General features: G+C 40.1%; 1 protein-coding gene across 5 annotated transcripts; it reads left to right on the top strand.

The window, feature by feature from the left end:
- The first annotated feature begins 76,294 nt into the window (after nt 1-76,294).
- Nucleotides 76,295-143,025, top strand: DCLK2 (doublecortin like kinase 2). Of its 5 annotated transcripts, XR_011849435.1 has the most exons (18): nt 76,296-76,989; nt 91,209-91,543; nt 111,024-111,126; nt 111,583-111,678; nt 112,374-112,427; nt 114,549-114,643; nt 120,246-120,312; nt 120,973-121,081; nt 121,869-121,926; nt 123,699-123,818; nt 125,314-125,460; nt 129,158-129,291; nt 130,269-130,346; nt 131,621-131,717; nt 132,633-132,713; nt 134,157-134,267; nt 137,421-137,509; nt 139,867-143,025. XR_011849435.1 is itself a non-coding variant. In XM_072121541.1 (17 exons), exons 1-17 carry the CDS (start codon nt 76,575-76,577, stop codon nt 139,942-139,944), a joined length of 2,175 nt encoding a protein of 724 aa, XP_071977642.1. In that variant the 5' UTR covers nt 76,296-76,574; the 3' UTR covers nt 139,945-143,025. The 5 variants fall into 5 exon arrangements, 4 of the variants coding, with proteins under 4 accessions (XP_071977666.1, XP_071977642.1, XP_071977638.1 ...); XM_072121541.1 differs by lacking the exon at nt 137,421-137,509 and having other exon boundaries at nt 112,377-112,427; XM_072121537.1 differs by lacking the exon at nt 137,421-137,509.
- Nucleotides 143,026-144,179: the final 1,154 nt, after the last annotated feature.

Below are 144,179 nucleotides of genomic sequence, written 5' to 3'. Positions count from 1 at the left end.
ACCAAAAATAAATAAATGCAGGCCTTTAACACCTCCATACCCACTTAATCTGTATGCCTCTTTACCTGTGTGTTATGCTTATGATTATAGCTTTTTCTACTAGATTTTGCATGTCTATGATTTATGTATCATTCTTGCTTTATTGAGAAGTTATAAACCATTTAACAATTAATTAACATTTGTGATTCGTATTTTACATTGGAAGTTACAAGAAAAGAGTAACATTATGTCATAACATTGTTGATCTGTACAAGCATGGCAGTGAACATATAAAACTCATAAACTTTAATTCATTTGGTTAAAAATGTCACCCATCTGCGAGTGACAAATCAAACAACCTGGAAAAAATACATATTCAGACACCTATGTATAATGGTGTCCTGTATCTGTGAAAAATGCACAGAGGAAAAGAAAAAACACACAAAACAGGTAGACTAAGATCCACCAGCAGGAAAGGTCATGTGGTCTATACACTAGCAATATGAAACGTGCTATGGTCTTACCCACTCAGCCGCTTTGTACCAGTTGATGGAAATGTTTCCCGCTGGTCCGACCATTATGCTGTGTGGTCACCTGTACGTAGGTACCATATGAGTTTTATATGTTCACTGCCATGCTGGTAGAGATTTTGAATTTTCAGTGAACCTTGGATACACATCCTTGAGTTGGTTTAAAAAATGTTCTTGCTTTTCTTTTTTTCATAACATTGTTGACCGTAAATATTACAATGCAGAATAGAGAAGAGTGTAGGGGGGAGAGTAGGAAAGGGTAGGGAGAATGGATAAGTAGGGATAAAGGGTGAGGGGGAAGGGAATCTGGTCTGAGCTGTCTAATCAACCTGTTATAACTAACTGAGAAGGTAGTTACTTTAAGGTTTATTCAGCTGTGATAAGATATGTTGAGGACTCCTTGAAGGATATCCATGTTTAGAACTTATGTGTGCAAAGTTATGTGAGGCTTGTGGGTTTCAGTTGGTGGTGCCTCCTGTGTTTACGGTCTGTGTTTTTTTTCTATCACATTGGCTATACTATTTTATATACTTTCTATCACGTATGTACAACAATAAAGCATACTAAATTTTTTAACTGTCTGTCTTTTTTTGGAAAGTGAAATCTAAACTGCTATATAGAAGTGAAGGTACCAAATGATAACTTATAATTCCTGGAATTAAAATTCATGGACATTAATTATATTAACCCCTTAACGCCGCAGCCCGGTTTCATTTTTGCGTTTTCATTTTTTCACTCCCCACTTTCAAAAATCTGTAACTTTTTTATTTTCCCATGTACAGAGCTGTGTGATGGCTTATTTTCTGTGTAACATATTGCACTTCAAACTGTTGGTATTTAATATTCCATGCCGTGTACTGGGAAGCAGGAAAAAAATTACAAATGCAGTGAAATTGGTAAAAAAACGCATTTGTGCCATATTCTTGTGGGCTTGGATTTTATGGATTTTACTGTACGCCCCAAATGACATGTCTACTTTACTCTTTGGGTTGGTATGATTACAGGGATAACAAATTTATGTAGGTTTTATAATGTTTTCATACATTTAAAAAAATTAAAACCTCCTGTACAAAATTTTTTGGGGGGATTTTACCATCTTCTTTGGTGTATGGAGCTGTGGGTGGTGTAGTTTTTTGAGGATTTTGATGACGTTTACAATGTTATAATTTTTAGTACTGTGCAACCTTTTGATCACTTTTTATAGAATTTTGAAAAAATTTTAAAATGGCAAAAAGTGCCATTTTTTAATTTGGGCGGGATTTTCTGTTACTTGGTTAAACACAGTTAAAAAAACGTTATCATATTTTGATAAATCGGGCATTTTCGGACGCGGCGATACCTAATGTGTTTATGATTTTTACTGTTTATTTATATTTATATCAGTTCTAGGGAAAGGGGGTGATTTGAGTTTTTAGGTTTTTTTATTTATTTATTTTTTTACTTTTTTCTTATTTTTATTTTTACTATTTTTCAGACTACCTAGGGTACTTTAACCCTAGGTTATCCTTAAGATCCTATCATATACTGCCATTCTACAGTATGATAGCACATTGTAATGCATGGGTTAACCCAAAGTTTCCTCGGGACTTTGTGAGACCCAAGGCTACCAAGGCGACGGATCGGGACCCAGCATGTGACGTAATACTACCTCACATGTCGGTAAGGGGTTAATGGAAGATATTTTGTTCCAAGTGACAAGAGCATGTGTGCCACTTGGTCCCGCCCATCACTCGGTGCATAGAATGGTGAGAAGATCTGCAGTTTACCAGACAGTGCTCACTGTTAAATACACTATGCAGTGCGAGGGACAGCATCTTGGTAAGGACAGGAAGTGGACAGGGAGAGGACTTCCTGTCTGCTTAGGCTGAGATTTGAAGAGACACTGAGCTGTCAATCAAAAGAAGGAGGTGTGGTTCACTAGCAGGCTGGTGAAAACATTCATCTTCTATTCAGAAATTTACTCTTGTCTACTTATTTGCATATCAGAAAAACAGCAGTAATTAAGGTACTGTGCCTCTGTACCAGATAATATTTGGTGATATGGGATAACCGTTTACCAGCAGGTATTACTGTTGTGAAGGGTACCATTTTGGTGATAGGTCTTTAACAGAGGACATTCAACAGCTTTACTGAAAATTAATAAAAAGTGGATATGTATGTAAAATATTTTCAGAAACATACAAACCACACTAAACATACAGTTCATACATAATACATAAACTTATTTTCAAAACATTTATGTAACATCAAAGAGGTGGTCCCACTATAAACTTTGTTTATTTTATCCAAATGATTGGTCGTAAGAGTCAAATTATTATTCAAAATTATTCCATCAATCCAGGGGAGAACCACAAAGAGTGTATAATGAGATAGCAATGCTCTGGTCTCCATCAGATTCATAGAAGAGAATTGTGGGGTAAGGTGTATCTTCGACTTACCACTCTATATTAAAATACAGGTCAATCCTACTCGTAATGATGGTCCCAAGTAGGACACTGCTATTTTTAAATACTAAACAAATAACTTTGCACTTGCCTTTCCACTCTATTCATATGGCTACACATAACCTTTGTTTTCTCATAATTGGTTGAAGGGGGGGGGGCACACCAATTGGACAGTTAGTCTCTATCCTTTACATATGGAATAAGTGTATTTGTTTTACGATGAAGAAACATTAATTTTTCATTAACATGCATACAATAAATAATAATTAGTGTACAAGCTCTTTAATATTATTTTGTTTTCGATTATTAAAGGGAACCTGTCACCACTATTTGAAAAAAAAGCCTTAGACAAGTTCCCATAGAGCCCTTATGGTCTAAGGGCACCCTTTCTTTAACTAATATGATCGATGGTCACAAGTGGAAAAAATTAACTTTGAACAAATCGGACTGAGCGTATTACTCACGCTCGAGTCCAGCAGCCGCCTCTCAGCACGTTATCAATTGCACTCTTCATTCAGCTCTTTTTTCCCCTACGTTTTTTCTCCACTTGTGACCATCGATCGTATTCATTAAAAAAGGGTTCCCTTAGGCCACAAGGGCTCTATGGGAACCTGCCTAGGGCTAATTATTTTCAAGTAGCGGTGACAGGTTCCCTTTAAAGTTATTTTAAAAATTAATGCTGGTAGATCATTGCTTTAAATAAACAATACTATTAAGTAAGTTCAAGATTTGCAGCGTCAAATAAGTTTCAAATGTCTACATATTTGTACATAATTTCAGCAACTCTTCTCTAGAGATTATTATTATTATCACTATAACTATAGATATACACAATGTTTCTTCAAAATGTCAAAATGCCATTTACAGTGTGTGACTTGTAATTTTGAGCTAGGTAACAAATTATACAAATTATTGGCACTACTAGCCCCAAGGAAAATAATTACAAAACAGAAAATAAATTCTGTTCAGACTTTAACCCATTAATGCAGCCTTTTTCTGTTTTATTCATCTCCATTTTTACTCCCCACCATACAAAAGCCAAAACTTCTTTATTTTTCCATTTATAGAATAGTATGAGGACTTTTTACTGCATTAAAAATCGTACTTCCTATGGTCAGTATTTAAATGATATCTACCATCAGTTTATGTATCTAGTAAGAAGTGCACTGAGGAACATCAGTGCATAGATTTCTATAAAACATAGAGGAACTTCTTACTAGGACACACTTACCATCAGCAAACTTATGGTAAAACTAATATTTTAATCAATTTACAGGGAAGTTGTAAAAAAAATTTAAATACCATACAATGGACAGAGAAAGCAGTTGTGCATTTTTAAGGGCTTTGCTTTCATGATTTTCACATTGCCCTTAATGACACATTTGGGTCAGGGCAGTAACAGAAATACTACATTTATATAGCTTTGTTAAAGGAAAACTGGAAACACTTACTCATTGATCCAGGCACCGTGACTGTAATCTTCAGGGGGTAGTGCGATACAGTGTGACAGTCTGTAAAGTCAGATCACAGAGGGCAACCCCTAGGCTCATTATCATAATTTTAAAAGTTGATTTTAAAACTGTGGTTTTTAACCTTGTTTGAGGTACCTAACCCACCAGTTTCATATGCACATTCACCAGACCATTTAGTGATAAATCAAATATGTGTGTCTTGACCTCCGCGGCAAAAGCTCCACCGAACCTCTGAGACCGACTCACTGAACCCCTAGGTTCCATAGAACCCTGGTTAAGAACCACTATTTTTGAAGGAACATTTCTAAAATTCTGGAAAAAAATGGCAATTTTTATAGTAGTAGACAATGTTCACCCAGTATTAACCCCTTAACGACCTTTGACGAAAATACACGTCCAGGTCCGCATCTAGTTTGCGCACCTAAATGCCCCCTAGGCATCCCCGGGGTCCGGACATGATCCCCAGAGCTGCCTGCAGAAGCGCAATGACAGATATGCAGAGGCTGACTCTGTAATACACTGCCATACATCAGATGATCGCTTGTTCAAATCCCAGAGAGGATATATGAGATCTATGTTCTACAGTGTATAAAACACAAAAAAGTTAACCCCTTGTCCACCATGGACAAATATGCATGTCTGAGTTGTTGGGTAGTTCCTGCACCTGGAAGCGGGAAAACTGTGACAACTCTAAACGGGGACAGTGTGCGAGAGCCTGGCTGTGTACGACAGGTGTGATTATTATAGTCACGATTCTTGCTGCAGGCGACACAGTCAAATATGACCACAGCATCTATAGGGCTTCCTCACTTGCCTCCACCAGGATCGCCAACTCCTGCACGCCAGGTTCAGGGGTAGTGATAGTCTCAATGACAGCCCCAGGGTTCATTGAAGGACCCTCGGACTGTCTTCAGCTGCTGAGTAAATGATCTGGTTTCAACAGGATCTGTCACTGTGCATGTCAGCTTATAGATCTGCATGGGCTGACTACTCTAATGCACCGCCATACATCAGTATTGCAGTGTATTAGTTTGAACAAGCGATCACATGATCCCTTTATTTAAGTCCCAGAGTGGGACGGAAAAAAAATCTATAAAACGTAATAAAATGTTTTATATATAAAAGAATAAAATAAAAATAATGATAAAAGTACCCATATATTATAAAAATTCCATAAACAATCCCCATATATATGGTATTGCCATGTTTGTAACAACCCGTACAATAAAATGATAACATTACTGAACCTGTATGATGAATACAGTAACAAAAATAATATAAAAAACATGATGAAAAATTAATATTTTTGCGCATCCAATCAATCAAAAAAGCAATGAAAAGTGTTCAAAATGTTACATTTACACCATAATGATTCCAATAAATAGTACAACTCATTCCGCAAATAAAGTCCTAATACAGTTCAATAAACAAAAAAAATGTAAATGTTACACCACTACGAAGATGGCGAAAGCAAGTGAATTTTGCTCTCCAACTGCCTTTTTATTCAGCCAAATTATTCACACATAGAAAAGCTTTAGAAATTGGAAATCACAGTGATCATACTAACCAATAAAACATAAATAACATGATATCCTTGCCATATGGGGTAAAAAAAAATAAATAAAAGTAAAAAATCAGTATAGAATAGATTTTTCTTTTTTATTCAAACTTGACAGAAACTGCACTACAAAACCTGAGAAGTGTTTTTTCATTATCTTGCATGAACATGTAAATTTTAGGGCTAAATAAACATTTTATTGTCATAATTTTAAAATTCCATATAGAACCATTATTTTGTTTTATTTCATGTTTGATGCTTAAACGGTTAATACATTTAACTAGGGCTATTTTCAATAGTTTTAGGGATTGCAATTTAAAAATTTGGTTCTGTGTTGGTATTTTATCATAAATAGAACGTTTAAAACTCCTATAAATATGAATAAGCCACTAAAATAATTGAATCTAAAATTTTTGTGAAAATCTGGAATATTGCTGATTTGGTCGCCTCCTAAAATCCTAATAAAATATCATTAAAAAAAATATGTGAACATTAAGCAGACATAAGGTTAATGTTAGTTAGCTACCAATTTGGGAGGTTGAACCAACTGTATGATGAGCAGAACATTTAGAAATCAGAAAATTGCTTATTTTTCAAAATTTTCAACAAACTTTACATTTTATCATAAATAAATGCAAAACATTTCAACCAAAATACACAACTAAAGTGAAGTACAACATGTCACGAAAAAAGAAACTGAAAGTTACCTTAAAGTGTTCTAAAGTTATAATCTCATAAAGGGACACATGGCAGATTTGAATAATCGGGTCCGTTCCTTAAGGTGCAAAAGAGCTGGTCCTTAAAGGGTTAAAACTCTGAAAAATAATAATAATAAATGTAGCCGTTATCATTGACACTTACACTCACCGACTCACCGACAGTGCATTTAGACATGTAGATATGGTCAAGACAATCTCCTGCAGTTCAAACCGAGCATCAGTATGGGAAAGAAAGGTGATTTGAGTGCCTTTGAACGTGGCATGGTTGTTGGTGCCAGAAGGGCTGGTCTGAGTATTTCAGAAACTGCTGATCTACAGGGATTTTCACGCACAACCATCTCTAGGGTTTACAGAGAATGGTCCGAAAAAGAAAAAACATCCAGTGAGCGGCAGTTCTGTGGGCGGAAATGCCTTGTTGATGCCAGAGGTCAGAGGAGAATGGGCAGACTGGTTCGAGCTGATAGAAAGGCAACAGTGACTCAAATCGCCACCCGTTATAACCAATGTAGGCAGAAGAGCATCTCTGAACGCACAGTACGTCGAACTTTGAGGCAGATGGGCTACAGCAGCAGAAGACCACACCGGGTGCCACTCTTTTCAGCTAATAACAAGAAACTGAGGCTACAATTTGCACAAGCTCATCAAAATTGGACAGTAGAAGATTGGAAAAACGTTGCCTGGTCTGATGAGTCTCGATTTCTGCTGCGACATTCGGATGGTAGGGTCAGAATTTGGCGTCAACAACATCATGAAAGCATGGATCCATCCTGCCTTGTATCAACGGTTCAGGCTGGTGGTGGTGGTGTCATGGTGTGGGGAATATTTTCTTGGCACTCTTTGGGCCCCTTGGTACCAATTGAGCATCGTTGCAACGCCACAGCCTACCTGAGTATTGTTGCTGACCATGTCCATCCCTTTATGACCACAATGTACCCAACATTTGATGGCTACTTTCAGCAGGATAACGCGCCATGTCATAAAGCTGGAATCATCTCAGACTGGTTTCTTGAACATGACAATGAGTTCACTGTACTCAAATGGCCTCCACAGTCACCAGATCTCAATCCAATAGAGCATCTTTGGGATGTGGTGGAACGGGAGATTCGCATCATGGATGTGCAGCCGACAAATCTGCGGCAAATGTGTGATGCCATCATTTCAATATGGACCAAAATCTCTGAGGAATGCTTCCAGCACCTTGTTGAATCTATGCCACGAAGAATTGAGGCAGTTCTGAAGGCAAAAGGGGGTCCAACCCGTTACTAGCATGGTGTACCTAATAAAGTGGCCGGTGAGTGTATAAACTTGTTGCAACTATTGTTATCATAGAGCATTACAAAAGCAGTAGAAAAGTCACCGAAAAGGTTGGATTAAAGACCTATGACACAATCCAGTTAACATGTTCTGTTTAAAGGTAAACTTTGCTATAGATTTTCATATGGTAAAAATGCTGTATTAATAACAGAACAAACAAATGAATGCAGCAACAAGTTTTGTGGCGGTGGGTTATATTTATTTTGTGTATACAGGCGGTCCCATACTTAAGAACACTCGACTTACATACGACCCCACTGGATATTGGTAATTTATTGTACTTTAGTCCTAGGCTACAATAAACAGCTATAACAGTTATCACATGTGTCTGCAATGAAGCTTTATTGTTAATCCTGATTCTTATGACAACCCAACATTTTTAAAATCCAATTGTCACAGAGACCAAAAAAGTTCTAGCTGGGTTTACAATGATAAAATATACAGTTCCGACTTACATACAAATTAAACTTAAGAACAAACCTACAGACCCTATCTTGTATGTAACCCGGGGACTGTCGGTATAAATCACACTGCAGATTCTTAACAATTATATAACATTGTTTATTCTCCACAATGGAGCAGATTTACTGAAAGTGTCTAAAACAAAATAATCTGCACATCAAGGGCAAAGCAATGTGCAGTCTCGTTTTTAGTTAGTATTAAATAGTGGATCAACTAGTATGAATTGTATTTTATTTACTGGAATTGGAAAAACTTGCATTTACTGATGGGATTGGTATCAAGTTTTTTTAATAATTAGAAGTCACCAATGTAACAGTGACCCCAGTGTCAATATTTTAGTACACTTAAATTTTTGGGTTTTGAGGGGATGCCAAGGTCAGTGACCTCAGAGACAAGGGGACCCATCTTCACTGTTCCATGCACATGACAAACAGAAAGTGCTGACTGCATTAGCATGAGATATGTCTGCTACGGTCAGCTCACATAGACAGAGGGGAATGGAGCAGGAGGGAGGAGGAGGAACGGTGAATGAGTCAGGAGGAAGGGGGTGAGTGAGGAGGAGTGAGTATAACTAGAGGGGATGGGGAAGCTGCTATAGGGATTTTGGGGCACATTTACATAGCCGGCCACTGGAGTTCACTAAGATTCGGCGCCCGATATCATGCATGTGTCGCTTCCCCGCTCAGGTCTGAGAGAGTTCACCATCTTTTTCATTTTGCATGTAAGCGCTTGGGCTTGCAACACAATTTGAGTTTTAAATCACGCGCTCAATTAGAATCAGTAGAATTATCCGAAGGCATGGCCACTAAATTGTGTCGCACAGAAGCCAGCGCAACTGCGCCAAAAAGGATCACCTGCACCAAAATCTCAGTGCAGACACTTGTCAAATACCTGTTCAAGCTGTGTAATTCCCAAAAAAGGTGCACAGTCCGACAAAAGTGCGCTCTGCAACCCTTAGCAAACTTTGATTCATGTTTGGTGGATTTGGTATCAGTCACTGATGTCACGGGTGCTCCCGCAATCCATGTCTCAGATCGCGGGTACACCCGTGCTCCGCTGCCTGCCAGTCCCTGTCTCCCTGCCCTCCCTTACCTCTCCGGGCTCCTGTGTATGCTCCGGGGTCCAAGCATGCAGGCTGCATGCCTCCTGCCTTCGGGCCGGAAGCGCGCTCTCTTCCCTGAACTTAAAGGCCAAGTGTCCTCCCCATTGGCACTGGTCATTTCCAGATTTTCCATATAACCCGACGGTTTCCTTCACTTCTGGCCGGATCTTCAAGTCTTCCAACTGAAGTGAAAGCCTCCTGTGTGTATCCCAAGGTCCTGTTGCTGTGTGTTTCCCGAGGTCCTGTTCCTGAGCGTTTCCAGATGCCTCCATGTCCCTCATGCATTTCCAGACGCATCCCTGTGGTCTGTGTCCGGTGGTTTGTAGCCTGTGGTCCATTTCCCGTGGTCCATATCCCGTGGTCCATATCCTGTGGTCCATAGCCTGTGGTCCATAGCCTGTGGTCCATGTCGGTGGTCCGTAGCCTGTGGTCCATGTTCGGGGGTCCGTATCCTGTGGTCTGTATCCTGTGGTCCATATCCTGTGGTCAGTGTCCGGTGGTCCGTAGCCTGTGGTCCTTGTCCGGGGGTCCGTATCCTGTGGTCTGTATCCTGTGGTCCATATCCTCTGATCTGTGTTTGTTGGTCCGTAGCCTGTGGTCCGTGTCTGGTGGTGCGTATCCTGTGGTCCATATCCTGTGGTCCGTGACTGGTGGTCAATATCCTGTGGTCCGTGACTGGTGGTCCATATCCTGTGGTCCGTGTCCAGTGGTCTGTAGCCTGTGGTCCATGTCCACATCATCTCCGCTTGGCTCCAGTGTTCCAAAAGCAACCAGAGTCTCCGGCTTTCCCAGAAGCCGCTCCAGAGCCTCCGGTTTTCCCAGAAGCCTCTCCAGAGTCTCCGGCTTTCCCAAAAGCCGCTTCAGAGTCTCCGGCTTTCCCAAAAGAAGCTCCAGAGTCTCCAGCTTTCCCAGAAGCCGCTCCAGTGTCTCCGTAGCCTACCGCAGCTATTCCAGTGACTCAGCAGCTTCCCAGAGCTGTTCCAGTGACTCTGCAGCTTCCCGCAGCTGTTCCAGTGACTCTGCAGCTTCTCGCAGCTGCTCCAGTGTCTCCGCAGCTTCCCGCAGCTGCTCCAGTGACTCTGCTGCTTCCCACAGCTGCTCTACTGTCTTCACAGCTTCCTGCAGCTGTTCCAGTGACTCTGCAGCTTCCCAGAGCTGTTCCAGTGACTCCGCAGCTTCCTGCAGCTGCTCCAGTGTCTCCACAGCTTCCCGCAGCTGCTCCAGTGACTTTGCAGCTTCCCGCAGCTGCTCCACTGTCTCCGCAACTTCCCACAGCTGTTCCAGTGACTCTGCAGCTTCCCAGAGCTGCTCCAGTGACTCAGCAGCTTCCCGCAGCTGCTCCACTGTCTCCGCAGCTTCCTGCAGCTGTTTGAGTGACTCCGCAGCTTCCCTCAGCTGCTCCAGTGACTCCACAGCTTCCCGCAGCTGCTCCATTGACTCCACAGCTTCCCGCAGCTGCTCCAGTGACTCTGCAGCTTCTCGCACCTGGCTCCCCAGGCTCCGCAGCTTGCCAGTGCTGCTCCAGTGGCGCTCCAGCCTCTGCAGCTTGCCAGTGCTGCTCCAGTCTTCCAGCTTTCGGCTTTACTGCTTGTTGAGGACTCTTTGCAAGTTATCCATCCATTGGCCAAAAGACTCTCCAGGGTATCCTCAGCTTGTTCCCTGCCAGGTCCCAGGACCTCATCGAGGTTTGTCCTGTTTATGCTTAGCTCCTCAGGTGTCCCACCACTGAGATGAATTCGAGGAGGCACAAGAAGAGGCTGAAGAAGAAGAGAGGCCCTAAGGGGGGGTGGTACTTTCACGGGTGCTCCCGCGATCCATGTCTTGGATCGCGGGTACACCTGTGCTCCGATGCCTGCCAGTCCCCGTATCCCTGCCCTCACTTACCTCTCCGGGCTCATGTCTGTGCTCCGGGTCCCGGAGGGCAGGCCGCACGCCTCCCGCCTCCAGGCCGCGCGTTCCTGCTCCTAGGGCGCGCACACTCTCTTCCCTGAACTTAATGGCCCAGCGTTCTCCCCATTGGCACTGGGCATTTCCAGGTTTCCCATATAACCCAACGGTTTCCTTCACTCCTGGACAGATCTTCAAGTCTTCCCACTGAAAAGAAAGCCTCCTGTGTGTATCCCAAGGTGCTGTTCCTGTGTGTTTCCCGAGGTCCTGTTCCTGAGCATTTCCAGACACCTTCGTGTCCCTGTGCATTTCCAGAAGCATCCCTGTGGTTCATGTCCAGTGGTCCATAACCTGTGGTCCGTATCCTGTGGTCCGTATCCTGTGGTCAGTGTCCGGTGGTCCGTAGCCTGTGTCGTCCGTGTCCGGTGGTCCGTATCCTGTGGTCCGTATCCTGTGGTCCATATCCTGTGGTCCGTGTTCGGTGGTCCGTAGCCTGTGGTCCGTGTCCAGTGTTCCGTGTCCAGTGGTCCGTATCCTGTGGTCCGTGTCCAGTGGTCCATATCCTGTGGTCCGTGACTGGTGGTCCATATCCTGTGGTCCGTGTCCGGTGGTTCGTATCCTGTGGTCCGTATCCTGTGATCCATATCCTGTTTTCCATGTCCGGTAGTCCGTAGCCTGTGGTCAATGTACGGTGGTCCGTGTCCTATGGACCGTATCCTGTGGTCCGTTCCCGTACGACTGTGCTCCTGCTGTGCCATCCAGGGTTCCAGCCCAGTGGTGACCTTCTGCCTTCCTGTGCCTCTGCCGTGCCTCCCAGGGTTCCAGCCCAGTGGTATCTTCATTCTGTGCCAGCATTTCCAGTACTCCTCTGCATTCCTGCTGTCATCTCAAGTTGTGATTGTTTCCTGCATCCATTGCCTTGGCCGGCACCGCAGCTCCCATACAACTGAGTAGATTGTTAATGTCTTTGGCACAAAAGGTTTGTCCGAATTAAGATTAAATATTTATATAAGGGAGGCAAAGAAGGGGGCCTTTCCATACCTAACTTTAAATTATACTTTCTTGCGGCTAAAAATTTTTTAATAAATAGATGGAAGTACTCAGTGGTAGTATGTAAAAACATCAGGGAATGGCAAAAATGTCCCTGTTAGAGGCATTAGAGGCTGGGTTATTGGGAATGAGAAGATTTAGGAGGGTACCAGCGTATTTCCTATTTAATGAGAGTTGGAAATATATTAGGAAAATCAGTGTTAGAGCAAGTGCTTTAAGTTGTACAGCGATTTGGTACAATTCCAACCTAGAGAAATTTTTTTAAATTATTGATACACAGATATGGGAAAAACTGATATTATTGAGGGAGGTTTTTTTTTTTTTTTTCTTCCATTTTTTTCCACCTTGGCAGACATTGGGTGGGGGCGGTTAATGTAATATTAATGAGATGTGTATGGGAAATAAGAGACACAAATGAATTAACCTCTAACCATGTAAACTAAAGGGGGGAACTCTTGCTTTTTTATGATTATTAATGTTGTTTCTACTATGTAAAACCTGTAAAATAAGTTTGTATAAAAAAGAAATGCAATAAAAATGTATATTAAAAAAAAAGGTTTCTCAATTAGCAAATGATTTTTGGTTGTTAGGATCAAGGATTTAGTTTTTTGTGAGTGGGACAAAAAATGTAGGTACATTTAATTTTTTGTTTACTGTTAAATATTTTGTGAAGTTTATTTTAAATGCTATCAATTTCTGTTGTTTTTTTTATTAAGGTTTTATCAGTTTAAAAATTTAAGCCATGACAAATTTTTTCTGCCAAATTAATATGAGGTGTTGATACTAATGTGCTTCACTTAGTGTCAATTTCACAAACGTGTTCCTTCACACTGTTGGAGTGTTTAGTTATCATCTTTTAAGGAGCAATGCATATAAAGCATTTTTATTCGTAGGTATAAACCAAATATTGTAAGATTGCTCATGCCATGTCAATTGGATTCACATGCCCTTACGTAAAATACTTGTATGTTGATTTGTTCTAAGAAATATTCCATGCTGGTCTTGTTTGACAATATTTTCAAGTGAAACACAAAGGTTTCTACTTTATACAGTTGGCTAAGCAACCAGGCCATCACTTCTGCTTCAGCCAATCTACTTTAATCTAGTTACTGGCATATGTCATGACGTTGAGTGTAACTGGGGGTGGTCAATTAAATTTTTTTTTCATATTGCTAACCTTGATTGACACAATACAATGCAATAATGGAAAAAGAGTAATATTTTGAACTTTTGATTTTCAGGCTCAATGTTTCAACATCTACTGAAGCAATGAATGTGGGACTACCATCATTTCATAGACAATCATCTTGGCTATCTCATACATGAGTTTCACTTGGTGCTATTGAGTATGCGATTAGTAATGAATGTCTTGTTATGTCACTACATTGTTGATGTTTTGGTTTAAAATTTTACATTTTTAGAATTTTATTAGTATTTTGTAAAACCTTGGAAAGGAATAAGTGGCTAGCCAATCGACTAGGGAAGGATTACGTTTTTTTATCCATCTCTACCCACAAGTGTTCCATTGCGTTGAAGTCTGGTGACTGTATCGGGCAGTTCAGCAACAATACACAGGCAGTCCCCTACTTAAGAACACCTGACTTACAGATGACCCCTTGTTACAAATGGACCTCTGGATGTTGGTAATTTACTGTACTTTAGCCCTGGGCTATAATAATCAGCTGTAGCAGTTATAAAAGGTGTCTGCAAATAAGCTTTCTTGTTAATCCTGGTTCTTATGACAACCCAACATTTTTAAAATTCAAATGTCACAGAGTCAAAAAAAGAATGTTACTAAACCTTCATAACTAGTGGGAGTCTAACCTTTGCAGTAATCACCAAGCTTGTGATTTTTGATAATACTGAGATAATTTAGCACTTTGCCGACTTCCAAAGTTTTTCTGTACTCCTAGAAATGGGTGTAATATTTAAGCAACCATCTTACATGGTAATGGGGCAATATGCTTCTTCATATGTCTTAGAATGCAACCTGTTTTAGAAATCAGAGGAGGGAGTTCAACTCCCATGAGTTTAAAAAGAACTTTGAAGGATACATTTTGGGTACTCAACTCATTATTAATACAGTTTGCGGTAACTTCTTAAAATTCCCTATAAAACTAAACATATTCTGAATTTAATTAGCATAGAATATTGTACCAAAAAATCACCAGTCTTCTGGGGCACTTTGCAAATTCATACATGTGCAAATTGCTAACATGTATTAAAGTAGTGGTTGCACCACTTTTGTGTCACGGCTGCACTGTGTCCATCACAATACAAAACTGTGCACCTAAAGGGTTTTCCCGGTGCGTATTTACACTGGCCATCACATTTATGTAGCAAGTCCTGACATAATTGTGGTGCATACCCTTTAATCTGAGTGCACCAGAAAAAAAAAGGTCACACAGTTTAAGCGGATTTTGCGCATGCAGTGTGCGTCAGATTATTGAAGACTGTGCATCGGTCTTTAATAATCTCACATTCTCTGCAAATTAGTGAGGCAGACTGCACATAGTGCAGTTTCCCTCACTACTGATAAATCTGGGCCATTGCTGATGTCTGTTTTTTCCCTTTGCGATATCAATTGAATTATATTTATGTGTACTATTGTCTAACAGTTTGCCTATGGGGTGTTAATGCCTGCAGTAAAGGTAATGGAAGCGTCACTGTTCCCTTAGTTACCGATGGCACGTAACTTAATTATGCCGTGGGATGTTCATTTTCTTTGTGGGCATTTCCCTGAATTTAGCTGTCTGGACCATGGATACTCCATCTTTTCTCCTCCGCCCTCCCGAATGTGTGATTTTTTAAAGTGAGATCTCAGGAGGAGCGTGATGACACGGGGCCAAGGGTTTGTACATCACAGTACAACAGTGCGATTTGCACTATAAGTATTGGCTGGGGGTGCGCCATGGCTATAACACAATGCCGATGGCATGTACAAATTATGCAGCCATTCTGCTATGTTTTTAATTAAATCCCTATGTAACACCAATCTAATATTAACCCCTGATGATCCCATGGTTAGGGTGAAATACGTAAAGGGTTATTCAGACAGTAGGGTTATTCAGATGACAAAAGATTTAGGATTTAGCAGTATTTTATGCTGTAATTGAATAAATGTGATAAGATTGAAACAGCCATCTTCCTAACATCGAGCTTAACGAGTAGACACTAGCTCATTCACAGTTTAAAGTGATGGGATATAAATGGCTAGGTCTCAAATACAAAGAAAAATAGGTAGACACTGACCCATTCCAGAAATACAGATCACAGGGAGAGCTGTCCAAGTAAAAAGAGTTTCATGAATTATGTATCCCCAGGACTGCTGATATTATGCTAACTGTTTACTCTAAATGTATGTTTGTATGTGTCATAGTGTTTTATCTCAGCTAGCTTAGTTTAGTATTGATACAAATAAAAGCTAAGTTTTAGCAAATCTTTTTTGGAGTACCTCAATACCACAGTGAATTGACCATTGCCTTTACAAAGCTCATTTGGAGACAATTTCTGCACCAAACCAGAAAATACTATAACATTAACACGGAATGGAATTGCTAACATAAATAAAACACTGAACAGGAAAATCCATGCTTAATAGAAAGAAGTTCAACAAGTTGTAAACTAATTCACCTAAAAGTTCTAAATCAAAAAGTTAAGGACTTGGGTGCAAAACTTTAATTTGAAGTGGAGGGCAACTGATTTCATTATGTCAAAGCTCTTTGAAAGCTTTATAAGTTATTTGTTCATTCCAGTATGATTACCGGTTATTACAGGCCATAAAGAAGCAATACTAAAAATAATAAGTGTGTATACCAGATATACATTTAATAAAGCATATAAGGAAGGAGGAAGCCGAGCAACGTGCCATAAAATACTGCACTGACAGTTTAACACAATAATTAATTTAAAGGCCATAATACCTGTAGTGAAGCAGAATCCTCAAGGAATTTAATTTTAAAATTTTACAGCCTTAGATTGAAGGGTATATTCTTTCAATCTGATTGCACTAAACTGCAAGGCCGAGCAGCTTTTAGTATTGCTTAGGATTTAATAGAGTTGTCTTTGAGTAGCCTTGCACAAGTTAGCTACAATATAAAAAGAATCTTTCCCTTGCTACCTGATTGAAAGCTACTTGTAATTGCATTATGATTAGAAAGACAGCATGTTATGGCTCAATGTTAAAACATTTTTCTGAGTCACTTACAACTCATGCCTGAAAGAAATTCTATCGCTTCAGTTTCACAGTTCAATGGGTCTTCAGGTAACTGTTAAAATGAAAAATTTTGTTTTCTCCCCTCTTAGAGTTTTTATTTTAGCGAACCACCATTGTGTTAATTGCTTTTTAAGTATACAGGTTATGTTTTTCAATATTCCCTCTGAATCTCTTTCCTTTGTAATGTTTGCACATTTACAATAGCTTTGAGCAGAGCAAGGTCTCTAGTTATAAACCATAGCTATCAATACACCAGTGCTATCTGCTCAGGGGACTGCAATTATGCGTGGAATTAGATAACTGATTGTGTGTATCATCCCATCATATCTACATGCAATCAATGCAGACAAAGATCTTGGGCCTTAACACTTCCCTATAGGTAGGATGCTCCATGTCTTTACTACAAGTTTGGCTACATTCACAATAACGTGTGCCCGCCATGCCGTAGCACACAGACACACGTTAGTGCATGGGAGAGGAGGAGGGGTGAGCACTGCTCGCCTCACCCCCCTCCATAAAGATACACGCTGCATGGTGCCATAAAACAGGAAAAGGTAGGACATGTCGGTACGGTGCCGCACCTGCAGCCATTGCCAACCTATGGAGGACTTATATACGTCCGCAAGCTTGTGGCCGTATATATGTACCACAACGGTCGTGTGATTGTAACCTTACACAGTACTATTCTTGACATAATCTATTATAGACTTTATTTCCCTACACCCCATCTGATGAGATTAGTTCTGTTCCTGTTCCCAGTACACGTGGTACAACTGGCTATACCATTAATGTTTCTCAGATGCATTGTATGGTTCCTAAATATGTCTGTTTTGCTCATCTGCAGTTCTCCTGCTCTTGTGTTGAGCCCTGTTACTACAATGCAGCTGAAATAAATAATGTGAGTTTTATTCCCTCAATGACCAGGTGCTCTTTTCGTTTTCATTTTTCACTCCCTACCTTCAAAAATCCAAGATGGCAGCACCAATGCAGATTTGCCTGTGGTGATCAAATGGTTAACACCGGGATCAGTGCTAGCACCGCTCATGGGTGTTAGCGATGGGTGCATTGTGTTGCAAACACCCAATGAGTATGAAGAGGGCTCAATCCATGAGCCCTCCTTATACTCCCCCTTCCACTACAGGATGTTCAGGAACTTACAAATGCGGTAAGGGGTTAAAGAGATGTACCGGACCTGAACGTGTGTCTTACATGTTAGGTTTCTGTTGAGTCAACTGTGGTTTCCTATGCGCAGCGTAGTGATGGTTCACTGACTCTTGGACCTTGGTGTGCTATTGATTTACAGTTTATATGGTTGAAAACAAACACATGTTCGTCAAGTTCAACCAAGGAAGGGAAGAGATTGGATGAGGAAAGAAAAAGGTTTGAAGGAAAACAATTCTTATCAACATTATCATCAATGTTGTTTAGATGTAAAGAAGCATCTAGACCAGGGGTCTCAAACTCGCGGCCCGCGGGCCAACTGCGGCCCGCGGGACAACATTTTGCGGCCCCCACCTAGAAAAGCACCGCCCGCCGTGTATTCACGGCGGCGGTCGGGAAGCGCTGCATGGAGAGGGCTCACGGGCTGAGCCCTCTCCATAGCCGGTAAGTCTTTGCTGCATATTGCAGCAAAGGCTTACCGGTAACACCCGCGATCGGTGCCAGCACCGATCGCGGGTGCTTTCACAGCGATGGCTGCCGGCAATGCTGCCGGCAGCCTCAAAAAGATAGCGGCGCATGGGCGCCGCCATCTTACCTGGGATCGCCGCTCCCCTTGACGTCATCGGGGGGGCGGCGATCTGTCTCCATGGTAGCCTCGGGTCTTCCGAAGACCCGAGGCTATTTCGTTTTAACCCCTTCATTACAATGTGCTGATAGCACATTGTAATGAATGAGGAGGAAAATCCCCATATACTGCCATACTGTAGTATGGCAGTATATGATAGGATCGATCAGACAACCTAGGGTTAAAGTACCCTAGGGAGTCTGAAAAATAGTATAAATAAAAATAAAAAAAAGTTAAAAAAAAAAAATTATAATAAAAAAACATTAAATTTCAAATCACCCCCCTTTCCCTAGAACTGACATAAATATAAATAAACAGTAAAAATCATAAACACATCAGGTATCGACACGTCCGAAAATGCCCGATCTATCAAAATATGATAACGTTTTTTACAATGCGTTTAACCCCGTTACGGAAAATAGCGACCAAAGTCGAAAATGGCACTTTTTTGCCATTTTGAAAAATATAAGAAAATCTATAAAAAGTGATCAAAAGGTCGTACAGTCCTAAAAATGATATCATTGAAAATATTATTAAATTTCGCAAAAAATGACACCACCCACAGCTCCGTACACCAAAGTATAAAAAAGTTATTAGCGCCAGAAGTTGGCAAAATCAAAAAAAATAATTTTTGTACAGGAGGTTTTCATTTTTGTAAATGTATGAAAACATTATAAATCCTATACAAATTTGGTATCCCCTTAATCGTACCGACCCAAAGAATAAAGTAGACCTGTCATTTGGGGCGCTCAGTGAAAGACGTAATATCCAAGCCCACAAGAAAATGGCACGAATGCATTTTCATTGCATTTGGAATTTTTTTCCCGCTTCCGAGTACATGGCATGTAATATTTAATACCATCACTATGAAGTGCAATTTGTTACGCAGAAAACAAGCCCTCACACAGCTCTTTACGTGTAAAAATAAAAAAGTTATAGATTTTTGAAGGTGGGGAGTGAAAAATGAACATGAAAAAACAGGAAAGGGCCCGTAACCGGTTAATCCCCTTCCCTCCGGTACTTGAAGAAGATGAAGTCGCCGCTCTGAACGCACTTGGTGCAGGTCAGAGCGGCGACTTCATCTTCTTCGATGGGAGGGACACGGGGAGGCAAGTACCGGGGGGGAGGGGGGGATGGAGTGTCCCTGACTGGGCTCAGTGCGGTAGGAGCTTGGGACCCCTCGGTGCACAGGACACGTTCATAGAGAGAACACGTCTCCCCGCTCGGGGCTTTCCTTGCGCTGGGAGACGCCATGACATTTGAATCTGAATAATGATATTTTGTAAGCGCATTTTGTGTGGAAAACTTGATGCGGCCCAGCCTTACCCAGAATCTACCTCCAGCGGCCCCCAGGTAAATTGAGTTTGAGACCCCTGATCTAGACCCTTCTTGAAGTTCTCTGCTGACTCTACTTTGACCAACGCCTGTGGCAGGCTATTCCACAGATTTACAGTTCTGTCTGTCGCCCTGTCGCCTCCGGGGATTAAACCTTGTTTTCTCCAGATGGAAACAGTTCCCCCTTGTCTTTTAATTTTATTTAACCAATTTTTTTGTATGGGCCACTCATACATTTATATAAATTAATCATATCCCCCTTAGTCATTTCTTTTCAAGACTAAATAAATCTAGTTGTTTTGATCGTTCCTCATAATTGAGGAACTTATCATTTTAATTAATTTTGCTATATTGCTTACCTGTGCTGTTTTGATAAGTCTGGTTCATTGTATCTAGGGAAAAATATCCTTGTAGTGAATTAACCCTTTCAGGACAGGACAGTTTTTTAGTGTTTCCGTTTTTTACTTTCTACATTCCAAAAGTCATACCCTTTATACTTTTCTGTTAACAAAACTACATGAGGGCATGTTACCTGCAGACCAAATTACACTGCTCAAAAGTAAAGGGAACACTTAAACAACACAATATAACTGTAAGTAAATCAAACTGGAAATCAAACTGTCCACTTAGGAAGCAACACTAATTGACAATCAATTTCACAGGCAATTAGCAAGATACACTCAGTAAAGGAGTAGTTTTGCAGGTGGGGACCACAAACCACTTCACAGTACCAATGCTTTCTGGTTAATGTTTGGTCGATTTTTAACCCCTTAACGATCTGGCCCTTTTATGTTTTTTTCATTTGCATTTTTCATACCCCACCTTCAAAAATCTATAACTTTTTTATTTTTACACGTAAAGAGCTCTATGCTGGCTTTTTTTTGCATAGCAAATTGCACTTTATAGTGATGATATTTAATATTCCATGATGTGCACTGGGAAGCAGGCAAAAAATGTCAAATGCAGTCAAATTTATGAAAAAACGCATTTGCAGGTTTTTATTGTGTGCTTGGATTTTACAGATTTCACTGTATGCCCCAAATGATATGTCAAGTTTATTCTTTGGGTCAGTACAATTATGGGGATACCAAATTTGTATAGCTTTTATAATGCTTTCATGCATTTACAAAAATTAAACGAATGTGTACAAAAAAGAAAAAAACAATTTGCAATCTTCTGGCGCAAATAACTTTTTCATACTTCAGTGTACGGAGGAGCTGTGGGTGTGTAAAATTTTGGGACTTTTGATGACATTTTTAATGCTACCATTTTTAGGACTGTACGACCTTTTGATCATTTTTTATAGAATTTTTTATGTTTTTCAAAATCGCATAAAAGAGCCCTTTTCGGCTGTAGGTGCTATTTTCCGTTACAGGGTTAAACACAGTGATAAACCGTAATTATATTTTGATAGATTGGGCATTTTTCGATGCGGCGATACCTAATTTATTTATATTTATATCAGTTCTAGGGAAAGGGGGGGGTGATTTGAATTTTTAGGTTTTTTATTATCATTTTTTTAACTATTTTTAATTTTAATTTTTGCTATTTTTCAGACCCCCTAGGGGTTTTCTGATCAATCCTACCATATACTGCCATACAACAGTATGGCAGTATATGGGGATTTTTCACCTCCTTCATTATAATGTGCAAATCGCACATTGAAATGAATGGGTTAAAATAAGACAGCCTTGGGTCTTTGAAAGAGCAGAGGCTGTCATGGCGACCGATCACCTCTCTCTAATGACGCCACGGGGATCAAGAATCGACAGGATAACAATATGCAGCAGACTTAGCGGCTATGGAGAGGGCTCAGCCAATGGTTAAAATATGTGATTTCCATTGATGATTTTTTTTGTGATTTCATTGTCATCACATTCAGCTTTGTACACAACAAAGTATTCAGTGAGAATATTTCATTCATTCAGATTTATATACACTAGGAAAAAAATTGCCTGATACATAAAAAGTTTTTGAAAGTTGGCACTTTTGTTTTTTTTTAACTTTAAGATCAGAAAGATCGTGGAGTTATTAGATTAATATTGGTCTTGTTATGTCTTAATGCTTTAAAAAAAATATATAAACTTTGTGAAAAACACATTTCTTTGTATCGCCTTACTCTTTCACCTGCAACTTTTTTTTAGTACTACAGTGTTCAGAGCTGAAGAGGCAATTTTTTCATAGGACAAGCTATGGTTGTTCATAATCCCATTTGGGGATTTATATGAGAAAAAAATATGAAATAGAACCAATTTGTACTTTTGGTAGTACATTTCCATTGTGGCAATTAGGAAAATGGATAATTATTCTTGTATTGTAATAGAGTGGGCATTGTGCCAATGTAATCTTTTTGTTCATTTGTATATTTGTTCTAATAAAAGAGTAATGATGTTTTTTTTTACTATTTTTCAGGCCCTCTAGAATCTTTTAACCCTAAGGCATCCATTGGCTTTTACAGTTCTGAAAATGAAAATACTGCTTCCTATTTACTAATAAAGAGCTCACTGCCCAATGTACATAAAAGTCCTTGGGCATATAGGTTGATTTCTAGTGTTTCATGATGCACGGGTATGAGATAGCCGGGCTGGTACCGAAGACACTTAAAAAATATGTGGAGAATCCAAAACTCAAAGTTAATTTATTTATTATTTATTATTTTAAACCATCTTAAAACAATAATAATTAATATGACAGCCTTGGGTCATACAAAGACCCAAGGCTGTCTCCATTCAGACGATCTAGGGTTCAAGTACACTAGTTAAAATAGTAAAAAAAAAATAGTAAAAAAAAAAAAGGAAATTAAAAAAAAAATAATAAACATTCAAATAACCCCCCTTTCCCTAGAACGGATATAATTATAATTAACAGTAAAAATCATAAACACGTTAGGTATCACCGTGTCCCAATCTATCAAAATATAATACCGGTTATTCCTGGTATTTAACCCCATAAGGGTGCTAAAATTCGAAAATTACAAAAAGTGATCCTTAAAATGGTAGCATTGAAAATGTCATCAAAGTCACAAAAATGACACCATACACAGCTCCGTTAAAATGTTATTAGCGCCAGAAGATGGCAAAAAGAAAAAGAAATGGAACAGGTTTTAATTTTTGTAAATGTAGGAAAACCTTATAAAACCTATATAAATTTGGTATCCCCATGATTGCACCAACCCAAAGAATAAAGTAGACATGTCGTTTGCGGCCCACAGAGAAAGCTATAAAATCCTAGCCCACAAGAAAATGCATTTTTTCACCAATACCCGCTTCCCAGTATATGGCATATAATATTAAATACTGTCACTATAAAGTTTGATTTGTTACACAGAAAATAAGCCCTAACACAGCTTTTTACATTAAAAAATAAAAAAGTTATGGATTTTTGAAGGTGGGGAGTGAAAAATGAAAACGCAAAAATGAAAAAGGTCCTGGTCATTAAGAGGTTAAAGCTTACATCCTTATACATGCTCAGAAATATTACCAATACAATGACACTTCCAGACTCCTGTAAAGGCCATTAACAAGGGTTGTCTGTATTTTTCTTATCAGAAATTGACACGATTATTAGTTCAAGAAAAAGCAAGAAACTTTTATTAATTATATCTACATATATCTCTCTTTGCAGGGGGGAGGAACAGCACACAGAGGACTGCAAACTATAGATGCAGAGCTGCTACACAACAGACAAAGACTGTGAGCCCTTAGGCTAAATCCCCTTCCCAGCTGTCCCTACCTAATTGCCTGGCCTACCCTAAGTGATAAGTGATAACTGGTCGGCATTACCTTTCAGAACACTTGCAACAGGTTAAAGAAGTAAAAGTTTAAGTAGAAGGTTAAAGTACAGAAGTGAAGATAAACGCCAGCAAGCTCCAAATTAGACTTAGAGCAAGCACAGGGGAAATGGCAGGCTTGCCTACATGAGAGTTGAAATTCCTAATCCAGAAGATTATTGGAACAGTTCCCTAACAGCCAGACAAAATAGACCAACAGTGTATATTTGTGAGTGGAGGGAAAATCTGTCCATCTCAGCTAACTTAAAGGGGATGTCCACTATCAGCAAATAATTGATGCGGTTTGTTTAAAGAAAAGTTTTACACTTTGGCAATTTACTTTCTAGAACAAATCCTCAAGGTTTTCACATTTCTACTTGCTGTCATTCTATAGAAATATTTTATGTTTACTTCCAGTGCATAGAAATCTGTCCATGGTCTTGTGATGCACATGCAGGTGCACAAGCTGTTATTATCATAGAGAGTAATAGGAGTTATTTGTTAATAAGGGCTTGTGCACTTTTGTGTCCATCACACACCATGGAAGTAAACATAAAAGCTTTCTATACGAGGACAGCAAGCAGAGATGTTGAAAAAACGCAAGGAATTGATATAGAAAGTATATTGGCAAACCGTCTAAGTTTTCATTAGCCACACCATATCAATCATTTTCATAAAGTGGACCTTTAACCCCTTCACGCTCCGTGACGGATATATCCGCCACGGAGCTGTGAAGGTTGTATGAAGAAGGCTCACGGGCTGAGCCTTCTTCATACAGAGATGGGCTTTGCTGCATATCGCAGCAAAGACCCAACGCTATCACCCGCGGTCGGTGCTTGCACCGATCGCGGGTGTTAACCTTTTCTTTGCCGCCGGCAAAGTCGCCGGCGGCACTTTAAATTTGGCGGCGCGTGGGCGCCGCCATCTTACCTCCGATCGCCGCTCCCCCGAACGTCATCGGGGGGCGGCGATCGGTTGCCATGGTAGCCTCGGGTCTTCGTTTGACCCGAGGATACATGGCTTCTGCATATGCATTACAATGAGCCTGTGGCTCATTGTAATGTATAGTGAGCAGAAATGCCATATATTGCGATACAGCAGTATTGCAGTATATGGCAGGAGCGATCAGACCATCTAGGGTTAATGTACCCTAGAGGGTCTAAGAAATAGTGGGAAAAAAAAGAAAAAAAAAAGTTTAAAAAATGTAAAAAAATAATAAAATATTAAAAGTTCAAATCACCCCCCTTTCCCTAGAACTGATATAAAATATAATAAATAGTAAAAATCACAGACACATTAGGTATCGCCGCGTCCCAAAATGCGGTGACCTCCGGAACGGCAAATGGCGCCCAAATGTCCAAAACGCGACTTTTACACCTTTTTAGATGACATAAAAAATGTAATTAAAAATGATCAAAATGTCGCACAGTCCTCAAAACAGTAGCAATGAGAACGTCGGCTCATTTCGCAAAAAATGACACCTCACACAGCTCCATGCGCCAAAGTATGAAAAAGTTATTCGCGTCAGAAGATGGCAAAATTTTTTTTTTCTTTTTTGTACACATTCGTTTAATTTTTGAAAATGTATTAAAACGCAAGAAAACCTATATAAATTTGGTATCACCGCGATCGCACCGAACCAAAGAATAAAGTAGGCGTGTTATTTGGAGCGCAGAGTGAAAGTCGTAAAAACTGAGCCCACAAGAACATGACGCACATGCAGTTTTTTTCAATTTTTCCACATTTGGAATTTTTTTGCGGCTTCCCACTACATGGCATGGAATAATAAATAACATCATGGGAAAGTAAAATTTGTTACGCACAAAATAAGCCCTCAGACAGCTCTGTACACGGAAAAATGAAAAAGTTATGGATTTTTGAAGATGGAGAGCGAGAAATTAGCGAAAATACCCTGCGTCCTTAAGGGGTTAACTGTTAACAACCAAGAGCGGAATTATGAGGAGACAGATGGGTGTGATGGAATTCAATTCAGTCAATTCATAACATAATAGAAATAATAAATTGTCCAGACTAGTAAAGACAGAATATAACTTAAGAACAAATCACCCTCATCAGTGCATGCGCAGCTATACAGAGGACAGTGCTAAAGCACAAATGGGCACAGAGGTTACAAAACAACCAGAAATAATGTTCCCCTATGATTGGCAAGTCCCTGATTTGCTATGTATTGCAATCGGTAAGATTGCACAAACCAGATGATTAAGCCCATTTTACGTGCAGCTTTAGGAAAATGTTTTATTTATTTATTTTTTCTATTATTTAAGTTTCTGCTTCATCTGTAAATACCTGGTAAACAATAAAACCACAAAATAAGTAAAAATTGACACACACAACAAACACACACACAAAGATGCACATTTTATAATGCACAGACATTGTATAACACACTGCTTTGGATTCAGATATCTGTATTCTTAATTTTATGATACTGTCCGTGTAATAATTTCCTGCTGAAAAGTGCTTCTAATTAGGTCAGCCTTATGAAAGGTGTTTTCTCTTTAGACACAAATTCGCATGAATACCCAAAAGCAATATTAAAAACATACATTTAATGAGATTCCTGGACCTTGAGAGACTGGTTTATTTTGGATTTGTTTTTTTAGAAAATAATTCATTCTGGGACCATTATTGGTTTTCTTCTTATTTAATGTCTTTGCTTTTTCAATACTGCCACCTTCAGGATTTTTACTACATTACAGGCAACTTTATTCCGAACCAAATCTTTCATCTGGTACCTCAGTGTATTGTGTGACCAAAAACATTAACTATATACAGGCGGTCCCCTACTTAAGAACACCTGACTTATATACGACCCCTAGTTACAAACGGACCTCTGGATTTTGGTAATTTACTGTACTAATTAGCATAATCTTTAAAACTCTTTTTCAGCATAATTGCACTGTTAAGGATTATAGTTCCGAAAAGATGAAATTATTTTTTTTGTTTCCATTTTTCACCTTCCTCTAGAATACCATTTTCTTGTGAACACAGTTCTTACAGCTTTCAATGTATGCTCCCAATTACACCGCTACTTTATTCTTTGGGGCCTTACAATCAGGAATACCAAATGTATGTAGATTCATGACTTTTGGGACACAAAGATATGTAACATGTTTAGGATTTTATTTGTTTATTTTTCATATCAGTTCTAGGTAAAGGGTGGTGATTTGAATTTTTAGGTTTTTAAACACCTTTTTTTACTACCTATAAGACACAGGTAGGGTTCTTTAACCCTATGGGATCTGATCACTCCTACCATAAACTGCAATACTACAGTATTGCAATATATGGATAATTTTCTATGAATCTATAAAAGTGTTTCCCACGGGCACATTATTATAGATCCTGCTTAATGACAGGCCCTTGAGCCTCAGGGTACCATACAGACTCCAGGCTACCATGGGAACAGATCACCACTCCCCGAAGATCTCACAGGAAGTGAAGATCCAATCCAAGATGAGTTTGTGAGAGCTCTTCATACATCCTAAATTTACTTTGTATATGTAAATTATTATGGGTTAAGTGGTAAATCAAATCAGGCTCACCTGCCATTAGGCCACCTGCATCCTCTGCAATTACAAGAACCCAGGCAGAAGATACGGGAGAAGAGGCAACAGTGGGATGTATGTAAGGTAAGTCCCTTTTATAGTATTATTGGTTACTACCCAGGGGGGTCCATTTGTTGTTGTCTATAATCTATTTCATGATGGGATCAGTGGTAATAGTACAAAATATGGCCATAACGTATTGTTTGAAGTCCTCTTTCCTCTGGTAATTACATTTAGATTAGAATAGGGACAATTGTCAGCTTTAACCCAACTCAACCAGGAAGTTGCACAGCAGGGGGACCAGGTCACACACACCCAGTAGCGGATTATAATGTAGGCGTTTTTGGTGGTAGCCCTGGGGCCAAATCTTCTAGGGATCTAAACCACCGACCAAATTCTATACTGAGAAGGACCTTCACTCATGAAATCCCTTTTCTGTTCTCTATACAAATGTACACAAGAGCAAAGGTGCTGAAACCGCAGATTGAAATTAGGCAGAAGGGACACATCCTATGTTCTCCAAGAAGCTTCATTCTAGTACCATATGTAGAAAGCGAATCCCAGACTTGTATGGGGCTATAATAATCACACAGCCCAGGGTTCATGACAGTCTTAATCCACCCCTGTACACACCACATCAAAAGAGTAGTCTGGCTACACGCCCAAATAGTATGTGTACATTTCACACCCCAGCCAGGATGAAAGAGCTATGCTAATCAGAATGTGGGTGAGCCTGTCTTGATTTCGCACCTAAACAGGAACAAAGAACCACCATCCAATACAGGGAAATTATATATCTCTTAAAAACGTGGACATAATGGGGCAGATTTACTTACCCGGTCCGTTCGCGATCCAGCGGCGCGTTCTCTGCGCTGGATTCGGGTCCAGCCCGGATTCATCAAGGTAGTTCCTCCGCCGTCCACCAGGTGGCGCTGCTGTGCTGAAAAGCATCTGAACGCGCTGGAGTTCACCGGGCCGGACCAAGTGAAGGTAAGCACGTCCCAAGCGACACATTTCTTTTTTTAAATGCGGCGGTTTTTCCAAATCCGTTGGGTTTTCACTCGGCCACGCCCCCCGATTTCCATTGCGTGCATGCCGGCGTCGATGCACCACAATCCGATCGCGTGCGCCAAAATCCCGGGGCAATACAGGGGAAATCGGCGCAAATCAGAAATATTCGGGTAACACGTCGGGAAAACGGCGAATCGGGCCCTTAGTAAATGACCCCCAATATGTAGTTATTAGCCCCCACTAATAGAATAGGGGGGTTATTTCATATGTATTTTAAATACTTTAGAACTTTAGGACTTTGGGAACATGGTCAGATCAAATGATACCCCATATATTAAGCACAGTAGCCCCAAATTTGGTATTTGGTAATAAAAAATAGGGTGCCCAGTAAATTAAAAATTCCTGCACCCATTTTCTGTGAATAATTACAATATTTTTATTAACAACTCACTTACATAAATGTGTTTCGCTGAGGGAGCATTATATTTGACAAGCATATGAACAAACCCTCTCTCAAGCTGGGGGTGGGAGGAAAATCCATCAACTATAAATGAATGCGCTATGCAAATAGCCATTGTCAGTCTTTTTGACCATTTTATTTTATAACTGTTTATGTATGAATTGTATGTATGTTCTTGTAACCATTTTTTAAGTTTGTACTGCACATCCATGTATTAAATCTTTAAAACTTAATAAGTATCTGCTTGTAGCCTTAAATAAATTAAGCTACCAAAGAAATAGCATTACTGATAACTGGTAATCTAAATTGTTGAGGATTTTATGTTGACATGCACCTATTTGCCTTCTTATTATATATGAATAAGAGAAATATAGGTAGTGGCAGTGAAAGATTGGAATGAGTGCCAGGGCTACGAGAGTAGAATTAACTGTAAAGGTGCCATCTTGAGTAGCTGGGTGGAGTTTTATGCAATAAATTGTTAGACCCTCTAGCATAAGTGCACCCCTTAAAGTGACCTTAGAGTAGGGGTTCATTACAGGATACTACATATATTCATTTAGCAGAGGCGGTGCTAGAGCTGACAATAGGAATATTGATGCCCTAGGCTGGCCCCATCTTATTTTTCTGCACCATATCATAAACATATGCTTGAAACTATCACAGACCCTGAAATTTAAAGAAATTGCAGTGTTCCCAATGGTTTAGAATTTAGAGTTTAGAATGATAAATGTGGCAACGAACTGTATAAGACTGTTTCCAGATAGGTTACACTAATAGGAGAAGATAACAGAGTCAGAGTACACTGGAAAAAGAGAACCGGAACCAAGCTTACTACATGGATAAAGGACCAGAATCAAGCAGAGTAAGAAAGACCCCTTATACTGCACCAGATATATCACAGTGTTTCCATATATGTATATCTTATCATAGGAGAAGATAAAAGAGAGTCACAGCACATTAGATGTTGCAGAATTGTGAGCTCATAGGTAACAATAGCACTTACTGTAAATCTTGTTATTAACACATGATGTATTTCATTGAAGAAGTTCTCTTTCATTTTCTTCTTCTATGTGTCCACCATGTCAACTTCTTCCAGCCACAACATGTCTCTGCATATTTATGAATAGGGTTTAACAAAAAAACTTTTGCTCCTTACTTCATCATTAATACTTCCACTTTATTATCAAAAACTTAATACTGTTCTTTTGCTCTACTAGAGGTCACTATTACCAACACAGTAGCCAATATAGAAATGGTGCCCCCAAAGTAGCCAATAGTAAGAGTGTTCTCACAGTAGAGAATATAGTTAATGGGGCCCTAATGTAGACAATATAGAAAAGTAAAATGCATATGCATATCTGGATGAGGGATTGAGAATCTTTCTTTCCCCGTCCGGGCTGCGCAGGCGCAGTGGTAGCCGGAAGAGGGACGTCGCCATATTGGTACAGGCGAATGTAACGGGAGGGCATGCGCCATATAAACAGGTGAATCAACTCTGTAGCGACAAAGTAGAATATTAACACATATGTTTACCAATCACAGGAGCTTTAGCAATCACATGCTCAGAACCCATGGCCATAAATAAACGGACATTCCCCTTAGTTAAACACGCCTCCTGAGGAAGCAATAGGCGAAACGCGCGTCGGGGCGAGGGGCGGACGGCAGGCACAGCAGCAAGGTAATAATCAGCCTAATATCTATTTTAGAAAAGGACTTTTGGATTAATAGACAGAGATGTCAGTATCAATTAAGAATAGGCACATAAGAGTATCATCATCATTATATAAAGTGCAACACCGGTCTGCTTTTGTTTGGTTGCCCTGCTCTATCTACTCTTGGGATCAGTTTTTAAACTTTTGTAAAAATTACTTTAATGTGTATTTCTGTTTTAAATTGATGAAATTAAAAATAATATATTTTATCATATAGTCGATGAGTTCCCCTTCTTTGTAGGGTGTTTGATTTAAGGTTAGGGGGAAGTCATCCTAACTCTAAGCAAGGACGCAATAAATTTGGGTTATAATATAGTAAAAGTGCCACCATAGTCAAACCTGCTACTAGGAATGTTAGGACTTCTGACTTCAAAATGTTATTCCCTGCCATTCCCCAAGTGGTCATAGTATCTTAGTATATAAGGCCAGAAAAAGATGAAAGTCCATTAAGTCCAACCTTTAAGAATTAAATAAATGTTTTATCCCCATAACCTGTGATATTTTTTCTCTCCAGAAAGGCATCCCGGCCTCTCTTGAACATGTACATAGAGTCCGCCATAACAACCTCCTGCGGCAGAGAGTTCCATAGTAAAGAACCTTTGTCTATGGTGATGGTAGAATCGCCTCTCCTGTAGGTGTAGAGGATGCCCCCTTGTCCTGGTCACAGGCCTAGGTATAAAAAGATCTTTGGAGAGATCCTTGTACTGCCTGTTCAGGCAAGTTCAGGTACATTGTACAGGCGGTCCCCTACTTAAGGACACCCGACTTACAGACAACCCATAGTTACAGACGGACCCCTCTGCCCACTGTGACCTCTGGTGAAACTCTCTGGATGCTTTAAAATAGTCCCAGATTGCAATAATCAGCTTAAAATTGTCTGCAATGAAGCTTTATTGATAATTCTTGGTCCTATTACAGCAAAAAAATTTGAAACTCCAATTGTCACTGGGGCAAAAATTTTTTTTTTCGGGAACTACAATGATAAAATATACAGTTTCGACTTACATACAAATTCAACTTAAGAACAAACCTACATTCCCTATCTTGTATGTAACCCGGGGACTGCCTGTAATGAGGTCTCCCCTCAGTCGTAATTTTTCTAAACTGAATAATCCCAAATTTTGTAATCTGTCATTGTATTCTAGTCCCCCCATTCCCCTAATAATCTAATAATGTGGTCTGACCAGGGATTTATTTAAATGCAAAACTATGTCTTTATCATGAGAATTAATTCCTCTCTTGATACATCCCATGATTTTATTTGCTTTAGCAGCAGTCGCCTAGCTCTGGTCACTAAAATTAAGATTACCATCCACCAATACCCCCAGCTCCAGTTTTATCAAGTAATTGACTGTTTAAAACATAATTATACTTTTTGTTTCCATGGCCCAAGTGCATAACTTGACAGTTATCTACATTAAACCACATCAACCATTTCCATGCCCATTCCTGAAGCTTCTACAAATCTATCTGTAATGATATACTATCAACCACAGTATTTATTACTTTACACAGCTTAGTATCATCTGCAAATATTGAAACTTGACTGTGTAAACACAGTACAAGGTTATTAATAAAAATATTAAAAAGAAGTGGTCCCAATACTTACCACTGTGGCACTCCACTAGTACTGTCAACCCAATCTGAGAATGTGCTATTGGAGCTAGCCAAAACGTTGCATTGTATTGCCACTGGTGTATGAATAAACATTAATCACCACGGAGTGCTGCTCTCCTGCTGTCTTCTTTGGATCTACCTGGCGCCTTGAGTCGGGTCCATAATGCTTGCACCCACCTAGATGTTAGTCCAACTACTTCACTGTGCCGCCCTCACCTCTTCTTGTACGGTACATAGTTCATGTAGAACCCAGCATGCTAGCTGGGCTCGGTGATTTATCTATCTTATTGGTTATGAGGCGGTGCCGTACCTCTTCCTGGGTTAAACTGTTGACATTCCAAAGAGAATTTACTTCATTCCTCATCGTGTCTTCCACCAGGGGATTTTCCTGGGTAAAGACAGTCGAGAAGGCGACATTCAGTAGATTGGCCCTTTCCTCATCTTCTTCCACCATGATCCCCAAGTTATTCCTAAGAGGGACCACACTTTCCGTTTTTAGTTTCTTATCATTTATATACTCGAAAAATAATTTGCTCTCCCTAGCAATATTTCTCCCAGTCTCTATTTTTGAGGCCTTTATCTGCTTTTTACAGGATTTATTTTTCTCTCTATAATCCTGTAATGCCTCACAGTAACCTTCACGTTTTAGCACCTTAAACGCAATATCTTATTGCTTTCCTTACAAGACTTGTTAGCCACATTGGCTTTTTCTTGTTCCTCTTATGCTTTTTCCCATATGGTATGTGTTTCTCACAGGACATTTTTAGAATATATGAGAAAAATTCAAAATTTTGGGGGTTTTGTCTTTGAGAACATTGTACCAGTTTATGCCTATAAGGTCTTCCCTTAGTTGCTGAAAATTTGCCCTCCTGAACTTTAGAGTGTTGGTTGCCCCTCCACGAAACCACTTAGTAAAGCATGCTTACTCCATAAATACAGGGACACAACAAAGCTACATAGATACAAAACAATAACCAAGCTTGCTACATAGCTACTTTACTAGAACCAAGCAAGACTTACAGAGTGAGACAGTCAATCTTATGTTGCACCAGAATTATCACAGTGGGGCTTATTTACTAAGGGTCCGCAGACATACTTTTGGTGAACTTCCCAATGTTTTCAGGTTTTGTACAACTGTAACAGATATTTTTCAGGGGATTGTGTCACACGTGATTGGATTTTGGTGCAGCTGTGCTGGCTTTCATGTGACAAAAGACGGGGTGCGTGCCGTCGGGCAATCCGACTGATTCAGAATGATCACAGGATTTAACATTCAAATTGTATCAAGCACTTTTATGTACCAGGAAGAAGAAGGCGAACTCTGTCGGACCTGAGCGGGGAACTGACACATGCAGGACATCGGACAATGCAGTTTCTGTGAACTCATCCGGACAGGTAAGTAAATGTTCCCCTGTGTCTGTTGCTAAATGATAAATCTGACATAGTATAAGACTGTCTCCATGTAGCTCACAGTCATTAGAGAAGATGACAGAGGAGATGCTGCAGAATTGTGAGTTCATGGATGCTGTAAATCTGGTGACCGACAGATAACATCTTTGATTAGAGAATTTCTCATTTTCTTCATTTACCTGAGATATTATGTCAGCTTCTTACAGCCAACATAAAAATATTTTAGGCTCATTACGGTTTTCTTGGTCTCTTTAAAATCACTATCACGCCACCACAATAATCAATATAGTAACAGTGCCCCAACAATAGCCAGCATAGTTATGGTGCGGCCACAGTAGTCAATATCGTCACACTGCCATACAGTAATACAATACAGGGACCTCACAATGGCCAATATTGATACAGTGCCCACCTACTGTAGCCAATATAGTAACATTGCCCCTATAGTAGCCACTCTAGTCTGTAGCCAATAGTTACAGTAACCTCTGTAGCTAATAGTAATAGTCAATAGCTAATAGTTACAAGGCCTCCCAGTTGCTTGTATGCATGAGTAAACTATTTAAAATACTTCAGTGAAGAGTGAAAGGGGTTTTCTGGATTTTACAAATAAAGATTAAGGAATAGAATATAATTTTTAAAAAAAACATATTTTCATTACCCCAATTGCCCACCACCATTGCGGTCCGCACTAGAATACAGTGACTGGGGCATTAAGTGGTTAAAACACTTTTTTCTTATTGATTCGATACTCATGTTCGATACTCATGGCTAGATTTGTAAAATAAATTTTAAAAATTCATATTGTTTTTGGTATTTGTATAACTATGTCTGCTACTATGTACACTTGTGCAAAATATTTGGAAAAGCTGGTAGAATTTTAAATGAATAAAAATCAACTTTTATAAATATGCTAATGAACCAGAAGGGCTCTAAAAGGCATTACAAAGCTCCTCTGTGCTGCAGCTTAACAGGCTGTTAGAGTGTCCAACGAGCACTACGCACCTCCCACCATGTACTGAAACTTCCTCTACTGCCATAAGATTAAATTAGGCAGAGAGAGGGGAAGTGATGAGAGAGCAGAGGGGAGGGGAGACAGCATGACAGCCAGCGAAGCTGCAGCTTCTATTAGCATAATGTTAAAAGTTGATTTTAGAAGGAAGGAGGCCTTGGATAACAAATATAAGAAGATTAACACAGTCACCATGCCTATGATTATCTATGAGTAAGTATCCCTGGTTTATCATGCTTGATTTTGATGATAGATTTCCTTTAAATTGTATACATTTTTGTATTTCTGTGATCATAATGACCCAAAGAATAATTGTGAAATATCATATGGATTGCACAGTTAAAGCTTTAAAAACAAACCCTGTATAAAAATGGCAAGACTGCAATTTTTGTCAATTTCACTGCTTCTGGATGTTTTTATAGTCTCCAATTACATTGCATCGTACATTAAATGGTGCAACTAGGAAGTACAATTGGTCCCACAACATAAACCACCAGTTTTAAAACTCCAAAACTGCAAGATATCATGCAGAAGGGAAAAGTGTAAAATCAAATTGTTCTATTACTACATAGAATTAAAAATTACCATAACTTATGGTATAATAAGATGGTTGGATACTTAGTAATCTGATCCAGTTTTTTCTAACAGCTAATTGGCGATAGCACCATTTGGCAAAGACTCGCTAATTTTATATTAAAGGGGCTGACCACTTTACCTATTTCTTTTTTGTAAAGTGTGTAAGTGTGTCGATTAAGTAATTTTCTGTTTAATAGTTTTGCTCCACTTTCTTGATATGTTAAGTGAAACCTCCTGTCTTTTACCTTATCAGCCAGACATTCCTGTCCATAAAATGGCTGCAGATGGAGGGTCATGTGATCTTATATGTCCATGAACAATCGCCCTGCCAGGATCTTGATCTTATATACATGAAGACTATCCTAAGGTCCTGTCAGGGCAATTGCTCATGGACAGAAACAGATCACATGACCCTCCATCTGTGGCCATTTTACGGTAAGGAATGTCTGGCAGATGAGGTAAAAGACAGGAGGATTCAATGTACTCATGGATAAAGAAGTGCAGAAATTTTAATAGATGTATATTGGTAAATTACCTAATATCCTGCCACCGCACATTTACACACACATTATAAAAACTATGAAGTAAAGTGGCCAACCCCTTTAATAATCTGTGCAAAGAATGATTGTCATTTCAAAATCCTGGAATACCCCTTTGCCAGTTTGTCAGTACAATTCTCTGTCATCTACCACAACTTATACTTCACATTACATCTTGATCGATTAGACAATGCTTCCCACAATGTAATCATAGGTTACTGATCACCTCCAATGTGTAAAGAGGTATTTAGTTAGGTTGCATTACATGCATTACACGTAAGCTGCCTGTAGTTCAGCGGGTGATTCGCCCAAAGCCTCTACAATACAGGAATTGGATCTGCTTTACAGCAAAACATTCTCAAGCCATTCCTCCAACCAGGGTGAGCTGTAGCATCAGCATATATACCTGCATATAACCATGTACAGCGGTGTCATACTGCAACCAAAGGACCCATTGATGCTGCCTTAGAGCCCTACACTGCCCCTTTAGTTCCTCACAATTTATATTACTAATTTGGACTTTCCTGAGAAGTTTCCGAAAGTTACCTTAACTAATACAAGGATCAAACGTATACAATACATGTAGAACCCATTTAGTTATTTAAAGTGCCCTCTGTTGAGCTATGGAATCCCCAAGCAGTTTTACATTATCTACAGGGGTGGCTCCAGGTTTCAATAGGCCCCTGGGTGACAGCGCCTCAGTGGGACCCTTTGCAGGGAACTCATGTGGCAGCATTAAAAATTCATAAACTAAAACAGTCACCTGTTACCTAGTTTATTATTTAAAACATTTTATTCCAATATTATTCTGTTATTTTATGTAATCCCCCATGGATTCATTAGATACAGCCACCCCTGACCCCATGGATTCCTTATATTCCCTATATTCTCTACCTATTTTGGCTCGGCTTGTTTAGTGACCTTTCCAAGGTTTTGTTCTGTATAAATGTTCTCCCAAAAGCACGTGTCTGGAAACAGAACCACTCCAATCACGAATCAAAAGCTAAAAATCTATCATCACAGTTTCTTAATAACATGTTTTTTTACATCATTGTCTGAAATAAGTGTTGACACAAATAATTTTCTATAATATAGAGAGACGCTATATGAATTAAAATGTTAGCTTGCACTTTCCCACATGGGAATAATGAGTCATTAGGCTTAAAATGTTTCTATAATTACCTTTATTTTCCTCTACAGAATTCTCTTTGAAATAAGTTTTTACCACAATCTATGTTGCTAATTTATTCAGCTGCAAATTAGACCACTGCTGCTATTCAGTCTCTGTTACATTAAACAATTGATTAATTTCCTTGACAAATTGTTTGCTGTATTAGGCAACTACATAATGTTGTCTTTTGCCACAGGGCTTCCCAAAAATATGATATTGACAATGATTAGTGATTGTACCAGCTTAATAATTATTATATCCCCATAAATAGAGATGCTCAGCTACATTATGAAGACAGATCTTGCTTAAATGAAATTTATGAGAAAAAGCAAAACTTTTGCGGCTATTTGTAATGGAATGTTCATTCGGAAGAGAGGGATGGAAAGACTTCAAAGTGTTATCTAGATAATATAGATGTCCAGACATTATAAAAAGGATGTACCAATCAATATCATTAATTGTCAAGAGATATGCTGAGCAAGCTAAAAGACTTATGATGGAAGACAGAGGCATCATTTTTGCCATCTATGTCATATACTGTGCAAAAAAAGACTGTCACACTGGGGAGACACTCTGAACATCAGCAGCAGCCAATAAACCGGCTGCTGACAATGTTGACACCACCCCCACATTTAGGAGGGAGGCAAACGACAAAAGAACGTATCCCACTTTATGGGCAGACCATGGGGTGTGTCTTAGCCCTACATAGTAAGGACACCTCACCGGCTTGTCCTCCCAATGTAGGGCAAAAACGAGGTGTCAATCCATCGTAACACAAATGAAAGGGTATATATTTGGCACATTCTGCTCAGTAATAAGAATATTGCTATAAGGGAATGGTACAAATTTAAAGATTATATACTGGCATTGCTGCAACAAAACTGTTCTAAAATATCTGCCTTTCATTATACTCTTTTTACAGGTAAAGGACTCTGAAGCCCTTACCATAGTATATTTTTAGTGGAGATTGAAAGTCTGAAAGGCTGCTCAAGTGATGTAAATAGTAGCTGCAGATATAAGTAGCTGCAGGGGACCATGGAGAGAAGACCACTGAGAGATTTTTCATATACAGCGTTCAATGTGTGCTGTGTGGAGACTAGATGCCATACCACTGGTAACATTCATTGCTGGCATCGCTGAGATGTTAGTGTTTAGAAGCTGCGGCTTCCATCCGTCTGCCCACAAAAGTCCACATGCAGAGGACCCCTTGGCCGGTCCTGGTGTGTGGGCACCCAATCATTTGTTATTTTTTAGCAGTGCCACTAAGAAACTTTTTTGTCTTAGATACATAGAGCTCTTACTACCCAACCCTAGTCAAAAGCCTCTCACTCTGATAAAGCAGTTCCAAATACTGTACTGAGGAGGTGGAACCACATCAAAACAGCGATCTCTACAGAGAATCTGTTCCTTTTGGAATAGATAATATGCTTTAATCCAGCATCATGTCATTAGGCTACCTGAAAGCCATGCTTGATATTAAAGGGGCCTGCTTTACAAGGTAGCTAAGAGGCAATGTTTACTTATCATCCTGGAAAACATATTTGCATATTTCTAACAATCCCCTAGTGGAGCATCATTGAGTGTAAGTCTCTACATGCCTGCAAGGCGGCCTTTATTTGCGAAGTTTCCATAATTCCTTATCCCATCCTGCAAAATTTCCCACATGTTATACCACAGGGTGTTCTGCACAGTGTGGCCGGTGATCCCTGATGTGTTTTTCTGACAGTTTGGGCAGACAAGTGGATATTAGTGGCCTGCTGGAGGTTATTTTGCAGAGCTTTGTCACTGTTCCTCCTTGCAAAAGAAAGGTGGTAGCTGTCTTTCTGCTGGGTTGTTGCCCTCATACAGCCCCTCCATCTCTCCTGGTGTGTTGTCCTGCCTCCTGCTATCTACTCAAAGCTCAGGACAATTTGCTGAAAGACACGGCTCACCTTCTTGCCATAGCTCTCATTGGTGTGCCATTATGAATGCATGTGCAACTTCTGTGGGTTGTAGACATGCCAAATGCTTCCTCTAAGGGTGAGAGCAATGACAAAATGCAAAAGGGTACAAATAATTAAAAAGGATGAACAGAGACATGGTCTGTGGTCACCACCTACAGAACACTCCTTTATAGGTTTGTCTCCCTAATTGCCTTCAACATTTCTATCTTTTGTCGTTTCCATTTGCAAAACTGAAGGAGAAATTAATTCATAACCAGTGTTAATTCATAATTGGACAGGTCAATTTTGCAGAAGTTTAATTGCCTTCAAGTTAACAAAGAAAAAGAAAGTTTTCACATACCCTGGCTTTTCCTAAGGTGACGGAGGCTCCTATGGCTGAAGTGCACACGTATAGCTGGCTTTATGCATGTGGATCCTGCTTTCAAGTTATATTGTGTTGTTTAAGTGTTCCCTTAATTTTTTGAGCAGTGTATATGTGATATCTCACAATTTACAGCATATATTTCCAAACACATTAGGGTAACACTATATTACAGGAATAAGAAAATAATAATCCTGCTTTTCTCCTGGAATAAAATCATGTTGCTACCCAAAAAAAGATGATAAAGCCACGTAGCTGTACAATTTCTACAAGGCTAAGAAATTATATTTAAAAAAAGAATTTGAAATATTCCATTGTGAAAGACAGTCCCCACTTAATACTGTACATCTCTTCATACCTACAGTTACCACTTTCCTTGTTAACAGTACTTTAATTCAAAAGAGTTTACTGCATTGATCACAATATACAAGCTTCAATTTGTAAATACTTATAAAACAGTGACCACTGTGATAATAGCATAACATGCACTTAGGAACTCATCAACTCCTGTTTTAGCAGCAGGTTCCTTGTGCGGCATCAAGCTGATCACAAGAGCACAGTTCCCTGCTAGCTGGGAACTCACTTCTGCCATGTATCAATGTAAATCTCTCAGACACCTAGTGTGGCACAACAAGGTAATTATAGTTTGTCATGGGTATCAGTGGATTCATGTCAGCACCTGTGTATTTCCTTGGCTTTCCCTTATGCGCTGGTAGCAAGCGTGCAAACAATGCGACTCATTTGACTTTTTATAGCTATTCATTTACTGCAAAACATAATGCAGGTATATTGAGAAACATATTGAAAATGCTAAATATTTAATGATAGCAGACATTATTTAAAATCATTCATATGTATAGTATAAATTAAAATGATAGGACTACGAGAAACCAAACAAAAATTTGGAGATAGGTTACATGAAGTCACAAAGATAGTTTAGAGAAAAATAGAATTTTCTGGATCAGGTTAAAGAATAAAAGAAACATCAGGTGCATAGAAGGTCATAAAATTAGTACAGCCTCGAGGAACAACATCATACCACCTCATTATTATTTGTCACAAATGGGCATTCTGATGTAAATAAGGGGCATTAAAATTTCACAATAAAGCATATCACAATTGCACACATTCACAATTAGGCTTCTGATTTGACAATGGGGCATTGTCACCATAGGATATTGTATATTCACAAGGTTACATCATGCTCTCTTATAGGTATCAAAAGTCTATGGTAAGTCTTCCACACAATAGAATCTGTTATTAGTTGCTAATAAACACTACATATATAAAAGATGTTTTGCTGCTCTCTCAACCATTCTACAAAATGAATGTGAAAAAACTAAACCTTTGAAAACAAAAACAACAATCAAAACATGTCTGATGCCTGCTTTTTAGCAGCAGTAGTGAGTACATGACAAAGGCATTTTGTCAGGAATCGGGATGTATGGATCTACTGGACCGCCGCAGGAGGTGGTATTAGCCGACACCTGGGACCGGAGTCTAAGGGGTACCTGGTCTTCGCCAGAGCCCGCCATAAAGCGGGTTGGACTTGCTGCGGCAGAGTACTATCAGGTCGTTCCACAGGTGCGACTATCCCACGGTGGCTGCCAAGGACGAGGTACCTTAGCAGGAGACAGTCTCGTTGTCAGGTCCAGGCACAAGGTCAGGGCAGGCAACAGAGATGCAACGTCAACAAGGGAAGGTCCAAGCAGATGGGGATGGGAACACAGGCACACGGGACACGGGACACAGGAACTGAGGAGCAGGAACGCAGGATACACAGGAATACACAGGAAGGCAGGAGACATAGGACCGCAGGAGAATGGCTAGAGAGCTTTTTCTAAGGCTGTGAGGCACATAGATCCAGCAGGGAAGACAGAAAGGGGCTGGAAATTTATTTAAAAAAAGGGCATCTGGCATTTTACAGAATATCCTAAACTCTGGCCTTCGGCAGCTGAAGAAGCTTTCTCTAAGCTGAAGTCTGCTTTTGACTTCAGAGAAGCCATTCCAGCTGGAGGTTGACGCCTCCTCCTCCGTAGGTGAAGCGGTGCTCACCCATAAAGGGCCCAAAGACTGAAGTCTCACCTGTGGGTTCTTCTCTAAGACCTCCTCTCCTGAGAAGAAATTACTCCATAGGAGACTGAGAACTATTTGCCATAAAACTTGCCCTGGAAGAGTGGTGCTATCTTCTGATAGAAGCTTGCCCTCTGATTTGAGTGTATACAGATCACAAAAACCTCCTATATCTCCAGACTACTCAGCACCTTATACCACAACAGGCTCACTGGTCACTCTTCTTTTCTCACTTCGATTTTGTGATCCACTTCCGACTGGCAGAAAAGAATGTCAAGGCTGATGCCCTCTCTCCTGCCTCTGATGTCTTTGGGGAAGAACCGGCTCCTCTGGATGTCATTTCTCCTGAGCGACTGGTTCTTGCCGCTCCAGTGGACCTTTACAATGCACAAAAATTAGAAACCTGTTTGGTATGGGCACATAAACAAAGTACCATTGGGTAAATAGAATAATACCAAAGAAAAGGTTCAAAGAACACAAAGCAAGTAATTATACATAAATACACTTTATTTCAATCAATGTAGATATTAAAAACAAACATAATGCGGCAGAAATGGACAGACGACAATAGATTAAAATTGTGTGTATACCAAATTACGGTGGTAACCAGCCAATATAACAATGACACACTGTGTATCAGTAGTGAAAATGTAGTCAAAGATAAGCAGAAAAATAATACAATATCCAAGATAAAATTATCTGAGGATATACATCACAGAGCTGTAAACCAATGGCTGTAATACTATACCAAAGAAAGGACCACACACAGACAATGCCCCGACACGTGTTTCGCATATGGCGCTTTTTCAAGGGGAGTGTCCAGTGGACCTTGGGCAACTTCCTCCTGGCAAGACCTTCGTCCGACCTGCTCTTCGGAAGAGGATATTTACTTGGGGACATTGGGGCAGATTTATCAAGCTGTCTGAAATTCAGAATATTTCTAGTTGCCTGTGGCAACCAATCACAGTGCAGCCTTCAATTTACCAGAGCTCATGAATATTTTAAAGGGGAGCTGTGATTGGTTGCCATGGGCAACTAGAAATATTCTGACTTTCAGACAGCTTGATAAATCTGCCCCATTGTGTTTGTGTGGCTGGGCATCCTGGGGTGCAACAACCTGTTGCCCTCATTTCACATTTCTACTGGTGGCCAGATCTGGTCATGTATGGGATTTTGTGGGCTCCTGTACTTCCTTTGCCCAAAACAAGTCATCTCGTCTTAAACCAGCTGGTCTTCTCCTGCCATTACTGATACCCAGCTTCCTATGAACTTTATCACAGATTTTCCATCTTCCTTGGGTAATACCGTCATCTGGATGGTAACCGACCAGTTCTCCAAGATGTTCCACATTGTTCCTCTGAAAGGTCTGCTGTCAGCGACACGTCTTGCCAGCCTTCTCTTCATCCACATCTTCCGGCTGCATGGACTCCCTCTGCATATTGTGTCAGACCAAGGGGTCCAGTTTGTTTCTGGCATTCTCTGTGCAGCCAACTTCAAGTGAAACTGGACTTTTCTATGTCTCTCTCCTGAAACCATTCACCCTGAACTGCTTTGCCCGACAAGTGCCTCCTCCTGCTACTGAGGCTGACTCCACCAATGTCTTCAAGTTTAAGGACATCCTGGATATGAAGATGATGAGAGGGATTTTTCCTTATCAACTGGAAAGGGTTAAGGCCAGAGGAGAGGTCTTGGGAGCCTGAGGACAACATCCTGGACTGTGCCCTTCTGCAGAGGTTTCTTCAGACCAAGAAGAAGAGGAGGTCGCATCACACAGGCCACGGCCACACAGGTGCACCCGTGTGTCTCCCTGTGTCCCCTTGTGCCAGCAGCAGGTGCACTTATCTTGCCGCACTCCAACAACGGTCTCCTCACTGTATCGTTCGCAGCCCTACCTCTTAGGGCGCACTCACGATGGCCATCCAGGATTTAAAGGGCCAGCAGACAGATAATTGGCGCTGGCCACTTGGCAGTCTATAAATGGCCAGGTATAAATTGCAATTTGGTGTTGTGACCCCATTTCTGTTATTGACTACGATCCTGTGCTGCCTGTCCCGACCTCTTGCCTGTTCCCGACTTGTATAGTTTGCCATGGCCGCAACCGCGGACAAAGTCGTGTCTGAGGAGCGACCCGGTGGTACCACCACACAGCAAGTCCGACCCGCTCTGCTTTATTGCGGGCTCTGGTGAAAACCGGGTACCGCTTAGACTCAGCTCCCAGGTGTCGGCTTACGTCATCGTCCGTGGTGGTCTAGTGGGTCCACTACCCTTGGTGCCTGACAGTTATCTCTAATTCAGTAAGTTACACATGTCATGATTATTTTTTTTCAATAATAATATTGAAATTCATAGCCAACAATATTTTACCTTTTCTCATTTACCGTATATACTCGTGTATAAGCCGAGTTTTTCAGCACAAAAAATGTGCTGAAAAACGTCCCCTCGAATTATACACAAGTCAATACTTGTAAAAAAATAATTAAAAATGGACTAAAAAAACAAAAACTTATTTACTCACCCTCCGGTGGCCCCGATGCGCAGCGCTGCTCCCCCGATGTCATCGCGGCTCCTCTTCTGGCTTCCCGGCTCCTCTTCTTGCTTTCGCGACATCTTCTGTCTTCTTTAACATCTTGCTGGGCGCCGCCATTGTTCTTGTCCCGTGCGGCGCCTAGTATGACGTCAGCAGCGGCACGTCATACTAGGCGCCGCATGGGAGAGAACAGTTGCGGTGCCCAACGCGATGTTAAAGAAGACAGAAGATGGCGCGGAAGCAAGAAGAGGAGCCGGGAAGCCAGAAGAGGAGCCGCAATGACATCGGGGGAACAGCGCTGCGCATCGGGGCCACCGGAAGGTGAGTAAATAAGTTTTTTTTTTATTCTGGGCTGACTGTACTGGGGGCATGCTGGGGTGGCTGTATACTACTGGGGGGCAGGCTGGGGTGGCTGTATACTACTGGGGGGCAGGCTGTAAACTACTGGGGCAGGCTGTATACTACTGGGGGCAGGCTGGGGCAGGCTGTATACTACTGGGGGCAGGCTGTATACTACTGGGGGCAGGCTGGGGCAGGCTGTATACTACTGGGGGTAGGCTGTATACTACTGGGGACAGGCTGGGGCAGGCTGCATACTACTGGGGGCAGGCTGTATACTACTGGGGGCAAGCTGTATATTATAGGGGGCTGGCTGGCTATATACTTGGCTGGGTCTGTGACCAATGCATTTCCCACCCTCGGCTTATACTCGAGTCAATGGGTTTTCCCAGTTTTTGGTGGTAAAATTAGGGGTCTCGGCTTATACTCGAGTATATACGGTACTACATGTTCCTATTTTTACTGCCAAGGCTATCTTTGCTTCATTTAATAAACAGCAGATGGCACAAGTGAGCTCTAATATAACCTGTAATCAGAAAGCAATACTTATCCTCGCCCATATCTACATCAGATCCAGCTTAATTTATATTAATTCAGTTATGAAACTTGCTTTCACAAGAGTTCTTTATGTTTTTCGCTGGGAGATACAACCTCTTCTATGTTCTTGAAGTCAGATAAGGTGATATAAGAATTTCAAACCACTGCATCTAAGGTGTGTAAAGAAATGTAAATATGGGATAAAATACTGGGCTAAAAGGTGCTTTCTGGTATTACGTGGATATAGCTTATGCACTTTATATTACGTAACTTTTCATCGGGAGTCCGCACATCGATGAACGCAATAAAGACTAGTAGAGCTGCAGGAATACTGTTTTGTGGTTTGAACAGTTGGCTCTCACATGAATACATGTGCCCGTGTCTGTTGAATCAGCACATATCACATGGAGAAAGGCAACGTTCATGGGCATGAGTTCTGAGGCTGGGGGAATTCAGAACAGGAGTTTGAATATTTCAGTGGAAAGTGAAAGTTCATTTGAACAGTAATGTAATCCAGAGCAAATTTTCAGCTCACAGTTACATGTGAAAAATCCAATGTGGATCCTGACCATCTAGATTTACCCTAATGGAGAAGAAATATGGTGACAAAACTACACAGACAGCCAAGTAACACCAAAACAAGTTTACTCATTGTTATTCAGCTGTACAGATAACAATTTAGTGGGTGTTCCCATTTCAGCAAATAAGTATTGTTTTTATAATGAAAAGTTATACAGTTCTCCAATAAACTTTCTGTATCAGTTCCTTGTGGTTTACTAGATCTATTCTTGCTGTCGTTCTATAGAAAGCTTCTATGTTTACTTCTAGTGGACAGAAATCTGACCATGGTCACACAGGTGCACAGCTCATTAGTATCAGAGAGTAATTAGAGCTGTGTGATATAATGAGCTGTGCTCCTGTTTGATTTTTTATTATATTCCATAAGCATACAAAGCAATACTATACTTAATATACTGTTAAGATGCGTAATACTGGCGAGATAAGAAAATATTACAATGCTATTGGAGCAAGAGTCCTTATGACTTATTTAGTACAGTCCAGTGTAGTTCCTTTGGTTGATCAGTCCATAACATACAGAACAGGCATTTATACTACTGTTGGATTTTAGACACGAGTCCATGCCAGTGTTACTTTATGGCATACCTAAGAACAATTATTGGACTATAAAGCTTCAGAAAAGAAAACAAATAACACATAACTAAACAATACAAATAGTGGCTATGCTTTTGTAAACTGTTCTGCTTAACCTCGCCATCTATATGACTAGGACACTATATTGGACCAAGCTATGAGAAAGGGGAGTGATTGTTTGAATGAGTGAGAACTTCTCACGGGATCCATTGTTGCAGTATAACTACTCTCCTATTGTGCTAAATGAACTTATCATGGTCCGATTTCTGTTAACTAGAAGTAAACTTAGAGGCTTTCTATAGGATGACAGCAAGCAGAGATCTGGTAAACCATGAGGAATTAATACAGAAAGTATATTGGAACCTTCTATAACTTTTCATCATACAAACAATTAGATTATTTTGCTGAAATAGGAACACCCCTTTAAACTTTATGAAAAATACTGTATGTGTCTTGAAGGGGTTGCCTTGACAACAGAACCTTTGCTGTGACAGTCTTTGCCAGATATATTTAACTTTACACAGTGTTGGAAGGTATATTCACAATACATATTCATGACATGATCATATAGAATCTCACTGATTTACATATATCTTACACCAGAGGTAAGTGGGTTTTATCATCTCAAAGGTATTTACAAAATTAAGGAGCAGATTTTTATATTAAATTTTTTCAACACAAAATGTGAGTTGCTATAAGGGTAAAAAACTGATACTAAGATCTTCAGAAATTAGACAAGGTTCACATCATATTTTGGCTCTACATTGTAACAATACATCGGCATAGTTATGGCACAAGGGCCAAGACATATCCCACTGTATACACATAGAGAAGGATATGTCTTTCTTTTCCTCCTTGTCCCCCTTGAAAGCGAGAAGAAGAGTGAACATCGGCAACAGACAGTAATTGGCTGCTGCGGATTTTCGAGGTGTTTCACCCAGTGATACAATTGGCCTCATGGGCCGTGGAGGGATACAAATCTTTGCAGCTGTCCTCCATTTCCTCCAACGATCTCCTATTGTTGTATATATCACTCAACAGGAGGAATCAGGATGAAGACACATAGCCTGCTGTATCATTCCATTCTGTGTTTTCCACAGTATATGATGTATACGTTGCAGACAGAAGCAAAACGGATGGCTCAAATCTTTCCTGGATATAAGGAGCTTCCAACCAGGGCCGCATCTGCCATGAGGTAACATGAGTCTCATCTCAGGCAGCAGATGACCGATACCTGATGGAAGCAGAAGCCTGGGTGTATGTAATGTGGGGTGATTCGGGCACCCATTGCCTCCAGAATCATCCTCCATTAAATAAATTACATCTGTTTCTTTAAGAAAACAGATGCAATTAATATACAGAGCTGTGCAGACCTGTTTGGCTGCGCCCCTCTGTTGCTCTGGAGGACCCTTGTGGTATGTGAGATGTGAATGTAGCATCAGTAGACTGCTCAGGAGACTGCGGAGGAGAGGTCTGACGTGGGCACACATGTACTCCAGCTGATGATCTTCTTCCTCCCCCCGGGACTCACCACATGCTGCTAGCAGGGAGCCAGGTAATGTGAATGAAACTTATATAAACTGCTGAAATTATTCAGAATGCTGACAAAGGCATTTTCAAAATCATAGCATAGCATAGGCTATATTAGTTCCCTTTAAATGAAAAATAACATTTGAAGGAAATCTACCACTTTACAAAAGTAAAAAACATATGCACATACTCTCCTGCTCTCCTACTCTCATGTACTCTCCTCTTAATCTTGATTCCCATGTTTGAGAGGGAGTGTGACATCACGCAGGAGGGAGCATAATTATCAGCCTATCCTCGTGCTCCAGACTGCTTCTTATTACTCTTTTATTAGGTGATCCTGGCGTGTCTAGATTAACAAAGACTAGCGCCAAGATCAAGATGAAGAGGAAAGTAGGTGACTATGTGTAGGTGTTTTTTATAAGTGGTAGATTTCCTTTACATAAGGAAATAAAATGACTCATGAGACATTTTAAAGGTCTGCAAAGAAAAACTCAGTGGGTGGAACATACAGCTTAAATGAAATTAGCCACAAATGCAAGTTATGGCATTTAAACACAATGGAGAAAATTTATGAATGTGTTGACACTGTAGAGCTTGACAACACTAGTCTTGTGCTGTGCCACATTCATCATTGTATTGATGAATTCTGGTGCACTTAAGAGTTCTATTTTAGACATGCTTTTACTGGGGGGGGGGGTTTTGGCGCACAGACTATTTTCTGTCCGGTCACGCCGCCTTTCTGGATATTATGCTCCTTTCCCAAAGACCACATTCTCTTATCAGAAAAGAGAAAGATGGTCTAAAAACATTGATAAATGTGTTGTAAGGCCTTTTATGGTTAAAATTACACCAGAAGTCTAATCAAAGCTGCTTTATAAAGTTCCCACAATATGCAGCAAAATTACAAAAATAGAGTCAACAACAGACAGTTAAAGCAAAAGAAACCATGGCGGGGGGGGGGGGGGAGTTGTGTCCCTGCACACCTCCTTCCGCTCAGGACCCAGGTAGTAGAAAATTATGTCTTTTATGCCATACTCAATGGAGGGCATTATTGAGGGAAATAACTTAAAACTGAGGGCACAGGGCTCTAATTTAGATATTGTGATAATTTATTATGAGGAAAATATTTTTTAAGACAGATATGTAGATATTATATCTATACAGCCCCCCCATAATAAAAATTAAAATACCTATTACTCACATATCGAATTATCATAATAAATGAAATTGCAATTTATGTATATAATAATGCATTATGGGGTTAATTGTTTTTAGAATTTATCATGGGGGGCAGTATGCAAGCATAATATAAATGTGGTAGGATGGAGGGTGTCATTTATTAATAATGTTAGAAGTGTTCATCACAAAATAACTATAGGTGTATATGTATACAAAAATTAGTCCACATAATATATTTGGTCTAAATGTCTCCTTAGTAGAGTACATCCATTTTTCATATTAGTTTTCAAAATATATTTTTTTTCACCTTTATAAATGTAATTTCTTTTCTCTTCTGCCCACAGTATGTAAGTGAGGTATCTCTCATATTATCAAGACTGAATTGTCAGCTCTGAACTTGGTGGTATGCAAAATACCAGCCGCTTCAGGAAATCGGGAGGAGCAGGATGCAGACCTCTTTGGTCCTCTCCTTGGTGTGCTACCGAGCGCCAGTATAATTCTCCCCTAGTCTAGTTTCTCTTCCTCTAGCTAGCCAAAATTACAAATCCTCTCCCGCATATTGGTTGCTTCACTTTGGGGGAACATTCACATGAAATGCTGTCAATTTGGGAAGTCAGCAATGAATTTTACCTACAGAGCGCCAAAGCAGCTTCCTTCACATGAACATGTCAGTCCGGGAAGCACAGTCTATGTAGTGGCTGCCTTCAAGTACCAAACACTGATCTTTGGACAGAAATTCATGTATTACACCTCATAGGTATTATGCAAGGAATCCCTGCATTCCCTTTGGGTCACCGTGCCACACTTTACTGTTTTAATTACCGTGGGATTAATGAACTCCTGGCATCATGTATACTATGAGGCTTTAAGTTCTGTCCCCAGAAGAGTGTTTGAATCATAAATGTGGCCACCCTACGGTTCCGATTTCACAGACCAAGCTCATTCATGTGAATAAGCTGTCACAAGGTGAATGGTGCACCCGTTTGTGACACACCTGAGCAAACTGTGGCATGATAACACAAGCCCCACTATACAGGCACATACATAAATGACACCAATTTTTGGATAAATCATAGGCCATGGTATTTTATAAGGGTTACTCAATAATAAAAAATATACCATATATACTCGTGTATAAGCCAAGTTTTTCAGCAAAAAAATTTGCTGAAAAACGTCCCCTCGGCTTATACATGAGTCAATATCTAAAAGGTTAAAGGTAAAAAATACATTAAAGGAAACCTACCACTTGAAGTGGCAGGTATAAGGGGGAACTACCGAGCACCAGCTCTGAGTGAGCTGGTGCCGGAGCTTAGTTTTGTTAGTGTTAAAGAGCAGTATCGCGGTTTAAAACACTTTTTAAACTTTATGGCCGAAGCTGCTCCGGTGCAGGGAAGTACGCGCTCGGCACACCATGCGCGCGACCGTGCACGTGGCTACATAGGAAGTGAAGGAGAGCCGTGCGCATGGTCGCGCGCATGGTGTGCCGAGCGCGTACCTCCCTGCACCGAAGCAGCTTCGGCCATAAAGTTTAAAAAGTGTTTTAAACCGCGATACTGCTCTTTAAAACACTAACAAAACTAAGCTCCGGCACCAGCTCACCCTGAGCTGGTGCTCGGTAGTTCCCCCTTATACCTGCCACTTCAAGTGGTAGGTTTCCTTTAAAAATAATAAACTTATATACTCACCCTCCGTGTTTTTGCCCGGGCGGCGCCTAGTATGACGTCAGCAGTGGCGCGTCATACTAGGCGCCGGCTGGGAGAGAGCAATGGCAGCACCAAGCAGAAGAAAGAAGATGGCCGCGGAAGCCTGAAGACGAGCTGCGTGGACATCGGGGGAGCAGCGCTGCGCATCGGGGCCACTGGAGGGTGAGTATATAAGTTTATTTTTTAATGCTGGGGCAGGCTGTATATTACTGGGGGCAGGCTGTATACTACTGGGGGCACACTGTATACTACTGGGGGCAAGCTGTATATTACTGGGGGCAAGCTGTATACTACTGGGGGCAGGCTGTATACTACTGGGGGCAGGCTATATACTACTGGGGGCAGGCTATATACTACTGGGGGCAGGCTGTATACTACTGGGAGCAAGCTGTATACTACTGGGGGCAGGCTGTATACTACTGGGGGCAGGCTGTATACTACTGGGGGAAGGCTGTATACTACTGGGGTCAAACTGTATACTACTGGGGGCAGGCTGTATACTACTGGGGGCAGCCTGGGCTGGCTGTATACTGCTGGGGGCAAGCTGGGCTGGCTGTATACTATAGGGGGCTGGTTGGCTATATACTGGGGAGTCTGTGACCAATGCATTTCCCACCCTCGGCTTATACTCGAGTCAATAGGTTTTCCCAGTTTTTGTTGGTAAAATTAGGGGTCTCAGCTTATACTCGGTCGGCTTATACTCAAGTATATACGGTAATAAATATTTAATAAAAACAAATAATTATTAACAATATAATCAACAAAGAGCAAATAAATCGACTCAATATTAACAATTAAAACTGCCCAGCTTTAGCTGAGTGACAAAGCCCTCCCAACAAAACACTGTGACAAGAATAAAATGATATCCACTGAGGGAACGGCGGATGGGGCATATCTTTTTCAATCTTCTTTAAACTGCTTGACTACGATGAATCTACCGGGTTTAAATAGGATCCTTTTCACCCGCCAGCGCCAATCAGCTGCTCGCCTACAAAATTCTGCCTGGAGATAGATACTTCAAGAAGGGATTTTACCACTAAGCAGGTAAGCCTCCCTTCTGAAGATACCATCAACGCTAATAAGAAACTTAGAATAACTTTATTAACAGTAAAAAAAACAATATTTTAAATATGTTTAAACTATTTTCAAGCATTAAAAGGGGGGAAGGGAGAAATAGGGGTGTTATCGTTTGTCGCTTAAAATTGACACTCTGAGGGGCTTGTCAGATAGTAAAAACAGAGACCTAAAGTAGGGAGATTTGTCAAAAGTGTTTGAGAACAGAACTGTTCTAATTGGAAACCAATCAGAGCTCAGCTTTCATTTTATAAACCGCTGTAGGGAAATGAAAGCTTAGCTCTGATTGATTGCCATTGGCAACTAGAACAGTTCTGCTCTCAGACACGATGATTATGATGATGATAAATCTCTGGAACCATGGGACCGGTGAAATCTAAGAAAAGCTGTGGAGCATCACATGATCCTGAGTCCTATACAAGGACCACACTGAGAGGTAAGCCACTGTTCAGAGAAACAAACTTTTGATCAAGTGCAACAGGTGTATATTATGTACATGTATTTTTTCTCCTTGTATATTTTTTAATATCAATCAAATCTTCCTATTAATAGAGTTTAGATGTACTAATGATGTTAGAAAATACATAGATTAAATGTTTTAACCTGAAGTTTTTTTATCAGTAAGAAATGCACATTTTTATTGCTATGAGCAAGGAAGAAATAGCCTTTGTTTCATATCCCTTATAATCCATTTCGTGCCAACTGTGCCTTCTGTGTCTACCTAGTATGTGAAAGTGGAAGCAGTAGTGTAGTACAGAGATCCTGCCATTATGAGCCAAGTGCTCATTTATCTCCACGTTTAGTAACCATGGTGATGAATGAAACAGTCGTGGGGAGATGCAATAGAAAATGAAAAGGGCAGGCTTTGTTCAACGCAACACTAAGGAACCAACAAAGGGGGAAAAGTAGAAAACCGAGTTTCAGAAACTTGAGAGAAAATAAGTATTAGGCAATATTATACGACAGACAAAAACTCCCAAATTATTGCATTATATAATCAGCTACAACCAAAAAGAAACAAGTCATGTAACAAGACATTGAAAAAATGTCAGAAAGTGCTGTCTTAGGCTACATTCACACACATGTATGAGGGACGTATATACAGCCGACATATATACAGCCGATATACGTCCCCCATACACTCCTATGGCCTCACGGCCCTGTACGGGAGCGGTACGGTGCTGCACACGTGCGGCACCGTACCGCTCCGTAGCACGGGAAAAGATAGGACATGTCCTATCTTTTCCCGTGATACGGCGCCGTGCACTGTATCTTCCTATGGAGAGGGCCGGGGGTGAGCAGCGCTCATCCCCTGCTCCTCTCCGCAGCGCCGATGTATGCCCGCCGTACTACGGTACGGCGGGCATACATCATGTGAATGTAGCCTTATACTAAATATGTATGCAGTCTATTATATATATACACTCACCAGCCACTGTATTAGGTACACCTGTCCAACTGCTCGTTAACACTTAATTTCTAATCAGCCAATCACATGGCGGCAACTCAGTGCATTTAGGCATGTAGACATGGACAAGACAATCTCCTGCAGTTCAAACCGAGCATCAGTATTGGGAAGAAAGGTGATTTGAGTGCCTTTGAACATGGCATGGTTGTTGGTGCCAGAAGGGCTGGTCTGAGTATTTCAGAAACTGCTGATCTACTGGGATTTTCACGCACAACCATCTCTAGGGTTTACAGAGAATGGTCCGATAAAAGAAAAAACATTCAGTGACCGGCAGTTCTGTGGGTGGAAATGCCTTGTTGATGCCAGAGGTCAGAGGAGAATGGGCAGTCTGGTTTGAGCTGATAGAAAGGCAACAGTGACTCAAATCGCCACCCGTTACAACCAAGGTAGGCAGCAGAGCATCTCTGAACGCACAGTACGTCGAACTTTGAGGCAGATGGGCTACAGCAGCAGAAGACCACACCGGGTGCCACTCCTTTCAGCTAAGAACAGGAAACTGAGGCTACAATTTGCACAAGCTCCTCGAAATTGGACAGTAGAAGATTGGAAAAACGTTGCCTGGTCTGATGAGTCTCGATTTCTGCTGCGACATTCGGATGGTAGGGTCAGAATTTGGCGTCAACAACATGAAAGCATGGATCCATCCTGCCTTGTATCAACGGTTCAGGCTGGTGGTGGTGGTGTCATGGTTTGGGGAATATTTTCTTGGCACTCTTTGGGCCCCTTGGTACCAATTGAGCATCGCTGCAACGCCACAGCCTACCTGAGTATTGTTGCTGACCATGTCCATCCCTTTATGACCACAATGTACCCAACATCTGATGGCTACTTTCAGCAGGATAATGCACCATGTCATAAAGCTGGAATCATCTCAGACTGGTTTCTTGAACATGACAATGAGGTCACTGTACTCAAATGGCCTCCACAGTCACCAGATCTCAATCCAATAGAGCATCTTTGGGATGTGGTGGAACGGGAGATTCGCATCATGAATGTGCAGCCGACAAATCTGTGGCAACTGTGTGATGCCATCATGTCAATATGGACCAAAATCTCTGAGGAATGCTTCCAGCACCTTGTTGAATCTATGCCACGAAGAATTGAGGCAGTTCTGAAGGCAAAAGGGGGTCCAACCCGTTACTAGCATGGTGTACCTAATAAAGTGGCCGGTGAGTGTATATATATATATACATATATTCCTCTGGATGACAGATATCTAGAAAACCATAAAGAGTTGATGCAGAAAGTATATTGGAAAGGTAATAACCCCTTGATTTCAAAGAAAATCCACCAGCAAAGTCAAGCATTGATAAACCGGGACACTTACTCATAGACACAGGCACTGTGACTGTAGTAATCTTCTTATATTTGTTATTCAAGACCTACTCCCTTCTAAAATTAACCTTTTATATTATGCTAATGAGGCAGAAAGGCTCTGGGGGTGTTAGCAGAGCCCCAAGTACTTTAGATTCACAGGCTGTTACTATGAGCTGAACAAGTCTCACCCAGCCCCCTTCTCTCTCCCCTTCTTCCTCTGCATCCATGTAATCTAGCAGCAGCAGGAAGTGAATGGGAAGGGGAGACCTTCAGGCTCATTAGCATAATTCTAAAAAATGATTTTAGAAAGAAGGGGGCCATGGAGAACAAATATAAGAAGTTTACTGTAGTGACAGTGCTTGGATCTATGAGTAAATCCTCCTGGTTAATACTTCATGATTTTGATGGAAGATTACCTTTAAATAGAAGACAAATAAAAATGATTTTACACTCTCACAGTACAGCAAAACATCTCCTTGTAAATATTTTTGAAGAACTTCAACCTCAGCATTACCAATTGCGCACACAACTTTCATGCTGCAGGAATGGTGACACCTCTGCAATATAATGAATAGGATGTTACATCAATTAACTTTCCTGCTATCCACAGAAATATACATCCGTATATATATATATATATATATATATATATATATATATATATATCCGTATATACTCGAGTATAAGCCGACCTGAGTATAAGCCAAGGTACCTAGTTTTACCACCAAAAACTGGAAAAACCTATAAGCCGAGGGGTGGGAAATGCATTGGTCACAGCCTCCCAGTATATAGCTGCCAGCCCCCTTCAGTATATAGCCTGCCAGCCCCTTTATCTATATAGCCTGCCAGCCCCTTTATCTATATAGCCTGCCAGCCCCTTTGTCTATATAGCCTGCCAGCCCCTTTGCCTATAATGCCTGCCAGCCCCCTGTTGCCGGTAAAAAATATAATAAACGTACTACTCACCATTCCGACGGCCCGGACAGCTCCTCTCCATCTTCATCTTCATGCCGCAGCTCCGTGGCAGCTCCGTGGCCGTGCCTCTTCAGTCTTCATGCCGTCTCGGGGCCGTGACAGCTCCGTGCGCACGGCCTGCCCGGCGCACTCTGTGACGTCAACAGCGGCTGACATCACAGTTGAGTGCCGGATGGGCCATGCGCACGGAGATGTCGCAGCCCCGAGCCAGCATGAAGACAGAAGAGGCACGGCCACGGAGCTGCCGCGGACCTGCGGCATGAAGATGAAGAGGAGCTGTCCGGGCCGTCGAAATGGTGAGTAGTAAGATTATTATTTTGTATACCCGAGTATAAGCCAAGTGTTGAATTTTTAGCACAAAAGTTGTGCTAAAAAACTCGGCTTATACTCGAGTGTATACGGTAAGTTACAATCACTTGGGTACTAAAGCTGGGACCTACCAGTGGAACTTTTGCTCCCATATTTTTTATTTATTTTGGAGGGAATAAGCAGATTTAAGCAGGTTTTGTGCGGTATTTGATGCATCAAAGTGGCAAAAAAAACTATACCTATAACTGCATAAGATTTGAGACATGTAAAATATAACTTGAAATAGTGACATTGTATGCTTTAATGTTTAACTTTGCATTCCAAAAAGGATGGAGTTAATTTAGCAAAAATTACACCTCACACAGCTCTAAACACGTATTGTGAAAAAGGTATTAGCGACGTAAAATGGCAAAAAAAAAAATTTGTACACATAAATTTGGTATTATTGTGATGATGTTATTTGGAGCGCACAGTGAAAGTCTTAAAAACTGAGCCCACAAAAAAGTGACACAAATTAGTTTTTTTTACCAATTTCACTACATTTGGGATTTCCAGTACATGGCGTGGAATAATAAATAATGTCACTGAGGAGTAAAATTGAATATGCCTAAATTAAGCTCAGTACACGTACACAGCTCTGTACACGTAAAAATGAAAACGTTATGGATTTTTGAATGTGGATAATGAGAACGAAAAAAAACCCTGTGTCCTTAAAGAGTTAAAGGAAACCTACCATGAGAATTCTAGTATAAGAAGTAGATCTGATTGTAGATTCCTCCTGCCTGCCTCTGCCCTAATCTGTAATTTAATAATCCTGGAACCTAACCTCACTAGTTAAAAACTTTATTTTAGTAATATGTAAATTAACTGCAAAGGCTACTGGGCTGTGTGCTAGCGTTAGCTCCCAGTGCCCAGCCAGGCTACACATGCCCCAGTAGCCTCTGTAGTTAATTTACATATTACTAAATTAAAGGGATTTTTAACAAATTAGGTAAGGCACCAGGATTATTAAATTATAGATTAGAGCAGAGACAGACAGGAGGAATCTACCATCAGATCTACTTCTTCTGGTAGATTTTTCATGATAGGTTTCTTTTAAGTCAACACTTGACCACAATAGTTTGAATTCTGTGTTATATCTGATATCTCCTGACCCCACTGGCTTGTCTGCTGGTTTCCCTTTTGACTTCTTGGCATGTCATTTGTTCTCCCTGTTGTGACCTGGCTCTGGCGACCATTCTTTTTGTATTGTTTTGTCTGCATGTCCCTGTTTGCACTGTGGCACAGGGAGGGAACAATGGACAGTTACTTGCCACTGTTTAGGGTAGTTTCTAGTAAATAAGTATAGTTAGTCTGGTGAGTGCAGAATTATGGCTCACTGTCCATCTATGTGTCCTCGGTCTGTTCCCAGACCCTGCATCACAGTGATCTTGTATTCAAAAACACCAAATACTGATCGTTTTACTTCATGCTTTTGTTATTTTTGAATATTGTTGGTATTTTAAATAACCAAAGAACATGACAGAAAGTCCTTAGCTCCTATGTGAACCTAACATAAATCAATTATCTCACCAAAAATAAGCCCCATATAACTATGAACAGACAAATCAAAAAGTTATGACTTTTGAAAGGTGAAACATTAAAAAACTGAAAAATAACAGCAATAAGGGGTTAACCAATAACTGTACCTTTTGAAAAACCACATAAAGTTATACTTTAAACCAAGCCTATTTATCAGGAATAGAGATGAGTGGGATTGCTTTTTAAGTATTGATCAAGGGTTTGGGTGCATCCTGCATGAATATGTCTAGTTTTGAACCCCAGGCCTTAACTCAAAGTTCGGGTCTGCTCGTTTCAGGTATAGTCATAAATTTAATAAGTACATTATTATTACAAGTTGGTGTCCCATATGTCATTGTAGCCCTGGTGCACAAATCTAAAACCTAGAAAGTCTTCATGTCGTCTTCTGGACAAATTTAGGTTTCTCCCAGAAAACTAGGATTTCTGTAACTGTTCCATCTTTTCTTACCATTGTGTAAGCAAAGGATAAGGGATCATTCACAGGCTTAATATTTGGTGTGGGCAGTCTGTGCACATAGATCCACAGTAGAGTACAGGCAGTCCCCGGGTTACATACAAGATAGGGTCTGTAGGTTTGTTCTCAAATTGAATTTGTATGTAAGTCAGAACTGTATATTTTATCATTGTAATCCCAGCCAGAACTTTTTTGGTCTCTGTGACAATTGGATTTTAAAAATGTTGGGTTGTCATAAGAATCAGGATTAACAATAAAGCTTCATTACAGACACCTGTGATAACTGTTATAGCTATTTATTGCAGCCTAGGACTAAAGTACAATAAATTACCAATATCCAGTGGTCCGTTTGTAACTAGGGGTCGTATGTAAGTCGAGTGTTCTTAAGTAGGGGACCGCCTGTATACAAAATGACCCCCTATCCGGCCTTTTTCAAGTTTCTTCTCCACATGCATATACATACATTTACTGTTACCTGTGCAGGTTTCCCAACTCATATTTTTTCAATCCATAGTTTCAGATTTGTTTTGGATATTCTGAATTAGTGTCATAAATGGCTACTCCCCCACCATTACTAATTACTCAGTACAGGGTGTTTCAATAATAACAACATTATATGCATTATAATGGCTCATTGGTTCAAATTTGACATGAATCCTGAAATGGTCCATGTGCTCTGTGCGCAGCATAATATAAGTTTCAGGATGAGGGCTTGCTAAATACTTATCTGTACTGTTTTTAACAGATGTCACACCCTCTTGAATATTTATAAGCAGATTATGAATGACATCTTTGTTTAGGGAGAAATTGTTGAAACGTGAAATGTAGCAATATAATTATCATCATTACATCAGCAATAAACAAGTTATGCCAGACGTATTCAGTGCACTGCCTTATTTTTTATGTACTGTAGAATATTATCTCTGAATAAAGTTGCACAATTTACAGCCCAAAGATGTGGCTCATCTTATATACAATACAGTTTCAAAGATTTTATAGTGTTGTATATTATATATTTATTGCAAACTTTAGTGGTCCATTTCAGTAATTTGAACCTAAAATGCCACATTAATTTAAGGTTTTAGACAAATTTTAGACTATTTTTCTACTCCTATGAAAAAGGGGCTTGTCCTTGGTAAAAGGGGGTGTTTCTACTAATAACCCGTACTCCAGAAAATACCATTTTCTGTCGCAGAAAACTAGACCAACTAATAAGAGGTGCAAAGTAGGACTCGCCAGCCTTATACTGCACCACTTTAATCACCTAACGTCAGACACAGTGATTAATCTGTCACAGCAGAGAAATGTCAATGAGCTAGCTGCTATGCTATCTTTGTGGCTAGCTCACGTTCACTACCTGCGGTTGTACTATAACTGAGCATTATGTAACCTGTTATCTTTATTTTCTGGCAGCACTAATTGCTGTTGTCTTTATCTGTAATGCACAGTCCTTTCAGAGCTGTTGAGTGGATACCTAGCTGCTGTGACTGTCCAACACATTCCTTTACCTTGTAAACAGGTTCAATATAATCTGACATTTTAGTTAGCTTCCATACAACATCTAGGAAACGGAATCAATTGTACAACAAGCCAGGTGGACCCTGCCATTTATATACTAACAGCCTATCCTGTGGGTACGTCATCAGCATGACAAATTCTGGAGGAAGAGGTGCTGAGAAACATAATGACATAAAGCTACAGTGTAGTCAAAGGGACAATGTCATTAGCTTCTCCACCAATAATTTACAAGTACTCTCAGTAAGGTACACTACTCAAAAGTTTGGGGTCACTTACAAATTTTCTTATATTTGAAAGAAAAGCATAATTTCTTTCAATAAAGCTAACATTAAATGAATTATAAATACACTGTATACATTGTTAATGTGGTAAATTACCTCCAAATTATGCATTAACTATTAAGGGAAGAAGCAGCTGGTACCTATCTGTTATGAAGTGACCAGCCCAGTCATTAGACCTGTTGAGCTGTTGTGGGAGCAGCTGAACTGTATGGTACACAAGGCAGCAAAGAAAACATTTTTGATGAAAGCAAACTTTAAAGGAGAAAATTATTATTTATAATGAAAAAAAATATTTCAAACCTTGTCAATGTCTGGCCTATATTTTCTATTCATTTTGTAACTCATTTGAAAAATAAAAGTATGAGTTTTCATGGAAAAAGCAAGGTTGCCTGGGTGACCCCAAACAACTGAGCTGTAGTGTATGAAATTTATTCTTTATAGAATTCCTTCTCTGACACAGGGTCATTTTTAGACAAAGTGGGGACCTGGGCAAAACTAAAAATGAGGACCTAAAATAAAACTATTTCGAGAACAGTCACATTCTGTAAGAGGCTCCTTTATCCCTGCACAATAATAACACTTTATAGTTGACAAGCAGTGGTAAGGAAATCTGCAATATGGGACTGTAGGATAATGTTATAGGAGATAGACAGATCATGGGTAGATTGATGATAGAAGATAAACATGAAAGGTGACATAGATTTATAGATAGATTTAAAGATGCATAAATATAAAGTAGATTATATATAGATAGCTAGATAGATGATAGAAGATTGATAGATATAGATAGGATATAGAGAGATAATAGATAGGATAGATAGATAGATAGATAGATAGATAGATAGATAGAAGATATATAGATACATAGATAGACAAAAAGCTACATAGATAAATGGTTAGATAGACAGATATATAGATAGAAAATAGACAAATTATAGGGGATAGATAACTAGACAGATAGATGATAGATATATAGAACAAGCAATACATCGTCTGCCCACAAAAGTCCACATGCAGGGGACCCCTTTAGGACAGGGGGGCCCTAAGCAAATGCCCAGTCTGCTTCCCCCTATTGCTCTTACATTATATCTCTCTTATTTACCTATGAAAAAAATCTTCAAAAGATAAGCAAATAAGCGTAGAAGAGTCATTTTCAGAGGCTGGAGGGAAAGCATCAATTCAGATGTCACTATCTTGGGCACCTAGAACCATGCTTCTCATCTTTTTTTTTTTTTTTTATACAGGAATGTTTTTTTGTTTTTTTTTTTATACTGCAATAATAGAAATACAACATTTATAGGGGGTGGGTCGACTAAGCATAATATATACCCAAGTTATTAGTCTAACATATACCCAAAGACCGCATACCCCCCCCCCCCGAGCCCCCTAACCCTCCCCCCCACCCTCTGTCCGTGCTGGAGATGTGACAGGAAGTACCAAACAAAAGAAGAAATTAACTAATTTGTCCCTAACTACCCATCCAGTGGGCACCCTGGGACAGAGGAAACCCTCTGTTCTCCGTTTCTCCACTGGTCCCATATCAAATTCAGTCTTCTACCATTCCCATAACGTTTCTCATATGCGCATTCATACGCTTTGGTGCGTACCACAAGGTTTCTCCATTCTTTCACCACTGGTGCTTTATCATCTTTCCAATGCCTGACTAAAATTAGTCTGGCAAGGAAAAAAAGCTTCAGCGCTAGATCACTTTTAACTTTAGAGTCTATCGGAATCGGAAGCAGGCCCAGTAACCCCAAAGTAGCCACTCGTGGCAAAGAATATTGAAGCTGACTCTCTATTATCTTGAAAACTTCCTCCCAGTATAGACTAATCATTGGGCAATCCCATAAAACGTGTAAGATGTCAGCGCAACTACTTTTACACCTCCTACAGTTGGAGTTTTCACTTAACCCCGTTTTGAACATCAAGAGTGGTGAAAAATAAATTCTAAATAAAATATTAAGTTGAGTGCATCTATGATTTAGATTGATAGTGGATCTAACCACATTTTTATAAATATCTCGCCATTGTGCCGCTGTGATAAAACCGACCTGGTTTATCCATTTTACTTGACTTATGTGACTGAAGTTCTGATCGATGTCAGATCTCATCAAACGATAGATCCTAGACATTTTCAAAAGTGAGGTCTCTAACCCTAAAATTTCCAAACAATTACCCCCTTCGTGTATCGTGAACTTATCGTGATCTAATTCTTTACTAACTGCATGTGCTAATTGACAATACCTAAAATAATCTTTCTCCTCCAAAATACCCTTCCTACACCAAATCTGAAAGGAGGGTAACCCCCCCTGTTCCCCCAGGTGTTCCAAGGAGTGAATCCCTTTCATTCTCCAAAATCCGACATCCTCCATTTTATTTAGTTCTAAGAAGTTTAGATTGTCCCATAACGGGGTAAATTTGAATCCCCCCTTAATCCCATATAGCCTCTTAAAATCTCTCCAAGTATTCTCCAACAACGCAGCCAGTGGGAGTTTTTTAATAGCGTGACCTTTCAGTTGTCCAGACTCCAATAGGGTGAGAATAGACTCAAATCTACGTCCCACCCGGGCACTGATCTCCTGAAATAGAATGGAGCATTTATTTTCGAGGATATACTGTAACTGTGCCGACAAAAAATAATGGTACAAGGAGGGGAGCGACAGACCACCCCTCTCCTTGTTGACCATTAGTGTTTCCTGTTTAATACGAACCCTTTTCCTCCCCCACAGTAATTTATTTATAATCGCTCGAATAAAACCAAACCATTTCTTACCAATCCAACAGGGAGAGTTGCATAATACGTATAACATTTGGGGAGCAAGATGGTCTTAGTAAGAACGACTCTTTCTGCTCGGTTTAGAGGTAGCGTATTCCATGTATTCACCTTGTTTTTCAATTTTGCTAATAGTGGGGCCAGATTCAAAGATATATAATCATCCACATTTGGTGTGATCTTTAAACCCAAATATTCACATGACGATGAAATCTTTAGATCCACTTGAGTTAAGTTAAGCTGAGAGTCGCTATCAATTGGAACCAGGATAGATTTGTGGGTATTAATCTGGAAGCCTGAAAACCTTCCATACTCCCCAATCACCTTCAGGGCTTTTGGAACAGATGTGTTAGAGTCTTTTAAACAAAGCAGGACATCATCGGCATACAACATAATCTTATCCATTGGACCAGCTAGTCCTCCACCCCCAATCTCCCCTTCAGCCCTAAGTTTTATTGCCAATGGTTCTATAAAAAAAGCAAATAATAGGGGAGACAAGGGGCACCCCTGCCTGGTACCCCTAGACAGGGTAAAAAAAGGGGAGTATTCTCCATTTATTCTGATACTGACCCTAGGGGCCTGATAGAAGAGTTTTACCCATTCCACGAATCTGCCACCCAGCCCAAATCTGAGCAAAACTTCCCAGAGGAAGTCCCACTCCACCCTATCAAAAGCTTTAGAAGCGTCCAATGACAGGATGGAGCGCGACCCCCCCTGTCCCAACTGAAGGCTCGAAAACAACCGTCTTATATTGGTTTTACCCTGGCGACCTGCCACAAAGCCGCATTGATCTTCATGTATAAGTATTGACGCACATTCTTTTAATCTATTCGAAAGCACTTTGGCCACTAGTTTAGCATCAGTATTGAGGACAGAGATCGGACGATAGGATTCTGCCTCCAGCGGGTCCTTATTTTTTTTTGGTAGCAGGACTATGCATGCCTCGTACCAAGACTCGGGTAATCTCCCCACTCTCTGTGCCGTCTCCCAAATCTCCACTATCAGGGGGAGGAGAATAGAACTGAATCTGTTGTAGATTTCTAGGGGCAGCCAGTCCAACCCTGGTGAGGAGTTACGTCTAGAGGATGAGAGAGACTCATCGAGTTACAAAATGGATACTGGACGGGCTAGCCTATCCGCTCTTTCTGTCAGTAACCTAGGAAACTGGATATTGTCTAGATAGTGACCAATCTCTTCTACTGACGCCTCCAAATCTGAGGAATAAATTTTTTGGAAAAACTGAAGAAAGATAGCACTAATCTCCCGAGCATTACCGGTTACTTCCCCAAAAGAGTTTTTAATCATGGCTATCCTATTTGATTCCTGTTGTTTTTTGACTTTATACAGCAGCCCTTTTGAGGGAGAACCATTTTCGCAATGTGACTTCTGATCGAGGAAGAATAACTTCTGCAACGCCTTGTTAGCAATGCATCTATTATACTCCTCTTGTGCTTTATTAAACTTATCAAGTAAATCTTGCGAGCTATTAGCCTGATATTCCCTTTCTCTTTTTTTAACTTCCTCTTTTAAACTCCGCTCTTGTCTAGCCCATTGTTTTCGGAGAAATATAATTTCTGAGTTTATTATCCCTCTAAGGAAGGCTTTCAGCGCATCCCAGATCAATCCCACATTATCCGAGGTCTTGTTCGCGGATATAAAACTACATAATTCTTTCTTAATTTTGTCTTCATCTGTTAATAGGGACAGCCAGTGCGCATTCAGTTTCCAAAACCTAAGGGCAGGTTTGGTTGAGGCAGACAACTCAAGAACCAGTGGGGAATGATCAGAAATGGACCGGTTATCGTATCGAATTTTCCGCACCCAACCAATGGCATAGTCATTGGCCAGAGCCAGGTCGATCCTGGAAAATGAATTATGAGAGCGATTATAACATGAAAAAGCTGGCGCATCCCCGTTTAGCGACCTCCACACATCCGACAAGCCTATTTCCTGAAAGAACCTGGCGAAGGGGGTGTCTCTCGCGATTGTATCTACCCGCTTCCTTTAACCCAGTCGGTCCTTCTTCTCTGACATAACAGAGTTGAAGTCCCCTAGGGCCAATACGGGACATTCACCCACCCTCTCCAGGAACCGCATCAAACTAATCAAGACGTCATATCTAAAAGGAGGTGGAATATATACCCCTGCTACAACGCATTTAATACCTTCTAGCATAGCAAATAAAAAAACAAATCTCCCCTCTGTATCGCACAAGGCGTCTAAGACTTGGAAGCAGATTGACCTATGGACAAGGATGGATACCCCTCTAGAGAATGATGAGAAGACTGAATTATAAACATGACTGGCCCATCTCCGATCTACTAAGGCTACGGAATCTTTGTCGAGATGTGTCTCCAGTAAAATCACAATTGCAGGAAGTTGCTTAGTAATATAGTCATAAATAATACAACGTTTCAGACGGTCTTTCAGCCCTCTTATATTCCAAGATATAAACCTAGTGCCCATTGGATAAGGTAAAAGGAACAGCTAGCAACCCATCAACATCTCCAGCAACGAAGCAACCCTCCCACCCATTCCCACTCAACTGTCCTACCATGGTAGAACTCTTCCTGCTTAGGCCACTTACCCACCCCCGTCCAACCCCTGCTCCCCCGGAACTGAACCAGAATAAAGATGCCCATCTATATCATACGGATCATAGTCCCTTGAGATCTAACCAATCAGAGACTTGGTCTGGCGAGCTGAAAAACTGGGACTGGCCTTGAAAAATAATTTTTAATTTTGCCGGGAACATCAGTGAATAAATGATACCCTTATCTCTCAACCTTTTTTTCACCTCTATAAAACTTTTCCTTTTTTCTAGGGTATCCCTAGAAAAATCTGGATAGAGCGATACTTTTGCGCCTTGAATTGATAGATCTCTTAGGCCGCGAGCTCTTCGTAATATCGTATCACGATCTCTAGATAGTAATGTTTTACAAATAAAGGTCCGGGGGTTATTACCAGGAACGTATGACACTGAAGGGATTCTATGGGCACGTTCTATATCAAAGTTAGGGGAGAGATATTCCTTCCCTATTTTCTCCAACAGCCACTCTTTAATAAAAGTAACGGGGTCTTCTCCTTCAGCCTTTTCTGGTATCCCTATAACCCTGAGATTGGCTCTCCTAGAACGATCCTCCATATCGGCCATTTTCCCTTTAAGAGTCTTATTTTCCCTTTCCGTTGAGGAGATAGCTTTTTTTAAAATGTTTATCTCTTTCTCGATACTGGCAATTTTGTCATCCGCAATTTTCTGCCTATCTCTGACCTTACTCAACTCCTCTCTGAGGAGAGAGACATCCCCTCTCAACGCACCCACTTGATCTGTGAGGTCGAGTATGGCAGAGTTGCAGGTTTTTATAGAGTCCAGAATCTCTCTAAGCATAGCTTTTTCTCCCCCAACTCCTACCTCCTCCTCCTCTTGTTCTTCAGCCTCAAGCACTGCAAATCTCGACCCCTGTACTCTATTTTTGGGGTCCTGACCCTCGAATTCAGATTTTTTCTGTGTTGTCAAACCGGTACGCGTTTTAACTGAAGGGGAGTTCCATAATTTGTCTAATTTCGTAGAGTTATCCCCTTTGGACGCCCCTTTCTCTTTCTCCCTAGGGGATGTTGTCCCTAGGGATTTTCTTGATGTATTCTTTGGTGGCATCCTAAAAAGGTCTGTGATCAACAACCGAACCTGCCAACCCGTTGTAATAGAAATACAGTAGATATTACAAAATAACAATATATGAGACCAGACTGATGAAATTAGATCTATAACATATATGCAATTCATAAAGTAAAACCCCTCAAAATATCATACAGACTCGTTATTGTCTCCTACAAAAAAAGACCTATGAGGGTAGTTTCTGTACAGCCTCTACTAAAATCCACGCAGCCTATGGGAATGCTTAGGAAAGAGTTAGGAGAGATCCATATGATGCAGGCTGGTTAATAACAGATGAATGCTGTCGGCGAGGCAGTTCTACGTATATAAAGTTAAATTAGAAGGAACACAGATTTTAAAGGCTAATATTAAATTAGCAAAGCAGGCAGACTCAGTTAGTACCAGTTAGTAGGACATATTACTAGCAGATGAAGCAAAGCAAAGGGAATAACCATAAGCCGATACGTCTCACCCATCCTGTAGAATGGCACCAGAATGGCTCCAGAGGACTCCAACAATCCACATAGGCATAGCAGGAGAAAGAAGAAAACCAGGAATAGGAGGGCAACAGGATCCGACTCCTGACCACGCCGACACCATGGAGGACCGCCAGGCCACACTACCTCAGCAGCGAACCCTGGGGTCACTTCACACCGGTCAGCGCCTCATCCAAGACCACGGTCCAGCCCAAAATCCTGACTTCTTAATGGACCTCCAAATATCCGCCTTCATGCACACGGAGCCAGGTGCACGGAGCCCCGCAGGATCGATGACCGCGCAGAGGAGCAGAAAGGCAATTCCCCGGAAATCCGGCAGCAGTGAAGAAGAGGCAGCAATACAGGGAACCGGGGACCTCTGAGCACTGGAGAGCCTCTGCCAGCGTGTCCGCCCGTCCTGGCATGAAGACCAAAGAAGCGGGGTCACGGATCGCAATCCCCCATCATCGGCGTCCAACACGCAGCGATCCGTTCAGCAGGGGGGAGCAGGTACGGTTGGCGGGGCAGCTGTGCAGCGTGACGTCGCTACGTCATGCCGTTACGCCTCCACCCTCCACCATGCTTCTCATCTTGATTGAGTTAACTTCTCATCTTTTAAATTAGTATTGTGCTTCTCTAAATGATAGAACCAGAGTTGCAGACAGTTTAAGATATAGTCTGAAACTGGATCTTTATTTGCTGCTCAAATTAATAGCTACGTCTTTAACTGCCTGTATATCCAGTTCTGCAATTCACTGTATCACAATCCTGCAATGTTGTTAGAAATATGTATGAATGTCTGAATGGGTATTCCACCTCCAGCCACTGAAAATGGCTCATCTTAGACAAAAAGTGTTTCTTCTTAGCTCATTTGCATATGACTTTGTAATACTGTGTTTTACCATAAAAGAAGGAATTCTAGAAATTATATTTCATACCCTTCCTGATATTTCAATTTCCTTCCCTTCCGTATGAGATTCCCTTACCTAAAGCGAATAAGGACGCTTCACTAAGTTTCTATTGGTGAACTTGAACCTGAAAAGCGTAATTTGTTTCCGAGATAAATTTTTACCCTTAACAAGATGACTTACGAGGTAGCCGCTATTTTTGTCTTATACGCCTGGCACACGCTTTTAGTAATCTGGAGCGGTCAGGCTACTGCATTGCGAAATTAGAAGACAGCACCTTCCTATTTTATATATAAGATTTTATACTTCCTCTATACCCACTTTCATCTGAAAGACAATACTACTAGAGATGAGCGAACATACTCGTCCGAGCTTGATGCTCGTTCGAGCATTAGCGTACTCGAAACTGCTCGTTGCTCGGACGAATACTTCGCCCGCTCGAGAAAATGGCAGCTCCTGCCGTTTTGCTTTTTGGCGGCCAGAAACAGAGCCAATCACAAGCCAGGAGACTCTGCACTCCACCCAGCATGACGTGGTACCCTTACACGTCGATAGCAGTGGTTGGCTGGCCAGATCAGGTGACCCTGGGATAGACTAGCCGCTGCTCGGATCATTCTGTGTCTGGATGCCGCTAGGGAGAGAGCTGTTGCTGGTCAGGGAAAGCGTTAGGGTGTTCTATTAGAATAGTGTTAGGCAGGAGTGATTCAACAAGAACCCAACAGCCCTTCTTAGGGCTACAATAACGTTATACTTTTTTTTTTTTGTTTGCTTGTGGCTGGGCTTGCTGGCACTAGTAGTGCAGCTAGTACCATATTGTGAGGAATTTGCAGGGGGACTTGCTACCGTTGTGTTTAGCTCTTAGTGACACACATATCCACCTCAAACACCAAAGTGGGAAAATTTATTAGGGGTTTGATTTCAATTAGGCACAGTTTGCCATTTACTTTTTATTTTACGTTTATTTTTTCATAACTCAGCGTCATCTCATCAGTGTGCTTTCATACTTGGCTAGAAAATAGCCAAAGGAGAATCCAAACGGCTTACTTACGCCTACAATAGCGTTATATATATTTTATTTCTGGTTGATCTGCTGGTGGCTGTCCTTGCTGCAGTGCATATACTAGCCAATTGTCAGGAATTTGGAGTGAGACTTGCGACCGCTGTGTTTAGCGCTTAGCGACGCACATATCCATCGCAAAGACTGAAGTGGGAAAATTTATTAGGGGTTGGATTTCAATTAGGCACAGTCTGGCAGTTTCTTTTTATTTTACGTTTATTTTTTCATAACTCAGCGTCATCTCATCAGTGTGCTTTCATACTTGGCTAGAAAATAGCCAAAGGAGAATCCAAACGGCTTACTTACGCCTACAATAGCGTTATATATATTTTATTTCTGGTTGATCTGCTGGTGGCTGTCCTTGCTGCAGTGCATCTACTAGCCAATTGTCAGGAATTTGGAGTGAGACTTGCGACCGCTGAGTTTAGCGCTTAGTGACGCACATATCCATCGCAAAGACCGAAGTGGGAAAATTTATTAGGGGTTGGATTTCAATTAGGCACAGTCTGGCAGTTTCTTTTTATTTTACGTTTATTTTTTCATAACTCAGCGTCATCTCATCAGTGTGCTTTCATACTTGGCTAGAAAATAGCCAAAGGAGAATCCAAACGGCTTACTTACGCCTACAATAGCGTTATATATATTTTATTTCTGGTTGATCTGCTGGTGGCTGTCCTTGCTGCAGTGCATCTACTAGCCAATTGTCAGGAATTTGGAGTGAGACTTGCGACCGCTGTGTTTAGCGCTTAGTGACGCACATATCCATCGCAAAGACCGAAGTGGGAAAATTTATTAGGGGTTGGATTTCAATTAGGCACAGTCTGGCAGTTTCTTTTTATTTTACGTTTATTTTTTCATAACTCAGCGTCATCTCATCAGTGTGCTTTCATACTTGGCTAGAAAATAGCCAAAGGAGAATCCAAACGGCTTACTTACGCCTACAATAGCGTTATATATATTTTATTTCTGGTTGATCTGCTGGTGGCTGTCCTTGCTGCAGTGCATATACTAGCCAATTGTCAGGAATTTGGAGTGAGACTTGCGACCGCTGTGTTTAGCGCTTAGTGACGCACATATCCATCGCAAAGACCAAAGTGGGAAAATTTATTAGGGGTTGGATTTCAATTAGGCACAGTCTGCCATTTCCTTTTTATTTTACGTTTATTTTTTCATAACTCAGCGTCATCTCATCTGGCATAGCAGTGTGCTTTCATACTTGGCTAGAAAATAGCCATAGCAATAGGATAGCATTGTTTGGTTTTAAAAACTAAAAAACACAAAAAAAAACTAAAAAACACAAAAAAACACAAAAAAAAGTAAAAAAAAAATTAAACTTATAACTTTCATTTTCAAAATGTTTAACCCGAGGGCTAGGGGTAGAGGACGAGGGCGGGGACGTGGGCGTCCAACTACTGCAGGGGTCAGAGGCCGTGGTCCTGGGCGGGGTGAGACACCACCTGCTGCTGAGGGAGCAGGGGAACGCCGCAGAGCTACACTCCCTAGGTTCATGTCTCAAGTTACTGGGACTCGTGGTAGAGCACTGTTGAGGCCAGAACAGTGCGAACAGGTGATGTCGTGGATTGCCGACAATGCTTCGAGCAATTTGTCCACCAGTCAGTCTTCCACGCAGTCCACCCATGTCACCGAAATCGGCACTCCTCCAGCTCCTGCACCTCAGCCTCCTCCCCCCCAGTCTGCCCCCTCCCAGGAAAATTTGGCATTTGAACTGGCATACTCTGAGGAACTGTTTTCTGGACCCTTCCCACAGTCACAAACCACTTGTCCGGTTGCTGCTGAGCAATTTTCCGATGCCCAGGTTTTCCACCAGTCGCAGTCTGTGGGTGATGATGACCTTCTTGACGTAGTGGAAGAAGTGTGTAAAGAGGTGTCCGACGATGAGGAGACACGGTTGTCAGACAGTGGTGAAGTTGTTGTCAGGGCAGGAAGTCCGAGGGGGGAGCAGACTGAGGGATCGGAGGATGATGAGGTGACTGACCCAAGCTGGGTTGAGAGGCCGGGTGAACACAGTGCTTCTGAGACGGAGGAGAGTCCTCGACCAGAACAGGTTGGAAGAGGCAGTGGTGGGGCCAGACGGAGAGGCAGGGCCAGAGCAGGTGCATCAGCGCCAAATGTGTCACGTAGTGAAGCTCCCGTGGCGAGGGCTCCCGCGGCGAGGGCTAGATTTTTTTAGAAGTCTGGAGGTTCTTTAAGGAAACACCAGATGACCGACGGACTGTGGTGTGCAACCTTTGCCAAACCAGGATCAGCAGGGGTTCCACCACTACTAGCTTAACTACCACCAGTATGCGCAGGCATATGAATGCTAAACACCCCACTCAGTGGCACCAAGCCCGTTCACCTCCGGCCGTGCACACCACTGCTCCTTCCCCTGTGTCAGCTGATAGTCAGCCCCCTGCCCAGGACCCTGGCACAAAAACCCCATCGTCGCCTCCACGATCCTCCACAGCATCCACCAGCGTTCAGCTCTCTATACCCCAGACGCTGGAGCGGAAACGTAAATATAGTGCAACCCACCCGCACGCCCAAGCCCTTAATGTCCACATCTCCAGATTGCTTAGCCTGGAGATGCTGCCCTATAGGCTAGTAGAGACCGAGGCCTTTCGCAACCTCATGGCGGCGGCCGCCCCTCGGTATTCGGTCCCCAGCCGCCACTACTTTTCCCGATGTGCCGTCCCAGCCCTGCACCAGCACGTGTCAGACAACATCATCCGTGCCCTGACCAACGCCGTTTCTGACAAGGTCCACCTGACCACGGACACGTGGACGAGTGCTGCCGGGCAGGGCCACTATATATCGCTGACGGCACATTGGGTTAACTTGGTGGAGGCTGGGACCGAGTCTGACCCTGCGGCTGGTCATATACTGCCGACGCCGAGGATTGCGGGGCCTACCTCGGTCCAGGTCTTTCAGGCCTACTATGCCTCCTCCTCCTCCCACCCCTCCTCCACCTCCTCCTCCGAACTACCATCCGTGGGCATGCCGCCATCAGTCGGTAGCTCTAGGCACAGCAGCAGTGCCATCGCTAAGCGACAGCAGGCGGTGCTCAAACTGCTGAGCCTAGGCGATAAAAGGCACACCGCCCAAGAGCTATTACAGGGCATCACGGCGCAGACTGATCTGTGGCTGGCACCGCTGAACCTGAAGCCAGGCATGGTTGTGTGTGACAACGGCCGTAACCTGGTGGCGGCTCTGCAACTCGGCAGACTGACACATGTGCCATGCCTGGCCCATGTGTTAAATCTGATAGTTCAGCGTTTCCTCAAGACATACCCCAATCTGTCTGATTTGCTCACGAAGGTGCGCCGCATCTGTGCGCATTTCAGGAAGTCCAGCACAGATGCTGCCACTCTCAGGGCAGCGCAGCGCCGCCTCCAACTGCCCGCTCACCGCGTGTTGTGCGACGTGCCCACGAGGTGGAATTCAACATTAACCATGTTATCCAGAGTTTACCAGCAGCGCAGAGCGATTGTAGACTGCCAGATGTCAACTTCCACCAGAACTGTTAGTCAGGTCAGTCAGCTTCCTCAAGTCTACAATGAGGAGTGGACGTGGATGTCTGATATCTGTCAGGTGCTGAGTAACTTTGAGGAGTCAACACAGATGGTCAGTGGCGATGCCGCCATCATCAGCCTCACCATCCCGCTGCTTGGCCTGTTGAAAAACTCTCTGATCAGCATGAAGTCGGAAGGTTTGCGCTCGCCACAAGAGACGGGGGAAGAAGATTCCCTTGTTGATAGCCAAAGCACCCTTAGGTCTGTTTCTCAGCGCATATCGGAGGAGGTGGAGGTGGAGGAGGATGAGGAGGAAGAGGAGGAGAATGTTGGTGAGACACAAGAGGGGACCATTGTTGAGTCCTTCACTGTTCAGCGTGTATGGGCAGAAGAAGAGGAGTTGGAGGAGTTGGAGGAGGAGGAAATGGACAGTCAGGCCAGTGAGGGGAGTGAATTCTTACGTGTTGGTACTCTGGCGCATATGGTAGATTTCATGCTAGGCTGCCTATCCCGTGACCCTCGCGTTCAAAGAATTTATTCCAGCACCGATTACTGGGTATTCACTCTCCTGGACCCACGGTACAAGCAAAATCTTTCCACTCTCATCCCTGGAGAGGAAAGGAGTGTGAGAATGCATGAATACCAGCAGGCCCTGGTGCACAAGCTGAAACACTATTTCCCTTCTGACAGCGCTAGCGGCAGAGTGCGTAGTTCTGCGGGACAAGTAGCGAGGGAGAGTAGGCGAGCAGGCAGCTTGTCCAGCACTGGCAAGGGTACGCTTTACAAGGCTTTTGCCAGCTTTATGTCACCCCAGCAAGACACTGTCACCTGTCCCCAGTCTCGGCAGAGTAGGGCTGATCTTTACAGAAAGATGGTGAGGGAGTACGTAGCTGACCATACCATCGTCCTAAATGATCACACAGCTCCCTACAACTACTGGGTTTCAAAGCTGGACATGGCGAACTGGCGCTGTACGCCTTGGAGGTTCTTGCCTGCCCTGCCGCTAGCGTGTTGTCCGAGCGGGTTTTCAGTGCAGCTGGTGGCATCATCACCGATAAGCGTACACGCCTGTCGACTGACAGCGCTGACAGGTTGACGCTTATTAAGATGAATAAAGCCTGGATTTCTCATAATTTCCAATCTCCACCAGGTGAAGGAAGCTCAACCTGAATAATTTATGCACTCCTCCTCCTCCTCATTTTCCTCCTTCTCCTCCTCTTTGTACACTAAAGCAGAGGAAACTGGCTATTTTTTGACAGGGCCCACTGGCTCTAGCTATAGTACTTTATGCATTTAATTTTTCTGGAGGGCCACCTACCCGGTCCTCTGTTTTAAACAATTTTTGGGAGTGCCACATACAGGCACTCAATCTATTCAATTTTTCTGGAGGGCCACCTACCTGCTCCTCTGGTTTGAAAACTTTTTTGGACTGCCACATACAGGCACTCAATCTATTTCATTTTTCTGGAGGGCCACCTACCTGCTCCTCTGGTTTGAAAACTTTTTTGGACTGCCACATACAGGCACTCAATCTATTCCATTTTACTGGAGGGCCACCTACCTGCTCCTCTGGTTTGAAAAGTTTTTTGGACTGCCACATACAGGCACTCAATCTGTTCAATTTTTCTGGAGGGCCACCTACCTGCTCCTCTGGTTTGAAAACTTTTTTGGACTGCCACATACAGGCACTCAATCTATTCAATTTTTCTGGAGGGCCACCTACCTGCTCCTCTGGTTTGAAAACTTTTTTGGACTGCCACATACAGGCACTATCCAAATTAAATTGTCTCCATAGCAGCCTCCACACGTTGTCTCCATTGCTACCTCCAAAAGTCGTCCATATAGCTGCCTCCATACATCGTCCCCTTATCAAACGAGGTGTGTCAGGCAGAAATTTGGGTTGTTTTCATGGATTCCACATCAAAGTTGTTAACTTTGTCGCCACCCTGCTGTGTTATCCACAAAATATACTGGCAAACTTTTATCATTTACCAATATTATTTCAGCGCTTCTTGCGCATCTGTTTACATTCCCCTCACCCGCCATATCCTAAACTTATAAGAACGCTACTACACTTGATCTTATACAAAAGGTTCTTAGAAGTGCTGTTTGGGGAGTAGCCTAGAGACAGGGGCTTGGATTGGCGAAAGCTCGCCTGGCAGCGGAGCGCCAGCTCCATGCGCATCATGCGCTTCTTGCGCATCTGTTTACATTCCCCTGACCTGCCATATCCCAAACTTATAAGAACGCTACTACACTTAACTTGGTGCAGGCTGGGACCGAGTCTGACCCTGGGGCTGGTCATATACTGCCGACGCAGAGAATTGCGGGGCCTACCTCGGTCCAGGTCTCAAAGGCCTAGTATACCTCCTCCTCCTCCCACCCCTCCTCCACCTCCTCCTCCTCCGAATTACCATCCGTGGCCATGGCGCCATCAGTCGGTAGCTCTAGGCACAGCAGCAGTGCCGTCGCTAAGCGACAGCAGGCGGTGCTCAAACTGCTGAGCCTAGGCGATAAAAGGCACACCGCCCAAGAGCTATTACAGGGCATTCCACATCAAACTTGTTAACTTTGTCGCCACCCTGCTGTGTAATCCACAAAATATACTGGCAAACTTTTATCATTTACCGATATTATTTCAGCGCTTCTTGCGCATCTGTTTACATTCCCCTCACCCGCCATATCCCAAACTTATAAGAACGCTACTACACTTGATCTTATACAAAAGGTTCTTAGAAGTGCTGTTTGGGGAGTAGCCTAGAGACAGGGGCTTGGATTGGCGAAAGCTCACCTGGCAGCGGAGCGCCAGCTCCATGCGCATCATGCGCTTCTTGCGCATCTGTTTACATTCCCCTCACCCGCCATATCCCAAACTTATAAGAACGCTACTACACTTGATCTTATACAAAAGGTTCTTTGAAGTGCTGTTTGGGGAGTAGCCTAGAGACAGGGGCTTGGATTGGCGAAAGCTCGCCTGGCAGCGGAGCGCCAGCTCCATGCCAAGATCCAACTAACATAGTTTTAACTGCAGCACCTTTAATCTACTACTAGTTCACTGCCTCCATACATGGTCCCCTTATCAAATGAGCTGTGTCAGGCAGAATTTTGGGTTGTTTTCATGGCTTCCATGTTAACTTTGTCGCCACCCTGCTGTGTAATCCACAAAATATACTGGCAAACTTTTATCATGTACCGATATTATTTGAGCGCTTCTTGCTCACCTCCTTTGGTTCCTCTCTGCCACCCATAGGTTTGAAGCCTGAGTCCATTTAGGGTATGTCGCCATGCCACTCTCTAGCCTGCCGCTGCTGCCGCTGCCTCTGCATGCCGTCCCCTATAGTGTCAGGGTCAATTATTGGATGTTTTACATGCTATCTAGCTTCATTCTGTCACTCTGTCATGGCCATGCTATTGCCCATAATTTTGGCATAATGGTGCGATTAAGCAGCCTCAGAGGCATCCATGCATGCTGCCCCTGCTGTTTCCTGTCCATTTCCGTGGTGTTTCCATCCTTTTCTGAGGTTCCCAGGTGTTTGGCCAAGCTTCCCTGTGCAGAGCCTTGGTCCCCTTGAAAAATGCTCGAGTCTCCCATTGACTTCAATGGGGCTCGTTATTCGAGACGAGCACTCGAGCATCGGGAAAAGTTCGTCTCGAATAACGAGTACCCGAGCATTTTAGTGCTCGCTCATCTCTAAATACTACCCTAAAAGTTCTATGTCTCCCTCTTCTCTATGCCACTCCTATGAGTTATGAGGAGGCGGAATCTTGGAGCAAGATACTTTGAAGATGATAATGTGATGGCACCAGACGTAACGAAGGCCTGAGGAGTAAAATATGCTGTTCCATATGCAATCTTTTTTTTCATCTTCTCTGGGTTTTGTATAAGTATAGGGAGTTTGGTCTGATTTTGGGTGTAGTCCAGGGGTGTAAGTACAGCTGTTGCAGCCATAGCAGCTGCTATGGGGCGCTCAGTGTCAGGGGGTCCAGCATCCGACCAGACACACTAAAGAATGGAGGATGTGCGCCATCATAAACATATTATCAGGGGCATAACTATAGCGCTAGCGGCCAAAGTAGCTTTTATGGGGCCTGCAATGTCAGGGGGCCCCAGCATCAGACCTGACACACTACATTATAAACCTTGTGTGCTGAGTAACAGTATCAGGGTCACGGTTTATCTAAACTTTCATTTAGCTTCTGAGCATTCTACTAGTATATTACACATAGAAAAAGAGAGATGAGATCAGAGATGACAGATGATGAGATCAATGAGATGGATATAACACACAATGACACAACTCAGCTATAACACACAGTGAGCTCTGCTACATGCCTCCTTCCCCGCCTATAAAGATCTTATCTTATCTGTAGCTTGTAAAGTAATTCTGTGCGGACTGCTTGCTGGTAGGAAGTGTCTGTGAGAGTCTATGTGTGAGCTCCTCTTGTAATGGAGGGGGGGGGAGGGGAAGAGATCACACTGCATGGAGCAGACAGGGGAGGCTATTCATGAGAAGAATCTGTCCTGCCCTACCATAAAAATCAGAAGATTTATGGTCGGATCCCAGGAGTGATAGGGACAGGTTGGAATTCTATCTGTTAAATGCTGTATTTTTGTTAATAACATTGAATTAGAGAATGCAGTAGCCAATAGTCACAGCAGTAATGGCAGTAAAGGTGTTATTCAGTAATATGCAGTAATGGTCACGGGTAGGTAGATAGATAGATAGATAGATGGATACATAGATAAATAAATAGCAATCTATATGATGTCCATGATGGCTGATAATATTAACCATTAGCTTCCTGGAGGACAGTGACGTCACGACAGAATCCCTCTCTGACTGCAGAGCAGCCGCATCCTGAAGATGGAGCGCTGGTGACGTCACAAGACGAGGCTGCGCCGGGTTCTCCTCCACAGCTGAAAAGCGACCAATCCCGGGCCGGGGGAGTAGATGCTGCCATCTGCATAGGAGCGGGGCTGCACGCTGACAGGCGGCGGAGGGCCCCGGGCTCCCCACTAGCTGCTGCTGGGTGTGTGCGGAGACAATGCCGGCTGCACCAGTGTGAGGCATGATCGGAACCTGGTACCGAGGGAGCGCTGAGCACTGGACCACCATGCCCGGCCACTGACATCACTCACACTGCAGCTCCGCTACAGCACGGCTACTGATCGCCATGGCCAGCGCCAGGAGCATTGAGCTGGAACACTTCGAGGAGAGGAAGAAGAGGCAGCGGCCATCCCGCAGAGGTGGCGGAGGTCCGGGCAGCAGCTCCGGAGCAGGACCCCGGGGCAATGGACTCATCCCCAGCCCGGCACATAGCGCCCACTGCAGCTTCTACCGCACCCGCACCCTGCAGGCGCTCAGCTCCGAGAGGAAGGCCAAGAAGGTGCGCTTCTACCGCAATGGGGACCGCTACTTCAAGGGGCTGCCCTATGCCGTGTCCGCCGAGCGATTCCGCTCGTTCGATGCTCTGCTCATGGAGCTCACCCGATCCCTGAGCGACAATGTCAGCCTCCCGCAGGGGGTGCGCTGCATCTATACCCTGGATGGCTCCAGGAAGATCGGCAGCCTGGATGAGCTGCAGGAAGGTAAGTGTACCCGGGGTACCTACTGCCTGGTGGCAGCCATCTAGATGGCTCGGGCTTGTCACCAGATGCATTAGTATTCCGGGGCATGCTCCTGGCAGGAGGGTAGTAGTACTCATACTAGCAGGGGTGGGGGAGGGAGGACACACAGTCACACACTATCATCTTCTGTCTAAGCTATAGGGTACATCATCCTCATCACCACCATCATCCTCATCATCATCATTGAAGAAAGGAGCAGGCTATGAGGCACCAGCATCAGCAGTGGTCCAGCAGGTGCCACATCTGAGCATGCTCTGTAGCCTCTGCTCACATTGTCCCCACAGCCTCATACAATGTTGCAGGATCTTTCACATTGCTACAAATATTTCATGCCATCACTGGGCATAGTCCTCAGCACTTGTCTCCATTGTGCCTTCTGTCATTGCAAGGTTTGTGCTACAGCATTGTGAAATTATAGTTATTAAACAGCATGAGCCAAGTGGCTAACACTTGTAGAATATCAAATCCAGGAGATATTCTGGTGTTCACCTTCTTTGCAGTGCCATCCATTATAGTGGCACCATATCTATATGCCATAGTGTAGCATGCTATGTACTGTTCTGGGCCCACAAATGCCAATTTTGTAGTCCTTGTGACATCCGTGTGTGATCCGTTTCTGAGCCGTATGTCCGCATGATGTCACTAGCTTGTCCCAACCCCTTGAAGGGTGATGTGATTGTGTGAAATAGCAACTGATCTGCAAATGTGGATGGTATGTGGATGGCACCTGTGTGGCATCAGAATTTTTCACTACTCCATAGACCTCTATGGGAAATCCTGACCTGGAAACATGGGCAGGAAAGGGACCTGCTCATAGTGTTCTACAACTTCCACATGGATCAGTGAAAAACACATTCATGTGCATACGTCCATTGAAATGATTGTGTCAGTGGGTCATAGCACACGGACAAAACCAATGTAAGTATGCGTGTAGCCTAACGGCTGCATTCACACCCCTCCCCGCGCGCTGCCGTGTGCCCGCCGTGCTACGGTTTGGCGGGCAACAGTAGTGTGAATCCAGCCAACTGTGAAAATTGCAATGGAGTGCCACTGGAAAGTAAGAATATCAATGAGATTAATATAAAAAATGTGCGTGTCATATACTTTAGAGGGATATACATACATACATAGTGTGGAATGGACCCCTCTTCTATAAGCCACACTAGATACATGCTTTATGCAAATGCCTACCATGTAACCAAGGTAAGAGAAGATGGACCCCTTCAGGCAACCCCTTTACCAGAATAACCTCAGAAGACACAATGACCACACACCGAACAACTCTACTACCATGCAGGTGCCATGACATTCACGATGGTTGGTTGTAATGTGGCGGTATTATGAGCTCTCTGCATCCTTGTTTGGCCACATATGATGGGGAAATCAATAACCGGAAAGCCATCACTATATACTGTGCCTGTTTATGCACCAAGAGGGATCCGCTGACATCACAGCAATTAGAGAAGTCCCTGGTGGATGCTGGAGATTAAACAAATCCATTTAGGAGTCTTAAGCACTAATTGGGTTCTGTACATTTGCTGTATTCTGCCTCTTTTCATAGCGTCTCTAATTTTGGCAGAGAGGAACCACAAATTTGGAATTTGTCAGACGATGCAGCCAGACAGTTTGTGTAATCCTGTGATCAGCAGGTGGTCCTGAATACATCTGTTGCCGTTGCCCGCAGTTTGGAGAGTGTTTTATCTCTGGGCTATCACAAATGTATTCTGTCCATGTTAGAATTTTAGCTTTGTGCTATTCCAAGGGCATTTGATTGTTATTGCTGGTTGGCCACGAGTTATCCTATTTCAGTAAAGATTTGCTATAGTTATAATTACCTCTCAGCTTTTACAACTTCTTGGAAATGTGAAAGCCTTTTCTTACAGATATACCTTGATTGCACAAAATAATGTTCCATATTCTTCCCAGATTTATTTAATCTTTAATAGTCCTTCCACACAAGAATAACCCATTTTTTGAAGTTGCCAGAAATTAACTTGTCATGTCTGTTGATTGATCTTTGGGATCTCCTGTTATATAGGAACCAATTGTTCAGTGCTGTCCAGCACCGCATGAGAGAAAGGGGCTTGCCAGGAATCTAGAAAACCCCTAGGAGGCTGGGGTAGGGGTTGGAGGAGTGGGGGGGGGGCGGCATAGTCTGGTACTTCTGGCTGGAGGTTCTGAGACCTGCTTTAGCCAATGAAAAGCCTCTGGACCGAATGACATCAAAGGAAGTGATTTACCAAGGTCAATGAAAGCAATGTCCTTTATTCTGAGGAGGCCACTCATTTGGCAGTGCCTAAAAGCCAGAAGTATAGATGTGATGTGGAAACCAGGTGCCCCAGTAGGGTATTTATGTCATAAAGACATGATAGTTGCATGTCCCATTAGTAGGACCTACATCTATCTCGCAAACAAGGGTCCTCTGACACCTTTCCTGCATACACTTTGTATCAGAATTTGTATACTACTCACTATACCTGTTGTTCTAGTCCAGTGGTGGCGAACCTATGGCACTGGTGCCAGAGGTGGCACTCTGAGCCCTTTCTGTGGGCACCCAGGCCCTCACTCCAGAATGAAGTTCACCAGACAGGACTCAAAGAATCTAACTGAAGAATCTTCCTACAATGATAGGGGAATTTGCCCTCCTCCTTTCAATTGTGTTGGTGTCCTTTGGAGGCTGAAGGATTGAAAGTTGTCAATGAGCAAGGAGAAGTAAATGACTGCATAAATTGATGCGCTGGCACTTTGCAATAAATATGTGGCTTTTGGTTGAATTTCGGGCACTGAGGCTCTAAAAGGTTCGCCAGCACTGTTCTAGTCTATAATCCTGTGTGACTCCCTCCTTAGTGCCCCTGGATCTCTCCAATCAAGTGAATGCCCATGTACTGAGGATGTTTTATATACAGGGATTTAGTGCTCTATAGCTTATAAAACTATAAAACAGAAGTGGAACTAGCACCAAAATGTGTGTCCGATTAAGCCCTAATGCACAGAAACATATTTTTATTCATGTGTATTAGCTGTTTTTGTGGCTAGCTCATGTCGCCATGTGTTTCACCCAGCTGTGCTTTCCTAAGCCCTGTGTATGAGCCTAGTGTCCTAGAAAATCTCTCAGAGCAGGTCTTATTCTTGGCCATGTTTGCATCCGCATGTCCCCTTTTGAGAGGCAAGTTGTATCCGTCTGACATAAATTTTTTCACATCCTTTAAAGAGACGAATGAATTTCAAGAGTATTTCCTAGCAACCATCCATTTTTCATGGAATGCACTAGGGTGGTATCCAAGCACAGTCTGTGTTTTTCACTGGCCCATTGGGGGATTTATCACCATTTTGTCTTTTTCTTGTGTTTCATTTTATGTCTTATTTGTCGCATTATCAGCTTTGTGTCTTCTAGTTCCATGGATAGAGCTGCACGGCTTTTAGTTACATTGTCACAATGGATTTGTTAAAATACAACTTCTTAGGCCCACGGTGCTGGTGGGGTGTTTGCCAAAAAAAGATACAATAACCAAAAAACCAAAACCAATTTTTTTTTTTTTTGCATTTAATTTTGAAGTAAAAAATTCCCAATAAGTAGCATTTTAGAAAATCCACGATTAAAGGGGTTGGCCGCTTTCCATCAAGTTCCATCAAGTCTTGTAATGTTTGGGGGCAATATATTAGGCAGCTTACCAATATACATCTATTGTTTTGCACTGATTTTTATGAGATGGAAAGTAAATCCCTGTGGTTTGAGAAATATCTTCTACCTCATCAATTGCCACTACAGTCCATAAAATGGCAGCAGAGGGAGGTTCCTTAAATTCACAGATATATATATATATTACGCATTTTAACAGCATTCACTATGTATAGTGTCTCAACACTTGTTTTGCAGCTAATCCCAGTAAGTGCAGGGCTGGATAGGTATCTGCCCCGTTACACCCTATGCTCTCTTGGCCACTAAACCTCCAACAGTCAGTACATACATGGCAATAGCATTTGTCCTATTGACATGTCATAAACCTCACTATAGAAAACTATGTCACCTTTTGTAACTTGTACTTTGTATCATCTGCATCATTTGCATAGTCCAGCGAAATTTGATCACTTTGCACCATTAGTCAAATATAATTTCCTAGGTGACATTCTTCAGCCCTGGAAGTGCAGCAAAAACGCCTGTCTTTTTAGGGAAAAAGTACCTGTCCTATCATATACATCCTCAGCTTGTATTGATATTGCAGGCAAAAACTATAGAGATCCAAGCAGGTCACTGGCTTTATAGTCTCACAAGTTGATATATACAAAACACTAAGGGCCATTTCGTCATTGACTTTTACACAGAAAAACCTGTGCCCAAATCCACTTCATACCTCCATTTTTTTATTAGTCTCATATGGGGAATTCAACATGCGATCATCAGTGGCGTAACTTGAATCTGCAGGGCCCCAGTGCAAAGTATGTGCCAGGCCCCCTGAATATAATGTAACTGGGGTCCTATACTAGAGGGGTGATCACACAGCAGAGTGCCAGTAGAGGTAAATATATTACTTACCTTTGCTTTTTAACCCTCCTAGATGCAGTGGTTACTATGATGGGGGGATCTAAGGAGATGAGAACGGCCTGTAGTCTCCTACACCTCACCCTACTACAGATTGTGGTTATATAATATTTTACAATATTTTGTCTACTTGTGTATTGTGTATTTTATTGTATAGAGACTATAAATGGTGACATTTCTTGATATAATGTGTTTTATATCATAATTATTATTAAATATATACAGTATAGTCCCCTATTTATCTATATGTCAGTCCGATATGTGGTAATAAAATTCTAACTATGTGGTCCTATAGGAGTTGGTGCTTGGTTTTTAATAACTATACGCAACAAGGAAATCTGTACATATAAAGGTCCCCTCCTATGCCTTCAATAGATGTTGAACTATTTTTTGTGTGGTCGACGGCAGTTTCTTTTAATCTCCATGACACAACCAGGGATGCATGTGTCTTAAATCAAGATAGGGTAATTGCCTGCTCTACGTGCTCAATCCTCCATTCAGTAAGATGAGGAATGCAAGGAGTCCCCCAAACACATAAGAAGGGCCGTCCATCACACAGAAGTCACCAGGTTCCGCTGACTTTGTTCCAACAAGAATGGGGGACATTTTAAGGTCTTAGAGCTCTTGCTGACTTATAAACGTTATCCCACTTTATACCATTTATAATATTCAGCGAGGTATTCAACAACATTGTGTTTCCACATGACATGACAGGTCGGTTTTTATAAGGGTCTGCTGTCGTCTTACTGCACGCCTGAAACGTTGCCTTCTTTTCGATAGATCAGCTTAGACTTTAAAAGAGAGAAGTCTCATTTAATTTTCATGCCTTGTACTTGAAAACATTTGTTCTCATTTGTAAGTATGGCAGATGAAAGGCTTTCATGTGATTAATATTCTCATCTCCTAGATATCACTACAACAGACTGGAAAGTGAATTTTCTTGGAGGAATAAAGGGAAAATGTTGTCGCTATCTTCCCCACTGCAGTATCAAATAACGCAGTGTGTCTGTGCTTTATAAAAGGTGATGGCGTTCTTCTAGCTACTGCTGACAACTACAACTACCAGGGTTACAGATGTGTCCTACAAACGCTATTTCAGATCTTGCCTTTTACTTGGTCTTCTGTTCCCACATAGTCTGAGGTTGTGTTATTGACACCTTCATGACCAGGTCCTTTTCCTTTTTTATGTTTCTATTTTTCACTTGCAAATTCTAAAAGCCACAACTTTTTTTTCCATTTCCAGAACCACCTGGAAATTTGTTATCCACAGGATAGAGGATAACTTGTTTATTGGTGGGGGTCCCAGTAGATAGGTCTGTAGCAGCCACAAATGAAAAAAAAAGCAACTAGTTGCACATGCGCCCACTTTTCTATATATATCTATTGAATGGAAGTAGCAGAATATAGCATCATATAGAGGAATAGAGAAGTGGAAGCTTGTAGAGTAAGGGTTCATTCACACAAACGTAATGGGGACCAATATGCAACCGCACCATTGATGTCTATAGCGCCCTGATCACTGTGCGGTGAGCACATGTTGTCTGACCACACAGTGACCATGTGCAGTGAAATATAGGACATGTCGGTGCCGGACACTCGCTTCTTTAAGGAGATGGGAGGGGTGAGCATCGCTTTTCACGACCATACATAGAGTGAATGTACCCTAAGTCTATGCATGCTGCCTGAATCAAGCAAATATCAGAATCAATTCATGAGAAAAATCCGTCCTGCCCGACCATAAAAATCTGAAGATTTACGGTCGGATCACTGGGCAACTGAAACTGTATACACCATGACTGATAGGGACAGGTTGAAATTATATCTGTAAAGTTCTGTATTTGTGTTAATAACAGTGAATTAGATAATGTGCTATTTTGTTATCCTGAGTATATTTAAAATTATTGTCTTAAAAGGAATACTGTTTTAAGGGAATCAGATCTCTGTCTTATGTTTTGCTGGTTTTTCCTCCATTATGTTTTTTTGGTTACTCTCATCATCAGCAATATTGGGGTTCTATGAGTACAGGAGGACTGCTATATGGCATGAAAAATAAATATATTCTAAAGCTTACTATTATATGCACTATTTATTTACAGTTTTGTTGAAAGTGTATTTTTTAAATAGTAAATACTAGAAACTAAACGTATAATAAAATTGACTCGTGTTACCTATAATATCAGTCATTTAATAACTGTAAATTCAGTCATAAACATGTTACAGTCGCTGAACATACTATAAAGTAGAGTTCCGAAATTACATGCGGTTAAAATGATCCTTTCATTTTCTATGCAGCTCTTCACTTTTAAGTTTAGAGAAAAACAGTGAAATTTAAGAAGTGAGTTGTAGTACGAGAGCACAAGAGCCTAAATAATTTGTTTGAAATGTGAACTGGATTCTTCCTGTGTAAAAGGCCCCAATATGTGATAAAGGATTTTATCATCTCTTATTACCACAGCATACCTAGTGTAGGTACAATCTGTAATGCACATATTTAACAGGCTACAAGTATTTGTAGATTTGACCATTAATTTTTGCATGTACTTTAGTGCATGTGTTTGTAGGTGCTTATTTATCCGTAAATGTAGCAAATTACGGTATCCTGTAGCTTATCTCTTACACAGCAGGTGTAATGGTTTTGCAGCGTGTGGGTTTTTTTTTGGATGGAAAGATGTATGGGAATTCATCATGAAACAGAGGGGCTTCATGTTCTAGGACCCAGAGATATTTTCACCATAAGGCATTAACTGTTTTCCTCCTGGAAGCAGGGGGTTTCTAGTGAGGAGCCACAGAATCAGAGATATCCAGTATTACATTCACAGTTGGGAATGTGATTTTCATATATATCTCACCCAAACAATTGTAGCTTTAAAGGAAACCTACCACTTGAAGTGGTAGGTGTAAGAAGGCAATACCGAGCACCAGCTCAGAGTGAGCTGGTGCCGGAGCTTATTTTTGTTAGTGCTTTAAACCACTGTATCGCGGTTTAAAACATTTTTTAAACTCTATGGCGGAAGCTGCTTCGGTGCACCATGCACATAACCGTGCATAAGAAGTAAAGGAGAGCAGCGCGCACGGTCGCACCCATGGTGAGTCAAAGTAGCGTTCGGCCATAAAGTTTAAAAAATGTTTTAAACCACGATACAGTGGTTTAAAACACTAACAAAAATAAGCTCCGGCACCAGCTCACCCTGAGCTGGTGCTCGGTATTGCCTTCTTACACCTACCACTTCAAGTGGTAGGTTTCCTTTAAGGTCCCATTCATATGACCGTCGTGGGGACCGTCTATATGCACGTGTCGCTCTTCACACGAGCAGGATAGAACATGATCTATCTTTACCCGCTTGTACGGCCGTGTGTCGCCATTTCCTATGGAGAGGGGAGGGGTCACCCCTCCTCCTATGCTGCGAGCTGATGTGTGCATGTGGCCCAACTGTGGAAATCTCCATGTCAGAGGCCTCGATTTATCAAAACTAGTGCAAATTGCCTGTAGAGGGTACAGTGTGCAACAGATTCATAAAATGTGTCTCACGTTCTTCTTGAATCTGGTGCTCCCTTCACTGCTCCGACAAAGTACACCAACCCAGTTGGTGTAACACAGTTCTGTCAGACTCTGCATGATTAATGTTTCGCATGGTCCGACTGTACACAGGAACGCTCCTTTCAGTGCAGAATTTTGTGTCTCCTCGAATAGTACAGCGTGCGCCACAAATGTGTCTTGGACATCTTATAAATGCATGTGCAAGCGGTTTGCACTGAAAAAAATGTGCAAAATAATTGTGGGCCAGAATCTTTGTTCAATATTAAAAGGGAGCTTCTCCTTTTTAAAACTACACCAGAACTGTGTTCTAGGTGCAATGATAAAGAAGTTGTAGCATGGAGAAAGAACAGGAAGGAGCTGACAGATGCAATGGATATTTACTATGGGTTTGGAGAGTTATGATGTTCCAGACATTATTAGATAGGAATAAGCATTGATGTGTATATATATATATATATATAATTTTTGTTGTTTTGTTCACGAATAAATGTGGATTGTTTTGAAAATAAGGCCCAACCTATAAGCAAAAAATAAAAAGGTCCTTTTCTAAAAGGACTCTCTCATTCAATTCCTTAAAGGGAACCTGTTATCAGAAGCCCTTTTTATGGCTCCCCATAAACAATAGTGTACGCATTGCCAAAGATTTTTTTATAGTAAAGCTGTTTTTTTCCAAAACAAAAAAAGATATGTTAGATGTAAGTTTACCTTTCTTTATGCAGAGCTGTGTCCCTGGTCCCATGGGAGTGGCCAGCGAGGAGCGGTCCTACCGCACTGCGAACGTGACCTACACAAGGCAGTGAGTGAGTTATTTGCAATCCAAAGGACACTGAAGTCTCTGCTTTCCCTGCACATGATCCTTCTGTGAGCTGCAGTCTGTCTGAGTGCATGTTGGTCTAGAAAAGCCTTTGAAAAGTTATTGACCATTAAAGCTTCAATGTATGTTGTAACTTCATCAATAAAACCTTATTGAACCCTAAAGCTTCAGTGTTCTCAGACTAGACATCTGAGCTTCAAAGTATATGACTGTGCTATACTGTAGCCCTTGGGGTCCCTGCAGGTTCATATTGTGTAGAAACTTCTAGGCACTATGTGTCACTATACAGTTTTATGTTATCACTGCTTTTAGGTGTGAATTACAATGGATCCAGCCAAAAATGTGTTTAGCGATTCTGTGTGAACATAGTGAAGTATGGACCCATTGCAGTCTATGGGGGAGTATTATAGCTCTATAACACATCCATGCGTATGAGATCTGTGACAACTGGTGTGACTAAAATGATGTTCATAATGGAAAAAGCTGTGAATTTGTTTTCTGAACTTGTAATAACTGAGAAAAGCTCACATCTTCCTGGTGGTTATATATTAGTCTCTGCGTTGCCTTTGAATCTTTGTCTTCATTTGTTCTCTGACCTCCCTGATCAATGGCTATGAAGACAACTTCCTACAAGTGTTACTAAAGAACCTTTGCTCTCTCACAGAATGAGTCACTTCAGCAAGGAAGATGAGTGGATGATGGGTTAAATGTTTTTTATGGAGGAACAATTATCTGCATCATTAACTGTAGATAATCTGCAGTGAGATATCAGGATGACTGAAATCTCATTTGCAGTTTCTCAAAATTGGTGTAAAATACTGGATAAATGGTACACAAGGATCTGTATTTGCTGTATTTGCTATCCTCATAGTGAGGCTACATGCACACGAAAGTATGCCTGGCCGGCACATGGGACGCACGCTGGTGAGGAGGAGGGGTGAGCGTTGAGCGAAATGCACATCGGATCGAAGAACTAAAAATAAGTGTCAAATATTTTTCTGAAATCTATCGATCAATACCAAATTCTGCCACCTACTCCTATCCCCTGGGTTTGGAGCAGGGGGCAACTTTAAAATCTTATTGCAGATTTGGATTCTCCAGGAAAAAATTACATGGATTTGATCTAGGTCTTTTTCAATTTTGGTGACAGATGGTGCTGTAGTCAGCAAAAATCAAAATGTGTGCAAAAATGTAGGGAAAAAACCCCCATCATTTGCGACCAGTTCATGGCCCTCAGAGATTTCAATGGCTTTCGGTCATGGCGCAGTGAGCACACTGTGAATCACCATGACCGCGTTGGGGAGGCCATTTGGCAAAGTATAGGACTTGACACTCTTCTGCCTATGAAGGGAGAAGGGGTGACGAGCGCTCATCCCTCCCACCTCCTCCCTCCTGCCCTGTGCTTGCACAGGATCTGGTCCAGGCGAACACAAGGCTTGTGAATGAGTCCTTACTATGTAGAGCCAAGTGTTCATCTGTATTGAGTGATCAAAGGAAATGCTGTTGGCCCAACATATGGGTTTGCAACAGTTATGTATGGATTATAGACACCATTTGTCTTCATGTACTGAATTAACATGCACAGAATTGTTTCTGACCAGTTTGTATCCAAATAGACCAATATTACTTGAAATGCATGTGTGTTAATAGGTGATTGATCCATTGGCAATCCGCTGCATCTTCCTGGTTAACCAAGTTTGTACTGGTGCTGGGGCGAGGGATTCAGAAGAAAATCAATTGACATCAATAGTATTTTATTCCATGCATGAAAAATATTTACAGCTTAAAGCATTTAGCTTCTACCGTGTGTAGGTAATTGTCATTTTGTCATTGCATAGGACATCAGATACATAGTTGCAAATTAGAATTTTATGAGTCATATCTGACAAGTTAATGTGTTTAGAGCTTTGTATGTATCTAAAACCGTTTAAAGGGATGAGTCAGAGACACCTGCAGGATAAGGATCTGCATTGTTTTGTGCTTCCACCTAATTGAATTCATTAATATTTGTCTGTCATTAGCACATTAATATGGTCCATTGAAATAAACTTCCTAGTTACGTGTTGTGAAAGGCGAAGGAAACATATTTGCCACTGATATCTTATCCATAAAATTTTAACATTTCGGTACCTAATTTTTAACTCTTGGAAAGTTTATTGGCTTTTTACAAATAATAGCACAATAATGGCACTGGTTCCCAAGAGTCCCTACAGCTTTTATTTTCAGAAAGAAAGGAAACTGAAAATGAAAAAAAGAGGCATATATAGTAAAAGAATGTAAGTCCATAGATGATTTATTATATTATGGTATATATCCTCTCTAGTCAGATTTTTTTTCAACTCCATGTTTCAATAAAATTATACTAACAGAAGAGGTGCAAACAGCCACCTAAAAGTACAATGAATTCAATGGACATGTTGATGGACCTGACTTCCAAGATTATTATTGATTGTCACAGGACTTGTGAAAAGGGAAGCAAAACACATTCAGATTTTATTTGGTTCCTGAAAAATGGCAGATACATACCAAATCCATAAATCAACAAATAGGTTTGCTCAACTCTAATTCTATTCATCACTGCTGTTATCCTGTACAAAAATCACTTCTCTAACAGTAAAGAATAAGGTTAACAAGTTGTTGACTAAGGATGAATATGCTCTTAATTAGTGGCTACTTACCGCAGTTCCTGTACCATGTGACAGACTGAATTCTGTATACAGCTTGGTTTTTGCTGCATCACCCTGCACAAAGGTAGTTTAATCCCTTAACTGCCACAATCGAGTTTCTGTCAGTGGGTTGCCAAGTCAGCCGGAGGTCTGATAATACCTCCACAGTTGTTATGTATGGAAGCAAAATAGGCCCAGTCGGAGGCTGGGTCTAATAGGCAAACTGTCAGTATAATACTTACCATTATGATACCATACAGTAGCAGACAGTTGCACTACCAGGAGTCATGGTATTCCAGGTGTAAGGCTCCTAGTAAAAAATAAAGTAAAAGTAAACTTTTAAAAAATAAATACTAAAAATTAATCTCGTCCCTATAGAATCATACTTTTCACCAAGTAAATATATAATGTGTTAAGTAAAATGTATACAAACCCCCAACAGGGGGATTCCTACCACTGAATGATAGCGTTCACAAAGTCAAATAGTAGCACTTCAAACATTCTCTTCTCCTGCAGTAAAAAAGTCCTAATTGCATCTTCATTAAAAAATTATAACTCTCAGAATACTGTAAATCATAAGAAAACCTGTGCATATTTGATGTCTCCTTAATTACACTAACCTACAGAATAATTTTAGCATGTATTTTTGTACTGTACAATGAACCGTGTTAAAGTTTTAATAAAAAAACAAGTAGTGGAATAGCAGTTGTATTCTGTTACCCTATAGTAAAGGATTAATAAATATTTGTCATTATGCTAGTTAACCTTAAAAACAAACCCATTTCAAAAATAAAACACTTATCACAAAGAAGCTCCCATATGTCTGACAAAAATTTTTTAAAAAAGTTAAGGACTCTGGAATTTGTGCTTTGAAAGACAAAAAAGGTATCCAGCTGTTTCTTTGCTATATCCCTCACATTATCTGTGCTGAAGTAGCTCCTTCCTATGTCTGGGCTGACAAGCCTTGTGAATTTGTCCAATAAACGAATCTCCTGTCCCAAAAGAGGGGAGGAGCTGCTGCTCACAGAAGAGGTCATGTGACAAAGCTCTCTCTAAGTATGTAGCAGAGTTCAGGACTGTGTATACAGATGTCTCCTATACAGAATAGTGAGGTACAAGATTTCCCCTGTTCCCCATCAGTTCCTCCATCCCAGCCTGTGATTCTTCAGAACTTTCTCTTAACCTCATGCTACACACATCACCCACCTTGTACTCAGCAGTATCAGCTCTGTGCAGAGAAACTATTAACCCATAGTGCTCTCACAGCACAGATATTTCATGTAACTATACACTTTGCATAACTGGTTTACTTTTTTCCATTTCTATCCAATTTCTTCCACTTGGATATTTTTAGAAGTTTTATCCTGCCAGAAAAGAGTTCTCATGTGCCACATGCAATTTCTTGTAAGTAAGATACAGAAGAGTCATAATTGCTCTCAACTCCTGAATTTGGGAAAATGGAGATATTAATGTAACTGGGATTACCAGGTTTAGGGCCCCTAAACCAGAAGCATGTCCTAAGTTCTCTAAGTTTATTTCATGGTGTCATAGTAAAAAAAGGTTAGAAACCTATATGATTCCATCAAGTCCAACCTATACATTATGCTGTGTTGATTCAGGAGAAGTCAAAAACCCTCCCAGGCTGATGCCAATTGACCCAAAGCTAGGATAAAATTCCTTCCCAACCCCTAATATGTCGGTCAGAATAACTTACTGGATCAACAGAAACTACTAATAAAAAAATTATATTCACATATGATGTGATATTATTGCTCTCCAAAAATGCATCCAGGCCCCTCATGAACATCTGCATATTATCAGCCCTTACAACATCTTGTGACAGTCTCACTGTTCACACAATAAAAAATCATGGCAATGGTAGAGCTGCTTTTATAGAACTTGCATCCTCCACAAATATTGAAACTCTATTTTGTAAACCCTTTATGGGGTAATTAAAAATGGCCCCAATACTGAATCCTGTGACACCCCACTGGTAACTTCAACCCAATCTGACATTATGCCATTAATGACAATTCTCTGTTTTCTATCACTAAGCCATTTGCTTACCCAAATACAGTCCCAGCAGTCTCATTTTATGTACCAACCTTTTATGCTGCACCGTATCAAATACCTTGGTGAAGTCCAGAAACACAACATCCACAGCCTCTCCCAGGTCGAGGTCGAGAACTTACCTCCTCATAGAAGCTGTTCAGATTAGTCTGACAGGACCAATACCTCACCATAGCATCTGTAATAAACTCCTCAAATATTTTCTCAACAACGGATGTTGGACTCGCAGGTCTGTAGTTTCGAGGATCGCATTTTGCCCCTTTTTTAAATATTGGCACCTCATTTGTTATGTGCCAGCCCTGTAGAACAGAACCTGTCCTTAATGAATCTTCAAATATAGAAAACAATGGTCTGTCTATGACAGTACATAATTCATGTAGTACCCGGGGGTGTTTGCATCTGAACCTGGTGATTTGCATGGGCCTATTTGGATTTCTTTTGCTGAATTTCTAGTGTCTGGTGTAACATCATTTGTATTAAACACTGCAAAAAAATATATCCTACCACTACTATATAACACTTATATTTTCCTTTGCTGTTTTTTGATTCCAGGAGAAAGTTATGTCTGTGCTTCAAATGAGCCTTTTCGGAAGGTAGACTACAATCGAAACATAAGTCCCAACTGGTCTGTAAATGTAAGGACTGCTTCTGGCCGTTCTTTGTCATCCTTAATGGCACTGAAGAATGACATGAAAGAAAGCAAGGACTTCATTAAACCCAAGCTGGTGACGGTCATCCGAAGTGGAGTGAAGCCACGCAAGGCTGTCCGCATCCTTCTAAATAAAAAGACTGCTCACTCCTTTGAGCAAGTTTTAACAGACATCACAGATGCTATAAAGCTGGATTCAGGTGTTGTCAAGAGGCTATGTACTCTAGATGGAAAGCAGGTAAGTGACTATTTCTTATACAACCATGATAAATTGCATGTGGTAGGATGAGTAGTTGATTTGACCCTAAAATTGCTTTGTCAGCACTTTTACAAATCCTGAATTGATTATTTTGTTTCCCACTACAGAGAAGGTGTATAATAGGTGTACCAGGATACATGTGTGGTAGGATTCTTGGTGCAGTCAACATCTGTTTTGTTATGGGCACAGTGAGTTACGTGTTTTAGGCAAACTACAAACACATGGCATCATGACATTTTATAGAGCAAAAATAGCTTGGAGATGGTTATCAAGCCACTTGCTACATGAAGAAGAAGATCTAGAACTATGCAAATAATTGTTCATAGATGGCTGCATCTAGGCCTTAGAGATTTAGGGGCACAATAAGGAGACCTGTTCTATAACTTATCTGTAGAAATGAATAGACTTTGTTTCCAATATTATAGCTGAGCCCAGAGCCATCAAAGTATATACCCCTTTATGATCTGCTGATCATAATATTAAACTTGGAAGCCAAGATGAAAAAAATACTCCTCCTTCTCTGGCTCCCTGTTTTTGGATTACGATTTTATTTGTCATGTTTAGTCCTGAACTCTCGATCTAATGTGGGCAAGAGCATAAACAGACAAAGCAAAGTATGTTTCACTAAAATAAAATTTGTTAATATCCCTGAATACTAAGCCTGAATATCCACGAATAATAGCCCGAACACCAAGAAGTTATCTGGTGACCCCGAAAAACCTCTTTACGCAAATATGATCCTTCAATGTTTTTTTTTTTTGGTTAAAACAACTTTATTGGCCTTCTTATTTGTCTTTGGTGAATTGACAGAGAATTTCACATACACTGCTCACTGCAGGAGAAATGGCAGAAAAAAAGCACAGAGAAGACGTTTTTACTTAATGAAGTATTTTACAAGATTTCCCCTGCTGTAATTATTTCTGAAATACAAACAACGCTTCAAAGGTTTAGTTATGCTTAAACAGACATAAGAGAGAGGTGTGCGGTAAAAGTAGTTTTTACGAACTGGACACCTAGTTGCAGGCTATTAAACGCATCTGTACCATTTTGCGGATTTAGATGAGGAAACATTAACCACATACACCCCATTGAGGTCCTTTCCTGGGGTATTTTCTGGTCGTTCTTATTTTATAAATCTAAATAGTACTATGTTTTTTTCCTTTAACATAATGACAGTCACCTTAAGCATTGTCTATTTAAGCCCATGATTATTAACGGATGCAGACAGACTTAATCCCATTCCAAGTTAGCAGATTGAGTTATCCGTGCACTGTCTGGGTTCTTATAACATTGGCTATTTTAAAGAGGGAATGTGTCCCTATAAATACAGTCAGCATCCTTACAATATAATACAACGTGGAGCCACAAGTTCTAGCTGTTATTTAGAAGAAAAGTCTGTAGAAATTTTTTTTTTTTTCCTTTTTTTATTCAGCTGTGTGGGTGAATGTCTGTAGATCATGCGGCAAGGCACATAATAGCAACAGCAGGCATGAAAATCATTGTTCTTTAGGCATCAAAAATATACAATTTTTATTCAATTCTTCAGGTCTCTGAAAATTACTATATAATTTGGTAAATTCATATTTTTAGATTTCTGATGCTAGGGGGCAGTCATAAAGAAAGATGGTGCCTTGAATATGTTGCACACTGCTAATTGCATTGTGACAGTAGCTTAGAACTTTCATTCTATTCTAGAATTAATGAACTTTTGTCCTGGGGACACATAACCGTATCTATGTTACAGGGGCCTCAGATCAGTTTTCCTGGGTGAAAAATGATGCTCTTTCTCGTCTGTGGTCATGTCACATAGGATTGTGTAGTACAGAGAATACCAATGTAGAGGATAGGCTATAACTGCGACAAATACTGAACTTTTCTGAACTTTTGTAGGAAGAACCTTGTATATAATTGTGTGTATGTAAAAAATAGGTAACTATAATATTTACATTAGCCCCTGTACAATCTCTTCATATATGCCTATATTTGTCAGACATAGTAACGTGTAGCAGGGCCGTGGATTATTACTTAGAATAAGCATTAGGCGCATGCTTTGAATTCTTACATAGTTGTGCAGATTGTGTGTAAGTAGTGTTAATACATTTTCAGTTGGGACAAATGCATTCCATTGTGAATCTATGTTAAATTTATTAAAAATGTACAATATTTGCCATCTTCATTTCAGGAGATGCATGTAAAAGTCTATAAGGGGCTATATTTGCTTTTGTCATGAGAATTGTCTTTAACTTACATTATGTTCAATCTATCACTTTTTTTTACTTGGTAAAGAGATGTAACAGTTAATATTATACAAGCTGAATTTGTAACATTGCGTTGAGGACACACACCGTTTAGGTTGCTTTTTTTATGCTGATTTTGCGTGAAGGAGAACGTTCTGCCTCGCTATGGCGGGTGTGAAACAATGTAATCACTGAAAGACCCCTCATGACACCAGTTTAGTGACAAAACATATTGGAAGGGTTGCTCAACACGCCAAATTTTGTAAGAAGTTCTGACCTCTTAGTAAATGTGGCACAACACATGTGCACTGGAGTTATATCTATTGCAGCTCCGGCCTGGCTTAGATTTAGACCCTGCCATGACCACTCTTCAATAAAGTGGTGTGTGGGTTACAAAAACTGGAAAAGTTGAAATTGCCTAGCTGTATGTCAGGAATTGTGGCTCTTATGTCTTGTACGGCAGAAAACTGGTGTACAATACACATGCGGACGATTCAGGGGGACAAGTATTAATGGATCTACATGCAGGAATAAATTCTTTATTCTTTTAAAGTCTGTTAAAATCCCAGCAAAATGCCACCAGTTGTTTAGTGGTGATGTGCTGTTACTTTGTTTTGGTATGTAATCCATTTAGTTTAATAGGCTTTTATACTTAAAGGCTATATTTTGTAATCCATAACAAAATTCTAATCTGCGATTGAGAGTTTAATGAGTGAATGCTGCCAATTACTGTACATGGCAAATGGCACATGTGAAGAGAAGGAGCTACAAGAGCAATAGGAGACATCTGCTATGTATGTATGGAATGTGTGCAACCAAGTGGCTCTAAAATGCCATCCAATGCACAGTGTAGAAATATGATGTATATGCAGGAGACTTTGGGTGCATTATTTGTGTATTTATCATAGGAAACATTGTGACGAATCCCACACAATGTATAAACAGATTGCAAAAATGTTATCCAAGATGCAAGGTTAACGGCAGGAGATAAGGCACAAGCACGTTGGAAATGCAAAGGATTTAGTCCTGGCAGATGGAGCCTCTGTAGTAACTTCGGAAGTGGAAAGTTGCCATCTATTTTCTTATGGTATTAATCTAAGATGGGGAGGGCTCTTGTGTATTTCACTGCTGTAGTGCTAGTCTTTTCTGGTGATGAACATCCATCCTTACTTATATACAAGGCATACAAGCCATTTACCTAATTCTTTTTATATGTTAACAGCTTTAATAAGATGTAAGATATTATATTAGCAGGCATCATACACACATTATATATATATAATATATATATGTGTGTTTTATGTATGGCATAGTGCAAATATTCTGTAACAGTACTGACACCCAGTCTCTAGTGGTCTCCGGATCTGATCTCACACAACATAGACTGAGAAGCATGCTGATTTACCAGTAATTTATTTTTCTAACCATAGGCACTCACTTAGACACACAGTCACATGCAATGGGACTCCAGAAATACTCAAATATACAGGCGGTCCCCTACTTGAGAACACTCGACTTACATACGACCCCTAGTTACAAACAGACCTCTGGATATTGGTAATTTATTGTGCTTTAGTCCTAGGCTACAATAAACAGCTATAACAGTTATCAAATGTGTCTGTAATGAAGCGTTATTGTTAATCCTGATTCTTATGACAATCCAACATTTTTAAAATCCAATTGTCACAGAGACCAAAAAAGTGCTGTCTGGGATTACAATGATAAAATATACAGTTCCGACTTACATACAAATTCAACTTAAGAACAAACCTACAGACCCTATCTTGTATGTAACCGGTGGACTGCCTGTACTCTACTGTGGATCTATGTGCACAGACTGCCCACACCAAATATTAAAGAGAACCTACCACCACGAATCTACCTATAAAGGTAGATCGGGTGGTAGGTGGATGTAAAGGACGTGAGGAGAGCTCTTTTTAGAGCTAATCCTCACGTCCCCGCTAACTTTTGGGAAACTTTATTAACCTAATATGTAAATTTAGTTATGCGGCTACTGGGGTGTGGAGTAGCCGGCACGAGGCTACACAGCGCGGCTACTCCACGCCCTAGTAGCCACATTACTCCTCCTACCCTGTTGTGTCCGGCGCGCAGCTACGAGGAGCCCTCGTCCGATATGATGGCGTTCTGCGCATGCACAGAACGCCGGCTGAGCAGTCCCAGCTCCGAGGCCGACTTGTCAGACGAGGGGCGCGCAGCTACGAGGAGCTGTGCGCCACACACAACAGGGTAGGAGGAGTAATGTGGCTACCAGGGCGTGGAGTAGCCGCGCTGTGTAGCCTCGTGCCGGCTACTCCACGCCCCAGTAGCCGCATAACTAAATTTACATATTCCTTCAATAAAGTTTCCCAAAAGTTAGCGGGGACGTGAGGATTAGCTCTAAAAAGAGCTCTCCTCACGTCCCTTACATCCACCTACCACCCGATCTACCTTTATAGGTAGATTCGTGGTGGTAGGTTCCCTTTAAGCCTGTGAATGATCCCTTATCCTTTGCTTACACAATGGTAAGAAAAGATGGAACAGTTACAGAAATCCTAGTTTTCTGGGAGAAACCTAAATTTGTCCAGAAGACGACATGGGCTCAAATATGAAAAAAATATATATACTCACTGCTGTAGCCGCACTACAGGTCTCATGCTTCCTGCCTGGTGAATTCAATTTAAAGGAGGAGGGTATAACAGGTAAGTAATAGTAGTGTATCCCTGGTTTTTGACAGCTCCGTGAAACATTTTAAAATAGAAGATGTTTGAAGAACTTGCTGCACTTAATTACTATAGAAGATAACAGGAAGGAACACAGTTCAGAAGCGACGAACCTATTTTGTCCCTAATACTGTAAATACATTGCATTATTTCAGCAAGGTTTACCTTTTCGCAGCCATTGACTTTGTCCTTACCAAAATGAGGCATGGCATTTATCACATCATACAGAAGACATGCTAATGTTGCATTTTGTGGGTGCTATGGCTCCCTCTATAATGTACTGGCTATACGGGCTTACTAAATGACCTATTAGCATAGCAGCACTGCAAGCAACAAATCTACTTCTTCTGTATGTGAACTTAGGGAGTTGCAGGAGTAACGATCATCGTAGTTACTGGTATTATTTATGCATGAGTGCATTAGCAGGAGGACCGCAGGAACTCCTTGGTTGCCCTGACTGTAAAATGTTGACTGCTATTTATGTTTCTTCTGTCTGTTTAGTGGTAGATTATCATTAAGGAGCATTTGTTAGCTGTCAGCCTGAAAGGAATTGACTTATTACCAACCAGTTCCATGCTCTGTTATCCCAGCACTCCTAAGGAAAAAGCTGCAGCACTCTGGTAATTTAAGAGTTCTTTTTATTCATCAGAAATACATTCAACGTTTCGACACTCGGTCTTTATTATGCTTGATAACGACAAAGTGTCGAAACGTTGCATGTATTTCTGATGAATAAAAAGAAGACTTGATTCACTGGATTACAATGGAGTGCTGCTGCTTTTTCCTCAGTGATACCTTCCAGGACCTATGCAACTGGGATCTTTCTGCTGAGGGCACCCACCAGCCCCAGATAGGGCAGGATGTCATCTTAAACTTTGTTTTTCTGGACAAGTTATCCCAGAACTCCAGCTTTTAAGTGATTTCAATCATTGGTATATAGTAGATTCAATTTATGTGAACTTAATTAGAATTTACATAATTTCATGTATTTATATTTTATATATTATATTCTGCAATTCTATAGCATGCTGCCTGCAGATAGAACACTATTATACCATATAGCAGTGATGGCAAACCTTTTAGAGACTGAGTGCCCAAACTACAACCAAAATCCACTTATTTTTCGTGAAGTGCCAACATAGTATTTTAAGCAGTAACTTATTGCTACCTGTTCTTACACATTTCTTAATCGTATCAGCACCTGAGGCCACAAATGCAGTTGAAAGAAAGTGGGCAAATTCAGATTATCATTGTAGCTTCTCTCCAGGGTCTCTCTGTAGAGGAAGAATGAAGGGTCCAGCAGGAGGACCCCCAAAGATAATGCAGTTCTATCAACACCTTCTCACTTTCCCACAATTCCAAACCGCCAATCAAGTGTCACTTTAAAATGGCGCTGAGAGCAGCATCTCTCAAGTTGCCTGGGACTGCAGGAAGATTTGGTGGATTTGTTCCTGTCTGGTAAGTGTCCACAGAAATGGCTCAGAGTGCCACCTCTGGCACCCGTGCCATAGGTTCGCCACCACTGCTATATAGTGTCCCTTATCAATTATTAATGATATAAATGATGTAATGGCCACAAATGACAATTTTTATCTTATGAATGTTGTAATACTGAAATAAAGATTACTAATTATATAGCATTAGTGTAGTGGCTTGTCTTTTTCTTATAGGTTGCATAGATGGCACACTATATACATTCTGCTCTGCTCTGCTCTTCCTGCTCTATAAAATGCTGCCTACAGATCTGACCTATGCATAAACTAGTTGATCCTGTTCTGTAACATGCTGCCTATAGATAGGACACAATGTACAATCTTCTCAACTGCTGCTGCTTTATACATGCTATCTGAAGATCAGACACATGTATAATCTGCTCAGCTCCTCCTGCACTATAACATGCTGCAGTAGGCTGTTTAAAATGGCAGATGGTATTCTACGCTGATCAATAAACATTCTGTATAAAGACAAATCAGGCTATAAATTGTGGTCAATATACATTGTGTCCCCCTGAGCTTCCTGTTATTAGCAGTTAATTAGTTTTTACAGTCTTCTCCCGCAGATGTCATGTGTCACGTCAGGTTTTGCTGTAAGCCATTGTGCCATCCTGAGTTCAAATGAAGACTATGTATCCTTACAACACAAATTTTAGATTGTAAGAGCTGGGTCCATAGCAGGCAGAGATAGTTGAGCAATGTCCATCAGAATTCTTGGCAGTGCAACGTGTAAATGTACAAGAAATAGGGTTGTAAATGTAGGAGAAAAGGGTCTGGAAGAGGTCATGTTCCCTTTCACATGGTAAGCTTTGCAGTATAATTTTTTGGTTTGCCTTACTGTACAGCTTTGAAATATGCATTGTTGTCATGGCAACCATTCATTGTGGTGTATCCTGTTCTGTCACAACTATGGAATACCCTTGGGAACAATCCCATCTGCAGAATAGTAGCTGCCTATGGGCTTATTGTGAATGCACTGAGACTCAGAAAATCAATAGCTATTTACGGATTATAAAACAGGTTGGCATTAATAATAGCAGCAGGTTTACAGATAACAGAGTAGAAGATACATTTATATGTACTATCTGGAGTCTTCCAATCACCGTATTGGCTATACTGCTGGTTTGGATAGATGGGGTTTTGGATGTGTTTTTCCATTGAGTTTTTCTATCATATTTTAGTTGCTGCATATTTGCTTTAATTGTATTCATACTGGGTTCTTGACTTTTTGTCTTTACTTTGCGTATTGTTAATTAAAGTTTTTTTTCGGGCAACTTTGGCAGGTGCGTTGTATGCACAAACTACAGGGAAAATGAGATACAAAGCATGAACCAAAATCCAAAAGACACTTGTTTTTGCTATTTTTTTCAGATGCCAAGAGAAACTAATTTATTTAGTTAATTCACATACAGCATTACATTTTGAAAACACAATATTATCGTCAAACAATGCATGTGTTTTTTTTGTCAACTTGCGACAGTGGCCTAAACTTTTTCATCCTTTTGTGTTTGTAGAATTTTGGTTTGAGTTCGGTTTTACATTCCGAACACTGAGGCACCTTATGGACTCGCTTGATTCCGTACAGATATAGCCATTAAGCATTAATGTGTAAATAAACCTTTGAAGCTATTTTCTAAAAATAATATTGGTAATAATAGTAAACTTTTCAATATACTTCATTAAAGCACATTTACCATCAGATTAACTGATGGTAGATGATGGCACTTACAGGCTGGTATTGTAATGCCTTTCCTGGAACTGTTTGAAGCAAAAGCAAGAATGATATAATTAATAGGAAAGACTTACAAATATGTAAATTAGCCAGTGGTGGTCGGTCTGATGTAATCTGTGTGCCTCTCGGCCCCACTTCACTTCACATCACTTGCTCTCGCCCTAGGAGCTAGGAGAGCGCTCCCGTCCCGCTTTCTCCAAGCCGTCACCAGCCAGCTCCTGGCTCCTCGGCCGGGAGACACTCCGCCGAAGTCTGCCTGAGCTTTTTTTCTGTTCCTGCTCTTATTTTGGACTGTTTCAGGAATGGCATCATCCAGCCAGCCTGTAAGTGCAACTATCAGTCAAACTGATGGTACATGTCCTTTAAGAAAAATAGTTCCCTCTCTTTTTCAGCTCCTTCTTTCTCCTGTTGGGAGCAGTGTAACTGATGTCCAGTACCCAGGAGATAGATAAGAAAATTAGGATAACCCTGAGTTAACTCTGTCCATACCCAGAGAATATTTAGCTTGATTCAGTTCTATCAGGAGATTAGACCATCCAGAGACTGTCTGTAAAGAGTTAAGTCATTAGACACTTCATCAGGTTCCATTCTCTCTCAGCTGTCAGTAGATACAGAACAGAAAGCTGATGTACACAAACTGCTTAAATAAGAAAGAAAATGCAGTGGACAAAGAAGGACATCGGGGTGGATTTCTTTAAATCCTACTACATAGTTTACTATTATATGTTCTATTAATTTATGCATATTTGTTCAAGTTTAGTTATGCTTTAAGCCTATAATATATCTCTGCATCTTAAAGGTGTACAATTTTTTTCTTGGTCTTCTACAGCTCTCAGCTCTCTCTTCTTTGCCTATTATTTTCTTGAGGTTTATGTAAATGTAAGAGGTATTTGTATGAAGAGAAAAGCAGGTGGCAGTGAGGAAGCCTCATTTCGGACGCATACAATGCAATGAATGATGTATTATGCCCTTGGGAGCAGGCCATTGATTATTAATTGGAATTTCAACTAAATATATTTCTTATATTTTTGTATGTGACATCCTGGAATATATTTTGCACATCTTCTTGTTATTAGACCTAATATATTCCATCCTGATGTGTGTTCAGTAAATGGCGGTTGTAAGCTTTCTCTTAACATGCTAATTGACTCGTGGTTGTGGATTACCGCTTCTCATGTGGGGTTTCCTCCTGACTCAGCATGGATTTCTTGTCTCTCCGCTGCTTCAGACCATAGCTGCTTTAGCAGGTGCATTGTGCTCTGTGATGTTGGTGAAGGGCTTTGTAACCCTGCTATTTAATGCAGAGAATGAGTGGGATGACTCAGGCGCCTGTGAATTTGCCTTAATTATGTATAAATTGGAGCTACTTCATCTGTACGGCACATGTGAACACGCTTTGAGCTCCCTTTGTTACAAATGGCCTTTTTATTTGCGTCTAGGCATTGCTATGATCATAATGCGACACATCGATGGCTTTAAATGAATTAGACTCGCCCTGATGCATCCTTTTTAACACTCAATATTTTGCAGATTAGGTTTTGGATCAATAGTGAAAAGGCAGCGTGCTGAGAGCAAATGACCTGAGAAGCCGACAAGGATATCAATCTAGAAAATCTGATTTATTTTTTTTACTTTAGGATTTGAGATCTGTGACATAAATATAAAACATGGACATTGTGCATTGACCTTCAAGGACTGACTTCCATATAAATCATTATTATCTTACACCTTTGTAGCCCATTTCATTTGATTTGAATTTGGTTTCCAGGATATGATCTTCTTAGAATTGATATTCAGTAGTGTATTATAATTGTGAATATGTACCCATGTGGGTTTTTTATCTGACATTTTTCTAAGCACTTGTATTTCTACATTTGTACAGAATTGTGCACATGTAAACTAATCTATGAACATCATGACTAGCAATGAGATGTTCACATTGACACAGACAAATGAAAAAGACATTGCTTGATGTTAACCCTGCCCAGCAGTTTGTGCCGAATATACTTTATTTCTGCTCATTTGCATATTAGAGAAATGGTTGTTATTAAGGTACAATTTATTTTAGGTGATATGGGGAGGACTTTCCACCCTTTACAGCAGGTAATAAGTAAACCGGTCTTCTTTAAAATGGAAACAAGCTGCAAGTCCCAATTGAATTCAATTTATGACAATTGTGAGACATTTTGAGCGCTGACATAACAGCAGTGATACATCCCCCTATTACTTTGTAATCCGTATGCTACTTTCAAGAAACTGGAATACAATTTTGTTCAAATCTTTTCTGGCATCTAGCTTGCATAGATAAGACTTGCTCCATAATATTTAATAAATTAGATACAAAACACACATGGCAATACGTTTTCGGAAATTAGCGTTTTTTATTTATTTTTGCACGTCTTCCTGAGGACTGTAGTTCTTTTTAGCAATTTATTCATGAAAATATGTTTTAAAATAGATGAAATGACACTTACTGTGTACTTATATCATTTGTCACGTCACTCTAATACTGTATCTCTGCTGAGCTACTACATCTGTAGAACAAAATGACATTTATAGCCTGCTCTTCAATATCCTTATCATGAGGATACAGGCAAAACATCCAGTGATTGTGATTTTCGTTTTCCTGTTTGAAATGTCTTTTTACAAAGAACAAAATAAAAATGAGAGGCTATCAGTGATGTTAATGGTCACTAATGGTCCATTTACGTTAGTTCTAATCATCCTCCCTCTTTTTCCCTCCTAATCCACTTCTCAGTCAGAAATCAGTCTAACATACACCACAGTGCTTAGCGGTTCTACCAGTGTTAGCTACTATAAAGATTGGGTCATGAGATAGATCGATTCAGGTCTGACTGAACTCATCTCAGGCTAACTGGCCAATGGCTGATTCTAGAGAAATAGTAGTATTACTTTTTGCACTAAAATGGGTTTTTTTATGTTCAAGAATAATATGAACATATCTACATCTTTTGATACAACATAATAACCCTCCAAACCCTGAATTCCATTGTGAATTTATTTTGACTCTCTTGTCCATTAGCATCATATTGGACCCAATTTCTCATGTCTGCAATGGCACTTTCCTTGAATGATCATGTCTTGTCCATGAACCTGCTTGTAATGCATTGCATGTCAACTCCCTCTTCCCTACATTTCCCTCTATCCTTCTCTATCTCATCCAGAAAATCAGCTTGAAGTGATATGTAAATTGGTTGTATAAAGTGGCAAGAGTTTTGCACTGAAGTCAAGCTCTCCATACCCAAGAACACCTCTTCTGCTGTGATTGTCATCATTCACCAGACTTTAGGATAGCCAGTTACCTATATTCCTGGATATACGGCCGTCAATTACAGTGAAGGGGGCATTCTGAGGTGTGGGGAACTTGACTTCCGTGCTGAGCTCTCCAGCTTTGTAACTTTATGCAACCAATTTACATCTCATTTTAAGGTTTATTTTCTTAGTTTCCACCACCCTGGACCTTCTAAGAAACAGGAAGCTATTAACTTGCAATGGCATGTTAAAATTGTACTCCCAGCTGTAACTTTAACAATGGAGATCTCAAGTTCTCTGGGGTACCTGGAAACTCAATCCAATTCAGAAGATATAGGGACACATTTACTAAAAACCGTGCAAACTGCATTATGTGCAGTTTTCCTTTGTAGTGTGCAGAGGGTGCCTGATTCATGATTTGTGGACCCCCCTTCTTCATGGACCCAACTTTTTTTGGTGCACATTTAACATGGGACTCACACTACACTTCTGTCAGACTCTGCATAATAAAGGTGACACATGGTCTGACTGTTCACTGGAACGCCATGAAGAATAGTGCAGCAGCGACACAAAAGGGTCTTGAGCGACTTCTTAAAACATGCGCAGGCAGTTTGCACAAAAAATAATGTGCCAAGTCCATCAGAAAACTGGTGCATGGACCTCGGTAAATGTCCCCCAAAGCGTTTTTAGCTAGGGCTTATTTTTTGAGGAGGGCTTATAGTTGAGACCTACTCTGAAAAGACAAGAAGAAACAAGCGAGGGCTTATTTTCGAGTTAGGTCCAAAAAGCACATCATGAGGAAATGTGTCTGCCAAGTGGCCCCCCTTTGGATTCTCCCTACTAGGTGTCTTCCTACAGGGAGACCTGCCAATGAGGCTTAGCCATGGGTTGACAACCAGCAGAAGTCTCTTAACAGACCCATTTTTTTTCTTTTTTTAGATTGTTTTTAAAACTCAGATTTCTGTGAAAAGTTTGTTTTCTAAATTTCTGTGCAACGTGGAAACCTAAATCTTGAACATCCTCCTTTCTATAGTGATGATTTCCAGCTAGAGGTAAAATCCTTATTATTCTCATGTTTTATATCGCAGGAGTTATTCTGGCTCGTAGCTATAGTAACCTTGGGAAATTTCAGTATTGAGGGAGCTGCGAGGATCCAAATCTATGCAAAGAATGTTACACATACTAACAAGTTTTTGGAAGACAGATGTAAAGACATGAGTTGCCTTTTAAGTACTTTGAGCTTTTGTAATTGTTCGTATTTTAGACAATGTTTAATGAAAAAAATTGACTATTATTGACCTCATCAAAGGAATAGCTGCAGAAACCTCATATGATTTACCTGTATGTCTTCTGAAAACGCCACACACATTTCTATCCCTCCCACTGTGACAGACAATTATTTTTAGTGGCAGGTATTGTGTTTGGTACCTGATTTTAGCAGTGTTTTGCATTGTGATTTTATATTGTGGCGCACAGCCTTTATGTATTTGGTGCATCTTAAGATGAACAAATGAGCGTCAGAAATGACAAACCACATTCATGAAGGGGCTTAGAAGTTGTGGACTTGCTTTGTGTTCATCTGGTTATATGCTAAAGATTGCACCACAAAAAAGTGTCAGAAAATTAGAATTGCAGAAAAAGTTGTGATTCTTGTAAAAATTAGTTTTTTTGTGGTGCAGACACCCTGTAAATCTGTCAAAACAGGCGCAAAATAAAGAAAACCCTTGGATTGCCCGACAAAAAACAGACACAAAACCGGTAATAAATGTGCCCAATTGTGTCTGCATGAATATTACATATGTCCAAGGAATCATTTTCTCATTGCACTTGTACAATTCTCATGATTAAGATGCAGAATACGACTTGATTAGTGTAATCAACATCTCCTTATTCATGAGCCACATCTGGAGTGTTAATATAATATTACCCCTGAAATTCAGCTTGTATGTTTCAGCTATATGGACTGGCACAAGCTATGAGATGGACTTGAGAATCAGTTCTACATTGTTATAATATACCCTGCAACCTACACAAGATAGCATTGCTCACTGTAGTCACCATCTCCTGCTCTCCACCACTCCCACCATTGCTCCATTGGCCTTTCCGCCCTGTTCTGTGTGTAGAGCTGCCAGGTACAATGGGTGGATAGATAATTAATTTCCACCCATTAACTTCACACCCTTTGCTTTCCTTTCTTAATAATCATACAGCAATATGAATATATTAATATTCCCATGGGAAACAACCTCTTCGACTATCCACTAGCTATCCACATGGTTCTGCAATAATTATACAGTTACAGTCCCCTCCATGACCTTTGGCCATTATAAGGAGAACAAGAAATGGCACACTACATATACTGAAAAAGAAGAAAGAAAGAAAAAAAATGGGAAAAATATTTAAAAATACAGAGTCAGACAAACTATCCTAGAGGTCTTGATTCTATTACCCAGCCATAAAATGTGGGTATACATATATATCAAGTATGAGTATGTATATACCGGTATTACTGTTGGAAACATGAAAACAGGCTGAAGCTGAAAGCAATATGGTGGTAGAACATACATGTACCCTAATTCAATCAATGCCTGGAAAGGAGAAACAATGGAACAAACACAGGCAAATATCCTACCCAATTATGGAAACGACCAGTATTTACATTTGCCCAAATTGCTGTTGTCTCTGACCATTAGCCAGAGATTAGTTCACAGCTATGTCTTGGCTTCCCGTTACACTTTCATTTAAGGAGAGCGTAACAAACTAAAATCAGAGTGGCAAGTTTGGAAGCACATGGATTACATCTGTGGGGCATCAGTATTTTTCAGGAGCATTCTGAGTTATTTCTCTAGGGTTCTTGGCTCATACATGGGGCTGAGGACATATGAGCGCATATATAGCAAGATATCCACTAAAACAATGGCTAGCACACTGTAATATATTATTGTTTGCATGAGGGCTAAGTTAAGAAGTGTTTCATCGGATGTTTTCTTTCATCATCAAGCCTGTAGACTTTTGTTAACAAACTCAACTGGGGAATTTCTTTTATAATTCATATTTGTATATGTTTATAATACAGGATAGCTTATTATACTTCAGTGTTGGAATAAACCCCATGATGGTAAATAAAAGATAACTTTTCTCATATTATGGGGAAAACAATCCGGCTTCACTCCAATTCTGGATAACAACTGTTATATACCGTAATATTGTTAACGAAGGGCAATCATAGCCTTTTTCATCTCATTTACTGAATAATTTCATTGTTCTAAAGACAAGTTTACACCAACGTTTAAGGTTTCCGTTATCTTCTTCTATAGAAGATGACCCTGGAAACTGAATATTGATGGTAAATGGACACCATTTCATTTGAACACTTCCCATAGACTTGTATGCTTGGAAGGGTCAATTATGCCATGCATTTTCTATTGTGATGTTAAAAATAAGCTCAGGTAGGGTTTTTTGTTTGTTTGTTTTAATGGATCCTTCTATCCATGCCAGACTAAAGATACTGATGAAAACTGAAGGTTTCTACTTACCAATAGTGTTATATTCTCTTCTATAATGGAGAATAATAACAAATACCCCTAAATGCTTTTGTGGAAACCTTCTTTTCAGTATATTCAGAGGATGCATCATGTTTATGCTCCTGGGTTCGAATAGATCCTTGCGGATATCTCTGTATTGACCTTGATATATTTCTACATGGTTAAAGTGTCACCCTTTTTTTTTTTTTTTTTTCAACCTAAGACGCTAATTTTCATAATCCTTCTGGATTCATAGTTCACTCCTTTCATTTATTACTTTGGTTGCCCGTCTATGAAGCTGCACTGGTTGCTACAATGTCTCCCTGGATCTCTGAAGCATGTGAAGGTCGAGGGTAACCTCACAATGCTGAATGTCTTCAAGCACTGTGAACTGTGACCGCGGTGGCATTCCAGTAGAACAGAACATTAGACTGTGGAAGGCCAGCAAATCCTTCACTCCTGGATGCACACACACAAAAGATGACCTGCTTTCCCCGCATCGGTTTTCACCACCATCAATCCGGAAAGTTATCAGTATTGTCTTTTAATTTCTCTAAAATCTTTTTAACTGTATATAATGTTGTTCTCATCTTGTTAGAATTACATCAAATATTACATAATTATTATTACATAAAGGACCAAAACTGTACAAAATTCAGAAAGCTGTCCCAGAAATATTATTTGTAGTTTTTACTGTACCAGACACAGGAGAAGTGACAGGTCCTCATTCAGCTTCTCGTATGTATCTTCTCTATGGCCACTTCCAATGATATTTAGTGGCTAATATTTTTAGAGAGATTTTAATCCTTGAAATGTTTTACTGTGGCTCTGCAGGTTTTGTAATATGTATGAAAATAGGGGTTACCCGTTTTGATCTTCTGTTATGGGTCCACAACTAAAATCACAGCAAGAAAGGGCAACCAGACAAAAAAGTAATTGTCGCTGCCTCCCATTGAAACAAGTCCTTTTGAGCATGTCCTAAAAAACTCCTGCACAAACATCTGTATAGCTGATTTCCAGAATACAATGAGCGCCCCCATTATGTTTTTGTTCTTATTAATTTTTTGGACCATTTCTACAGGATGTACATAAAAATCTCTAAAGCAGATACAGGAAGACTGTTTGAATAATAACCATTTTTAATGCTTATGTTTAAAACTGTAAAGCAGTAGGAATTAATACATAAAAAACCCAGGTAATATAAGTGTATATCATTTTTATACATTTTCCATTTTTAGATTGTCCCTTCCTTATCATAATAAAATTTATGGTTCTTTTCCTTGAATTTTCTGCCACATCCTGTGTTATAAGGGAAAACCTAGATTTACAACAAACATTTTTGTTCAAGCTGAAAAAAATGTTACATCCTGTTGAGCTTTTGCACAGTTTCTCACATTTATGTGTATGGGTGTGTCATACATTTGTAATCCAAGCGTTTGTTAGTATCTGTCAGCCTTGCCAAAGTCGCATGATGGTGCTGCAAGTCATATTGTTGTGATTTTTCTGAAATGTCATGAATGTTCACTGGAGAGGGTTGAAGAATACAAGCAGATAGGCTAAGCTCCCAAGGGAGGGACATTCACACAGTCCCACATTCTGCTGGTTAATGTATTCACTGACATTATGCAGCTGCATTGAGTCAGCTGTTTTCACAATTTGCTGGCGCTCTGCCTCCATGGAAGGATTTTTTTCCTTTGTTATCCAACTTTTAGAGCAGAGTGGAATGCAATATTATTAGAACAGTGTGATTGGTGTATTACCATTCTTTCCTCTATTGCTGCCATGGAAATAGTCATGTGCTCCTCATGGAGAATTATCAATTCACTGTGTCACGGTTTGTCAACATTTTTATGCTCAAATGTCAGCAAAGTGAGCGGAATAGACTCTGAATGTGTCTCATGCTGTCAGGTAGATTGCAGATATGTACAATTACTATTTGACAAATAAGAATATAAATGTAATAATATTTTAAGGTAATGGATGTTTATGCAGATGTTTGGGAAAAATGTCAAATTAGGTGACAATGAAAACATTATTTTAAAAAGAAGACACTTGTTATTGCTTCCTTATAATGTATTATTATGTATTGAATATAGTTTATAATTATAAAATATAACAGTTTTTTTTTTTTTTTTACTATCCACCATCCCTTTGTTTATCCGGCCAACATAACTGACTTCGTTACTATACGAACAGCTGCAGACTAGGTCCATAGTTAAATTGTATTTCCCTCCATCACGTTGTTGTGTGTTTGAGCTGTCACTTTCACGTAACCATCATATAGTCATAATTTTGCATCTCTATTTGTAAGCCATCAGAATTAAAAAACAAAAACAAAAAGGTGTACATTTCATTTTAGATGATACTTTTCTCTGTAGGCAGGGTCCTTGGGCCCACCAAAGGAAATCCCTTTTGGGGCCCACCCTATCTTTTTACTATAAAGAGCACCAGACTACTGATGGAAGTTTAAAACGTGCAAATAACGTTTGTACAGTATTAAACACATTGGGGCAGATTTACCAGAGAAATCTGAGAGCATAACTGTTCTAGTTCTCAGCGGCTTGTGAAACTAAATCTGACCCTGTCTGAACCCGGAACCCTGTAGGTACCACTTCTGTTTTTATTTCACATATGTAGTATGTTTGCAAGGAAAAAAAAACTGTTGGGTACTGACACACTGCTCAAATAATTTTGTATCACAAATAGACATTTATTGGGATTATCATTAGAAAGTGGATAGTGCTGTGTGTTAAGTATGCTGGTGAAATGCAACTACCATGCAAAGTGCACACAGAGATCCTCCGTTTACCAGAACCATTGTGCCATTTGTTTCATTTAACCATCACACTTAAAGGGAACCTGTCACCACATTTTTCATAAATACAGCTAGTGTCTGATAGTTACTAGGGCTCTATGGGAAACTGCCACTAGCTGTACTTGAGAAAAATGTTCCCATCACTGTCACTGGTATTCTGTATCGATAACTTTTGGACCTGAAAAAGGGAACCAAAAATGTGTTTCCAACTTTCTTACAAATGTCTATTTGTGACACACAAATGATTCTTATTTGAGAAGCAGGTCAACACATAGCCTGTTTTTTCCCAACCATTCTACATTTGTGTACCTAATATAATTGGAGACTTGCATAAATTAAAAGCATCCCACCTAGCACTACTGCTTCCACCAAGGAGCTGAGCATAGAAGTATTAATGTGCCGGAACTGTAGACAGATTTATGCTGAGCCAGATTACTGGAGACTCCTACTTTGCACCACCTGTTAGTTGGTTTGCAGAGCCACAATATTGTGGCACATTTACTTACCCAGTCCGGAGGAGTACCCGAAAGTGCATTGTCCGACAACAATGCACTGTGCCGCGATTCAATAAGATTGTGCACCCGATTTCCTGAATGTGTCACTTCACTGATCAGGTCCACCAGAGTTCACCATCTTCCTCCTTGAGTATGTCAGTGCACTGGATGCGACACATTTTTTAAGCTTAAATCCCGCAGTTTGTCTGAATCAGTCCCATTGTCCAATGGCCCGTCCCCAATTTTTGTCACATGAAAGTGATTGCACCAAAATCTGAACGCATGCGCCAAAATCCCCTTCTAAATACCTGTCACAGGGACTTGATCCCCAAAAATGTCAGAAAACCCGACGGAAATGCGATCCACGGACCCTTAGTAAATAAGCCCCATTGACTTTCCTGTTGCACAGGCTGAATTTTCTGGTACACTGTCTATTTTGGATAGACCCTACCTCCTAACTGAGCATGCATTCAGTTTTCAGAAGAGTCGCAAAACTACCTTAAAATGGTCTAAAACCTTCAATAAATGTGGCCCCGGGGGATGTTGCACAAACAGTAGGAAGCCTTAAATGTTCAGCATCACATTAGTTGGCCAAAAAAAATCTATACTGACCTGTGGAATACCCGCTACTGCGTTGCCAGGACTCTAGTTCTCCTTGATACCAAGGACAGTTGTAACAGATTAGGTTTTTTTAGTTCCTGCAATTGTGCAAAACTCCTAAAGACCTCTGTAGACCCAGGACACATTGGACTGAATTGCCGCAGAAGAATTGCAAGCAGCTAACCTGCAGCTATATATAGATGGTGGATGGGATTTGTATAAAAATTGCTGCAGCATAAAATAATTTGTGCTGGGTTTTAGAATTTTTCTGCAGATTCTAAGTATCAAATTCAACCTTTGCTGTGCAGAGGCCAAACTCTGTACCCTGCTGCCATAAAATAACAGACCAAACTGGCAGGAATTCACAGTCTCACTTTGTATAGAAATAGCAGTCATACATGCCCATAATTTGTAGCATAGGCTTCCTCATTATTGAGCATTGATGTTCTTTGATACAGATTGGGTGTGATGTTCCTGAGTTATCAGTAAGTTAAGGAACAGTAGAACATTGCTGTCATATAAATCTTAATATACATTGTAATTTAGTGTTTTCTTTTTACATTTCTTTTAGGTTACATGTCTTCAGGACTTCTTTGGTGATGATGATGTGTTTATTGCCTGTGGACCAGACAAATACCGCTATGCGCAGGATGACTTTGTTTTGGACCACAGTGGTAATTATGATCTCACATTTATGGACTATACATTATTTATGTACCAAATTTCTATGTAAAACTTAACTAAACATCATGTTACTGGCTATATTGCATAGAACATAGTGTGTAACTACTAAAGGAGTTTTTGCAACTGGGGTCAGCAGGGCCGTATTCAGAGCTCACCCTGTCCTAGGCACTGACACTAGACATTCCCATATTGTAAGCCCATTTAGGCTCCATAATTATCATGTTTTGCTTGTTTCTATAATGACATAATTATAATATATTTTATCAGTGTTAAGGAAAGATAAAGAATAAAAGTAGACAATATCTCCAACCCCTCATTTTCAGTAAAATTACATCTGGTTTTCCCAGTCCTCTAACTATGACCCCACGATTTGTCCACTCGCATACAATATGCCACCCCTGTGTCTTCCAATAGAGCCTTTAACATCACGTTTTTTTTTTTTTCAGAATGTCGTGTATTGAAAACTTCCTATTCCCGTTCCCAAAGGCAAACTGGTTCCAAGAGTCCTGGGGCTTCACGACGAAGCAAATCACCAGGAGCAGGTAATGGGCCTTGTTGTTCTGCTCAGACATTAACCATTGAATGGTGCATATTTGTAAACAGTTATGTAACCTGTTATAGGTAGTTATAGGTAGTTTTCCTATTTAAAAGAAAAATAAACCCATTTTTGATCAATTAATATTCTTGACTGCATATGTTATATTTTTATGATTTTGGAGGCAGCCACATAACTTGAGCTGCTACAACCATAACAAAGAATTACCAGGACAGAAAATTGCCTATTCTGTGGCATCTTCCTCAAGCTATTTCCACTCATATTTGATACTTACTAAAGTAAATGTAATAAAAAATTAATTTACTTTTATCTATATGAATTGAATTTCTATCATTCGATATCTATATTTACTGTTTTTTTCCAAAGCAATTGTTATCTGGACAAAAAAGTTCTAAGATGTGCGCCACTCTTAATATAACAGATATACCATCCTTCTTATAAGTTTAATTTTAACACCTACACAAGAAAAAAATATATACGGTTACTGATCTGATCTACAAGTTGGGCGCATTTTCCTGTCTATTTATTTGTACACATTAGAGGAAATTATGAGAAAGGGCTTTCTCTATGTAAAGAAGACCTAATCCAGATAATGCTGAAATTTAGTGTATGTGTACTAGAGACAGAAATTGTACATTAATGTATTATCTTGATATCTTTACCCTTGTTGTAAAATGAAAGCAGTAAAGAGGACTGGCTACTACTCCAGTGCCTATTCCACAGCAAGGTCCCCAGGTGAGCCATTCTGATTGTGGCTTTCTTTCTTGGCTTTATTAGCTCATCAGCAAGTTCACCTTTTGTCAAGATCCATAATGCTGTACTGTTCAACATCTGAGCTTAACCATCCCTTAAAGTTTTATATTGGCATTTATACAGCGGCTTCTTTACATGTTTGTATGCCTTTTGTTCAGCCAGCACGAGGCCAAGTGAGCCATCTTGCTAGAGGAGCTGAATGTGGCCAAAACCATGTCCACATTCATCATCTTTACACATAACACTAGTCCACACCCTCATCCAGTTGGGGGCGCCCCCCGAGGTGAGTGCCTCAACTCACCTCTTGGCAGGTGAGGTCCTAGGATAGATAGAGGTATAGTCCCAATACATACTTTGGCCATCCAACACTATGTGGAGTAGTTGCAAGTCGCAATTTTTTAATTAAAACTAATATTTTTTTATTACACTGATGGCTCAACGCATCAATGTAGCTACAGCACTCAAGGTATGTTTGGTTCACAATAAATAAAAGCAAATGGTAGTTTCTGCTGAATTCTGTTTTGTTACTACACAGTGATCTGTGGAGAGGGGAGGGGGGAGTGATATCAACTAGTTCTTCCCACTAGCTCAGAATACAAGTCATAAGCATGCTGAACAGGATTCCTTATGCGATTACATTGTGCAACTGACGTATGCAATGTTTGTTAGACACACAGTGGGTTTTTTTGTGCTTTTTTATGAATACATGTACTTCTGTTACATAAGTGCAATGATGTGCTTTTGTCCTACTGGTTTTAAGCCAGTAGCTGTTGTGTCTCACTGTACAGTTCTAGTATTTGCCTTCTTTGTAGAAAATGGTCCTGGATATTGTAGATGGTATCTGGTGCTGGGGCTATGGTGGCAGGTTTGCTGAAAACATGTTTAAATAAAGTATTGTTAAAAGGTTTTTCCCAAGGATTGCTGAGGTTCTCGCTCTTATGCTCAGTTGGGGTCCCAACAGTTGGACCCTCACAATCAGCAAGTTATCCCCTTTCCTTTTGCATAGGAGATAAGCTACCATAACTAGTTGAAACTGATCAAAGTCAGTAGTTTGGTCAGTGTATACATGTCTAAAAGGCCTTCCTTGATTGACAAACTACCAAAACCAGGAGTTGATTCCAAAATATGCAGTACAATTTTCCCTATATATTATGTGTTTCTTGTTTTACTGTTTCAAAGAGTGAGACAAAATACCTGTGTGAGTGTAAAGCACTTATATCTGATCAATAACTTTGTAGTACACACTAAATACATTTTATTAGTAATACCAAAACATCATACTTCCACAATTTTCCTATAAGAAAAGATTTACAGATGCAAATGTTTTTCTTACATATTTCACAAGGACAGCTTTGAATCTTGAGTGGGTAAATGATGTATACAGAAACGTAACTACAGGGGTAGCAGCCAAAGAAGCTGCTATGGGGCCCACAACGACAGGGGCCCGGCAACCCAACCTTCCATCCTAAAGAATGGAACATATGTATACTTTGTTTGGTATAATTTATATAACATGTATATAACAGTGCACATCATCCAAAGTCTGCTACTTCTCCTAGTTACACCCATTGCCAAACCATTATTTCTATTCCAAAAAGAATCGGATCTGCTCATTACCATATGTCCTGGGATATGAAACTCCTATGTCATCAGCAAGAGGCAACAGCAGGTTGCATTCACTATTTCAGTGCTACAACCACATTGGGATGATTTACCATAACTGATTTAATGAGCCATTCGCAGTTTCACCTTAAAGAATTGTCAGTACTTAGACATGCATGGCTTAATCTTTAAAACAAGCATATACTACTGGCAGGATCAACCTGTGTAGACCCGGAACTATGTATTCACTAGAATTACTGAATTAAGGTTTTTTTGTTATAAATAAACCATACATGGCTGAAAGAGCCAGAATAAGAACATATCAGCCTGCATGTTACTGTTAAATACTAACAATATTAAATGCCACATTTGGAGCTCCTATATCCTAGAATAAAAAGCACTGATTAGTCTCAATGTTTTCGATGCCTGCTATAACATCAACCATACTGTATATACATGATTTTGGAACTACTTATATCATAATGTCCTCTTATATCACAGTGAATGGAACACCAAGTAGCCAGCTGTCCACACCCAAATCTACAAAATCTTCATGCTCTTCACCAACAAGTCCAGGAAGTTACCGGGGTCTAAAGGTAAGATATCAAGCTATGAAATATTTACCTGATACCTAAAACTAGAAAATGACTTAGGTATAAGTAGCTACCACAATCTGTGGAATGATGGTATATACTTTTGGATTCCATCAACACAAAACGGGAAGCTGATAAGACACAAAAATGACTGATACTGCATACTACAAGGAATAACAACTTTTTTGCAAACCGATCACTTTTTTTGTTTCCCACAATGTAAAATGCTGCTTCTCAACCCAAATGTTTCAGGGAGGAAGTTAATAACACCCCAGAAACTAGATTATCTTAGCTACTATGGTATCTTTACTGAGGTGGGGGGTTAAGAGGAAAATGGCTTTGTAGGACTTGAACCTGTCGCTAAACATAAATTATATGCAAAAGAGTTTGTAGAAGTACTTAAAGTGTAACTAAGTGTTTGAAAGCAAATTATTTTTAATTACATAAATTAATAGAACAGGTGATAATAGTAAATTATGTTATATACTTTCTTAAATAAAACAGCTTCTTTGTTCCATTTCTCTGCTTCTTCTTTCTCCTGTAGTGAGTAGTGTATACGAAGTCCTGTAAAAAATTACAAGATTAGAAAAGTAGGCTTTAGAATAACCTCTTAACGACATGTGCCATACTATGATGTTATAGTGCTATTAAGGATGTATGAAGAGGGCTGAGCTTGAGCTGGCTAGCACCAATCACACATGTTGACCATTTAAATACCACCGACAAAGCCATGCATGTTCACACCACCATTTTGGATGGGGGGAAGCGACAAACTGTTGCCTTGACAAGTGTCTGTGAGACTCCAGGGCCTGTCACAGTAGTATTGCAGTATATGGAAGGAGTGATTAGTAAAGTAAAGTAAAGTGATTAGTAAGTAAAAAGTAAAGTTTAAATCACCCCCCTCTCCCCAGAACCAAAAAGAAATGAACAAAATCATAAAGATAAAAAACATAGTAAAAACCCAAATGTCACATTTGCACCATTTTGCATCACCTAAAAAATTGAATAAAAAGGATCAAAATCTTGTACAGTCCCCAAAATGGTAGCAATGAAAACACCCCCAAAGCATAAATATGGGGAAAAAACAAAGCTTTTTTTTGTACAAAGCTCTTAATTTAAAAAATATATTAAAACATAATAAAACTTATATAAATTTGGTATGTTGGTGATCATACTAACTCAAAGAATAAAGTAAAGGTGTCATTGGTTTCATTTTTTTTTTCTCACCTTCCCACTATGCGGCATGCAATATTAAATACTGTCACTGGGAAGTACAATTTGTTACGCAGAAAACAAGACCATATATTGATTCGTACACAGAATACTAAAAAAGCAGAAGGGTGAAAACAGAAAAATGAAAAAGGCTTTTGACCCTCTGAGGAGATTAGAAAATCCAGGGATTGTGTGTAAAGATTAATATTAATATGTACAAATTAAGCACTAACTCCCTCCACTTTATCCCTCTCTCTCTCTCTCTCCCCACCCTTTTGTCCATACTGACCTGGGAACAAGAAAAGATAGGGGGATGGAGAAAAAATACTACTACTACTCACAAGACTGAAACCATTTCACTCCAAACTTTATAGCAGTAGCTCAGCTTTCCCTTCCGTAATTTTTCTAACCAACCATAACCAATTATAATTAACAAAGGATAGAGATACTGGACCTGGAGATGAATGGACCTGATGGTCGGGTTCGGCGGCCGAACAGCCAGCCTGGCAAATTGATGCCCCTAGCAACTAACCATGGCTGTGATTGGCCAGGGATTGTGAAAGGAACTGCTTGTCAGGATAAAATAGGGTCATATGTAGAGAAAAAATATAGATTGATAGATATGGATTAATATGGGAAAAAAACATAACACAATTTAATAAATACACTTTCTTCTTTCACCTCTTGTTTTATTGAATTTCTACATTTAAAGAAGACCTTTCACCAGAATTGTAACCCTCACACCAGTAATAACTGCTGGCAAAGAGTTAAAAGCAGTCGCCGCCCCCCCCCACACACACACACACGCACACATTAAATCATCTGCCACTGAGGCATCATACCTTCACTACAGCTGCTTCTCTGATATGCAAATGAGTAGACAAAGAGTCAAACTCTGAATAGAAGAGTCATGATTCTCCAGGCTGCCAGTGAACCACCTCACCTTCTTTTGATTGATAGCTAAGTGTCTCTTTATATCTCAAACTGAGAAGACAGGAAGTCCTCTCCCTGTCCTTACACTAATGCTGTCCCTATCACTGCATGGTGTATTTAGCAGTGAGCACTGTGTGACTGCAGATCACCATTTTATGCACCACGTGAAGGGTTGCTAAATGGCAACTAGACAATGGCAGAACAAGTTTGCAGAATTTTACTGGTGGGAGGAGGCCGATTTAAAACTGGGACCCCCGGGGCTGCACTTTTCAACAAAAGCTCATTGGTGGGTGACAAAGGGAGCCGGTCATCAACAACAGACACTATAAACCTTAAAGTGAGTAGAGCCAGATAAATAATTGGATTGTTGCACTGTTGCTATTTGGCAGCATATTTCCAGTGTCAGGATTACTATAGATCATATGATTTGTTTGTCTGAAGAATTTTGCTTGCTTTATATGGCTTACATGGCTTTTGTATGCAACCCAGCCAATCTAAGAGGTCACATACATGACTTCTATGTCACCCTGTGCTTGAGGTCTGTGTAGGAAATTTTTACTGTATTTCTAAATTACTTTAATATATAACAAGGGTTCCTGGTTGTGATTTTGACAGCATCAGTGTGTCTAATTGAACTATGGGAAGTTTTCCAAATGTTGCATTTGTATTAGTAGATCATGAATTGCTAGTAAAGCATGGAAAATGATCAGTGTTATAAAGAATTATATTTAGTGGTGCCGTATTCTGTCTACACAAATTGCTTACGCCTGTTACTGACTGTACTTGTAAGCAGAAACGACTAATAAGTAGCAGATGAAATTATTACATGAAAAGCTTTATACAGTGTTCACTTACTAGAAAACATAAGTTGGATGTGGTTTAGCAGTTTTTCACAAGAAACCAATTACAAATTTTATGACTATTTTATGAGGATTTTGTGCTAAGTGATGTTTTTATAATATACCTGTGACATGGAAGTTGCGAACAGAGGAAATGTCACCAAGTTTGAGATGATGAATTATAAACCTCATTTACTTGCCATAGTGCACACTGACAGTTTGGGTAGTTTATTTATACAACTTTATTTGATAATAGACGTGGCTGGTTCCCATGCATCCCGCGTGACCTGGACATATTGCCGGCAGCCAATCTGGCAAATTGACGCCCCTATTTGCTAGCTATAGCTGTGATCACAGCCATGGCTAGAAGATAGGGGAATCGATTAATGGCCCCCATTTTAGCTCCAAAATCTGATCCATTATGTACTTCTAAAAGCAACTTGAATTTCATGAAAAATTTAAAAACATAAATATATTCTTAGTGTACTTTTTGTAACTAATGACATTTGAAATGTATTTATTACTGATTCACAGTAAGGCCAAGATCACATCTTCTTTACGCACCTTCCGTAATTAAGTAATTTAGGACATAAAATCGGTATAGCAGCATGACAGGAAGGGAGCGCCATCCATACATGGCACCTTATGGGGAACGGAAGACTTTCCTTTCACCTTCATTATGTAGTAACATTTAGTTAAATTTGATGTAGCCAAATTTGAGAAGCCAAAACCCTTAAAGTAAAGTGTTTAAAATAACCAACATTATAGGTGTTGTGGGGGAGTGGTGCCTAGCTGTATCTGTAAAATATTTTGTCTTTGCAAATCACCATCGGGAACTACAGGATGGCGATTTCACAGGTGGAAAAATCATGGCAGACTTAAAAATAGAATAGAAAATACACAATTTCCCAGTCCTCTGTTTTTCATTTCCATTGTAAAGTTACAGTTTTCCTGACTTATAGTCTGGAAATGTCAAATTTTTGCTTTGTGGTCAGGCGGGTCCAGTGAATCATCACACAAATCGGGAAGGATCAAGTGTCTGCTGCTGTAAATGATGAAAGAGCCTCATATTCAGATATACGTTTTAAAGTACAGGCAGTCCCCGGGTTACATACAAGATAGGGTCTGTAGGTTTGTTCTTAAGTTGAGTTTGTATGTAAGTCGGAACTGTATATTTTAACATTGTAATCCCAGCCAGAACTTTTCTGGTCTCTGTGACAATTGGATTTTAAAAATGTTGGGTTGTCATAAGAATCAATATTAACACTAAAGCTTCATTACAGACACCTGTGATAACTGTTACAGCTGATCATTGTAGCCTAGGACTAAAGTACAATAAATTACCAATATCTAGGGGTCGTATGTAAGTCGAGTGTTCTTAAGTAGGGGACCGCCTGTACAGGCAGTTCCTTGGTTACATGCAAGAAAGGCTCTGTAGGTTTGTACTTAAGTTGAATTTGTATGCAGGTCGGAACTGTATAGTTTATAATTGTAACCCAAGCCAGAATTTTTTTTGTTCTCTGTGACAATTAGATTTTAAAAATGTTGGGTTGTCATAAGAACCAGGATTAACAAGAAAGCTTCATTGCAGACACCTTTTATAGCTCTTACAGCTGATTATTATATCCTAGGGCTAAAGTACAGTGAATTACCAATATTCAGAGATCTGTTTGTAACTAGGGGTCGTATGTAAGTTGGGTATACTTAAGTAGCGGACCACCTGTACATCATTTATGTGTTCAGATGAATTTGTATTACTACGTGCATTAGTACTCTCTGCTGACTTCAATGTTAAAAAACACCTTTCATTGTCTCACATGTGGTGATGAACATTCCATAATGTTGGGAAGCTACACAGATTTAGGGACAGCTTGACCTTTCTTTCTAGTTCCCACGGTTTCTGAGATATCAGTCCTGGTGTATGGCCATTATAACCCTCTTTACTGCGGGAGAGGAGGTGCTGGAGTGGAGTAGGTTCTGTTTGTTAAAATAATCTTCTCATTGAGATACTGAGAGTATCATAACACACTCCCTCTCCTCTGCTCCAGTACCTTCTCTCTGACAGTAGAGGGGAATTCTGTGTCGGGGCTAGAAGGAAAATTCAAAGTGTCTTTGAATTTGTAAAGCCCCCTACATAATGATGTGTTAACTGCTACATGTGTTAGATAGTGAAAGGCCCTCTTTAATATTCAGTGTTGGTTGCTGCATGTCCAAAATATGAAAGCTGTGGGTGAAACTGCAGCAATAAGTGACATAGTGGGGTTTGTAGTCACATCACACGAGGGAAATCTTGTCCACAATACTGCTACGTTGATGAGCTTACAGCAATTTACCTACTGAGATAAACCCATATGTAGCTTTATGTTATTGCAGTATCAACTGGGCGTTAGTAGTAGAGTAGCACTCAGTGCAGATTAAGTCAGTTTAAGAGGCCCATTACTGTTTTGGACACAATGGGCTAAGGATGTAAATATGCACTAATGCAATACATGTCAGGAGAGCTTCCACGTGACACACATAACAGATGATACATATCTGAAATACAATTCTCAGCAATGTTTGCAGCTGTTGGTCATAGACTCCATATATTAAGTAGTAATAAATAATCTTTATATTTCTAGATTTCACCTCATTCGGGATCAATTTCTAATGTGAATGGTCTTCCTGATGCTCCTAATAGCCCAGAAGGTAAGTTTTACTAATACGGTACTGCGTGACCTTCCCATTGCAAAATAAAAAGTGAATCTATCATCAAGATTTCCCTACCCGAGCTATCTGCTAAGTTACATAGGGCTATGCCCCCACATTCCATACATACCTTTGTTTTTAATATCCTGCTGCTCCTTCCTTGCCAAAAGTTATTGTTAGAACAATGCAAATTAGGCTTAAAGGGGTTTGCCCAAGAAAGAAAGTTCTCAATTTGTAACCCCATAGTAATGTTTACTTAATAAAGATAATTTTAACCACATATTTTGCATTAGTCCGTTTTATTTGCCCTATCACTCAGTGATGGTCAGTATAAAATTCAGCATTGTGGGCGGGCTCTGGCTGAGCAGACACTTCATGATTCCTCTGTGCTATGAGATACTGTGTGCTGACAATGTGCTTAGAATTTACTATGCCCCCCTCCCCTCAGATTCGTTATGTTATGTTCAAATCTACATCAAAGGCACCATTCATTCTTTCCAAGTTAATCGCTTTTACAGTTCATGGATGGAACAGAACTTTTCAGAACTTGCTGCAGTAGTATTGTTGGTAGTGTCTAATTGGTCGCTGTATCATTCAGTCCATTGTAATAAAATACTCTTTTGTATTTCACGATTACCTTTTTTTTTTTTTTTTTGTAAGGACTCAATGGAAATCGGTATCTTGATGCTTCCACAATCCTGGAGAAATATAAAATAGGGAAAGTGATTGGAGATGGCAACTTTGCTGTTGTGAAAGAATGTGTTGAAAGGTGTGTACAGTGTGTTAATACATATATATATATATATATATACTTGTTAATAATCTGCTTTTTGTGTGAGTTCTTAATACCGTAAATGTGTTCAAAGTGTCTATGGCGCACTTATTAATTGCACTTTCACTTTGCAGACCTGGGACGTCATGTTCATTGGTTGAAGCTCAGTCTCTTTTTTTAAACTTTTTTGTGATTAGTGCGGCTGGCATTATATTATGGTGAAGCCTGATGGTTCTCTGCAGAGGATCACAGGATAATTACCAAACACTGTATTCACATGTTATGAAAATTGTGCTATACAATGTAGAGCGCTGTGCTACAAAAATTGAAGCTTCTAATAGCTGATGAGTGCAGGAGCTGATATTGATCGGTCATCAGTATTTTATTCCCGTATAAGCCCTTTAAATTTTATAAAAACTGGTTAATATAATCTACTGTATCTTTTTCTGGTCCCTGTGACCACTTCTTTTTAAATAGGACATGTTTACAGTAAAGTGTCGAACCCTGAGCCAATGGAAATTGTTTTGTGTCTTATATAAACCACGCACTGTGAGTCACACAGTCTCAGCTTCTCACACAGCATAATTTAGAAGTGATAATTAGTGGGAGCTTTGAAACCAAAAATACTATTTTAGATCAGAATTTGCATATTCATTCTTTCCATACTATTTAGTTAGATGGGGTTTTTAATTGCTTTCTAAAAACCTTAAAATTGACAAATCCTTGGCATGAGCGAAAAGTATGTATTTCCTAACTAAATATATATATTTTCTCTTTTTGACAGGTCTACAGGAAAAGAGTATGCATTAAAAATCATAGACAAGGCAAAGTGCTGTGGAAAGGTAATCCTGATTATATCCTTGGTGTTTCATTCCTTTTGGTTTGACCAAGGACACTATAGTGTCAAACTAATTTTCACTGAAGGCCACATTAGCCGTACAAATGCCTTGAAGTAGCAATGTGGGATCTAAATTAACAAATTATGACTGTTCTCCCGCATTACTGGCTGCTTCTCCCGCAACAAGTTTTGAAAAGATAATGGTGTCCGGCTTGTTAATGATGCTATGTTGTGGAGGCGGTCGGCCCAACAGAGGGTGGAGAAGAGAATGTAGGAAAATAGTGGAAAAACTTTGCTACGTCAAACTTTTAGGACCTGCCGTTGTTGGGCTGCATCTACAAACCTCAATCAAGCAGACACCAGGGGCCACATAAAATTAGTTGATGGGCTGGATTTATCCTGTCGACCTTATGTTTGGCACATGTGCTTAAAGGAAACCTACCATTTCAAATGGTAGGCGGTTTTAACACTTTTTAAACTTTATAGCAGAAACTGCTTCGGCGCTTCGTGCCGCAGGCGTTGCGCGCGCACGGTCGCGCGCAGCGCCGAAGCAGCTTCTGCTATAAAGTTTAAAAAGTGTTAAAACCGCGATACCGCGGTTTTAACCCTAACGAAACTAAGCACTGGCACCAGCTCACCCTGAGCTGGTGCTCGGTGTTTACAGCTTACACCTACCATTTGAAATGGTATATTTCCTTTAACACCATATGAATTTAATTAAAGTTCTAGGTATATTTAAAAAATCTTAAAGCTAAAGACAAAAACTCACAAAAAGCTACACTCAACAATTTGAGATTTCTTTGCCATCTTCTTCTAGGCTCTTTCTCTCTTTGTTCTGTTACTTGAAGCGGTTGTCATGAGCCATTAGGGAATCTTTATGAAGAATTACTCGTAGAGATATATAACCAATTTATGATAAGCACCACAGCTAACACAGATGATCTAAGGAAAATAGACCACAAAAGTATAGACTTCTTTTAAATCCTGTAAAAACAGTTCTACTGTATTTGTAAACATGAGAAGCAATTGGATTTTTTGCTTCAATTGAAATTGCCAAGAATACAAGGTCAAGTATTCTTTTGTGCTGCCATGTGAACTGGTTAAAATGTTCTGCAGTTAACCAGTTGTTTTGTACTAATCTAGTACACATCTATTGTCCTAGGTTTATTTAGCTTTATTGTATTCATTCTGCTTGTGATGTTATCTTATTGTATAATTAGCCTAATGGTGTAACATTAGATAGCTTGAAAAAGTGAAACGCATTGAAAGCACTTGAACAGTTCTTGTGACCTTTAACTTGCTACTTGCCTTGAGTTACTGATCATGTAACAGTGTGTTATCAAACGTAACCCATATTCTTGTGTGTAAACGTCTTGTTTGGATATCTATTGCCGCATTGTCAAGGTCTTTGGTAGGAGGTTTGCAGTTTCCCAAACTTTCCGCACATTTGTTGGTTACTTGGTTTCATTCTTGGTATGAATACATTGCCTAGGAGTGGACAAGATTATAAGATGCATTTAAGTATTGTAGAAAATAGTTAGAATTATCTTTTTATACCAAAGAAGTAGTGCGTTTATGGTGCATATACTGATCTGTCATCATTGTAGCCTACTGAGAGGTGTGAACAGCCTGATCATGTAAGGGGTTACCCCTCAAATCCATAATGAATTCTTTATAAACTATTGTGGCTTGAAACTTAAAGAAACTCTGTATTTTAAAATGATTTCCTTAATTGATGCTTCTGCCACTAATTCAAGGTGTCCTCTCACCTTACAGGAGCATCTGATTGAGAATGAGGTGTCAATACTTCGTCAAGTTAAACATCCCAACATTATTATGCTCATAGAGGAGATGGACACCACGTCAGAGCTGTATCTTGTGATGGAATTAGTCAAGGTAAGAGGATTATCCCAATTTCATTAATCATAAGTGGGCATTCAACAGAGGCTGTAATAAGATTACATGATTGTAATAGGATAATAAAGCAGATCCAGATATTAGGTAACTCTTGAATGGAATTGTTATTTAAACATCGCCATGATATGATCATCTGTATATTTGTACTATCTGTCACGTTATCCTTTTTTATGTTCTAAAAAGGGAAGGTTTCTATTTCTTTCAGTTTTACTGTACATACTCATTACTTAAGTTTTTTGGTTAATGTCGGATTATTATGTAAAATATTTTGTTGGATTTGATACTGCGGCATGCTATGATGTACACATATCCTGACACATACTTAATCTTCCGGATATACTTGAGTAAAAGCCGGCCTGAATATAAACTGAGGCACTTAATTTTGCCACAAAAAAAACTGGGAAAACTTATTGACTTGAGTATAAGACTAGGGTGGGAAATGCCACAACTACTCTTTAATAAAATGTCCAGTAGCAGCGCCCTCTACTCAATAAAATGTCAAGCAGAGTCCCAATTTAATGAATTAATGTCCAGCAGAGCCCCCCATTACTTGCTAAATGTCCAGCAGAGCCCCCTTTAATTGTTAAATGTCCAGTAGAGACCCCTTTTAATTTTTAATTGTCCAGCAGAGCCCCTACATTATTCACTTCAGTCAATTAGCTTTGACTGGAGTGTTTTTTTTAATGAATAAAACCTTCACTTGGATAAAAATCAGAGCTGAATGTGGAATATTGGGGCAGATTTATCAAGCTGAATATTTCTAGTTGCCCATGGCAACCAATCACAGCTCAGCTTTCATTTTACCAGTGCTCATGGATATTTTAAAGGGGATCTGTGATTGGTTTCCATGGGACTAGAAATATTCAGACTTTCAGACAGCTTGATAAATCTGCCCCATTATGTACAACCCTGCTGGTATGACTATCCACATCTTTCCAGATATTATTTATTTTCATAGAACTGTTTCCCACTTTTTCCCTCCATTAGGGAATATGCACACAACAGTGAAAACCAACCTTTGTCTGTTCTTTTTTTATGAATGGGAGGCACACAACAGCACTAAATGCAAACCTTTTTTATTGGATCACTGCCCACAGAAGTTATTGTAACGGACTGATCCTTAGAATGTAGAGCCTGGTCTAGTCAGAAGCGTTTTTCAGGGATAGCTCATGGACGATAGATTATGAGGATCTGTGAAAAATGGATGCCAGAATGTTTTTCACAGCTGATCTTGGCCACAATCATGTGCAGGTAGTCTGAGCTTAGTTTAGCTTTCATTTATATCCATCCAATTGGGGATAGGTTAGTGTGAGTGCAGATATAGCGCAGATTTTACATGTGAACAGATTTGAACAGGTGGTACCATGCTGATATATTTTTCTGATTGTCACATTAACTATAAAGGTAAATATCCATGTTTTATCAATTATGTCTGTGTACAACTCGTATCCTAAACAATTAATATGTTTACCAGGGTGGCGATTTATTTGATGCAATTACATCTTCAACAAAGTATACAGAACGAGACGCCAGTGCAATGATATATAATCTTGCTAGTGCTATGAAATATCTTCACAGCCTTCATATAGTTCATAGAGACATCAAACCTGAAAACCTCCTGGTAAGTTGGAAATGATGCAGTTTGTCATACACACATGAAAAGGTTCCAAGTCCTAATATTTGGTGAGATTTGACTGAGAAGTCTTTAACTTGATTTCTACTCAAATTGAAGTAAAACAAACTTGTAATATGTCCTTCACTAGGTGGGGGCCTGGAATTTAAAAGTTTTTCCAAACCAAGATTTTCCTTGCTATCCAAAATATAGGATATTTATATCCAGTATTACTAAAAAGAAGCATAATTTTTTGGTAATGGAGTTGCCTGGATTCCTACAAGTGTAGCACAAAAGTTTGACACCACTTTCGTTTGATTTGGTTAATGGGGGGTGACTGACCTTTTGACCTTTTAAAATTTTGTTTATCTTCAAAACAAAAGCAGCACAAACAAAATTTTGAGCAGCACAAATGTAGCAGAATTGATTGGCACTAGTTTAGTTTCATTTGGTTAATGTGGGGGGGGGGGGGACTGGTTGGCCTCTGGAAACTTTTATTAATATCTTAAAAACGATAGTGGCACAAACAAAAAATTCTTCTGGACAAATGTAGCACAAATGTTTGACACCAATTTTGTTAGATTTGAACAAGGTGGGAGGGGGGTTCAACTTTACTCCAGATCCTCCGGTTTTCTACCATACTACAAAACATACTGGTAGGTTGATTAGATTGTGAGCCCTGCTGGGGAAAGGAACTGATCTGGCGCTCTGTGTAGCGCTGCAAAATTGGTGAGCGCTATATAAATACAGGAATTATTATGCTCTCCATTTTACAAATAGCAAGTGATGTTTTGGTCCTTACAGAAACCATTGGAGAGAAGTCACTCTGCTAGGAGTCACTGGGGTGAATGTAATAAGACTGGCATTTTGAACACCATTTGAACTTTTCCCTGCAGGCTTTCCAGTAACCATGGTATAGTCTTTGCCGGTTTTCCATCATGGGTACACGCATCTGCCCATCCGCCCCTATATGCCCAAAGTGATGTGCGGGTCAGAGAAGCCACATAACTGTCAGGGAGGGGGAGATTCATGTAGCTATTCTACCAGAAAGCGGTGGAGAAGATATAATTTATCTTCCCTACTATATATATACAATCTCACGCACACAATTTAGTCAATTGGTGATGGGCGAAGGACATTTTTCTTCCCTTTTCCTGGTAACCCAATAGTGAAGTTTTATGTTTTATAAACAAAGTTTTCACTATCTACTGTATTTGTAATGGGGATTCCATTTTGATAACTAAGAGAGCAAATAAAATGTGTACATTGAGTTGCCACAAACTCTTTAGTGTTGCATGTAATTGCACCCTATCCTGGAACCAGGTAGCTTCCCTGTAAAAAGTACTTATTGCTTGGATATGCCATAGCTTTATAACAATGGGGATCCAACTTCTCTGACCCTCCCACTGATGCCAAGAATGTAGAGGTTACTTTGCTGGTCTAGAACTCGGTTCCCTACCAAGCTTTGCATGTTTAGCGGCACACTGCACTAGCGCCAGCAGTAAACCATTTGATTGTAATGTATTGGACAAGAAATATTATGTGTCATTTATTTATAAATTTAATGCAGTTGGTGCCAGATTTAAAGACATTTTCAAAAGTTTATTTGCTACCCTAATATTTTTCCATTGTATGAACAGTCCTATTCTTACAAATAAAAAATCAAACCCATGTATTCATTGCTCCTGGTCGTAACCATTCACAGCATTCATATATTCATGTATTGTAGATGAAGTTCTGAGCTTTTCTCCTGGAGAATAATCAGTGAACACATTAGTATGAACAGCTGCAGTAGACATGAATATTTCGCACTGTGGAATGGCACTTGATGGAGAAGTCAGGTTATTATTGCAGTATGTGGCTTAGCGGCTTTCTAATGGAAAATACAAAAACTGTTTAATTTCTACAGATCCCGCTGTGCACCAGCCCTGACTGGCACATTGTGCCCTGCCAGTATTGGACAGTGAGGACAAATTGCCTTTTAAGCAAATAATCAGTGATTTTCACATTCTTGACAATTTTATTTTTGGAGTTTATTGTATGAGTATCAGGGTTCACATTTTTGAACATGTCCCGTTGGATGTTTTCTGAAACCTTGTGTGACATAAGAGAAGTTTAAGCATTGCATGTATTAAGTACTAAACTATAGTGGCAGTCTATAAGAAGATAACCGGTGTTAGTTTTAAATAGAAGCTAATACCATTTTATAGATAAGTCCTAAATAGATTATTTAGACTCCAAGCCTGGATTTTGTACCTTGTGATTGGCATTTTGGAGTGGGATAGAGAATGGATTTTCTAGGCATCATTTTAATGATATAACATTGTCTAGTCTTGAAGTAGTCGTCTTAGTATAATCTTCCGCTCCCCTTCTATAATCATATTATACTCTTAAAGATATTAGACTGTTGTTGGTTTAACCAATCACAATGCAGCTTTTCTTTTATATTATTTTATATATTAACTGAGAAAGTAAAGGATGAAAGGAATATAAGGTTGATAATTTATGTATAAATCATCAATATCAGGTTAGGGGTTTCCATATCTGCCACCAAAAAGTAGTTCAATGCTGCCTCTAGTGCTAGAATTGTGTAATGCAGAGATGGCCTTGTTAGTTTACTGGCGCTGAACCTCCAGGGCTGGCATTAGGGGGCGTCAAACTGGGCATTTGCTCAGGGTCCTCTATCCTAAAGGGACCCCCTGTATGTGGACTTTTGTGGGCAGAGGATGTATTGCTCCTTTAATACCATTTTTACGGCTAGTACAATTAAAGTGGCATACCCCCTCGAATAAGGGAGTGTAGATTTTTGGGGGAAAAGTTTGTGTGCCAAAAATTATACTAATGTGCCAGATTTCTGGCATAAACTCAGCCAGCTAGTAGGAGGTGCAAAATATGACTAGACATCCTTATACTACACCAGATTTATCATGCTGCATAAGACACGGAATAAAACGAATGTCTAATTCTGCATCGTGCACCTTACAACACTTTTGATAAATCTGCTCCATTGTGTATTTCTGGCACTGGAGTCAGCTAAGTGATAGCAGTGTTAAGTGTTGGACCCTAACTAATTCTACATTGATGACCTAAACTAAGGATAGATCATTAATATTTGATATACAGACTATCCCTTTATTTTTATTAGCATTACAATTGGAAACAAGACATGAATATGAACCAATAACAATTTAAATGTGAACCATGAATAAAATTAGAGCTCTTCATAAATTCAAGGAATAAACTTGGGGCCAGAAAAGTGTTCTGTGATGTATACAGGAGCCTGTGAGGCTCATTTGCATATCTTTAAAAGTCCTTTTTCCCAAAAAATAAACCATTAACCACTAAATGAAGAAAGGATCCAGGGAACACACACCAGCTTGTATGTATGCTTGGGTGAAAGCCACTAAATCCATGTGGTTGATTTCTAAAACTAAATGAAAATTGATGATGTTCACCATAATCATTAGGAAGCCAGCTTCAAGTACTAGATCATGTCTGGAGAGTTTGGTTGTCCTTCACTTGTCAACATATTTATACAGGATTGTAAAAACCGTGATGGGGACTAAAACGTCTATGCATTCTCAAAGCAATAAAATTGTCAGTTCAGTGGCTTTTCCTCCACCAACCTACTTCTCATTTGTGTATGTCCGTTTGATGTGTTTCTGTGTTTAAACAAATTATGTCAATGTATAATCTTTTTATTAAGGTTTGTGAATATCCTGATAAAACAAAATCTTTGAAGCTTGGGGACTTTGGACTGGCTACAATAGTGGATGGACCGCTCTACACTGTCTGCGGTACACCAACTTATGTCGCTCCAGAAATAATTGCAGAGACCGGGTAAGTTTAGTAAATTGGCTAATTTCTGCAATGGGATTTATGAATCATTTTAGTGGGATGTGTCAATTTTTTTAGGGATAGACATAAGTGTATTATTCTGACTATGGTGTAACTATAACCACTAGTGTAGTGGACGTGATCCTAGGTGTCCTGGTCCCACTCGGATGTTGTTGTGCGGTATGCCATCATTGGAAGTGGAATTGGAAGGAAGAACAAGAAGCCAAGGAAAAGAAACATGAAACTATTCAAGAGCTGAACTCACTTGCTGATGAAAGCAGTCTAGATGAAATTTGGCTAAATATTCACCCGTAACACCCCAGGGGGAATTTGAATATATCTTACAATATTGGGTGTGAAGTTAAATAGAGCAATGCAGCCTTGACCAATAGCCATCTATTCGAGTGTATGTATAGATGCACAAAATAGGCAGCACTCCACAATAGTGAAAAAGTAACTGTGTTTACTACAAATTTTTTCCGCCTTTTGATCAGCTGAAATTTATAGTCCTACAATACATCAAGAGGCTTCAGTCACGGGCATTGGGCAGGGTCCTGCAAAGCATTTATTTCTACGCAGGCACTGCCTGGCATAGAAATAAACGCAGCCGGCGACTTATCACACTTATCTGCTCAGCTACCCGTGCCCCCGATTCATGCCCCACTGGCGTTAAGGTGGCGGAGAGGGCTAAATAATCGCAAGTGCTAGCAATAAGCTACCATTTACGATTATTTCAGGGCTTCTACGCCACTGACATGCCACAGAGGCCCTGATAAATATGCCCCCATGACTTTTTTCACTATTTTTGAGTGTTGCCTTTTTCTGGCTGGTGAGAGACATGAAGGTCATGTAGCATAGATATTGGCATAGACACCTGTCCACTGTTATTGATGAATATTGCAGACGTATAATGTTACTCTGATGGTGACAGTGGTTTTAGTGCGTTGTGAATAGCTTTGTTTCATCTTTGTCTTTGTCAGATATGGCTTAAAAGTCGATATATGGGCAGCTGGCGTGATCACATATATTTTACTCTGTGGATTCCCACCTTTCCGGAGGTAACTTATTTTTGTTAGGACTACCTTTATGACTTCTCAACATAAAAAGTATACTATCATTGACTGGCACCCTTCTATTCAGTCTATTTATATATATACTGCTATGAGTAAGGTTGTCAATCAGTGATAATATCTCTTCCGTTGATCTTCAGCACAGAAATAAGAAATAAATTGGCCAATTCCTCAAAACCATTTTACTTATTTTGGCCTAACCCAAAACCTCATCCCTTACTGTATCTTACAGGAGGCCTTTGTTATGTGAATTCTCAAGTTTGCATCCAGGGTTGAGAAGACCTTGTTGTTATATATAAAAGGGTCTGTCAATACTTGCATTCCCCATATACTACACATTTTTACATCTTCTCTTATGATGCTATGCAATACTATTCATCTACCTTAAAAAATAGAGACATTTATAAGTTAATTGGTAAATGTTAAAGGTATATCCCTGCACAGTAAGGCACAGTTATCAATGTTCAGACAGTATACGAGTGTTCAGGGATACAACCCAATTGGTAACACGAAATTGGCTATTTACTCTTTGGGGTCATTTATCTTTGGTCTGGACATTTGCATCTTTTTGGGGGGGTTGGGTTTTGATTTATATTAGGGGGTGATAAATCTGGCATTTGAATCTGTTGTTTTAGTGTGACTTCTTTTTAAAAAGTAGCAAAAAATTTGCAAATTCTACAATTGTTCCTACGCTTCATAGGGAGTAGAGTTTTTTTGTCTAAAAATATGTGATTTTGGGAAAAAAAATTAGGCACAACACCATAAAACTCAGGCACACTGGAAGGTATTCTTAAGCCCAAATCCACCACTGCACAAGAAAAAGTTGCAAGAACATTTACCAAAACCAAAACACACCAGAAGCTGGTTTAGTGACACATAAACAACATGTCAAATGTCTGAAGAGTCTTTCTCTAGATATATAAATATACACACAAATATACAAGGTGTGTGATATATATATATTTTTTTTTATACACAGTATATGAGGGATGCTTGTGTGTTGCTCGGGAGTTTATTAGATATGTTCACTTGTTATAGTTGATCAGACCTGTCCGTGTGGATGAGTCTAGGACCATTACAGGGCTGATTAGTCAGATGCATCACTTGGAGTCAGTGAGGTGTCCTGGTACAGACAGGACTAATGGTCTCCATCGCACAGATGACAGCAGAGGACAACTCGCTGGAAGCAGCCCTGTGCATAGAGATGGAAATGTTTGTAAACCCTTTCTGCAGAATTATGGATTTTTTTCTTATCTTCACAGTGATAATAATCTACAAGAAGATCTTTTTGATCAGATTTTGATTGGGAAGCTGGAATTCCCTTCACCGTACTGGGATAACATTACAGACTCTGCAAAGGTTTGGGTTTATAAAATTGACTTTCAAAGTGAAGAAATACCAGATCCAGAAGATGAAGTGTAGAAGTATCTGTATTGTTAGTAACAAGGAAATGAGTCTAATTTGCGTTGTCCCAAGATGCACTTTGTTCGCTTTCTAATTTAATCTTATTAGTCTCTTATGTAGTGTGTGCAAGACCCAGCCCCCGTCCCTTAAATGGTAGCGGGCTAGTAATGGGATGTGACATCCATGACCCAAAACAATTGGATGTCTAATATTTATGGGGGAGATTAGGAGACCAAAATGGGGAATAGCCACTGGTTTGTCATTAGCAATTTTATAATGAGCATGTCAAATATGTCACCATGTGTCACAATACTCTGTAGAATCAGTATGAAGTAATTCTTACTGCTATTATTAATATATATGTTTGTCTTCTTTGATAATTGTGTATTTATGTAGTTTATTGGTTTTTATAGAAGTTCTTGTTTATTTTATTATTATTAATTTATTATTATTTTAGCTCATTGTAAATTTTATGGATGTGTGAACCTAGGAAAAAAAACAGGTGCTAAAATCTTTACCATATCGGACAAACCTGTAATATGGGTAGGATAAAATTCCATATATAGTTCATATAAGGAGTCTGACTGTGTAGCATCTGTAATTGACCCGTTGATACCTATTATTAATCATTTTAATATATATTTTTGGGGAATCTATAAATGCATCATACAGACAGATTTCTTTGCATTGACCAATGTATTTTACAATAGTCAAGAAATATCATTTTTGTTCAGTGCATTTGGTATTTGGCTTTCATAGGATAAGGCTCGCTGTGCAGCATATGGCCTCCAGATATTAATGTAGGACACCACAGTCTTCACATACAGAAATTAGTGCTGTGAAAAAATCATGGTGATATTTTCTTTCTAGGAGCTGATAAGTTGTATGTTGCAAGTAAATGTAGAAGACAGGTTCACAGCAGATCAGATCCTGTCTCACCCCTGGGTGTCTGTAAGTACAATTCTGATATTCATCCCCCATCTGTGTTCCCATCTTGCATTATGAAATGTTGTGTGAATGAGATACATGACATAGCTGTTGCCCTGCTGCTTGTTTCTCTTTATTGTTATTTCCGTTTAAAGAACAGTTTTTTAAAGCGATGTTCACACAGGTGTACAACCCAAAACATGGCATCCGTCACATAAAGAAACAAGTCAGGTTTGCAGAGTAACTATCAACAATATGCTAGACATCACTAGTTTACACAATGGATTATATGAAAGATGTGACCTCCAGATAAAGAAAGACGTGACCTCCAGTTAAAGAAAGATGTGACCTCCAGATAAAGAAAGAAAAGAGGTTTTCAACAAGAAAATCAGCATCACCAGTTCTCCCATTATATGTATAGTAAAAAAAAATAAAGATAATGAGAAACATATTCACTTTATGGAGTCATTTGAACATTACTTGTTACATAGTGACAAAGTAAGCGAAGAAGCAAAATAAAAGTGAAAGAATCGCTTGGATAGTTTTTCTTTTCACCTTTAGTCCCGAAACAGGGTTTAAAAGAAGGGCTTAGATTCACAGAAATTACAAAATGAAGGAAGCTGTGCTTGAGAGCAGCATATTTAAAAATATTTTGACATCTGAACAATAGCTAGAAATTAAAAATGTTGCAGTGTTTATGAGTAAGGTACTCCCAGTACCAATGATCGACGGACAGTGATGAGCACAACAAGCTAAATATGGGAATAATATCTTATGGCATCAACAGTATCTCTCCAGAGGGGGCATGTCCCCTCCAGAATACTTATCTGTGCTCCTGCTCCCTTCTGAAGCCCCCTGGCTGATATTATCTTATTGAGAGAGAAAACATCTTCTCCAGATCCGAAGTAGAAAATTGACATGTCACAGTGTATGTTAATTTTTATGTAATATCTCTCCTTAAGTTGTACCTGTTAACTTTTACATCACAGCTACTTCAAATTAATGTAATTTACAGCAAAGTTCTGCACACAAATCTATGCAATCTGTTGCATTTCTATATGCAGGGGACCTTAAAGGAAGTCTAGACAGTGAAAACCGTAAAAACAAAGCCCAAAAGAAAATGTTGCAATAGTGTTTGTATGTCACATTCATCACATTTGGAGGTTTTTTTTTTTCATCTTTTCAGTCCATCGCTTGGAATATTACATTATTTGCTTTGCAATTGGGCATAACCCAATTGGTGAATTTCCAGACTGCCGTTCTAAGTCTATGTTGTCTGTTTTTTAAGTTCTTTTGTATGAAAACTATTGACCTTTGATGATGCTTTACTCCTCTTTAACATATGTTTGTGATAGAGCCATTGTAATGTAAAGTACATAAATATATAGCTTTTTATGAAGGTTTGTGCAAGAGACAGATTTGGCTATTATCCTATTAATAAGGAAAATATTTTTTTTTTATGTACAGGATGATGCCTCACTGGGGAATAATATGCAGGTGGAAGTCACAGGTAAATTAAAACAGCATTTTAACTCGACAAAGGATAATAACACTACAGCTGCGGTGTCTGTGATCATGGTGAGTATACTCATGAATGCATATACCTGTTATCCTTACATACAACTTGATGATGATTTCTGTCATACAGTATGTTTTTTACAATGTATTTTATCTTGGAGGTCAAAAATACTCTGAATTATTTGGTATAGACCATTGTGGCATTGCACAGATAAAGAATATGAGAGTTCCTGAGTCCATTAGGGATCTATCGTATATTATTCATCTATTCTGTAGTAAGATGCAGGATCATTTTTTGAAATCAAGAAAAATGTCTGCCCGCTCTTCTTGAGTAGGAATCCCATCCCAGAGTATAAATGTGCCTACAGGATTTATGATGCTCTGGGTTCAACCATCTGCAGGATATGGAGCAGCTCTCATCTCAGCTGTTCCACAATCAACTACCGATTCAGCCACGGCCAACACCTCAAATCCCCCCCAATCAAACCCCATAGGTCTCAAGTGGCAAGACACTTTCCCTAGTTATATTCTAGGGACACTGTTGAGATTTTGGGAAAGTACCTTGAAATATATATATCTATATCACAAATTTCACCCCCTGTTTATTGCGTATGTGAGTCAGTAAACAGCAGACCTGACTTATGGGTGAGATTTATCAGTGATAAATCTGGAATAGTTGAAGACTGTGCAGATGTGATTTGCTCTACATTTATTAGTTGCTCTAATTTACTGCACCAAAAGTGCAAAGTCTTTTCACCACAAGACATTGGAAATTGGAAAAGTGCCTACAAATCTGCTAATACCCTTAGTTCTCCTTCCTGCTGGAATCATATCTGGCAATGACTTTTTGCAAGAAACTTATGAAAATGATTTCCTGTTGTTCTATAAATACAAGAACAGGAAGTTTCACTGAGAGTACAAGGAGTATTTGCACCAGGCTGGTAGCAGAGTTTAGTGAATGAAAAGGCCACTGTGGGGATTTGTAGTTATATCCTGGTGGTGTTTTACAAAGGGGTTTCCCTTATTATATAAAAGTTAAATAATTGTATAGTAAAATTATAGTTTATGGCAAATTAGGTAATAAACTATATAAAATAACTTTTAGGTATTTTAGTAATCTTTGTTGCCTTAGCAAGTAATCTCAGGATAGCTTTAATTTTTTAACCCCTTAACTACCTTGGACGAAAATGTGCATGCAGGTCGGCAGTTAATTCACGCCCCTGGACGTACATTTTCATCCTAACCTGCTGTTTTCGTTGACAACCCTTTTTTCCCCACGGTATAACATGACTGCGACATCTAGAGGGCTTCTGTATTTGCCTCCTGCACCGATTGAAGGGGGTGTCAAGCATCTCTATGGCAGCCCTGGGGTCTGAACAAGAGCCCCACAGCTGCCTTCTGTCACTGTGCATGTCAGCCCATGCATCTGCATAGGCTGACTGCTGTAATACACTGGCAGACATCAGTATGGCAGTGTATTACTGAAGACGCAATCATTTGTGTGTCATAGTGGGACAGTAAAAAAAAAAAAAATTTAAAAATTATTCAAACATAAAAAAGGTATTCTATACGGTGTATAAAACAATAGAAATTAAAGTAAATACAGGCAGTCCCCTACTTAAGGACACCCGACTTACAGACAACCCATAGTTACAGACAGACCCCTCTGACCTCTTTCTGAAGCTTTCTGAATGCTTTACTGTAGTCCCAGATTGCAATAATCAGCTGTAAGGTGTCTGTAATGAAGCTTTATTGATCATCCTTGGTCCCATTACAGCAAAAAATGTTTATACTCAAATTGTCACTGGGGCAAAAAAATGTTTTTGTCTGGATCTACAATTATAAAATATACAGTTTCGACTTACATATAAATTCAACTTAAGAACAAACCTCCGGACCGTTTCTTGTACGTAACCCGTGGACTGCCTGTGTATCAGAATACATTTTTGTTTTGCATTCCCGCTGAAAAAAATGCAAAACATTTCAACCATAATACAGGCTACATTCACACAAACGTATGTTGGACGTATATACGTCCCCCATACACCGCAATGACCTCACGGCGCCATATGGGAGCGGTACGGTGCAGCACACCTGCGACACCGTACCATTCCGTAGCGTGTAGAATAGACGTAATACGGCGCCGGGCCCTATGTTACTCTGTGGAGAGGGGTGGGGTTGAGCTGCGCTCTCCCCCTCCTCCTCTCCCCAGCGCCGATGTATCATCAAATAAGTTAGGTAAGTTAAAGTTTTAAAAAATCATCTGGGTCCTTAAAGTGAAAATGACTTGGGTTCTTAAGGGGTTACAGCAAAAGCTGTTCTGTGATTGGCTACTGTGGGTTTTCTCTTAGATAATCTTGTAAATCTGCTGTCAGTGAGTGAAAACATTTGGTAAGAATTACTCTTTATAAAAGACATTAAAGGAAACTGATCTACCTATGCACCTTTTTAGGGCTAATCCTTTAGTCCCCCAAATCTTTTATAATTTGTAATGGCCCTAATATACAAATTTCCTACTATAGATTAAAGGAAACTGCCACCAGTTCGACCTTAATAGGTAGATCTGTGGTGGTAGGTTTCCTTTAATGAATCTGCTGCTTTCCGAGTACTCTAAGGGGGGAATTTATTAAGACTATTAACGCCAGTCTTAAAAGCCCCCCTCCAAAAAAAAAAAGATGGACAAAGCCAGACTAATGATACATGAACCCTATAGAATCCCTTCTACTACTTTCTGTGAACCGCTTACGTGATCCAGCCCAGTAACACACAGTCTGTCAGCTTTGGCACATACATGTGACTAAATGCCCAGCTATATATATATATATATATATATGCCCAATGACAGCATAAGCTTAACTGTAACATTTCGGTGTTACTGGTCAACGTGTTCTATGAGTGGCAGTTATCACAATATATGTCCTTACCCTAATACAGAGAGCCCTAATGCCAAAATTGAGACATATTATTAGGGGAGGGTTGCTGTTAGGTCTGCCATTTGTAGAGCTTACGGAAGAAAGTCCAGAAGAATGTTTTCACCCATTGACTGCGGAGATTGATAAACTATGTAGTTATAAATAACAATTATAGAAATATGTATGTAAACTATAGCTACACCTGAAAGAATCTGTAAGAGCATAAACATTTACCAATGTAAACAAAACATATTGACTTCTGAAGGTGTACAGATGATGCTGTCTACATTTCATTTCACAGTTTGAGTTTGACTTGTAACAAGGAACTTCTGACCTCCATATCTTGCATTAATATTTGGCCAGTGACGAAGGGAAGGAAGCAAAGGCTTGGTATATAGATAAATCACCATACACTATAATGCATGTCCCTTATCTTGGGTTCTACTCTTCAGTTCTTGGTCTATACTGGCTTACTGCACTGCTTTTTTTCACAGCCGTCTCTGTTATGGATTTCTGCTAACCTAAAGTCTATGCAATTTCAAAAGTCTATATGAACAGCTATAGCCTGTATATATGTGCTGTATCCTGTATTGTCTTTCTAAATTCTTTCTTCATCTGCAGTCTATAGACAAGAGGAATATTTTTTTAGTTTGTTTTTAATGATCCTGATCTTAGACCACCACTTAATAACCTAGTCAGCATTTTAATAGAATATAGCATGTTTTACTACCGGTATTTAAAAACTTTTATACATATCCAAGAACATTAAAGGAACTTTAATCGACGGACAGCTCCGGGATTAAGATGTAAAGGAGCGGAGGTGCATATTTGTAGCATTTTTTTGGTATTTTCACTGGTTGATTTACTTTAACCCCTTAGTGCGGAGCAGAGACCCGCTATTAATCTAATTAGTAATCTGCTGCCGACATCCCCGAGTAACACCCGCAGTCAGAGTGAACTCTGATCGTGGGTGTTAACCCTTTAAAGAATATTCCCCCTGCTCGAATTGTTGTAGACAGTGTCATTCTATGGGAAATGTTATTTAGCAACTTATTTAGGCGGTAAAACTATCTGCCTAAAAACTAGATAATTTCGAATTTTGAAAATGGCAAATTTTGCAAAAGAAAAATCATCATTTTTAATTTTTTTTAATAAATAAACACAATACTTATCAGCGAACATTTACCACTAAAATGAAGTACAACATGTGACGAAAAAACAACACATCAAAAAAATATTAAAATATTTTTCTAATATTACCTTTGCCAACCAAAAAGTCAGGGGGTTCAGTCATTTTTTAATTTCTTGTTCATTTCAAAATAGTAACATTTTTGTAAGAGGTATAAATCACATTACAGACACTATAAATTATCCTGAGAAAACAGGGTGCTGTATCGCTCTAGAGTGCTGTATATCCTTGTTAATACATTGTTGTTTCTATTGTATTCTGTGTTGTTGACTTTGCTTTTAGTAAGTCTAGTTTCTATCCCTTGCTTCTTTCCTCCATCCCTCCTGTTTCCAAATGCCTGCCTTGCTTCCCCTCTGCATAGGTCCAGGACAATGGTATGTACTAACTACATCTGCAATGCTTAATCCGCTGCATAAATGCATCACATAATACCCTTTTCCTCTAGAGAGAAGGAGATATAATAATGCCTGGATACAGAAACTGTGAGATCGTAGTACTGAGAAAATGTTGTATAAACAGGGACTTGAGATAATATTCAGAAAAGCTTTGGAGTTAGTGTTTCTAGGATGAAAGATCCGGCCCTATGCATTGCAGTGGGCATGACTTTCCCCCATGTGGATAAAACAGTAATTGCAGGCCACATACCATGGATGTGAACAGTGGCTTTTTGGCTCTCCTGCTAATATTACCCTCTGCATGGCACTTACGTGAGTCGCCATTGTTGATATTTTACTAGGATTGTTTGTTTTAAAGGGATTTTCTGGTTTCCTTAAACAAGGCTCATTTGTCATATAATGAAAAATATCCTTATTTCTAAGATGCTTTGTAAATAAATTTTCCACAGTTTTTAAGATATCTGCTCACAGTCTTCCATAGTTTCCTGTGGATGAAATCTGTCTGACCATGTGATCACACTGATGCGGGGAGACACCTCTGATAACGGGTTATCATATGCCAGAAAATGACTCACCTCCTGGAAGCAAACATGGAAACATCCGTGGGGCAACTTTTTAAACGTTTTCATTAAAATAAAAGTGGATATCTTTCATCATACAATGAACACGCCTTATTGGGTGTAGCCGGAAAGTGCCATAAATACCACGTTGCATGGAAGTGTGCAGCAGCTATACCTGTCAGTGCAGTCTGTTCTATGTGTCTTTCATTACAATGGTCCAGTGTCACTTTTGTCTCCCGTGCACCATTGACGTGTTGTTATCGTTTACCGCTAGCGTCACTTCCAAACATAATCATGTCCAATAAAATGACTCACAGTTTTTCACTGTCTAATGCTGTTGATAAAATGGAAAAAAATATCATACATTTAGTGGTTGGTAGAGAGGGTAACACATAGACAATACTAAATAATTCTACTTAAAGCAATCCATCTGCAACTATCTAAGGTGGTTACCAGCCGCGCCAAGGAGTGTAACCACACAAATCGCACAATTGAGATAATTATTATTTCTCCTTTTCTTTTGCATGCTCATGATCCATATCTATCATGAATGTATGAAATGTGTTCGTTTTTCTGATATATATCGACCATTTCTCTCTACAGAACACAGCTCTTGATAAACAAGGGCAGATTGTTTGCTGTAAACGCTGTGATGACAATGATACTACTGGCCGGGAGTGAAGCAGCTCGGTGACCTCCTTGGCTGATGATCTTCACCTGGTTTTTGGGGTCTACCCAACTAATGTGATGGATCAAAACCTGGAACAGACTACAGTCTAATGAACCATGTGATCACCAACCATGAGGAATTCTTATGTGCACACCTTATGGGCGATAACTGTTCCTATTACTACACATTTGTTTATTTTTTCATAGGAACATTTACTGGCTTCCACCAGTTTCCATTACAATCACTAAAGAACCACGTTAGAGAGTTATAAATGGACTTTCCATAAGTATTGTGTAGTTTCTTAACTGAAAGTGCTGATGAAATGGCTACTGATTTATTAACACTACTAAGACTTTCAGAAGAGAATCTCTACAGCACGTCCTATTATCAGCATTGACAATAGTTTTTGGGTGCGGGGGGTACAGAAGATTTGCATTTTTCTCCATAGTTTTAGTTTTTTAAGAAATCATACTTTGGATTCTACCAATGCTACGATGGAATGGGTTAGGTTGTACCATTCTGCAGTATTCAAGACCTTTGTTTGGGGAAATGGGGACATGGTTTTTTAACAAGTGGGTATTTATTTGAAGACTTGTTCTTCCATTGACTGCTGTGTGACTACTTTGTTTGGATCTTATGACTATTTATGTAAAATAACTTGCTAATTATCCAGGATGGAATGTAGAATTTGCTGCATGCCACAACTGCCCAGTATAAAACCTGATCAGCAGAAGTGCAACTAAAATGAAATATTTTCTCTAAAAACAATATCTGGATATACAAAGCAGGAATGAGATATTAAGTGGCTAACCTAATACTATCCATAGTCATACTAGGTAGGATTATATAGCATATAGTTTTGCTATTTGATAACACTTCCATATTGTGCACTCACTGCTCATCCAGTGAAAAGCTCATCCAACCAGCTTGCAACACAAATTGGTAAAGTCCATCCCTGGTTAGAAAGGGCTGCAGTGCATGGTTTGTTCTTGTTATGCTACTTCATACATGGGGCCTTCTGTTATCACAAATATCCATAGGAATATGCTAAAATCTAAAGGTAAAGACAATCATGCTAAATCGTTCCACTCCTGCTACAATGGCTGAAAAAGTTGGGCAATTGATTTGATATTTTAGTATACGTATGATGGAAACTACAATGATTTCAGTGAAAGAGAAAATATTAACTGGAATATTTTTTATTGTGATTACATGCTATTATCAAAGGAACACAAACCAAATTGGCAAACACCACCGCTGCTATTGTGCTCTTGGAAGGAGTATGCTCGGCCTTGGGTGGTTATATATGTCTTTTGTTTGGAATCTGTGCAGGAGTCTCCCTTTCATATGGGAACTTTATGGCTAGTAAGCACGGGAAAGAGGGTCACTTAAAGGCTATGAAGAGAAAATAAAGCTTGGCACCACCTACAATTAAAACAGCACAGAATGGCCTTTGTTGAGAGGTTTGATCTACTCTTTGTAGGTCTTTGCCTTTTTACCTTCAAATATAATGATATTGTCCTATTAAAACATTTTTTGGTTTAGTATGTGTAGGTATGCTTGTTATGATTCTATGGTCAGGTATGGTTGAAATGGGAAATAAAATGGATAAAGTGATTTTCCATAAAAATTTAAAAGTCCAGAGGGCAGTGTAAGAAGCAAAAAAAAAGAACACGTAGGTACCCCGCTGTGGCTCCTGGTTTCCAAGTCACTAGGGTACTTCTGATTTCAGGCTTTGCATCCAACCAAAAGTTCCGGGCACTCACGATAACAGCTTTATCCAATGAGTGACCTCCTCAGACCAGGAGACATCAGATGAAGTGAAGACCCCCCCATAAAACATAAGTGATGTCTTGTTTCAAACGCAACTCTTTGGATGAAGCCTTTTCTGTGATCTACTGGAATTTCCAGTGGGATGCAGGTCCCGAAACTGGAAATACGTGGGAAAACCAGGGGCAGCTCAAGTATGTGTTCATGTTTTCCTTTTTTTGCCTTACCCATGCCCCTTATTCTTCTGCTCTGTAGAGCTTAAATGACACATCAATATAACAGCTCTATACAGCAAGAAAAAAAAACATATTTCCATTGATTGGTAATGATTAGGCTTTCTAAAATATTACATTTTTTTAGTCTAAAAATTTCCTTGTTTGGTGATTGCTGATGGAGATGGGTGGACCTTTTAGCAATAACAAGATGCTAAACACTTATTAATCACAGATTTTTCCTGGACATTAGGTGTAGCACAGAGATCATGAGGATACTTTCCAAGAAAGGCAAGAATACAGAAAGAAAGAAGCTAAGCAAACACAACTGTACGAATACTCTCCAAACATGTCTCATTGACTATAGTCTAAATGCATACACATCCTTAGGCCTTGGCTTATGCACAGAGCCATGAGAACCACTGTTGTCTGTATGAACCAATAGAAAGCCTTTAAAACAGCTGGCGCACACCCAAAATATATGTTTGTGTGCATGTGGCCTTAGGTAAAGGAACAATATGAAGATAAACCTGGAACACAAAACTGCTGAATGCTCTTTGATTGAGAAATGAAGGTAGAGTATGGCCACTTCTCTGGTGACATTAGAATGATCGGGTTGGCCACATGATTGTTTATGATAGGTAGGTCAGTGCATATACCATGCTCCAGATGTTCTCTTATAGTGTCTTTAGTATGTAGTACATGATCATGTAAATTGCACTAGAGAAGACTATCCTACAGAATAACTGAAAAGTGAAACAATGGCAGTGACCACTGATTTTGTACTATTGTTGTGTTTCCAGGAACAATAGCCCCTTAAGTCCAGGCTCTTCTAAGGACAGCCACTCGCAGTTCTGATTGTAACAAATGTATAAGATGACGCATATAGAAGGTTCTCTATATGAATGTTTTAGTTTAGTCATTTGGTTGTTTATTTTAGGCAGTATTGCACTTTTCAGGTGCACTGGTACATTTTCACAAGGTATTACTATCAATTCATGTGTTTGCTACTCATTTTTCCAGACATCCTGTTTTAGAACCTCTCAGTATATGGCTTTCATTTTGTACTAGAGATGTAAAATATTTCCAATAAACATCCTCTCCATGGAAGACTGATTGTTTTTCTTCATGTTCCCTCTACACGTGTTGTACACCCACTGATATACAGGAATCTGCTGTATTCTACATCAGGATATGCCATTAATAGTTGTACACCCACTGATATACAGGAATCTGCTGTATTCTACATCAGGATATGCCATTAATAGTTCATGTTGGTGGGCTAACACTTAGATGCAACTAAAGCTCAGGAACCATTTACAATTTCAGACTGCAACAGGGACACGGTCATTTCTGGCAACCACTATAAGAATTATCATCCACATGCTGGATAAAAAAACTGAATAGACTGTCAACAATGCAAAGAGTGTTAAGCAATATTTTTCTCTTTTTTCAACATTTGCTTACCTACTTGACTTAACACGTCTTCTTACTAATACCAGATTTATCAAGGCAATCCAAATACGCTAGTCAGATTTAGGGCATGGAACTTTTGAAAATATCACAAATTTGGGAACAAATCAACTCCAGCCCCCACCTGGCATAGTTCAGAAGTATTTCTGTCTAAAATTGTGCGTTTTGTGCAAGTTAAGTACATAAAAGTAGCCATTGCAGACCTTAAAACCATAAGCTTTCAACAGTGCTCTTAAGACTAAAAATTGTTAAATGATCCCTACCGAGTGATACATCTCCACCCCAAATAGACTGTGTGTTTTAAAAAAAAAACCCTTGGAAGGAAGGAGAGGCAAAATAAATAAATAAATAATTAAAGGGGTGTCTAACAAATCATGGAGGGCCGGGGCAGCCGATCTAATTATGGACAGATAATAGAAGTAAAAAAATTCTACAATCAGAAAATACAAAAAAGATGCAGGAAAAAGCGATGTGTTTTGTTATGGTCCAGATACCCCACTGCTTCATCCCAAATGCTGACTTCCAGTTGCAGTGATGACATCCCCATTTTGAACATATATAAGGCAGCCGCACTGTATTAGCTATAATCCGGCTAGCAGATAAGAAGTCTTTACATCATATTTTGATATAATCCAAGGACTTCCTCCTCTGCCAGGTGCGCAGACCATTGGGCCGAATCGACACAGGCCTGTATCCATGGGCTAATCGAGTACAAGGACCCTTATACATCTGTAGGAAGTCTATCTAGTAACTCCCTAGTGCACCATGCAATATGGTGCACTAGAGTCCTG

Source organism: Engystomops pustulosus, chromosome 1 (assembly GCF_040894005.1).
Source record: "Engystomops pustulosus chromosome 1, aEngPut4.maternal, whole genome shotgun sequence".
Lineage (NCBI taxonomy): Eukaryota > Metazoa > Chordata > Amphibia > Anura > Leptodactylidae > Engystomops > Engystomops pustulosus.
The sequence above is the reverse complement of the archived record's forward strand: the minus strand, read 5'-3'. Positions and strand labels throughout refer to the sequence as shown.

Bases quoted from the DNA above. Each gene is read 5' to 3' on its own strand.
- DCLK2 (XM_072121537.1), top strand. From the start codon at position 76,575: ATGGCCAGCGCCAGGAGCATTGAGCTGGAACACTTCGAGGAGAGGAAG. The intron at 123,819-125,313 runs GTAAGAGGATTA...TATGTTTACCAG, and splicing joins TTGTGATGGAATTAGTCAAG to GGTGGCGATTTATTTGATGC. The intron at 129,292-130,268 runs GTAAGTTTAGTA...TGTCTTTGTCAG, and splicing joins GAAATAATTGCAGAGACCGG to ATATGGCTTAAAAGTCGATA.